Raw genomic sequence first — 144,179 nt, 5'->3', positions numbered from 1 at the left:
TCTTTTAGGGGTTTAGATATCAATAATGGAATATTTATCTTCTAGACAATAATATTAATGTTTTAGTTAATTTAATGACGTTTTGGGAACTTTACATTGAATTGTTAATTAATATTAATGCAATAAAATTTGTATTAATGTTTAATTTAATGGAATTTGGAATTATTCAAAAAGTATAAGGAAATAATATTGACACTTAATGTAATTAAATTTGAAGAAATTATTGGGCGAATTAATTTTAATTATAAAGGTTGTGTCGACCTTATAGGAATAATTTATTCATCCTTAGTTAATGGGAATTATTATAAATGTTAAATAATTTAAATATAATTTATTAGTAACTAAATTCAAGATAATTGGATGGTTTCCAGCACTTAGATAAAACCTAATTAAATTGATTATCAGATCGCTTAAGAGATTGGGAAAGGTCCCAAACCTCCTAGTTAAATAAAATAATTTATCGTTTGCATTAGAGGCCCATTCTTATTGACACTTAAGATGTTGTTAGTGAAACTAATTAAGTTATCACATCTATTCAAATGTAGATTACAAGTAATTAAGTGTTATAAAAAAAATTTGTTGTTGCATTTTTGCCCATAAGTTTGGGCATCACATTGTTGTTGTTGGTGATGATGTGTAGAAACATAAAGATCATAACAATCAGAAGACTCCTAGGTATGTCAGACTAAATAATTCTGAGAATCAGATTATTGGTGACAAGAATAAAGGTGTGATAACTAGAAGAAGGTTAGTTGTAGAAGAAGTATGTTTGATTTCTAAAGTTGAACCTAAAGATGTTGTTGAAGGCTGTAAAGATAAAACTGGATAAGATCCATGGAAGAAGAGTTAGATTAGATTGAAAAGAACAACACTTGGGAATGTGTGCCTAGACCTAAGGATAAAAATGTTATTGGTACTAAATGGGTATTCAAAAACAAATTGAATGAAGCCATTGAAGTAGTCAGAAATAAAGCTAGACTGGTCTACAAAGGATATTCACAGCAAGACGGGATTGATTATGAAGAAAAATTTTCTCTGGTTGCCAGAATTGAAGTTGTTAGACTATTGCTTGCTTGTGTTGCTTATAAAGATTTCAAGGTATATCAGATGGATGTTGAATCTGCATTTTTGAATGGTGATCTAGAAGAAGAAGTTTACATTAAATAACCTAATGGATTTTCATTTTCGGATGATGGAGACATGGTATGTAAGTTTAAGAAAGCACTTTATGGATTGAAACAAGCTCCTAGAGCCTCGTATACTATATTAGACAAATATTTGTTGAAATTGGGATTTTCTAAAGGTATTGTTGATGGTAATTTGTACTTTAAAATTGAAAATGATAACATTATGATTGTTGAAGTCTTTGTTGATGACATTATTTTTGGTGGTGACGATGATATGAGTATGAAGTTTGTTGGTGATATGCAAAAAGAATTTTAGATGTCTATGATTGGTGAGATGAATTTTTTCTTAGGTTTGCAGATTGCACAGATAGGAAAAGGTATCTTTATATCTCAAAATAAGTATGTGAAGGAATTATTGAATAAGTTTGGACTAGATGATTCCAGACCAGTTGGAACTCCTATGGTAACTAGTTGTAAACTACCTAAAAATGATGAATCTCCTAAATCTAATCTGAGCTTGTACAAATCTATGGTTGGTGGACTGTTATATCTTACTCAGACTAGGCCTGACATTATGCATGTTGTGTATGGCTGCTAGATATCAAGTTGATCCAAAGGAGATTCATGTCACTATTGTTAAAAGGATATTCAGATATCTAAAGGGAACTGAGGATTATGGTTTATGGTATCCAATGAATTATGATTTCATGTTGTGTGTGTACACTGATGTAGATTGGGTTGGTGATGTTGATGACTGAAAGAGTGCTACCGGTGGAGAATTTTTTTTAGGTAAGAAGTTGGTTTCATGGGCTAGCAAGAAACAAGATTCAATATCCTTATTTATTGTTGAAGTTGAGTACATTTTTGCTGCTAGTAATTGCACTCAAATAGTTTGGATGAAGCAAATGTTGAAAGATATCAAAGTTATTCATGATGAGCCTACTATTATATATTTTGACAATTTGAGTGCTATAAACATGTCTAAGAATCTGGTGCAACATTCAAATACTAAGCATACATCAATCAAATATAATTACTTGAGAGAGAAAGTTAGTGAAGAGAAGGTGAAGATGGAATATGTTTCTACAAAGGAACAAATTGTTGATATTTTTACTAAGCCTTTGCTTGTAGATACATTTGTCTATTTGAGAGACAATTTGGGGGTATCCACCCCTCATGATGAGAACTAGATGCATTGAGTTGTATCGATCCGGTGGAATTCAGAGCCTTATTCTTTTATCTGGATTGATGAGTTGGTAGTGCTCCTCTGCTGGAGTAGTCTGTTGATTTGGTTGTGTATCTCACGGGGAGAGATTCATGATTCTGTATTGAGAGTTTGATTTTATTTTTTGGAGATCTTTGGAATTATTGTCAAAGGGGGAGAGAAATCATGTGAAAAACTACTTTATCTATCTTGATCTTAGGGGGAGTTTGTTGGTGATATCTTCTTTCTTTGCATTGATTGTTTTTCACATTCAAATGTTGCCATCAATGCCAAAGGGGGAGATTATTGGATTGTTCGGAGATTGTTGGATTTGGTTGTTGTCATTGTTGTTTCTATGATATATTGTTGTCATTGATGTCAACAAATTCTTGTGGTTTATTCCAGTAAGTTTGGGAAGATTTTCTAGTCCGGTTTTGTAGTTTGGTTTTGTTGATCACTATTTTGCAGAATCCGGTATTTCTTTTGGTATATTGTGGTGTGATCAAATCTTGTGCTGAGACTTTGGATTATTGTTTGGGATGATCTTGTGAATCTTCATTTCAGATGGTTTGTGATTTTGGTGCTCCGCAAGTTATCTTTCCTCGTGACAGTTGCTGATTGGTTGTGTTCTTGAGCTTTGAGTCGTTGATCAATGAAGATTTGCAAAGCGGTATTGGTGCAGTTGTTTCAGATGATTTTAACATGTTTTCTAGTGTTTCCTAGTGATGTCCTATTTGTTTTGGTAGTTTGTATTGATCGTTGTGCGACTTTTGGTGATTTTTATGAATCGGTGATGATTTTTCGTGTTATGTGGTATTTCTAGTGGTGTAGCATGTTGTGGTTGGTCTTAGCGAGATTTTCTGGTAGATGTGATCATTTGGGAATTTGAATTAGGTCCATTCTATGTAATGTAAAATCATAATATTGGTCTGGTGGTCGATCTTTGTATCGTATGATGTAATTTTTGTAATTGTAAGTTAAGGGTTGAGGGATCAGCTGACCATATAGTTGAGATGCTTATGTAATTTGTGTGTCAATAAATTATATTTGCATTATCAGAGAGAGGTGATTGTGCAAACAAGAGATTTATCATTCAATGAAGTGTTGAGGTGAGATTGGTGTTGCAGAGCAGACAATTGTGCTTAACCAGAACTGTCATCGGGCATTTATAAATATTATCATTGCAGTTCATTTCCTTTGAATTGTAGTCTGAATCATATTGTAAGTCAGTGAGACTTCCTTGAGGGTTGTAGCCTTTCGGGCATATATCTTTTGAGTAGTGAGCTTTAGGCAGTGTGCCTAAATTCATGTGCATTCCCTATTGTAATATTTTCACATACTACTGCAGAGTATCATCTTACTGTGGGTAGATTCCCACCGTGGTTTTCCCTTAACCGGGTTTTCCAAATCAAAAATCTTGGTGTTTTGTGTTGTGTTGTTAATTTTCTTATATGTTATTGTTGCAATCTATCAGTTTATGTTTTGAAGTTTGATTTGTTGTGATCCGGTGAAGATTGATTCGCCACCCCCCCCCCCCTCCCCCCTTCTCAATCTTCCTTCTTGATTGCTACTACCAATGGCTTCACCTACAACATCATTGGATACACTTACAGCCTCTGAAAAGGTTATTGCTTTATTTTCAAATCCAAAATCTTTTGTGAAAACCCCAATACAAGAGATGTTACATGTCGAAGATATAGATTTTGAGAAGGAAATATGTTTAGAAGTGGAAGGGATGAGAGAAAAGATGTAGAAAAGCATGAAACAGAGACTAAGAAGGAAAAAGAACAAGGGGATCTTGGTCAACATGGTTCTAACCAATAAATGGGGGATGAAGATCCTTTTGACCCAATGAAGATACCAACAAGACCAGTGGTCCTATGGAGCAGGGGATTATTCCCCCCATGGATGAATTTCATGAGCATAGTGAAGAAGAATTAGCGTTTGATATTTTTATTAGTCCTAAGTATAGTCTTGAAGATAAGGAAAAAGTAGAGCTACAAGCATCTCTAGAGAATTAAAATTTGAGAGCAACAACTAGCAGAATATAAGGAAAGAGAAATTGGATTGAAGGACAAAGTGCAAGAATTAGAAATATAGTTGACTACATGGAAACAAGAAGGAATTGGGTTGCAAAACTTAGCTAACATGGATATTATAGAGTTACAAAGAAAATAAAAACCTCTTGTTCCTAGTAAGGTCATACCTACACCATTAACTACAATCACATTGGGATATGGCTTATGGAGGCAACACTTCAAATTTGAATGGTATAGATTGCAGTGGGAAAATGAAAAAACAATTGCTCAAAGAGAGGTATTTAGCATAATTCGAAGAGAAAGTTGCAAAGCTCAATAAATTGACCATTAATTTGGCACAAATGACTGATTTATTCAATCATTTGATAATTTTCCATCCTCCTACCTAGGTATATGCACTTTATTTGAAAGAAAAATTTCTCTGCTTTTAGTCAATTAAATAGTTTTCCAATTTATCTTGTGAAACAGTGGTTATTTTTAATTGCCTATTCCAAAGTTGACTCAGATACATAGGACCAGATGTGTGAATTCTATCTGCATAATATGATTGTTCCCTACAATGCAACATGGAATCCTATGTACTATGTGGGGGATTTATAGCTCAAGGCACTCATGTCTTATCTTAAGAATGAGCAAGAGCGAGGGGATCTCTATCGACAATATCGGGAATAGGAAAAGACATGCCCATTGAAGATAATAGCTAAATGTGAGGAGCCAGATGAAATATTAGTGGAATGGTTCAAAATGGTTGATAGATCGAAGATGGTAGCAAAGCTTTATGACCTTAGATGATAGGACTATTATAAGTTCAAAGCATTTATGCATGGAACAATAAAAGAGAAGACCTTGGGGCATATTAAACACAAATGGATGGAACTACCTAAGGAATTTAGGAAGAGAGAACTCCATTCTTTGTACAACTTTATTTCCCTAGAGCTCAAAGATAAGAGATGCATGAGAGATACAAAATACAAATGGATTGCATGGTTGCCACTAAAGTTCCATCTTCCATTTCTTCTTTACCTGATACCACACTAGATAGGAAATTAGACTATTTAAAGAGAAAGAATGGGAGCGCTAAAACAAAATTATTGATGACAAAGGCTTCTACTCAAACTAAACTTTTAAAGTAACCCAGACCATAGATTATAGACTCGATGTTTTAGGCCTTAATCTTGGACAAGCAAAGAGTAAAGTTGGGGGGGTGTGATGATCTATGTTAATGTCTTGTGCTTATTTGTTTGTTTACTACTTTGGTACGCATTTATCATGTTATTATCAAACTTGTTATATGTTTTATTATCCTTAGAAGCCATATTACTATTAACGATAATATATATGTGTGGTACACTGATATAGATATGAAATATGTTTTGATGAATGAAATGTTGTTATATGTTATGAATGATGGTTTATGTGGATTACTCCTATTATTGGAACTAACATGTACCAAGAAGTGTGAGCTAGTTGTGGTCAATGTGTCTTTGTGTCATCCATAGTCGAAGGAAGTGGACCATTGTCAATGCAAGAAAGCAATAACATGGAAAGAACCATGGTCAACGAGGAATCATGGTTGAAGAAGGGTCCTTATTGACTTTTTCTCTCTATTGAACGATTGATAAGATAAAGCATCATGGGGTTATGCATCATTACTCTTGAAGTCAATGTAGTAACCATGTTCTCAATTTTGTGTCACTTCCTAATAAAATAGTCTATTCTAAAACAAACTCCTATAGTGATAATCTTTTGTTTATGTTTCTCCTTTTAGAATAAATCACCTCAGTATTAGGGAAAAGAAGCATTTGGTTAGAGTTAGCTGTAAGAAGTTAATGATGTTGTTTTGAATTCTTTAAATAGTGGAAAGGTCATTCAATCGAGATCTTGTTTCCCTAGTTGTTAAGATCAATGTACTTTTGCACTTTCAGTTGAATATATGATGCGGATAATATAGCTTCTGTTCTTCATGAGATATTGAATATAATCATTGTCTGAATGTTCTAAGAATGAACTGAGAATGATATAATCATGGTTGTTCTTTAGTTTCAGCATACTATAGTTCCTCATGGAAACTACATTCCTCAAGCATGGGTCACTTGAGGTAATGTGAACCTTCCTTTCTTTCTATTAATTAGTTTCTTGAATGTAATCATTGTTATTTTTTATTGTTATTTCAAGTTCATTAATATTGTCGTGTTTAAGAGTAAAATTGCAACCAATATCTATTTGTTAGCTATATTACACCTGCAATCATTGTTGTGCCACTTGTGTAGTCACTTGCAACAACTCTCGTATTAGCTAGTTTCTCATTTAAGCATTGTTTACAGTTTTAATAGTTGAATGTATTACTTTAACGCAATGATAGGAAGCCTAGGAACCCTATGTTGCACGTATAATGTTCTAGTTCCATCTTTGAAAAAACATTCTTGGTTGATAATTAAACGAGTCTTCACATAGGACAAAAGGTTACCCTATTGAACACCTCAACCGAGTTGTGTGCATTATATAGTGCACCAACTTAATGGATGTAGTGGAGACAGGTCAATGTATACTACCACAACTTTGTCAACCTATACACAATAAATTTTACACAAGAATCTTCTACCCAACACTCTCTTGTTGGTAGATTCACAATGTTCTCCTCCTTCTTAGTATGCCTTAATTTACCAAATGTGTATCATGATTGATGAGTCTATCACTAGGTCAACACTCCAACTGATTTTCCTCTTTTTATCAAATTAATTATGAACTCACATTGATCTACTATGATACCATATAATTTGATCGTGGCTAAAGAGTCTCATAAGAGATTATTCAACCATGTAGCCATATGAATAAACAAGCAACTTGACTTAATGGAACAACAAAATAAAAGCAATTTTTATATTCATTCACAATGTCATTAGATTACAGTTTGCAGAAATGGGCTTCTAACATACTAAGTCTCAAGGTTTTTATTACAATTAAACAATTATAAAAATTTAAAAGATATCGGATACAAATCCATGCCAAGTTATCTATTGCTTTCCTTGTTGTGCAACAATATTTCCTTAATGATTAAGTGACACAATACATATAAGAGAGGTAATTTGTCACTTATATTTATGGTTGAATCAAATGCGACCATTTGAGTGGTTAATTGATGGCCATGCTAGGATTTGAGTCATCATATTTTTCTAAGGATCAAACACTTTGTATCTGCCAAAGTTGCAATTTTGCCAGTGTCAACATATGCCTTCAATGATTTGAAAGTCTTTTTTAATTTGTGTATAGTTGTATGCAGCATATATGTAATTTCCCTTTTCTAGATTACTTTGTAATTTTCCCTAAATTCACTAATCCAAAAGAAGAACGAAACATAATATAGTTAGAGATATAGCCTTTACTCATGAATAAGATGAGATAAGTTTGCCTTGGAAACCTTTAACCAAGTTAGATAGTGATGTAGATATAATTCATTGAATACTTTCATTTCTAGGGATAAGGAATATGCATACTTTAACAACTACATGGGGGTTCAACTATAACGAGGGTAGAGAAGGGAGACGATAATGTGCCCCAAATATCCCCTACTCTAGGCCAAAGGGTCGAAACTTCATCCCCCTTATCCTTATGTCGTCCTTAACCATTCTCATGAGGTGGTGTACCTAGTGGGGTTTATACACCATGTCCCTCTATCATTCCATCCTTCTCTTTTCTTATGATTGAGGATCCCTTCTAGCTCAATTGATCAGTATGGGGTTCGTAGGGGAGACAAGAAATCGATGTAACCAATTCAGAACATAAATGACACTATTTATGAAAACACGAAGATGCACTAGAATGGATCAATTTTTCCTTTACTATTCTTCTCCTGCAATCTATCTCTACAACCCAAATAAATTACAATATCTAGTAATCCAAAATTACCCATTTTGGCAGTTTTTGACAACGTTTAGAAATTGCCATTTTTCTTTTTTGGTAATTTCCCAAACTTATTCAAAAAATTATGAAAAATTCTAAATATCTATAAATCATGACTTTGACACAAATTGCCAACTTTCCAAACTAAAAATTTCCAACTTTCTAAACTAATAAAAATCATGAGTTCAAAAATAATTGAAAAATTAACTTTCAAAAATATAGTAAAAAATAAAAAGTGAAGTCCCTCCATCAGCAATAGGGTGTCCCTAAACTAACCCTCGACCCTTGGCCCAAGAGTAGAAACTTTGGCCCCCTTGGCCTCAATAAGTGTGGAGTTGTACGTGAGAAATCTAGCTAAGTCGATACTGATGATCAAGTTCGACTTTTGACGGTGAAAATTTTGGAGGACCAGAGCGGATCTGTGCTACCTGGTCCCAAAAAATCAGGTTGAACTTCTAGGAACAAGTTCAACACATCTTCTTTTACCCAAATGCAAGTTTACTATTTTTGTAGATTGTTTCAATAATTCATTTTTCTCCCTAATTTCACAATCAATCAAATTCAACTTAGAAAGAGGATTAATCAACCCCCTATCCAGTTGAATCCAATTAGAATCTCAATCTCTTTCCCACAATGATGGAGACTAGATTTGTTGGGTTCAACCCGCTTTCAATGTAATTTGGTTAGTTGGGCTAGTTAGTGGTTTTATTATCTTAAACCCTAAATCTCAATTTTTTCCTTTACAGGAACCAACTATAGAGAAGGGTATCCTTGCTGGGTACAGTGAATATTTTAAGGCCTATTGAGTTTACATTCCTTCCCTCAAGAAAATAGTTGTTCACAGAGATGTGAAGTTTGAGGGAGAGGGTTATCTTCAATATTCTAGCACTTTGATGAATGAGGAGCTATCACCCTCAGTTGAGGTAGCACAAATTTCTCAAACTTTAGTCACACAAGCTGGAGAGAAGAGCAAGTAAGTTGAGCAAGATGATCAAAAGGAGGATCAAATAATTTCTCAGCCTCATATTTCTATTACTAGGAAGAGGAGAAATAGGACAGTTGAGCAGACACTGAGAGAGGCCCAAGAGTATGTTGGTGAGCCTCAAGATTCAGTCAGACAGAGAAAGGCTCTCAAACGTTAGTCTGAATATATGGCGCTTATGAGTGAAATGATTAAGGTGGAGCCTTCCATCTTTAAGGAGGCATCCAAGCACCAAGAATGGAGGGATGCCATGGTGGAAGAGTATTCTTCCATCATGAATGAAGAATGGCATTTGGGAGGTAGTGTCATGGCTAGAAGGTAATTATGTGGTGGGATCGAGATGGTTGTTAAAGATTGAGAATGTTCCAAATGGTAGTGTGGAAAAGTTCAAAGCCTGATTTGTAGCTAAGGGGTTTTCTCAGAAGAAATGGATTGACTATGATGAGACTTTTACTTAAGTACCTAGGTACTCATCCATAAGGGCTATCATTTTTGTAGCAATACAAATGGGCTGGAGGATTCATCACATGGACATGAAGACAACCTTCCTCAATGGAGTGGTTGAGTAAGAGATCTCCATTGAGAAACCAGAGGGTTTTAAGATGCATGGGGGGGATTCCCATGTATGCAAGTTAAAGAGAGAATTGTGTAAGATTAAGCAGGCTCCCAGGGCATGGCATGCATGTATTGATGATTATTTACAAGGTGTGGACTTCACCAATAGTGAGATAGATCCAAACCTATACTATGCTCAAGTAAAGGGTGATCCTCTCATATCGGTGTTCTATGTTGATGGCTTGTTTCTCATAGGGTCAGGAGAGTTCATAGCACACTGCAAGTGGGGAATTGTAGGATAATTTGAGATGGACTTAGGGTTGATGCACTACTTTTTGGGATTGGAGTTGTGGTAGAAAGAGGGAGAGATCTTCCTTGGACAAGGGAAGTAAACATTTGATAGCTTAAAAGGATTCGAGATGGAGGAATGTAAGATCATGTCCACACCACTTGTGACCAACTGGAAGAAGATTGATGCTTCCAGATCAAAAGCAATGGACTCTTTATATAAATAGTTGATTGGCTCCCTTATGTATCCAGTCAACACTAGGCCAGATATTTGTTTTGCAGTGAACTCACTCAGCCATTGTATCGAAGAGCCTAAGTGAGTGCATTGGGTAGTTGTGAAGCATGTTTTGAGGTATCTTCATGAAACAATTGATTATGGGCTAAGGTATATTCAGTAGGATGGATTGAAGTTCAAAGGGTTCACTAATGCAAATTGGGCAAGCAATACAGCTAATAGGAGAGGCACTTCAGGGTACAGTTTCAGTTTGGGATCAGGAGCGATTTCTCTTGGTACAACAGAAAACAAAAGGAAGTTGCACTAAGTTATGCAAAGATGAGTATATGGAAACCAATATGATTCCATGTGATACTATCTGGCTTCATAAACTTCTAGTTGGGATTTTTGATCAAGAGCTAGAACTGACAGTTATTTACTATGATAATAATAGTTGTATCAAACTCTTTGAGAATCGTATGTTTCTTAACAAGTCAAAGCACATTGAGATCAAGTACCACTTCATCAAAGATTGTTTATAGAAGGGGACAGTGTAGTTGCAGTACATTCCTACAAACGAGCAAGTAGCGGACATCTTGACCAAGGCCTTGATGAAGGGCAAGTTTGTATACTACAAGAATAAGTTGGGTGTTGTACAGAACACCTTCCTCACTGAAAGGGAGTGTTGAATTTTGTAGCTTGAGAGGTATTTTCATGCAAATGGAAGTTAAAACTTCAATTTACTTTTCCTAGAAAATAAAGCATATTGCAGTTATCTAGTTGTAAACACAATCTAGGCATAATTCATGCAAGATGTCTAAATATAGAACTATTGCCTAAATATAGGAGTTGAATGCAACAAGGTACCTTGGATTAAAACTTATAAATTGAGCCTATGGGTTTAGGCTCAGACAAGACAAAAACAAAACAAAAAGAATTTTGATGAGCACAAGTTGAAGATTCGGTTAGAGAGATTATTCGGGCAAAGAAAGAGGATTGTGAGGCTGAAATTATCTCTATGTGATTGTTGTGGCAATCTTGTAATCTACTTTATGAATTCTTGCTCCTAAAGTTGAATAAACGTGTTTGCGGGTTTTCCCCACTCTAGGGTTTCCTGGGTATATCAGCATTACTTTGTTATCGGTTTCATGTGGATTTTCTTCTGTTGTTTAATGTTGTTGAATGACCTAGAGTATTGACTGTTACAAAATCAAATAGATTAAAATTATTTTTCTATTCTATGAATTTTGTTGAGTAGTTAATCTAGGTTATAAAAAATTAACAATACCCATGATTATTATTCTTATAAAAAAATATGTTCCACGGGGACATGTCACCTGCCCTTTTTTTCCCTCGTACCCGTATCGGGGACGAAACAAGGACGTGGGGGCGGGAATTTGTCATTTCCTAAGCGTCCCCTTTCTGGAAAAAACATAGGGGAAGTTTTGAGGATGGTTGTTGGGTTGTAGGGGACAGCCAAGGATGGCCAAATATCCTCGTGATAGCCAAGGCATGCCTAGGTGTCCCCTGATTGTCCTTGGGACAACTGGCCATCCCCTATGGCCCAGAAATTTTATAAGTCCCTAATTGGCCCCACCAAGAGCCCAAATAAACATTAAGATATAACAAACCCTAAGCTAATGCATAAAACAAACAAAAGGAAGAAAAAGACACTCATTTTGATATTTGTAAAATAGGAAAATAGCAGCAAGAAAAGAAGAAGCATTTGGTTAAGGAGTGAGCAGTAGGTGACAGAGGAATTGGTCTAGTTCCTCTATTGAAGAGAGGAATTGGTCCACATATAGATTCATCCAATCAGTCAAGAGGAACCACCTTATCTCTAGATGATAAGAGAAGTTAGTGGTTGTTCATAGTGCATTGCGGCTACAAGATCGTCAGACTCCTGATTATCGTCAGACTCCATCCTTACGTTGGGATGTCAATCCTAAAAATGCTATGCAAGTTGAGGAGGACAAAGACAACTCTAGTATTGCTTGGGGTTCCATTGGTTGAGGAGGTAGCCTCTCATATTGATAGTGACTAAGATAGAGACTCTAGCTCTAATCTTGATTTAGACTCTTAGTCTTAGACCTACCATGTGTTGATTATGGACAACCATATATTTTCTTAGTTTATCCTGAGTCTTGACATTATGATAGACAATTGATTATTAACTTCTATGTTTTAACTTTTCTATTTATAGTTTATGTAATCTCATAAATATGGATGTTTAAGACATATGTTTGTTGGCAATGATTGATAAAAGGATTTGAATTTTGGGAAAATGTTTGTCAATTCTCTTGTGAAATATCAATTCAAATCTAATGCAATGTATTAATGTCTATGATGAATTCTTTACCATTTTTATGATATGCATATTTGAAATTTCTAGATATTTGTTAAAAAAAACCCTACTTTTTTAATAGTTGTCCCCTCGAAAATGACCCAAAAGTTCCCATGTACTGGAAACACATCTCGGCGTCCCCTCTTGTCCCCATCCCCAAAACTCTGTGGAACATAGATAAAACACCTTCCAAGACTCTTCCTCAACAAAAGCTCTAATAATCCACTTGCTTGTGAAGACAATGATCTAAAACTTTAAAAAAATTGAAACCTATACCACCCAACTTCCACATAAGACAGCACCAATCCCAAGCCACATGTTTCCTTGTCTTTAACATGGAAATTTCATATATAATATTTCCTATGTGTGGTCTAAAGTCAACTTACTATAGCATTATGGCATGATCTGTCACCTTCATTTGAACATAGAATTGCTTAAGTAGTTCAAAAAGTGTGTAAGACATAATTTAGCAACAACACAAATTATTACATTTGTACCACTTCATGATACTTGTGCATAATACTTACAATTAAAATCCATAACCATAATGGGAGGATATGCTTTTGAATAAGAACTCACAAGAAAATAATTAAGTGTGGATTATTATTGCATTTATACCACTTTATGATACTTAAGCGTGATAATTACAGTTAGATTTTACAAATTGATAACCATAATGGGAGGATATGCTTTTGAATAAGAACTCTCATTGAAATAGAAATGTTCTATGGGAAATGACATAGCAAAACCAGATCTAAAATCACACAAAAGAAATTGTGTGAAAACGTGCTATCTCAAGCAAGGTTCTTTTGAGTGGCCCAAATAAAGCAAACATAGTAGTACAATAAATGCATCAAATTTTTCACAATTCTTGTAGCAACGGGTGAAAAGAAGCAAAGGCTACAAATCTGGGAGACAACTCCAACTCGAAGCCATGAAAATTTATTTTCAACAACAATGAATGAGCTTAACAATGGCAATAAGCAACAGATAAATAGTTAATGAATCGATATTCACATGTTCTTGAGATGGCCTGATATGAGAAGCACACAGAAAATACTAAGAAGGGGGATGGGAGGGGAGTGGAGGGGGTGAATTAGTATTTTAAACTTTTAAATACACAAAACCAAATAGAGAGAGCAAATATCAAGATGCAAACACCAGATTTCACATGGAAAACCCTTTCGGGTTAAAAACCACGACACACAATGGCTTTCATTAACAAATGGGAACCAAACCAAATTACATAAGTGAACACCAACTCACTGAAAGCACCAACTCTCCTTGAAGCACCAATTTCAATAAATTGGAGCACCTACTATTGTCTTTTACATACTCAAAAATTAATTAAACTTTTAGAAGGATCTTCATATTTTGCATTCAAAAATCCTATCATATTCACATAAGTAGCTCCATTAAGTATGTCTCAAATATAAGCTCCTCACTCTGAAAATAAAGCTAGACTCCTCTAAATTGCACTCAATACAATCATATCCTCCTTATTTTACCCAGTTCCCAAGCTCAAGCTTCCTTCACAAAGCACACACATCTTTTTCAAATATTTCCATGTACATATATGACCATGAACTAAAACAATACTTCCACTTTTTGTTCTCATTCAAAACCATCATATACCATGAACTAGAACACAAACTTTCAGCATGTTCTCATTCATAACATAGAAATTAGTTACCAAAAAAATTCTTTCAAACAATGACAATCACTCAAGGATTGTCTACCGTCTCATGCATATATCTTAATCTCTTTACACACCCATCATATATTTCAGACTTTGGGGATTCCACACATTGTTGTTATTGAATCAGCAGTTACTTCGACAATAATCATAAATATATAAGAAGTGAAAGACAATTGACCAGCCCAATGAAGAATACAGATTTTTACTTCTACACGGTCAAGTCATTCTTCAACCATGACCTCCCTTTATCATTTGAATCCACAAAACAAGAGCTCTAAAAATCGTCAAAGGCATAAGACATGAAAAAAAAAAATGCACCACTCATGTAATGCCCAAAGTTAGACTGCACAAAGTCTGCAAGAAAGATGTGGAGCTGAGAATCGAAACATCCCACTTTCAGACGATAAAAGCTCCTGACATCATCACACCAAAATAGAATGGGCAAATAAATAAAGCAATCAAACCCATCTATATTCATTGCTTTTGCATGTGCGATGCAACGTTACCAATCAAAGTGGCACAGGCAACAAATGGGGATATGAAAATATTCAAACAGTTACACATGAACATCCACACCATTGTGTCAAGACTTTCAATAAATATTTCTCAATGAAATGCAATCCTCTATAGTAGATAATAAACTCAGAAGTTCAAATATTTGTCAATACTTCGACTCAAATAAGCTTCATAATTAATATTCAAATAATGATGTGTCAATCTAAAGTAGACAAACTGATAGATGGTGTGGACAAGCAACTAACTCAGGCTAACACCCAAGAAGTTAAACACACAACCAAGTAATTCAACTAGACAACCAAGTAGCTCAACCAAGTAACCAAGTAACTCAAGCACACAACCAAGTAGCTCAATCAAGTAGCCATGTAGCTCAAACTAATAATTCCACTACAACCTTGATCAAAATCCTTTGACATCAATGACAAATATCCAACAATCTCTCCCTTTGTCATTGATGGCAACTTCATTTACAACCAAATTGAAACAAAGAATCTGTGAAATAATATTGCTCCCTCTGACTTACTACTCCCCCTTTGACATCAATGACTGAAACCAACCTGTATAACCGAAACGGAGCTAATAGAATGTGATAATGAAAACTCCCCGTGAGTTTAAACAACAATTCAATGATGGAATGGAATCACTCCCAACTTCTCCCTTTTGATATCATCAAGAATGTATAGATTGTTAGCAATCCTACTTGCATCAACAATATGTTTACCATCTTTTCTAATATTAGAACAATCTAAATTAGAAACTAAACTATGTCCTTGATCACACAATTGGCTCACACTTAATAGATTTTGATTTAGACCTTCTACATATAAGACATTCTCAACTTTTGTCTCACTAATACAGACTTGTGTGTGAAAGAATAATTATTTCTTACTTCTCCTTCAAAATATGTTTATATACATTTGAATATAGAGAATCATATTTTTATTTGACTAATACAATGAAGAATTATTTTGATAGTCAATATGTTAAGGACAAAATTTCTCTGTTAAAAAAGAAAAGACAAAAAAAATAATATGGAAGTAGAAGTATATATATATATATATATATATATATATATATATATATATATATATATATATATATATATATATATATATATATATATATATATATATATATATATATATATATATATATATATATGGCTAGTTTGTTAATATAGCCAATTATGAGAATGACTTTGGGGTGGGAGTCAAAATTTGTTCAATCCCTCAAATTAAATAGGACGTAATTTGCTATGAATAGTCGATCCAAATGGCTTTGGATAGAACCCATAACAAGGTCTCGAAAAATAAGCAATTTGTTTTTGTGTGTCTCCTCTTTTTGGGTTCACTAGGATTTTTTGTGGTCAGAATTTCAAGTTACCTTAGTAAGAATTATCTAAAACAAGTGTGTCTGTACCTTTGATTTTTGCAAATGGATTACCACCAAATCTTACCTTACCTCCACTAGCGTTTTTTAGAGTAAGAAACTTAATCTTGTCTCTATTCATATGCTTTGAACAACTACTATATATATACCATATTTCTTTTTTCATTTTGTGCATGAAAGGTTATTTGCACAATTAGGGATTCCACTAAAATTTCTCTCCTTCCTCCTCCAAACCTTGGCAACCTCATTTGCTTTGTCCTCTTTCTCAATCTTCTTGTTCTCATTAGAGGAATCTGTCATACCACTTTTACAAACTTTTGCAATGTGACCAAAGCTATTACATTTATAACATATAACATTGTACTTCCTTGAAGGAGCAAAAGAGTTCTTACACATAAATCTGAAGTTGACTCTTGCAAACATTTTACAATTGATCACCTTGTGTCCAAAATAATTGCAAGAGAAACAATAACCATAAAAAAAAATGTTAAACCTCGTCATATGTGTGTGCTTTGAGATAGGAGGCCTCTTGAAAGCATTCTTTCATATTTTTTATGGTGAATTCTTTGTGTTGTCCATGTTGATCTTCTACTATTTTTCTTTTGTAGACTTAGAACTTTGATCTTCTCCAAGACCAACTCCACGTTTATCAGTAGGTGTTTTTTGTGAGCCAATGAATTCATCCAAAGGCATGGAACTTTTTTAATTTATCTTCTAATGATTTAGATGTGTTAAAGATTTATCTAACTTTCTAAGTGAAACTATTTCAGCTTCAAGTGTCTCACAATTTTTTTCCTTGAGCTTGAGCTGATTTCTAATTTCTTATTCTATTTTATTTGTTTCTTCAACCTGAACCTTAAAACCATCAATTTGTTTACTTCTTCAAGAGATTGAGATAGCTTGGTCCTTGTCTCATTCTCTTCTTGTAACAACAACTTCAAGTTCTAATTTTTCTTTCTAAGCCTCTTGATTTCACTAAGAACACTTATTAGCTCTTCTTCAAAATTCACTTCTCCTTCCCCTTCATCAAAATAACCTTCATCTTCTTGATTTTCAGCGTGTATTTCTTCTATGGCCATGAACAATATTTCTATATGTGAAGATTCTTCATCACTAACATCGGAAGTAAAACTTTCTTCTTTTGAATATAAACTTTTTTTGTATTTCTGAGACTTCTTTTCTTTTCCCTTATACTTCCTTCTTCTTGTTTAACTTATGAAAGGCAACTTGCCTATATATTTACCAAACTATTTCTTCAACTTTATCATAAAATGTGCTTCATCATAATCAAATTCTTCATCAGAACTTTCACTAGATACACACCCCTTGTCTTTTCCTTTATTTGAATCTTTGAAGGTTGCCTCCCTTTTGGATGAAGAATCAAAGTTTGTCCTCATCTCATACAATGTTAGAATACCATCAAGCTTATCAACAGTCAACTTATCAAGTTTTGTCATCTCTTCAATTGTTGAAACCTTTGCATCAAATCGCAAAGGAAGAGACCTAAAAATTATCTAGACTACAACAAACTCCTCAACCTTTTCTCGTAAACCCTTGAATAAAGTTAACAACTTCATCTACTCAAAAAAAATAAGCAACAACATTTTCCTCTTCTTGCATCTTGAGACTTCCAAAAATTCTTCTATGCGCATGAAGATTTTTTTTTCTTAACTTTGTTAACTCCATATGTTTTTTGAAGTGTCTCTCAAATGTCATTAGTTGTATCACAATGTATATCTTTTACAAATTGTCTCAGACAAACGAGATAAGATTGCATTCATGACTTTTGCATTGTTATTAAAAGCCTTCTTCCCCTCAACATCCATTGGAGGATTTGAAAGAATTATGTAACCAATCACCACACTTCCAAACATCAAAACCAAGAGACATCGGATAAGCTCGCATTCGCACACTCCATAATGCATAGTTGGAACCATCAAATAAGAGTGCTCTATTTGCAGCAAGACTTTCAAGACCACTCATGTGTGTTATCAATATCAACCTCCAAACGTTTAAGCTTTATTTCCGAAGGTAGCCTTCTTTAATACCAATTGAAAAGTACACATAAAATAAAATACTGGTGGGGTGAATCAGTGTTTTAAAATTTTAAATGCACAAAACCAAATAAGACACTAGATTTCACGTTGAAAACCTTTTTCGAGTAAAAAACCATGACACAACAGCTTTCATTAACAAATGGGCACCAACCCAAATCACAAAAATGAGCACCAACTTCAATAAGCTTAAGCACCTACTCCACTCTTTTACATACTCAAAAATTACTTAACTTTTTAGAAAGATCTTCACATTTTACATTCAAAAATCTTGTCATATTCACATAATCAACTCCATTAAGTATCTCTCAAATATAAGCTATATAAGCTCCACATACATATATGACCATGAACTGAAACAATACTTCCACTTTTTGTTCTCGTTCAAAACCACCATATACCATGAACTATACGTAACACATAGCCTTCAACCTGTCCCCATTCAAAACACAGAAGCTAATTACCAAAAACAATTCTTTCGAAGAATAATAATCACTCAAGGATTGCCTACTGTCTCTCGCATATATCCTAATCTCTTTACTCACCCATCATCTATTTCAAACTTTGGGGAGTCCACCCTGCTTTTACTAAATCGGCAGTTAAGTAATAATCATAAATATATAGGAATTGAAAGCCAATCGACCAATCCAATGAAGAATACAGATTTTTACTTCTACATGGTCAAGTCATTCTTTGTACACGACCTCCAAAGTCTAGACTTATATACAACCCACCCAATATCCTGAATTTTAAAAGAAACTTTCTTACACAAACTTGAGAAGTCAAAGCATTCCATCTCGAAAACGAGAACATCCACACAAGCACGATAATGGTTTTTTTCAAAGCAAGAGAACTCCGATTAAACCACCAGCATTAAATACAATATTGGGAGTGCTATCATTTTCTCCTTGAAAAGCGTCTGATACAAATATTCAATTCATCAAAAACTCTCGTTTGAATCCAAAAAACAAGAGCTCTAAAAATCGTCAAAAGTCATAACGCACCACTCATGTAGTTCCCAAAGGTAGACTCCACGAAACGAAGTGTGCAAGAAAGACATATAGTTGACAATCGAAACATCCCACTTTCACACAAAAAAAGCTTCTGACATTATCGCACCAAAATAGAATGGACAAATAAATAAAGCGGTCAAACCGGCTATACTCCTTTTGCCTATGCAATGCCAACGTTACCAGTCAAACTGACACAAACAACAAATGGGAAAATGGGAATATTCAAACGGTTACACATGAATATCCATGCCACCGAGCTAGGACTTTCAATAAATATTTCCCAATGAAATACAATCCTCCCTAGTAGATAAAAACTCGGAAGTTCAAATATTTGTTAATACTTCGACTCAAATAAGCACCATAATGAATATTCAAATAGTGATGTGTCAATCATATAATATGGACAAGCAGCCAGCTCGAGCCAACACCTAAATAGCTCAACCGACACCCAAATAGCTCAACCAAACAGCTCAAACTAATAATTGCAATAAAACCTTGATCAAAATCCTTTGGCATCAATGACAAAATATCCAACATGATATCCATTGTACGTGTTATTTATTGTTTTCTTCCACCCCAAAGAGATTCCTGACAGACCAGAAACGTGAGATGACTGCTAGCCATCATTCTTTTTAAAATTGTATTTTTTCTTTAATAATAGAATTTATTAATACAAGTTTTAAAAATAGACATGGGAACAACTCCTAAGAACAAATTTGAGTCATGAACACATCTAATCAACATCAATCACTTTGCAAAACATTCCTTTTGACAATTAAATATCAAACTCGTTTTTCCCTTACAATGTGATAATTATGATGAATATATTGCAACTTTGTTTGCTTTCAAGTGAAAATTTCAATCAAATAACAATGTGGAAAACCCACGAGAAAAGCATAAATCACTCCAAAGTGATTATTACAGCACTATTACCATTATTTGATTGAGCCATCACTTTACTGAATAATTTTAATATATTAGTTTCTGAATCTAAAATTCAGTGACTCGCATTAATACCCTAACCTAGGAGATATAAGCATGGGTTAAAAATAACTGGACATCTTGTGCAAGAGTAGTTGCTGAACCATGATAACAGCCTGCTGCTTTGCCAGGCTATATACAGAACAATCTGCAGGTACAAAAAGTGATGAAGGAATATAAATACCAAACAAATAACTTGTATGACTTTCATCTTTGATGCTTTTTTGGTGCCTCTGATTCAGGCGAAAATCTTAATCCAAACATGTTGGTTCCAATAAGATTGGATTGAAAATCATGTCAGCATCTTAAGTGACAGTGGAAGAATAAAAAAGCAGTTCTTGTATCAGATGATGATGTCTTCAATACGAGGTTTCAACAGCCAGGAAAGAGCCCCAAGCAATAAATTAAAAAACATCAGGATGAAAACGTCCAGGAATTGAGCTTCCTTCTTCAGCCTTGCGAAGATGTAATGTCAGTGCATAGTTGTTCAGCTGCATGGACACAGAGGAACGAATCAGTTAGCAATGTAGAAGGCAAGAGAAACATCGGCACACTTCTCCAGTCAAAGGCTCATTAAATATCTCAAACAAAAAGTACAAAAATACTGTACAATATTGCATAGATACCCAGTTTATTCACAGCCATTTCTTCACAGTTTATACATCTTGCCACATTGGCTCTTCAAGGCCATGCTTCAGTACCGATGACAAAATAACACAAAAAAATAAAGTAAAATTACACAATTTGCTAGCCAACACCAGAACTGCAAACAGTTATCACCCTAAAGGTGAAAGACAACAAAATTCGGCATTGCCCGCATAAGCAAATGCATGCTTATGTTATTGACAAGCTTTATATTTGCATAGTGTACGTTGAAAAAATGATATAAATAAGTGCATTCATCAGTTTCCAAATTCTACAGTTTAATATTATAATGTTACATTGTTTTACACAGATTTATTATTTTAATTTTTATCCAAATGTAAATTTGACAACATTTCATGGCCTTCAAGTAATCTCTGAACTTTGTAATTCAAGCATCTAAAGAGAATTATGGTGACTAACTACATCGTTTTCTCAATTTTCTCACCTCTAACGTCTTGACCCGCTCCTGGTATTGTGCAACAAGCTGATGTAGTTGCTGCAATTCTTTTGCTTTCTCTTCTTGCTCCAATTGGCGATCATGTTGAATGGATACAGCTCGTTTAAGGATGCTATTTTCATGAAGCAACTCTCTCACCTGCTCTTTAAGCGAGGTAACTTCCTGCATTCATAAAAATATATAAATATATTAATTTGCAATTTAAGAGCAATCAAAATTAATTTGTATGACTAAAAGCCCAAAAACAACTTCACCTTATAAAGAACCTCAGCAGTTGCCCCAGACCGGGCCATGACAGTCTTCTCAAATGCCTCCAAGGTCCTTGATGCACGAGCTCTTGCATCATCCAAATCAGATGCATTCTTCATTTCTACAACCAGAAATTCGGCCCACTCCACTCCATCAGCAGGAAAGCCAGATTTACCATTTAACTGACCATACTCTAAACTACTAGAGTTCCCATCACATGCTCGTTCAGATCCAGGCCCTAGGACATGCATATAAAGCAAAAGTCATTAATCTGCTATCAAAGAGATGTATTACCTTATAGCATCTCCTTACAAAAAAATAATAACAGGTGTCAGTTGTCATTACACAAATTGATCAATTGAAACCAGACATTTTAGAGTATGCTTGGCACCAACCTTGGACTGGCTGGCTATCTGAATGAAACAGACCATCAATAGCAGGAGACATGTTCTGATCAGGTGGGTTGAGGCAAAGGTTACTCAGGCTCTTGATGGCATGATCCATATTTTCATCACAAGACTCGAACACTTTCTCCACCAGCTGAAAAACATTTTGTAAAAGTGGTTATTTCAAATGCACACAACTAATTCAAAAAACTCAGCACATGATCCACAAAATTTGAAAAGCCAGTTATATACTAGTATAGATATATTAAATACATCTAAAAGATGCCAAGAGATATCAATATAATTTCATATAATATAACATAACAAATTAATTATAAATCAATTATTAATTTATATATTAATTATTTTTTAGTTTTTTTAATCTATCATATTAAATAATAATATTTGATCTGGAGAGTTCCATGATGCCACTAAAAAAAGTTTCCAGCGCTCAAAAACATCCCAGTTTTTTTCCCAGCAAATCGGCCAGTCTACACTTAGTAATGAGGTAGCGATCACCATGCCCTAAGGAAACCAAGGTTCATGCCTTAGAGGTAGCACTGCAAACAAAGAAGAAAGCTGAAGCTCTAATTGATGGCATTTCAGCTACAGAGATTAAAAGCCGTAATTTCCTGGGCCCTCCCCACCCCCATCTAAAGTGGCGGCTTCTGTCTGTGTCAAATACTAGGCTTTGCAACAAACTCCACACAGGCAGTTCTTCTGGATGGTCCGGTTTCCAAACTTACTTCTAAGCGTTCCATAGAGTTCAAGGAGAGTAAGACCTTCCCAAGTTGATAAAGAGAACATCCATGTTCAAAAGGCTGGTTCTTGGTTCTTGGTTACTTGTAAATCCCCTTCAAATACGGTTAACCTACTCAAGGGAGGCCTGTGGTTTTGGGTAAGGCATTCTTAGGTTTGAAATCGTTGATTTCTATAACTTTATCATCTCATAGAATCTTTTCCTATTTCTCCAATTTGGGTAAAACATCCAAATCTTCTTCTTCACTTTCAGACTAATGAATGTCTTTCCTCAATTGGAAACTCTTTCAGGAACCTAATCTATATCCCAGATTCGAACCGATCAAGGTGTCATTTACCTTAGTAAGAATTCTTGTTAACTTTGATTTATCAGATATTGCTAGAAGAAATTTGTTTGAAAATCGGCAACAAAATTTGCAAGCAGCAGCTTAATTATCAAGGAATTTCCTTCAAATGTTGATTGCGTTTTGCTACAGGTCACTTGGCTGCACATTGTCCAAAGACTTCTCACTTGGTTCATTGTAAGGCCTCTCCATGGTCAGGTCCTTCATGGATTGGGCCTGAAGCACAGCATCAAGGGATTGTCTCTTAACTGTGATGAGAATAACCTATAAAAACCTTATTCAAATAATACCCCTTCATACTCTCTTGTAGCTTCCACTCAAGATTTCATAGTCATATGCAACTAATGCACAAAAACTTGCGGGGAATAGTAAATGGGAATGAAAAAACACCTATAGCTGCAAACAAGTTACTCGATTGGCAAAGTACAGCTAGTAAAGCCACAGCTAGAACACACTCTCTAAGTATAGGTACCTTCAATCCATTCAATGACCTTTATTCCATTTTGCACACTCTTTTCATAGACAAGCCTTTTCAAAGAGGTACCTTCTCCTATTAAACATGACCTTTGTATTAGCATGCCTAAACATTTTTACATGCATCAAAACCCTAGCATTCACGGTCTTTTAAAGTTGAAAAACCTTGTTGCAAAAGCACCTTTGATCTATTCTTAACATGCCTTTACTTTATTTTCCATGTGCCTTTCACACACAAGCCTTTGCTCAGGCACATCTTCACCTCGAATGCACACCTCTATTTAGACTAATCATTTGCAAGGTTGCCAAGAGACCAATACTAGTACTTGTATGGGATACTGGTATCAGAACTGGTATGACTATTTATGAAAACAGGAGACGAGGAGTACTTGAAGACACCATTTCTTTTTGTAAATATAATTTATTAAATTTAATAATTTCCACAAAATATCATAATATAGAACTTTCATAACAAAAACAGTGGTAATAATGTCAATGTCAAGGAGTCAAAAGAGTTTACAACTCACACTACATATTTGATATTAGATAGTCATTACATATTGAAATTCAGAAATCTTAATATCTTGATAGGCTGATACGCAAACAAAAAACAAAAATCAGAAACCTATTGTCTACACTTCAACATTTTGATTATCCATATCAAGATCCCCAGCTATGATGCTCTCTAGATACTCATTACACTCAAAGTCAGGTTCCTCTAATGGTAGTAGAACTAGGAGTAAATCATTAAGGCCATTTGCTTCAACCATGGCAGCAATCCTCCTTCAAGTGAAATTTGGTCTTATTTTGCTCAAGGACCCTCCATGTACCCAGGATCTACACGAAGACGAAGTGAACTATGAATGCACACCAAGTCGTCTACTTTCTTTTACCCTAATCATTTCCTCTTTAATGAATGAATAAAACCATAAGTACTCCAATTTCCCTCACAAGATGAAGAGTTGTCTACTTGTGAGAGCAATCTTATTGCAACTGATTACAATTCAAGGGTTTGACCTCCATGGTTCCACCACCACTCTACAAGGTCTTTGCTTGCATATCATATAAAGCTTCTATGGAAGAAAAATCACTATGCCCACATAAAAACTTATTCCATTGACTCTCATAATTGAAGCATCCTCACCTTGGACAAAAATCTTTTTTATTGCAGCCCAAAATCCCTTCATTTCCTCTCTATCCACATATGGAGCCCTCTTATTGGTCTTTTGCATATTGTACCATTTAGGATTTAAGACATAGGCAGCATGAAAGCGTGTGTTAAGTTTGATCCATATTCCATGTAACTTTTTTTCCATCAAAGGATATAAAGAAAGATCTTTTACATTTATATTTTCTTGAATCTTTCACACATGAAATCTATTTCCTCATAAATTTTTCCCAAACATGGCTTGTCTGAATCTAAAAATTTGTTCAGCTCACATATGGGCCCAATAAAGTCCTCAACATATTTAGCATTATCCCAAAAACAGTCATCAAGAACCATACCTCTCACCTCAACTACAGTTTCTGATGTTGATTGTCTCCAAGCTGCCCATGCATCACTATCTACTATGGAACACAAAGCTCCTTGGAGCTCACAAATACGGTCAAGAAAAATACAATAAGATGCAAACATGTATAAGCAAATTTGAGAAGTTCCACCTTGGCAAATTTTCAATAATTGGCTTGTGTGTGGTGATGGTTACATATGAACATCTATATTTTTCTGCCCTTTTCAATTAGATTTGAAATCCACTAGAACTTGCCAGTATCTTTGAGTGCATTATTTGACAAAAGCACACAACATGGTGACCAAAATATATGCCTATATTCTTTTACACCAACATACCTATTGCTTTACAAACAAGGACAACATCAATAACAACTTGGACTAATGTGATGACCCCACCTCCTCAATGTTGTCACATAGCTGGTTATGAAGAAACCATACCTTTTTTTCTTGTCCTAAACAATCTATTGCCTTCAAAAAATAAGGCCCCCTGATGCATATTACCATGATATTAAGTAGTGGACAATTTCTAGCATCTATCCACCCATCCATCACAATACTACATCCTTTTGTAGCCCACACTCTTTTCATTGGTGCAGTTTGTTCCTCTAATCAAATCTTTTCTTTATCGATTAGAGTAGTGTGAAGCTTTTCATACCCAGGTGGTTTATACCCAACTGGGCCATTACTAATAGTTTGGACCATATCTCCATAGAAAGGTGAGCAGGCATCAGTAAACAATATTCCATTTGCATAAAAGAAGTGTACTATTGTTGCATCAACTGCTTCTCGACTTTGCATATCAAACAGTCTACCAGTAAGGTTGGAGTTGTCAATGTGTGGTCTCTTGTGAGAATGTTCCACTAGTGCATCTCCAGAAGACATATCTACATCTGACTCTATTTTATTTTGAGTTGCATCAATTCCCCCAATCGTTGAAGCATGCGAACTCAGATTAGAAACTTTCCCATCAAACCTTTCTTGATCCCTCACAACATCGTATCATTGTACCTTATTTGGACGAGGGACAGCATCATATTGTTGCACCTCATTTGGAAGGGGACAACACCTTTTCCAAGTTTGTGAAGGAAATGAGCCCTCGCCCTCATGTAAGTATCTTGCCATTATATTGGACAAAGCTTACATGTGATCATGATTGTCTTAGGGGGTGGAAGACGCATCTCCCGATAACCATGATCCTTTATATTGGTGCACCTAGGCTTCTTAGCACACACCAATAAATTATCAAAGATTTTTTTATTTTCTATTTTCATCTTAATCAACATGCCTTGATTATCTACTTATCTTGTACATACCACTACTCAAGGAAGAAATGATCCCTTCTATTGGTGTATCAAATCTTTTTCACACACACGCATACTCTTTGACCAAAATTAAAAATGACCATTGAGTTTTTGGACAAATGTTCAATATTAAAAACACGTAGAATTTGTTAAGTTGCATATTGCATATTGTTTTCTCACCATGTTAGGTAGGCATGTCTACAAAATTAAATGGGGTTCTTGAGCATCGATGCCCCATTTTTTGACACCCAACCATTGTAAAAATAAGTATGTACAGTGTTCCACGGGGATGCATCCCCCCCCCCTTTTTGGCCGCGTCTCGAAGACGAGGATGTCTTCGGGACGGGGGGACGGGGACGCGACGTCCCCTGCCATCCCGCCACCATACCCAAGCGTCGCCGGAGACAGGGAGACATCTAGGTGTCTCCCCGTCCTTCGAGAGACGTGCAGACGTCTCTCAAGGGACGGGGAGACGTCTCTCGTCGCCCCCAACTCTATGCAATGTTTAAAATTAAAAAGTGACTTTTTGGGGGTTTAAGGGGTAACCCTAATTGGACGTGGGCCAATAGAAAAATAACTCCCGACGCCTTTATAAATAATAAAAGTATTTTTGGCCTCGCGGGGCGCTGCCCCTTGACCCCGCCCTATATCGTGACATGGAGCGCGCAAGGGGCATTGCCCCCAAACCCCCGTCGAAAAATATAGGGGGAAACAACACCGATAGAAGTAGGTAAAATTTAACTTCCGAGTCTGATTAGGCTCCATATAACAACACAATTAGCATTGGAGAAATCTTGGTATTTAGATTTAGTATTTCAAATTTCCTATAGTTTCATTTGAAATGTAATTCTTATACTGTTATACTATCATACATCTTTTCAAAACTAGTTTTTCAAGTACTATATGTATATGTATATGTATAACTATATCAGCACCACCACCACCCCACTGCCGTCCCCAAACTTAGGCCCTTGGTCCCCCCCCGTCTCCCCTTCCCCAACGCAGGTGGAACACTGAGTATATATCAAATAACCTTTGGTATATTGGTTAGACTGAATAGCTCACAAAAAGATCACCAAGGATAAAGTCTTGTTGATTGCACAGGCTCATAATATTTCAAAGAGACGAAACCAAGATCGTGCTCCTAGAAGCTTTAGCAAAATGGATACCCCAATCCTTGGCACTTAGCCAAACTAGGTCAAGTATCCATGCACCCAAAATAATTTGTTCTCTTAATACCAACAAGTTGCCAATAAAAATATGGAAGTTATATGGTTAGCAGGAGACATCTACGGTACCAAATACTTGGCTGCATACGTCCCTATTTGCAAGGGACATTCCAACAAACACTCCCAACGTCTCTTGCACACACCCTGACATCTCCTGACCTCAAATGCATGAAAAAGGTAAAATATAAAAACTTAAACACAAAACGCGAACCATCACATGTCGCAAGGAAGCCATACACGCCACAGCAAAGCCATACACACCACCAAAAAAGCCATTCAAGCCTACGAGAATGGAGCAAGTTCCCCCACACTTCATCTTGTCAACCTAACAAACAAAATTCGTGCCTCTTAAGTCTAAGGTATTAACTTCTTACATCACTTAATTGAAATGAAATTGAAACATTTATTAAATTAATTGTTTGAACACTGAGCCCGAAAGTTTTTTTTTAATATTATGCATTTCACATAATCTCAACATATTTCAAAGATAGTAAAATCAAACAACACAAACCTTTGTTGAAAATATTCATATTGATGACTTGTTCTACAAACCAAAACAATGATAGGCAATAGTCTAAAACCTATGTAAGAAGTTACTAACAGATTTTAATTTTATGTGACGCGCTGAAAAATTGAAAATGACAAAACTTAAAACATGGTTCTAATTGTCGTTAATAAAGATGGACATGGAATTCTACACAAATACATTTTTGTCACAAGCCTGATACATTTGTCAAACGATTCTATTTTTTTTTATTTTTAGTGTAATATGTTAGGTGGGGGAAAACACGGCTTGTACTCATTGTGGAAGTATTGCGATCGTGTTATGGGGCCGAAAGGTACAGGTGGAACAACCACAATCACATGCAAGCTTTGTCCAATGTCATGGCAAGGTACTTACACGAGGGTGAGGGCTCATTTCCTTCACATACTTAGAAAAGGTGTTAATCCTTGTCCAAATGAATGACAAGGGCAACTACTACAACTCAAAATCAAAATAGAGAGTCATAGGTAGACATGCCTTCAAGAGATGTACCAACAGAACATTCTCACAAAAGACCACACATTGGTAGCTCAAACCCCATTGAAAAACTTTGATGTGCAAGGTTGAGAAGCAATTGATGTAGCGATTGCACACTTCTTTTATGCAAATGGAATACCATTTAATGTTGCTTGCTCACTTTTCTATGGAGAGATGGTCCAAGTTATCAGTTATGGACCAGCTAGGTATAAACCAATTGGGTATAAACCACCTAAGTATGAAAATATTTGCACTACTCTAATTAATAAAGAAAAGATTCGATTAGAGCAACAAATTGCACCAATAAAAAGAATGTAGGATACAGAAGAATGCAATATTGTGATGGATGAGTGGACAGATGCTAGAAATTTCCACTACTTAATATCATGGTAACATGCAACAAAGGGCCTTATTTTTTCAAAGTAATAGATTGTTTAGGGCAAGAAAAATATTCGGAGTTTCTTCATAACCAGCTATGTGATGACATTGAAGAGGTGGGGGCATCACATGTAGTCCAAGTTGTTACTGATGTTTTGCCATACATATATTTTCAACACCATGTTGTATACATTCATTAAATAATGCACTCAAAGATATTGGCAAGTTCCTGTGTATTTCAGATCTCATAGAAAAGGGCAGAAAAATATAGATGTTCATTGTAACCATCACCACACACAAGTAATTTATCGACAGTTTGCCAAGGTGGAACTTCTCGAACTTGTTGATACACGTTTGCATCCTATTTTATTCTTCTTGACTATCTTTGTTAAGTCGAAGGTGCTTTGTGTTCCACAGTAGTTAGTGATGCATGGGCAGCTTAGAGACAATCTACATCAAACTGCAGTTGAGGTGAAAGGTATGGTCCTTGATGACCAATTTTAGGCTAATGTTATATTTGTTATGGATTTTATTAGGCCCATATGTGAGGTGATCAATTTTGTAGATTCAAACTATGTTTGGGAGAAATTTATGAGGAAACAGATTTCATGTGTGAAAGAGTCAAGAAAATAACAGCTGCAAAAGATCTTTCTTTATATCCTTTGATAGAAGAAAAGTTGCATGGAAAATGAAACAAACTTAACACACCCCTTCATTGTACTACCTATGCCTCAAATCCTAAATCATCTAATTTACAAAAGACCAATAAGAGGGCTGTAATGTCCCCTACTAAGTTTAGGCCTGTTTAAACCATGATTAATCCATCTCAACATACTTATGACTTCAACCAAATTGATTAGGAGACAAAACTATCTTAAACATTGCATTTCCCAACTCCTTAGATACTGACAGTCATAACAAAGAAAGATAACTTCTTTCTGCTATTGAATTAATAATTCAGTCTGATTTTTAATCTCATATTTACTTATTCATTCCTATATATATATATATATTACTAGAGAGCAGCTCTTATAAAATATTATAATAATTATAATCAGTATATTAATTCCTATAATTATATTATTATTAAGTTCTGCAAAAGAACATTATAGTGCGTCCTATACTAAGCATTCAAATTATACACATCCCCATGCATACCACCAAAAACAAGGATGTTACTACCTGTAACTTAATAACAATTATGTTCTGATCTGATCGATGATTCGTTGGGTATTCATATTTCCTTTATAGTGGCGATGATCAATAAAGGCCTAGTCCAAAATGTACTATTGCTGTCTCAGATTGATCACTTATTGCTTATGTGATTATTATATTACTATTCCTAATTAAATTTTTACGTTCATGCGATCTGGTTATCTGACCAATAGCGGGTTACGTCTACTTAGGTCTGCAAAGTATATATAAGTAATCTCCATTCCCCTCCTCATTGGAATGATATTGATGTCTCTTTAATAAGCAGCGAAAAGATGTGAATGTGAACAGTTGCCCTTCCGACATGAGATCACATCCCATATGAAAAGCTAACTGACGCTAATGATTAGTTAATTAACATAAGCATCTATTATCCTTCCTTGGCAGCGAATATGGGAATGCTTCTACGTGAATCGCTTGTTATTGATGATTATATTTACTTATTAATTATAACTGATGTTCATAATTAATCATGCAACCGGTCTTTTGGTTTGATAAGGAATATCAATTGGTTTGTTGCTGCCAACTATAATGTTAATCCATACTTTACCAAGTTGATTATTCTTTTCATCCTATAGATGTCGTCTCAGGGAATATATTGGTTTATTAGTCATATCGTTCTCAGTGATGATAATAATCTCCATTTCTCTCAATACTTCTTGGCATCTTTGTGTGTGTTGCCTGATCAATACCTGACCTTGTCAAAAGGAAATCGTACCTCTTCTTGGAAATCGATACTTTTTATCCATATATTCTAATTCGTGTTTTTTGCTGGGATCTGTTGTGACCTTTTTCACACATCGTCCCATTGCAAATAGGGACCCTCCTTGCTTTTGCTTTTCAGGGTTTTGTTAGAGTCTCGCAACCTTCTCGGTGCCCAATTTTGTGAGTTTTGAAAGGTCCGAGTTTTGGAACAAGTCTAATCAAGTCCACCTAGTAACAGAGTTGCACAACTCCCCTCAAGTCTGCCCTCATGGTGTATAAGATTGATCAAGTTTGCTCACACTTGGTGCATAGATGTCATGAAGTCCACTTTGGAAGAGACTTGGCTTGGTCATGGAAGCAAGGAGGTCCGCCCATGTTGTGGTGCACAAGTCTCTTGAAGTCTGCCATGTGGTAAGGGCAAGGACATGACTAAGTCCGCCTTGAAGAAGATTGAATATGGTGCAAAGGATTAACCAAGTCCGCCTAGGACTAGTTTGCAAAGTGGAAGACATTTCATAAAGTTCACTTGCCCATGGTGCACAAGTTCCATGAAGTCTGCCCACATGTGAAACACATTTCAAGTAAGACATGCAAAGGTTTGATAAAGTCTGCCTAGCAATAGTAGAAGGCTTTGAAGAGAAGTGAAAGACTCTTGCCAAGTCCCCCATGTAGATGGAGAAGAGGTTCTTCCAAGTCCGCCCTCATTGCTTGATAAGATGGAAGACATTTCATGAAGTCCGCCCCTAGAAGAAGAAAAACATTTGCTAAAGGAAAATGAAGGAGATGAAGTCCACCATGTAGATGGAGAAGAAGTTCTTCCAAGTCCGCCCTGCCTTGAAAATCTGATCAGCAAGCAAGGAAAATATTTAACCAACTCCACCATGGTGAAGGAAAGAAAGTTTCAAAATTCAAGCTAAGGGAAAGAAGAAAGTTTTAGAAAGTTTCAAAATTTGGAAGAAGAAAGAAAGATGGAGTTCAATTCATGAACTCAAACTGAAAATAGAAACTTTCTCAAGGAACTAAACTCAAACTAGAAACAAAATCAGAACTTTCCCAAGTGACTAAGTTCAACTGAAATCAAAATAGAAACTTTCTTAAGAGACTAAACTCAACAAAGAAGCAAGACATGTCTAGGTTCGATGAATGGAAGAAAAATAGAAACAAATCCAGTTCAAATTTGGAAGGGCTGATTAGATTTCTAATTGCAAAATTTGAACTCTTTAAGAATGAATTATTCATTCATTTCTCTCATTCCAGCAGTTTGAATTTGGAGAGCGAGACACTTGAAGAAAGATAATTTCAGGTTTTCTAAAGCATTTTTCAAGGCCTCAAGAACAGTTCGAAAATCTTCTAAGGCATTGAGGAGAAGACAAATAAGGATTTTCATCTATTTCTCAAGGTGACCGGGGTATTCTAGTTTGTTTCCTTACCTTTTGATGAAGATTCAAGGCATCTTCAATGATTTTCAATCTACTTTTCAAAATTTTGGAAGAGATTTTCTAGGACTTAGTCTGATTTTCACATATTCTCCAGAATTTGAATCTGATTTCAACTTTAATTCACAGATTTTGGGGATAGAGTTTTCCGTTTTCAGGCTTCTTGAGGACCAATTTCAATTCCAAATTCTCAAATCAGATCAAGTTTTCAAGGGTTCCCAAATTTCTAAGTGCTTGCAACCTGTCAAAAACTCTTAAGTTCTGAGGAATTGGAAAAACACAGCACACTCTACCATCAAACCTTTGAAATTTACACTCAAAGATAAAACCTTAACTTAATTTTCTTTTGGTTTTGCAGATCATAGATGAGAGCTAAGGCGGGATCATTGCAAAAAACACAAATGGAGTTTCAAGCCAAATTCAGAATTGAAGACAAGTCCACAAGTAAGGTTTGTCCGAGCATAGAGATGGCCAAAATTTGGATAAGGATGAGAAATACTTCACAGGAAAAAAATCCAATTTCCTCCATTGTGGCGAAAACACAGGGGAATTCTTCTCAAAATTCAAGGCATTTGAAAGAATCTCAAAGCATCAAGAAAGAAAAGTTCTCAGACTTGGTGAAAATATAGAAAAGAATTTTGGATTTCTTGGGGGATTTCATCTACAATACCAGACCTATGGAATCAATCAGGACAACTTCTTGAAGGATTTCATCTCCTGAAAAATTAAAGACAAGCTCCCAATCAAAATCAGATGGTGACAAGAAGAAACAAATATCCATACTTAAAGACAATTTCTTCACACAAATTGGAGAATTCAGGGAAGACATCCAACACGCTAAGGTGGTGCCTCGTCATCTTCCAACCAATCAGATTGTTCCAAGTCAACACGTCCAAATTCAATGAACCTGACTTATCCACTAGAGATTCTAGAGGGCACACTTCACAATGCAACAACCTTCTATTTTTATTGTTGGTTCATATTTAGCAAGAAAGACAAGTGTCCCCAAATGTAATTTTTTCATTGGTCGAAGGGTAGTTAGTTGTAACAAAGCCTAATTAGGGTTTTGATATTTCAATCTGGGTCCTTGATCTCTGTTAGATCTCGGTCATTCAAACTTTCTGTGTGCCTATATAAGGTTGTCTCCTCTCATTTGGAGAGGGTGAGGTTTTTGAAATATTGTTGCGAGAGGTCATTTTGGATAATACAGTGCTTGTGTGCTTCTAGGCCTTGTAATCTCTTTTATCTGAATGATTAGCAAGGTTTTCAATTTCTTCAGCACAATAGTTTAGATATTATTTCATGTTGGTAGATTGAATGAAAGATTTGATAAGTATTGATTTGTGGTGTGTCTCCACTCATACTTTTGATGAATAGATGATTTTTATTCATTGTGCAAAGTTAGTCTGAGCTTTCCATTTTGTGTATGCTTAAACTTTCAATCATAAGCACATTCTTTGAAGATTGCATCCGCTTTGTGTAGTTGTCTTAAGTGAGGCGAAGCAAAGTGTGGTTTATTGAGTTCACCAAATCAATACCGTCTCTTGAATTCATAGGAGCAGAGTAGACTTCTAAACCCTTATCCTTTTTATCCTTTTTGAAAGTCCTAATCCGAAAATCCAAAAAGAGAAGATCATCAATCGATAAACCCATCTAAATCCCAAAGTTGTGAACAATTCAAACGTAAGTCCCTTTGTGTATTACCAGCATATCACAATGCCCATTAAACTTATCCACATGTCAAGATCTGACAAAAGAAACCTTGCAATCGCCATATGATCTTCTTGCAATCTTAGCATAAGCGGTGATTTTTCAAGAGAGGATAGAGTGTCTTTGGACATTTTATTCTAAGTTTAGTGAGTGATAAAACAAACACCAATAGGATCCTCTCCTTAGAGAATGGCTTTAATATCCGTTTATATCTCTAATCGATAATATTTTTGGAGACATGTTCTTTCATAATAGACTGATTTATTTATTCCAATTGTATCTCTTCATAAGAATCAATTCCTTTCATACTTAATGATTATTAGTTGTGCCTTGACTAATCGCATATGTTTATCATGATCATTGCTTAGCAATTGCTGTCTACCAATCATTCAATTAGTGAATTGTCTTTTGTAATCAACTCCTCCTTTAATGGTTGACCTCTTGTGTCTTCCTTCTCTATTATTAATATTAAATAATAATATTAATAAATAAACAAGCATTTAATAATTTCAATTAATCTTTCATTAATAAATATTATATTAATAATAATTTCATTTAGGTTTTATATATATATAGTGATCAAGGAGGGGACATGACAAGGGCTCCATATGAGGATAGAGATGTAATGAAGGGATTTTGGGCTGCAATAAAAAAGATTTATGGCCAAGGTGAGGATGCTTCAATTACGAGGAGTCAATGGAATAAGTTTTTGCATGGGCAAGATGATTTTTCTTCCATGGAAGCCTTATGATATGCATAAAAAAGGAAGACCTTACAGAGTGGTGGTGAAACCATAGAGATGAAACCACAAAATTGCAATCATTTGTAACAAAATTGTAGAGATAAAAACCCTAAATTGCAATCATTTGTAACAAAATTGCTCTCACAAGTAGCCAACTCTTCATCTTGTGAGAGAAATTGGAGTACTTAAGGTTTTATTCATTCACTAAAGAGGAAGAACCTAGTGTACATTCATAGCTCACTTCGTCTTCTCTCTCGTGTAGATCCTTGCTACATGGAGGGTCCTTCAACAAAATGGGACCAAATTCCACCTGATGGAGAAGTTGCAGCCATGGTTGCAACAGATGGCCTTAATGATTTACCACCAATTCTACTACCATCAGAGGAACCCGAGTCTGAGAGTGATGAGTATCTAAAGAGCATCATAGCCAAGGACCTTGATATAGATGATGAAAACGTACAAGTGTAGACAATAGATTTCTGATTTTTGTTTTTTGTTTGCATATCAGCCTATCAAACTATCAAGATTTCCAAATTTCAATATGTAATGATAATTATATATCAAATATGTGGTGTGAGTTGTGAACTCTTTGACACAATGACATTGATTTGACATTTGTGTATTTGAACTTTAAAGTTGATGTTAATCTTTACCAATGTTCTTGTTTTAAAAGTTCTATATCATGATATTTTCTAGAAATGATTAAATCTAATAAATTATATTTTTTTTTAATGGCATCTACAAATACCCATCTCTTATTTTCAAAATTAGCCATGCCAGTACTGATACCAGTTCTTGTACCAGTACAAGTACCGGTCTCCTCACAACCTTGGTTTTATCATCTAAACAAAATGAGAACAAAATAGATGTATGTAAATTAGACCTATACTCTAAGTATATTATAGAGAAATAAATTATTTCAAATGTTTGGATATTTATATCAATAGATCATTGGCCAATTCGCTAATGTATCCTTCACTTTTTTTAATTTACTTATTCTTGCATGTGCACAACAAACAAAAGGTAAAAGTATCGACAGCATTAAAATAAGGTTTGTGCCCCTGGAAGTGAGAGATTAAACCATTCTGGACAGCGAGGAAGGCATTGATTTTTACACTATTAATTTGAGCCTAAAGTTTACTTATTAAACCATGACATTTATTTATCAAACCTTAAAATTTAATCCTTTATCCCTAAGTTTAATCACCATTTAAATAAGGGTGAATCCCCGAGCAACAGATAGGAGAGTGCTATAATGTCAACAGAACTGCTCCATTTGAATTTAACCAAGGATATTATGCACTTAATCCCTTAGAATTTATGCATTTAATCCTAAAATTTATTTATTCGCCACTTAAATAGGGCTTGCATACTCAGGAGCAACAAATCGAAACCCTATGGCTAGGTAAACAGAAAAGTGCTTTAAATTTCAGATAAAAAGCTCTATTTAAATTTAAAACTCGATTTAATTTTTTGAACCCATAAAATTTAATTATTTAACCCTGGAACATTTAAACAGGACTTAAATCCTCAATCGCAACTTTCCCAAGCGCTGGGATCCGGTAGAATGCTCGAATTTTTAAATAAACCACTATATTTGAATTTAACCCAAAAAAATACTATAGAACCCTAAGCTGTATTGATTTAAACTTAGAAACATCGCCAGAACTTGATTAGGTTTCGATCCACATGAGCAAACGATCGAAGCCGCGAGAGAGCTCTGCTTTTCAAAAAAATCGCTCCACTTGCCTTTAACTCTATAATATATCTATTAACGCACGCAACGAGCGTATTTGTTTTTTTAACCCTAAAGCCAGAGCTTATCTATGGAGAAAAGAAAATGCAGCAGAAAAGTAACTGACCTGAGGATCCATGGCGGGGAAAAGCGCAATAAGCTTTGCCAAATTATCAGTAAGAGGAGAAGGAAGGGACGGTGTATTTGTTATTGAGGAATAACGAAGTCTCTTGGCGACAAGGGGAGGCGATCCCTCGAAAGGCGACAGACGCTTCCCACAGACTGCTGCAGACATGGCAACTGCCCAGATTCGAACCCTCGCTGGTTGTAACCCCCTTTTCTTTTCCCCCCCTCTCCTCTTTTCCCTTCTGCAACTGCAATCGGCAAATTGCTACGATGATTATCTGATCGATTAACTCCAATTAATTAAAAAAGGAGAAGGGGAGTGAGAAATGAAGTCTCTTGATAATTTGGGGATGTGCAGGAGAAGAAAGGTTGGGCATTCATGGTTATCATCCGGCGGAGGATTGGGACATGATTTTTGTAGCCTCCAATTAAAGATTAGACGGGAGATCAAAATGCAAAGTCATATCATAATTTGCAAAATGTAAGAATATAAAAAGCTCTTTTCTATAATTATCATGTACGGGTAAACATATGGGAAACCGCTTTCAGCTTCAGTGCGCTTTACCAAATTTGCGTTTAGTATAATCTCTCTTATCAGAATTTAACATCGGTTGGGCTCTAAAGTCAAAAGTTTTCGGGTTCTATCGACGTTAATTATATTTAACTAAAAAGTTTTTTATTTAAGTTGTTATGACTTTTGTCAATAGAAAATACAGTTCAGTAAAAATAGATCAACATTTTGAAGTAGCATTAATAATTAGTAGATATATTTAGTTTTATAATAAGGTTGTAGGAATATGCGAAGGATTTTGGTTTTAAGTGAGAAAATGAAAATTTTGAAATTTACAAGGATTTTGTTGTGCTTTTAGGATTGGATGGGCTCCCATTTTCCACAAAAGATAATTTTCTATTGGACATGGGTCTATCATTATCTCCTAATCAAACCCTTTTGGAGATTTTGGGATGTGTTGTTAACCCCCTTCCAAAGTCTTATATGTGAGGTCATCTTTCCAATAAGTCAATGGCTAAGAAGGATCTTCAATAGGTGAATTCAATCAATCTTGGGCCGCTCTTGTCCAATCGCCTAGCAAAAGCGGTACATCTTGTCCTAAAAAAGACAAAATTGGTGCAATCATTACCATTGTTGCATCTCTAAGGACTCCATCTCTAGGAAAATCTCTATTGATGTCCTTGATGTGGTGACCTAGAAAGAAATAGCAAAAATGGAGATTTTCTTGGTAGGAAAAAATTTAGGTCAAAGACCCAACATAAACATCATTTAGACTTGGAGGATGAAAAAATGGAAGCCCAAAGGTTAGTTCGGCATATTAACCATGGCTAAACACTTTTTCTTATTCTTTTATTGCTACAACAACTTTGGAGAACTCCTTGGTTGGTGGTCTCTAACTTTTTGGTAAATATGGGTCAATCTAGATTATTCATTAAGAAATGGTTTTCTTGCTTTGATCCTGCAAAGGAAACATCAATATTGCTCTAATTTAGGTGCATCTTTTGGGTCTTCTCTTGGATTTGTGGGAAGAAGTACTCAAAAGAATCACTACCTCCTTCAATCAACTTGTTGTTATAGTTTTGGTCATTAAATCCTATTAGGAAATTAGTTTTTTCTTAGACATGTGTCTTTGTCTTTTTAGATTCTCCAACTCCCTTGACAATTTCTCTAAAGTCCAAATTCAATGTGCATGAACAAAGCTTGGTCTTCAAAAGATCTCCTTTTGTATTTTTTCCTATCACTCTCCTGAACATGTGGCAAAGGGTTATCCAACCAAGATCAAGGAAGTTACCTCCATTGTTAAATAAACTAAGAAGATTTCTCATGTGGCTTCCCAATCAACCTCCTATAATGTCTCAATAGAATATTTTACCAAATTATATATAATAAAATAAACTATAGTAAATCTAAAGTAGCATGTGATGCTCAAACCCTCATGAAGTTATTTTCCAACCTAAATTGAAACACCCATAAAAAATATCACAATTACCTAATCAATCTTACACCTAATGTTGATACCTTTTGCACAATAAGTTATAGGCCTTATTCTATTGATATGACTAATTATTTTTATATAAAAATATGATGCAACAATGGCAAAAGATGTAGTAGCAATAGAAACAACAAAATTAAAAACATACTTACAAACTTACATTCAATAAACTGTATAGAATTCACCCAAACTTCCATATCTCACAAAACTATTGGAATAGAACATTCCCAACTACTAAGATTGATGAAGAACAACAAAATGTAGCTACAACAACAACACAATAAAACAAACTAGAAATATACTTACAAACCCTCAATACACAACATAAAAATATTCAATATTCAATATTTTGCTCCAAACTTAAATATAATACCTATAATGCCTCTCACATGTGCACTTTGATAGTTTTATTTTAGATTGATATTCATATAGTTATACCTATATATTTTATTTGGGATTCTCCATTTCACCATTCTTTTTGTATTAACATCGCCATTTGGTGCAGCTTGTGAAATTTTATAGTAATACTACACTATGATGGATTATGTTGTTATCTTACCATTAATTATGCATGTGTACACTTGTGCAATTGCTTTCATGATTATAATGGTGTACCCATTTAGGGATTGTTTTCATGATTATACTTAGTCAGAGTTTTGGGAGCTTTCTCTAGTACTTGTTCCTCCTTCTCTTTTGTGTCTTCCTCTTCTTCTATATAGTTAGTTTCTTCTAATCTGCAGTCCCTAGATTATTGTGTATTTTGACTCCAAACTTCGTCTACTTTAACATTTGTGCTTTCAACCATCATCTTCAATCTCGAGTTGTAGCATCTATAGGCCTTGCTTCTAGTTCAATAACCAAGGAAGATCCCTTCATCACATCTTGAATCAAACTTTCCCAAGTCTCCTTCATTTTTTTCAATATAACATTTGCTTCCAAAGATTTTAAAAGATTTGACAATAGCATATCTTTAATACCATAGTTCATAAGGGGTTTTAGAGTTGTTGACCCTCAGTTGCACTCTATAAGAATATAGACTAAAGTATGAATTGCTTCTTTCCAATATGCATTAAGCAAATTAGCATCACTTAACATTGTCCTTGCCATCTCTTGAATTGCTTTATTCTTTCTTTCCATTACACCATTTTGCTAACAGGTCTTAGGAGCAAACAAATGTCTCATAATCTCATGGTCCTCATAATACTTCTCAAACTCATTTGAAGTGAATTCACCACCTGTATTAAATCTCTAAAAACTAATCTTAGAATCTACTTCATTCTCAACCATAGATATGAGAGATTTAAGCTTATCTAGCACTTATGATTTGTCTCTAAAAATGTAACCTATGTCATTCTAGAATAATCATCATTAAGCAACATAAAATACCTTTCACCATTGAGTCCTTGTGTCCTTGTTGGTCTGCATAAGTCAATGTGTATCAGCTCCAAGGGTTTTGTAAAAGAATACTCCTTGTTCTTGAATCTTTTCCTAGTCTACTTTCCCATTTGACATTCTTTGCATAAGGTGCTTGTAGGCTTGATGGTCCTTGGCATATCTTTTGTTGCATGTGTAGAGTTGATCTTCACCATGTTGGCAAAGTTGATGTGACCCATCCTTTTGTGTCATAACCAACATTCACTAATTTGAGTCATCACACAACTTCTTCCCTTAAATTATTTTAGATGATAGACATTCCCATCAATCTATGTTCCTTCTGCAACCAATCTTCTTGAATTACCTTTCCAAATTTTACAACCTTTGTCATGAAATGTGATATTACATCCCTTGTTGCACATCTGACTAACATTGAGAAGATTATGTTTCAAGCCTTTAATATAGATAGCATCCTCTGTCTTGTTCTTTTTATCAATTGATATTGTTCTTTTTCCATAGATTTGGGCAGACCCTTCATCACCAAACTTAATTGAACCACCATTTCACTTTTTAAGATTGATAAATTTCCCTTTCTCACTAGTCATATGATGAGAGAACCCGCTATCAATCACAAAAGCATTTGCTTCTTCTTTTGCATTGAAGGCAGTCCACACAATCATTGATTTTTCACAATCTTTGTCAATCTGCAAGGTACCAGACTTTTACACTTTGCAACATCACTTTTTGTCACCAACTTTCAAGGCTACGAAAAGTGTTCATTTGAATCATCAAGATCCATCTTCTGAAGAACAGTTGCTTCCTTGGAATTAAGACTTCTCTTGAACCTCTCTCTTTTATTGCTATCCATTGATTCTCTAAAGGTACGTCTAGATGCAAAATGACCAATTCTTCCACAATTGAAACATGTGAAATAGATTACCTTTGTACTTGTTGATTCCTTTCTTCAATCTTCTTACAAAGTTTTATGATCTACTTCATCAAAGTCATCATCCTAATTAGCAACACCATCTTCTACCTTCTTACTAGCCTTCAATGTTGCTTTCCTTTTAGGAGCATCTTTACCAAACTCTCTCATCTCAAAAGCAATCAGAGCACCATATAGTTGATCCATTAAGTATATATCCAGATCCTTACTTTCCTCAATAGAAAATACCTTATGACAATGAGATTTAGGAAGAGATCAAAGTACCTTATTCACAACTTCATCTTCTTTCAATTCAGCATCAATAGCTCTGATGCTAGTTACTACTTCATCAACTGAGAGCATACAGCTAGCAATGTCTTCATTCTCAGACATCTTCAAATCCTACAACTTGCACATAAAATTATGCAACCTAAATTGGTTTACCTTATAATCTCCTTCATAAATGCTATTAAGTTTTTCCCACATCTCTTTAGTAGTACCACAGTGCATCATCTTCACAAGTTCTAAATCTACTAATCGACCTCATGATTCATTCCTTACTTTGTCATTGTTTTCATATGACCAAATCTCAACTGCTTATGTTGGAGTGGGAGGAGGTGTATAACCATCCATGACTAAGTTCCAAACTCCAAACCCTAAAGAGGACAAATATCCTTCCATTCTTTCCAAAATGTGTGGTTCATTCCATGTCTTGTGAGATCCATCTTGTGCCATCCTGGACCTTTCCTTAAGCGATTAAGCTTCCTTAGAGAAACTTGGCTCTAATATAGATTGTTAAACACACCCCAAAACTGAGAATGGGGGTGAATCAATCTTGAACAAAACTTAAACTTTTAGCACAATTCAAGTTTCAAACCTTAATATAATTAGCAACAAAGAAAGATAAAACAATTAACACCAATGCAAAGGAGAACACCGGATTTACATGAAAAACCCAAGAAGGGAAAAACCACAGTGAGAGCCATCTCACAATGTAAATGAACAAAATTAGAAATTTGTTTTAAGGCTCACTACCTAAGGAAGCACATTGCTCATTTAATGGACTTGTTGTTGAAGTTCAATACCTTAGGGCAAGATACAAAATATAAAGACATGCTAAAGAGATTCACTATCTCAGAGCAGGATACATGAATATTTGAATGATAATGAATGATCCTTCAGCATCACTGCATCTAGCAATCTCCTTAGAATGTAGTTGCCTTGACATATTAACTTAAGCAACCATTTGGCAATTAAGCTCAAAACTTCCACCACACACCTCTGCTACTTGAATTTCACATCTTTCACAATCCACACAAGTCCACACCACTTGCAATTGATTTGATCTTCTATATACCATCCACATCATCTCAAAAACTCCAATTAGGCTGGTCAAAATAGGGGATAAGCAATAATCCCAACAAGTGGACCCAAAAACATAATTGCAATGAACGCAGTCCAATCCAGGAAATAGAGACAACCTCAAACATCTCAATACATCATTCAATGTGGCCCCAAACATAAACCACATTGGCGCACATCCTCCAAAGTTAGCAATAAGGTAACATGTAGATGAAACGTGTAGCACATAACCAGTCGGCCCAAACATAACTTCCAAATGAATTTACTCAATGTGGATCACCATGAGACATAACAGGGCCCAAAAATAACTCATCACAACCTCCAATGTTAGCGCAAACCCCAAGATGCATAGAGCAAGCAAGAGAATAGACCTAGTCATCCAAAAAAATACAAAACACCCTAAATACCAACATCAAACAATATGTGACACCAAAAAGATATACCAGTGTCATGCAGACCACATAGATGCATTCCTTAAACATCCAACAACATTCCCAAATACTCATTCCATACTATCATTCCAAAACAAGTTGGCACAACCAATTTGATACAGAGTTCTTCAATTACAAATGCTCAGACAACACAATTATGAGATAAAAGAATGTCAAACATATTTGTAGAACACTTCATCATCTAAAATCTAAATCGAGACACTGGACAAACATTATAAGCATGTCCACCAAGTTGCAACAGCAACATCAATGCAGAGAAATGGCGAACATTTTTTGGACTAGTCTTGACAAACAAGCATCTTGCCAACCTACTCTATTTACCAACACCTACTACAACACCAAGGACCTGAAAAGATATGAGTATAATGTCCAAAAAGTATACAAGTTAAACACAAAACTGAATGACCATATCATCCAACGTCCACAAAGTATACAAGTTAAACCCAAAACTACAAAACCATATCATCAAACGCGGAGGAGCGTGAATCATCATTCCCCCACAATCTTCAAAACAATTTCTAGAGACCAAAACAACTTTGTAGCATCATTTGCTCACTCATAAGCAATATTAGAGATAAAATATCATCGCGATAACAACTCTACTAACAAGTAACAAGTCATGAGCCTCTCATCACCATCACTGCTCTCAACATATCATCATTATTTGCACCATCATAATGACTTCACAACATACTGAGTTTAGACATTAACACCAAATAAAAGTGGGTGTCCAACCATGACAACACATCCAACAATGTTCATCATATCTTTACACAATTGCACGTGAAATCAACGACAACACAACACTGATGGTTGACATCAATGACAACAATCTCCAACAAAGCCTATATGTGGAGCCATATTCCATGAAAAATTCCTTCACAAATTCACAACTCGCTCTCCAATAAAAAATTGTAAAATAAAAACTACCTCTCTTTTCAAAAACTTACCCAAAAGAGGTATTTGTCTTTCTTCTCATTATGCCATAAACAAACAAGTTCAAACTATCTCACATGACTTCACACCATCACCGTGCACCCCAAACGCTTACAAAATGTCTATAACAATTTTTGCTTAACACATCTACCAATATACATGTATATATCAAGAAAATTAGTTATATCATAAACACTAGTTATATCAAAAGAGTTAGGGTCTTCTTGGACTACTCTTTCAATGTAACTCCACAAGTAACTTCAATAATATTTGTAGACGCCTAAATTTGGCTAATTAATTTAATCAAATTTAAATCTTATTATTCTAATTAATTAACCCAATTAATTAATTCCCCCAAACCTATTCTTCTAATTAATTAATCCAATTAATTAATTCCCCCAATTCTATCCTCCTAATTAATTAATTATCCTTGTTGTCCATCATTTTGATTAATTACTTTAATTAATTAAATATCCCCGTTCCAAGCCCATGGATTAATTAATTAATTTGGTTCAAATTCCTATTTGAGCACATTGCTCTTAACTTTTCTCCCTAACCTCCTTCCAATCCTATCCTAACCAACCCTATCCTTTCAACCCACTTCCCTAGCCTAGTCAACCCTCCAACCAACCGTATCCTATCCCTTCTAACCTCCTCCCCTCTCACACGTGTGCACATTCTAACTAATTTTCCTATTTATTAGGAAGATATTCCTTTATTTGGGTGGTTATTCCCCAAATAGACATGTGTCCCTCCTTTGGGACACTTGTCTTTTCCCTTTGAGCCACTTGTCCTCTTTGAAGATAAGTGTGGAATCTTCTTCCGCTTGGCTCTCTTTGGCATGCCACGTGTCTTCTTTGAGGACAAGTGTTGCATTTTGGGATCCCCTCTCCTTGCTCTCATCTCCTATTTAATCCCCCTCATTTTAGACCAAATAGGGGACCTTTTCTTAATCATACCGTCACTCTGCTAGAATTATCACTCAACCCATCCTTTATCATTTTCATCCATCAATCCATTATCATTTGCATCTACATCATGGAACAATATCAAACATCTGAAACTACGTCATGAGCACACATCCAATTGCGCAATAATCAAATTAAATCAGGAATTATGGTTTGCCTTTGTTTATCATTTTGTTCTCCGTTTTAGTTTTACCATTCCAATCTTGAGGTGTATGGTGTATTGTGTTTGTTCAGTTAGTTAGCTTTCTTTTTAGCCCTTAGTTTAGCACACACATTTTTCATCACACAATATTATTAACATAATTATCTATACTACACTTTCCTGTAAACTTTTAATGTCTTTACTTTAAAAAATAGTGTTATGGTCTACTGGTCTTTACTCTTAAGACTAAAAAAAACTGCTAATTTATAGTTAGAGGTTGAGAACTTTATAGTCCTTTAGTTCTAATTGGATCGTTTTACCTTTTGATATGGTAATGCACACAGTGTCCTTGCCTTTGTCTATAATATTGTTATTTAATATTGTGTTCTTAATCATGATAATTAAAATAAAATAATATTTAATTATTTTCTTAGATCCGTCCTAATTTATTGCCAATTACATTGTTTCCAAAATCAAAGAATGACGATTTCCTTCCCACCAAGTGACTAGATGACTAGAAGTTTATGAAATGCAAAAGAAATGTGTTTAATTGTTGAATTGGTTTGCATTGCTCTATGTTTCCTTGCTTTAGTTTTTGATCGAGTGATGCTAAGAATGATGACATCTACTGTAAAATACCTCTCTTATGATATCTTTTAGTGCATTACTATGTCGTGATGTCCCATTTTATCTTTCTATGTTTCCCACCTTGAGGGTGTTGTCTTACAATGGAAATAATTTGCATTACCTCTTGCTAATGACATACACCTAGAAGAAAAAACTTCTCAAAGAAGAAAAAGCTCTAATACCAACATAATTTGTAATTATTAAAAAATTTAAATGAACAATTCTTAAACATATTCTAAATTACCTACAAGTGGCATCGACTCTATTCAATTGTTGTTCTAGAAACATGCTTGCAAAAGAGTAGTTACCATGTTGTGTTGGTAAGCAATATGCAAGATTAAACCCAAAAAAAAACAAAAAAGCAAGAGAAATGAAATTGCAACTTGGCATATCCCAAAAAAATAAAAGGTGGGAAAGAACAAATTTGTTCTGCCTGCACTAATCGGATTCCAGCTTCTAACACACTTTCCCAATAATCCCACAATCACAGGTGGGTTTTACATATCCAATTACATGTATTTATCCTAGCAAACAAAAAACCAGGCCGTCAACAGCTCATCTCGCGCAAGAGACTCGGTAAACGAGGTAGGGGACAGCTTGGCTTCTATCTAGCCAATTAGAGGCCCTCTTTTGCAATATCTTCAAAAAATTGACATTGTAAGAACTATGACGTGCAATTTGTCACATACTGATGAGGCTCACAAGAATGAGGCACTAAGATGTCCTGTCAGACACCTAGGCCATTGTTAGCTTCCTTTGTAATCAGCATAAAGTCGCATAAGTCAAAATAACAAATTTGTCAAGGGCCAAATTAATCTAAATTTACTATGTTGACCTGCCAAACCTACGATGGGTTTTCTAGGGATCTAGATATTCCCCAAATCCTTTTCCTTGGTTGTTACCTTCTTTCAATAACTGTTACTAATTCATCCTTTTTATCTCAGTTTTCGGTGTAATTTGTTCATGTTTAGTGTGCTTGAATTAGTTTATGTGAAAGTGAATGATTGAATGGACCCATTTCAGATAACTTCTCTCCACTAAAAAACGATTTTCGTTTGTTCACATGTCTTGGGTGCCAGTAAAATAGAAGTCACGACAAGGTAAAGAGGGAGTAAAGTGATCCCTATGGCATTTTAATACAAAAATTTCTCGGATGTGCATTATACCCAAGCAAATCATGCTTCAAATTCCAGTTAATAAAACTCATTGCAATTCACTCGGAAGTGAACCAAACATCAGAAGATCAAAAAGTTCATCACTCGGTTTGACCAAGCTATTTATTCTTCATCTATCAAACTTGGAGTTAGCGAAAGGCCCTAGTTAAGACACACCATCGAACCCATAGTAGGGGAAAGACTATCTAACCAAAAAAAATGGCTCACCTACCATTGATGGATCAAGGAACTAAAGAATAATAAATATTAAACCTTTCACAAAAAGTCATTTTAAATGGAGGAAATCATCAGAAAGCAAAGAAGACAACCATGGCAATTTTTGTAATTGAGGAATCATAGAGCTAGTTACAGAGTGCTCTTGTATTTTAATATTCTAGTTCTAGATGGTTCTTCATTTTAAATATTTGTGTATTCTATAGAATTCTTCTTAATAATTTGTATGCTATATGCTGCAATTATCAGAGTACAGTTTGAAAATAAGCACGTATCTTGAACATTGCAATAAAATGTTCCTGAGGTGTTTGCGAGCCTTAAAGGATTTGGAATTTGGCTGACAGCAACATTGGGAAGTGTTTAAAGTTTTAAACATTTACTCCCATCACTTCTGAACAGCCAATTCACTTCTGGAGATTCTCTTTCAGAAGCTCAAACAACAAAAAATTGCTGCGTATCAGGTAATACAAATCGGGTTGGATTTGTAAAAGAATAAATAATTAAATTAAAGGAGTAGGTGAAAACATTCCTTTTGAATAGAAATTGAAATGAAAGTCAAACTGGACAAATGCACAAGCGTGTGGGCAAATAAAATTAACTATTTCATCATTGGGCATGCCTCCATTTGTTTCTAATATAATCATGTCAAAGAAAATATTGACGCATCCTAACAAAACTAATGGAAGAGCAAAACGAAAAAAATGTTCTACCCAAAACTTAATTCAACAATAAACAAAATGTTAACATGCAATTTCTTCCATCAATATTGATGAAAATTCAAAAACCTTGAATACAACAAAAGTACCCTGATCAAAACATTGAACTTTCTGTTAATCAATCAGAAATTGAACTTTCATAAGTCTACTAAGAATTGCCTCCATTACAATCTCATGGAAGTCATGAAACAAGTAGAGCCCAAAATCTGGGCCTGCTTGAGATGATACACCCAATTTAGCTTCCATTGTGCGTGCTCGCCACTGTCCAAATTTGTGACTTAACCGGAGACTTTGAACGAAATATCAATCTCCATGAACATAACCTGAGAACAAACCATCATGCTCTAGAATAAATTGCGCTATGCTCTAAATTTAATTGCCTTTTACTTTGATAGTATTCATCCTGTGTTTCTTTTTTGACGAATTTGTACCAAGGAAGAAAAGAAGGGCGCCAAAGAGTGCTAAATTCTGCAGAACACAAGTTGAAAATACATTTAAAATGGAAAAAGTGAGAACACAATGCAAATCCATTTTATACTCTATATATACAAGAAAAACAAATAAAGAATAAAATTAGAATCTACAGCAGTAAACTAAATTTAGAACCTTTTCTTGAACCCCTGAAACTACAATGGTCAATAAAACGTTTCTTCTAATCATAAGGTTGTGTACACCGTAAACAGCATAAGAAACAAGTTCGTGTGGTTCATATAACTAAAGAACATACTTCACGCAGAGTTCTTCAGACTTATGACGACCATGAAATACCAGTTTTAAGCACTATATACGAAATAGGACTTCAAACTAGATAATAAACATTAATGCTTCTATACAATAAAGGAACATTATTAATGGCAAATTGTCTCCTAACTTGAGTAGTCACAACATAGTTTACATTTCCACTTTCGACTTGGCATAGGTATATAGAATTTTCAGTTTATAATTGACACTTTAATAGCATTAATTCTTGAGACAATAATCTTTAAATTAAAATAAATCATCACATAAGACTCACTTTGAAATTCTTCCATGACTTTCTATGGTCCAAACGTCAGTTATTCAAGAATTTTAACAGCTTACCCATAAAATCTGCACTGGACCATTCAAATTTCTTACTGTCGTCCGGCCATGACTTCAAAAACTAAAAGTATCTTCTGCCAGACTGGCAGCTAGGCATTTTTCACAATCTGTGCAGATCACTAAATACATGTTTCTCTCACATTTATGAAAATAGAATATTTTTTATTTCCAGACTGCGTGTCTTCAAAGTTCATTGTAGGAACTCAATTCATTCAACCAGATATAAAGGGTAAATTATCAATTCAGCTTTAGCAGAATACTAATTTAAAACCAGTTACCATATCTGTGTTGAAAAAAATAAAGTTCTAGAAGTGGATGAATGCCATTTCAAGGTGCTTGAGGGAAACAGTTGACCTAAAATATACAAAATCTGAATAGAGATGAAAGTTTGGGCTTAAGCTAAGTTACCAGTCCTGGTGCTGGTTCAGGTTTGGGCTCGAGGGTTTGGTCAAAATTATTTTGGGGGTTGGGTTTGTTTTGGGTTCATCCATACAAAAACATATAAAAATCAGAAATATATACATATTTGCAGCAGTAGTTAGGTTCAAAATACAACAGACATAGCATCATATATTATATATTATATAATAAACAAAACCACTATAAAAATAAAAATGAATATTACAATGTCAATTAGTAAAACTCAAATGTCATGATAGATATTAACATTATAAAATAATAATGTGAGGTGTCAACAATCAACTATCATTGACCAAAAATCATGATATGGTTCTTCAAAAATATCATCATCACCATCCATATTAGATGATGTAGGCACTACTAAATTAGAAAAACCACAAACAATTCCACTGGCACTGGCACTAGCCCTAGCATCTCATGCTCGCTAGTTGGCTGATCTTCAACATCAAGTGTAGCAAAGTGGGAAGTGGAAGCATCCAATTCAATATGCTCGGGCTCAATATCCCACTTTCTTGTAGCCACTTTGTTTATGTGTAAAGAGTCACAATTTTGAATGCACATACACCAAGTCTTTGCCTTTTTTGAGTGTAGTTGATAGCACTTTACTGAGTGGATGGAGTATGTGCTCTGATCCATCTCAAGTGTAGATGAACTAGCAACCTACTAAGACAAAATTAGAGTTAGGAGTTACAAAAAATTTTAGTTAAATTATAAAATTAAAATATAAATTAAACTCAAAATATAAAAGTTTTTTTTGTAAAACTTACTTGCAATAAAATTTTGATCACGAGAGGTTGTAGGTGTGTGAATGATTGGTGATTGAAGTGCCACCAACTATGAGCATTGACTTTATACTTGTCCCGAAAAAAGCATCAATACTAAAGTCGTTGGAGTGTACAAAATCCATGAACTCAATTCTCACTGTATCTAGCATGTTAGGATCAATGAAAACTTTGCACAGCATTTCCTTGTACCTGTTGTGACCTTTTCACACATTGCCCCATTGCTAACGGGTACCCCCTCTTCTCCTGCTTTCTATGTTGTTAGGTTAGGGTTTTGGCTGCTTAGTGGGCAATTTTGTGTTTCCCGTGCCCAAGTCTCGGAGTTTTGATCATGCCTAGTGCCGTCTAGGGTTTTTGAAGTTATAGGATCAAGTTGCAAACGTTGATATTTTAATGATCCTAAATTTTGTCTAAGTGTTAACCTTTTGAGCGTTAACGAGTTTTTAAACACGCACATCAGTGATTTTAAAGTGCCAGGGTATTCCTAGACCTTTTGGAGTTGTTTTCTCGCTCCTAAGGTATTATTTAAGTTGATTTCGCACTTTATTCCAATATTTTCCTAGCGTTTCGCTTAATATTTTGGAAAATTTGCCTAAATCCAGTCTAAATTTAAAGTTTCTAAGCGATTTTGAGTGGTTAAAATACCAAATTCCTAAGGGAAATCCATATTCCAAGGGTTAGAAGGTCAAATTTTATGCTAGACGTGCTTTTCCCCTCATATTCCAGACTACCCAACCCATTCCCCCACTCAAAATCCACACTACACATGGGTTTCCCCTGAAATCCATACTTGCTATTATTTTCCACCATTGTTTATCCATACCTGGGTCGTTTTTCCCCTGGAAGTGCTAAAATTTGGATAACTGTCAGGATTTATCCAAACTGCCATCAATTTTCCACCAGGAGTGCGGACTGGAGTGCAGACTATAGTGCGAACAACGTTGAGGATGATTCCATGCCTGGGTCGGTTTTCCACTAAGATGTTTTGTGACAAGTTAGTGCAGATTTTTGTCCGGATTTTCATCCAAACCCAAGTCGACTTTCCACTCAGAGCATTTTGAAGAGTTTTAAGTCTGGATTTTCATCCAGACAGAGGTTGATTTTCCACCAGGGAGTAATTTTTGCAAGTAAAGTGAGTTTGGAGTGTGGATTTTCAATCCAGACTGCCATCGATTTTCCCCTGGAGTGTTTTTGTGCGCATTTTGATGAATTTGAGCATGGATTTTTATCCAAGCTAAGGTCGATTTTCCCTTGTGGGGAAATTTTTGAGACTTTAATGATTTTTAAAGGGATTTTTCAATCCCAACCCAAGTCGATTTTCCTCTGGAAGCTTAATTTAGATTTAAATTGCAATATTTGAATAAGTAAGCCCCATTTTTAATTGCTTTAAAATAATTATTAATGATTATTTAAAATTTTAAAAGCAAAATTAAATAACTTGCAATAAACATTTAATATTTTAACCTTCTAGAAGCAAGTTAGTTTTTACCAAACAAGTATTTAAGCAAGTGTTTTATACCACATTGCTTGTGTGGTGAAAGTGAGAGGGTCACAGTTGTGTCTATTCTGGCTCCAAAACGAACCTTTCGTACAACGTGTTAGCGACAGGTTAGTCAATCTCAGCCGTTAATTACAAAATCGACAGTGTAAAACGCGCGACTAACACGCGTGTTAGTCAATCCGTACCGTTGTTTTGGAGCCAGAATAGATGCGTCCGTAAAAGCAAGTATAAGAGAGGAGCCTTAACATTATTTTATTATTAAATCTGCCAGGTGTCTCCATGAAAGGCGATTTTTCTCCAAGTTGGACGAATTTTAGCAAGGCGTTGAAGTGAAGTGTTGGGTTGAGGATTCTTTCTTCCATTTTTTCCAGCTTGCTGATCCATTCCCCTTGCTACCATTGAAGACCATTTCCAGATTTTCGATTTTCCAAGTTTGGTGATTTTTTTGCAAATTTGGCGATTTTTTTGCAAATTTTAGTGATTTTTGGTGAAAAGTGGCAATTTTGTGTTTGGAGACTTGGGCGATATTTTCCTCCATTTTTTGCTTGCAATTCTAGACCTCCATTGTTGCAGATCCAGGCAGCCATTGATGATATTTTCAGAATTTTAGTTTGGCGCCATAGGTGGGAAAATTTCGATTTTAGTTTGGGAGAAGTTTTGGTGCCACATTTTGGTGATTTTCATGCATTCTTGGTGGCTGCCATCATTTCCAGCTCGCCGATTCGCTCCAGATCTGAGGTTTGCTTTAGATTTGACCTCCATTAATGGCTGCCCATTAATTTTCAAACTTAAGTTTTTATTGCCCAGCCAATTCCAACCTAAGGCGATTTGCATTTGGAGGTATTTTATGGAGTTATTTGTGCATTTTCAGACCATCTTATCGCTGTTGCAGGTCTGAAAACTCCATTGTTAGGCGGTTGTCTTCAGAAATTTTCATTTCCAGCCACCTAACCATTTTGGCGATTTTGCTTGGAGCTAATTCGTTAGCCATTTTTCATCATTTTCAGGGATTTTCAACTACTTTGCAAGGTGCTGGTAAGTCTGAAGTAATAAATTTTCAGACTTGTCCTCATAAATTAATTTTTTACCAGCCACACTTACATTCCTAAATATGATTGTTTTCATCATTAAAACTGATTTTTATTGAGTTTATGCACATTTTAGAAGATTACAACATGTTTTAAAAGTCTGATTTTCAGGTTGTCTTCAGAATTGTTGACCTCCATTGTTGACTGCGGAAGGTGTCTTCAGACATACATTGTGTGAAAACACAACCTTTCACACCTTTCCTTAGTCATCGTTAATCTGGTATACTCCTTTGCATTTTAGCTTGCATATTTTCTAAGCATAAGGAGTTATCAATGAATTTTATGAAAGGTTTCCATGCTTTAGTGTTGTCACGTTTTGAACTTAATTGTTAAAATTTACCAAGTGTATGGATTATTTTTCTGACTCCATGCTCTAATTAGCTAAATCTTTAGTAAGTCAGGAATTTTATTAAGAGCATTATTTATTTTCCTAAGTCTAACTTCGAGCTTCGTACAGGTGCAATGTCAAAGTCTGGATATAAGGAAAGGAAAGAACTATTGAAGATGCTAGAGACTGGATTTTATCCAGAATTTAAGATTTCATCCAGATGGAAGGAGATCATAGATACAAACATGCATTTCCTAGACTTAGACCAAATGCAACGTCGGATGTTCGGAGTCGGAGATCAAGTTCCTTCCCCAGCATATGCGAACATTATGAAGAGTGGCATTTTCCATGTCGTTGGGTTTCCACAGTCCATACAGTGCAGTGAGTTTATCCTGGAGTGTGCACGATGTTACGATCCGCTCACAAGAATGATCAAAGCAAAATTAAATACACTCAAGGATAATTATTAATGGTACAGCCTATTGATGATATTGATGACTACCTAGCTAGGAGTGCTAAGGAGAAAGAGCCCATGAGAGCGGAGATTTTGTCGCACATAGCTAGAGATGAGACAGGAATGCAGATTGCGCAGATTGTCGTTCCTATTGCAGGTGTGACAGCGGACATTGCTACTCCTATGGATTTCCAGATCACTTCAGCTGCCCTTGGTCGTACATCCAGAAAGCAAGAATTTCAAGAGGTTGGTGAAAACCTCAAGGCAATCGATGCAAGGTTAGATAGAGAGATTGCGGAGAAAGAAAGGCACAGAGAAGAGAATATCAGACTTAGAGAGTATATTGCAGGGACAAGGCGTGAAGATCCCACCCTTATTTCCCCTATTGCAGTTGACCATGGAATGCATTCACACTGTGAGGCAGTGAGAGGTACACTCTCGAAGGTGGAAAAGTGGATTGAGAGCGCAAGAAAGCAGGCAGATGATTTCCTTACTCAGTTTGTCCATGCATATGATAGGACAACAGGGCTCGTATTCAGAATCCAATATTTGGAGGGAGTTTGGGAAGAATTCCAGCCTATTCAAGACAAGACTATTCCACGCCTCCAGGCTTTGAAGAAGATTCCTAATTCCACCTTAGTCAACGAGAGCATTGTGCACAGTGGAGACAGATACAATTTCCATGGCTGGTATTGTTCATTAGCCGTGAAGAAATCAACTTATGAGAGCGCCCAGTCGAGTTGTATGGAGATGGAAGGATTGATTCAGGACATTCAGATGAAGATCCTTGCCTCGATTGACGAATTATTGGGTGTTGATGTTAGTGATGCTAGTGGTTTACACTTAGCCGAATTAAAAGACAAGATGAAATTTATGTATTTTTGCCAGTTGGACTCTTTGAAGAAGAGTCAAATAGACGACTTGGTCTCTTTGTTGATTCATGTTCATAGTTCGCAGAAGCTCATGCCAAAATGGGAGAACACTTTAAATGCTTGCTCGGATTCACAAGACGTGATTGATTTACAACAAGATACCTTGCCTAGCATTTCCATGGAGGAGTTAGATTCAACATTGACTAGATTCTTGGAGTATGCTAGGAGAGAGAGAGAGATGCATGGAGGAATCTTCTAGGAAGATTCCCTATTTGATGACTAGGTATCTTTTCATTGGGCCATATGTTGGTGGCATCATTTTTTATGTAATTCTAGGGTTTTGTTGGCATGATCTCGGTCGTTGATCTTAGATCAATCTAGGCCATCCATTTTGTAAGAGAATTTATATATGCCTCCTTGTCTCTCATTTGTAAGAGAGTTTTTGTAGAATTGTTGGTATATGCTGCAGCTATTTGAATCATAATCATTGATCAATTGTTCGTGATTTTGCTCTTCAAGTGTTGTATTTGCATTCATGGTTCTCAATTCCTCCAAGTTAAATTAGAATTTAGATTAGAATTTATTTTCATGTATGTTAGATTAAGTGGAAGATTTGTTGAATTCATTTGTGTGGAATCCTCAGTCCATACCACTAGCCTCTTGCCGTTGGTAAGTGCGCCTTGTGTGGTCAACTGGAATTTAAGTAAGCTTAACTTCAACTATTACGCGTCCTTTGACAAGTATCAACTTGGATGGTGTCAACGTTTGATGGTGATAGCCTGAAAATCTTTAAGTATAGCTTAGACAATCGCACTAAGCTTGTGTCAATACCTGATTGTGAGACCTTGCCTAGTTCGTTTCCACTAGATCCATTCATCATTTCCTACATTCCCAAGCTTAGAATAGACTTCCTAAACCCTATTTCTTTTGCCCTTATTTTAGTAAGAAGTAAATCCAGAGTCATATTGATAAATCTTAAGTTGTCAGCACACCTATTCCGCATCATTCATGATAATCCAAGCATTTGCGTAAGTCCCTAAGTGAAACACAGCAATTCACATCAACCATTGAGTTACCCACTCGTCAAGACCTGACATGTAGAAACCTTGGAATCATTTTAGTTGATCTCATTCTTAGCATCTGAGGTGATTTTGTTCAAGAGAGGGTAAATTACCTTGGTATTTTATTCTGAAATGTTATGTGCATAAAAAACACATCAACAGTACCCTTGACCGACTTCAAAAACTCTATATGGGGCAATTCTTGTTGACATAGGAGCTCAACACCATAATATTTAGTACTCAATGCAAAGGCAAAAAGATACAGCAAAGTGGTCATTTTGTTCCATCTATATTCTATGATTTTGTGTAGTTGTTTGAAGAAAGTTTCTTCAAGATCTTTCTCTTTTGTATTTATGAATGGCTTTCATCTTTTCAACCATTGAGTCAATGACATCATATATCTCACCCAACAAGGTTTATCTATGTCAATATAACAGGTCATGCTCAATATGAGCTCAATGAAAGTGAGGAGATATTCAAAACGATCCCACCAAATGTCATCTAGGATTGTTTGCTTAACCTTTGCTACCCTTGTAGTGCTAGATTGCCTCCATATGGACCAATTTGGGTCGATCACCATGTTACAAAGTGCCTCACAAACCTTCACAAGTTGTCTCAACACAATTGAATTGGAGGCAAAATGAATCTCAACAACCTATTTGAAAATCAAAATTTAAAAAAAATAAAATTAAAATTAAAATTAAAAATTTTACTAAAGTGAAACATATTTAAACTACCTTCAACAACTCCAATTTCGAGAATGTTCTAAATATGCCTTGTGACATATGATGGTTGGTAATGAATGTTTGGATCTCTTCAACCTCAACATTCACCTATTTGATCCAATCAATTTTGGTGCCAATTTTTTGTAACATAAGGTTGAGAGAGTGGACAACACAGGGTGTTAGAAAAATGCATGAATAACGCTCATCAACCAATAACCCAACCGCTCTACAATTTTTGGCATTGTTTGTTATAACTTGCACAACATTTCAAAGGCCCGCTTCTTGAATGGCTTGACAAGGAATGTTAGCAATAAATGCACTATTCTTCACCTCCCTTCCCAATCCACTGCTCTCAAAAACATTCTCTTTCAAGGACATTGTGATAACATTGATCAATGGTCGATTTTTTGCATCTTTCCATCCATTGGAAACAATGGACACACCTGTTTTGACCCACAAAACCCTTTGGGGATTCAATGAATCCTCTACAAACTTCACCTCTTTTGCAATAGGGTGCTATGCACCTTCTCAAAACATGAACCCTTGTGCCCTTTTGGAACCTCATTAATTGTTTTCACCATTTGTTGTCAATAAACAACATTGATTGATCAACAATCTCTCGAGACTCATTTTGAAATGCCATTTCCAACAATCCCTTTGATCTCTTATGTGTAAAGGCTACGAGTTGTTTTTTAGGTGTGGACAAAATGGGTGGGTCTCTATAGGTTGAAGACTAGAAGGCAATGGAGGGGGCTTCATTCCTCGAGATCCTTTATTTAACAAAGGATGATTTGACTTAAAACTTGCTGCTTGATCTACTTCATCTTTCTCATTAATATATGTCATTACTTGTGATTCTAGAATGGGTTCACCATCTCGCCTAGGAAAGCTTTTATGCCTAGTCCAAAGGTGTTGCACAAATGGTCTTTCACTCCACTGTATGAGCTTGAATATGTAACATCACACCCACTATGAATCCAAACATAACCCCACCACCTAGAAGTTGTACCATTTCAACATATTTCCAAAGGGGAGAGTTTTGAGTCTTTTTTGAAGGAAGGTTGACTCACAAAGTTAGAACCAAATGCTATTGTAATACCTATGACAACAAGTTCAATAAAGAACACATTCAAAGAATCGAAACAAATGAAAACAATATATATACAAGTTAATTCATTTAAAAAATTAAGCATGTGTTATATATTCCTAAAGGAATGAAAACAAAACAAAAGTTCATTTGTTAAAAAAATGTAGTAAAAAAGAACCTACCTCTTTTGTAGAAATCTTCCTCTACAATCTCCTTGGCAACAAATGAACTCTTGCAAATGCATAGGAATAGCAAACCAACAAATTTGGAATGTTCACCAATATATCTTCAACTCTATTTGTGCAATGGCAAGCAAGAAAAAAAGTTTAGGAAGGATGAATAGTATATTTGTTTTTCATTCACAATATGAGAAATGAGTTGTTTTGTCTTTAAGATGTCTTCAATACCACATTTAGGGTTTGGGGGGTGAATTTTTCTTTTCTATCCAAATTAAAGTTAAAAAAAGTTTTTAAAAGGGCAAAATTCATTGCCTAGGCAAGGTACCCACCAAATTCATTGTGGGTATCCCTGAGTTCATCCCAAACACACCCACAAGTGATTAGCAGGACACTAAGCAGCCCTCACAAGAGACTAGACCAGGACTCGAATTGGGGGGATTTACCTAGCAGACCGATAACATAGAGCTTAAGCCACTCATGGAGGGCAACCATCAATATGCTATTAGATGCATGGAGAAAAGATTTCCCTAATTTGGGAGGTAGTGATGCTAACAATATAAAAGTTTTTTCTCAATAGACAAAGGAAAATCTGTTTATTGACTTGCTTTGAATGTTACAAAATTACTTCGTACAAACAATTCCTCCCCTTTAGGAGCACTTCAACATTGCCAAAGTGGAGAAGGTAAAATAATTCATGTTGAAAAGGGTTGTGTTGATGTGTTTTTTAGGCACACGCGAACACATAATAAAATACCCAAAAGTATCTTATCATCTCTTGAACAAAGTTTCTCAAATGCTGAAGATTAGCTTATCACTTGAGGAGACTCCAAGGTTCATGAATATAGGGTCACTATGTGTGGATAAGCTTTGTTGGTTGATGTGATTATGCTGGAATCACAAGGGAACTTACGTTTGAATGCCTAAATGCTCGATTTGCTAGAACTTAAACCCTATTTACTTGCTTGGAGGAATTTAAAAAAAAGAGCAAAAGAAATAGGGTTTGAGAAGTCTATGCTAAGACCTAGAATGTAAGAAGATGGACAAATGACTATATGGAATCCTACTAGGCAAGGTCTCACCATCAACTTGAACAATTTGACACAAGCTCAGTGCCATCTTCTAAGGGTATTTCAAAGATGTTCAAATCATTATCATCAAACATTGCTCACCATTCAAATTAATGCATATACAAAGGATGAATAACAATTTGAGGTTACATTCATATCATTCAAGTTGACCACACAAGGCACACTTACAATCAATAAGAGGCTAGTGGTATGGATTAAGCGGATTCCTCATGAATACATTCAACAAATTCTTCCATTCAATCTAATTTATTTATCATCTAACTTGAAAATCCAACAAGAAACCATGCACATTGTAAAGAAACAACACACTTCACCATAACTTCAATGAAAATGGAGTTCATTTACAACTTAGGCAACAATTTCTGCCTTCTCCTCCTACTCTACTCTAATTGCTATTCTATTCTTTCTATTCTCCTCTCTGTTCACTCTATTCACTATTCTACTCCCTATTAACTATTAACTATTAGCTATTAACCTTTACAAATGAAGAGCTTGAGCCTTTTATAGTGCTCTCAGTACAATTCAATGGCTCGAATCAATTTGAGATCAATGGCCGAGATTTTACAATGAAAACCCTAATTAGGGTTTGTTACAATAAACTCTCCTTAGCCAATGAGAAAATTACATTTAGTGACTGTGAACGAATAGATATTGAGGGTAGGTACATCAGAGTTTGTGCATTCATGGATAGGTCTGATTCATTGAATCTAGAAGCGCTAAAGTGGAACCTTTCTGATTGGTGGAGTAATGACTAGGATGCCACCTCAATCTTGCACTTTGTAGACTTGATTTGATTCATCATCATGAAGGGATGTTGACAGATATCTCTTGATACTCAACATTATCCAATTTGCTCAGTGTAATGATGATGATGAGAAGTAAACTTTGATTAACTCTTCTAAAACTATTTGCTTCTTCAATCATGTTTGATGCAGGTCTTGTGATGACTTTGGTTGATTCTTCCTTGATATACTTGATGAAAGGTGGACCTAGTTGAATGTAGCTTTTCAATATTCTAACTTTGATTCTTGGATTCTCAGAGGGAATTCAAGATTGTAAAACATTCCTCCATCATGTAGGTTATCTTTTCTTTATGTACCACGACCTCGAGTTAGTTGAATGATCTTTCTTTACAGTCTGTGATATCCTCATGCTTCAATGATGTGGTGAGAGCCTTCAAAGATCTTGAGATCTTCCCTTGCTTGATTTCCTTGTGTTTGTTGATGAAGTCTTTCGTTTGAATCTGCATAGTGGTTTAGGTCTTGCAATCCTCCCCCTCTCATTTCTTCAAGGTTTTGCTTTGCATCATCTTCTTTGCATATCTGTAAAACAAAGCAAGCATAGCATCAAATACATAACATATGATCTTCACACACATCCTATTTTAAATTGATCTCTCACTCTGATTTTATGTAATTTTTTTACTAAATCTGATTAAAAGAGGGGTGATATTAGTCAGTGAACTTGCTGTAGTTGCAGGGAGTTTGCTGTATAGGAGATGAATTATTTGCTTATATGATGAATCTGGGCTACTTAGTGGTGAAATTCGCTCCCCTTGATGACTGGATCTGCACCTTCAATGCCTAAATTTGCTTTAATGCTGACTGATTTTGCTGCTTCATTGACAAAATTCACTCATATGCTGATGAAATTCACTGACTTGCTGCTGACCTACTCAAATTCGCATTTGTCCTGCCTCAATTTCCCTATGATGCTGATAAATTCGCTACCTTGTTGGAGAAATTCGCTGTCTTGCTGGTCAAATTCGCTCAGTCTGCTCTGAAATCCACACTTGGAGAGAAGAATGTGTTTGAATTGATGGTTGAAATGAATATTTTGACCCTCCCTTTATAGGCGCGTAGGGTAAAGGTTATGTATTTTGGGGTGCAAGACCGACTTGATTTAGCAAAAACAAAATAACAAATTACCTTTCTCATGCTGGCCGACTTCACCTTCTTGCCTTCAAATTCGAATTTTGAATTGATCTTAGCGCCAAAATGCTTGAATTTGAGGAATTCGTTCAAGATAGGGGGCAAGGTACATGGTTTGACAAATTTCGCTCTTGACCTTGGACAAGGTACATGACTTGGGTAAATTTTGCTCCATTTAGTGGCCAAGGTACATAACTTCAAGGAATTTCGCTTTAAACATGAGGCAATGTACATGCCTTCAAGGAATTTTGCTCTACACATGAGGCAATGTACATGTCTTCAAGGAATTTCGCTCCAAATTGTTGGGATCCAAGAACACTGAGAGGGGGGGGTGAATCAGTGTTCTACCGGTATGAACAGTTTTTATCCTTTTATACCATGCATATATAAACCGGTAAACAAATAAACGTCTAACAAGAAGCAAATAAACCATCCACATAAATGAACACCATAACACACAGAATTTATATGTGGAAAACCTCAATGAGGAAAAACCACGGTGGAATTTGTGACCCACAATATCAGTTCACTGGCCATATGAAAAGATATTACATATAATAGGGGCCTGCACTTGTAGGAAGGCACACTGCCTAGAGCATGCTGCTCATCACTAAAGAGCCTCACTGACTACAAGCTTTCTGCTAAAGTAAATTACTGAAAATGAACTCAAGAATGCATCTGCTATGCCAAATAGAGTTTTAGTTCTGTCTCTGCTCTGTACCGGTTCATAAACTCTGAACTGATACCGGTATCTCTTCTCCTCCAAGAATGCTTTCCAAGCCATCTACAGATCATTGCATGATATAACACTTGCATACAAAATGATCTTCATACATATATTTCGCATCATACAATTATGCTATATTCTCCTATATCCACACATATCATCTCTCACCTCATTACAAAAATAACCTAGCAGACTAACCTATATACCTATTACAGATGATATGCCTTATGTCGGCTTACAATATATTTACAAAGATATTCAATGTCGGCCTTGACAATATTTACAAAATGATTTATTATGTAAATCCTCCTTGATGTCGCTTCCAACGAAGTATTGATGTCGGTGTCGGTGCCGGTGTAGCCCTGAATGCTCCAAAGCCGATATCTGTCGGTATATGCTTCCAAGTGCCGGTTTATGACTTCCATCTGATCTTGTTGCCATCAATGACAACAAAATGAATCCAATGAGTGTCAATTGCCAACACAAACATGAGGCAATGTACATGCCAATTTCGCTTCAAATCAGGAGCAATGTGCATAGCTTGGAAAATTCGCTTCAATTCATGAGCAACGTACATAGCTTTAAGAGGGGTTCGCTCAAATTTGTTTGTAATGTACACGACCTTAGGGAAAACTCACTCCAAACTTAGAGCAGTGTACATGTATTTAGGGAAAATTCACTCCAAACTTAGAGCAATGTACATGTATTTAGGAAAAATTCGCTCCAAACTTATAGCAGTGTACAGTCCCTAGGAAAGTTCGCTCCAATGGGAGGGCATTCTACATGACCTCATGGAATTTCGCTCCAACATGCAAGTGAGGTACATGACTAAAATTCGCTCCAAATGTGTGGTAAGGGACGGGCTTTTACTAATTTTACTCAAATTAAGGAGCAGGATACATTGCCTTTGTGGAAGAATTTACTCCAAAAACGATGCAAGGGACAAATTCAAGACAAACTCGCTCTAATCTCTTTCTTCTACCTCATTGACTTTAGGCTTAAGTTTTCAAACCTTTCCACATGAAAGTACCATTAATTTGACCCTTAAGAGTGCCTAGGGTGGAAATTCGCTTGGATTCTTGGGCAAGGGACAAGGTCTTAGCAAATTCGCTCCAAACTTGGAGCAAGGTACAGGGTTTAAGGCAAATTTCGCTCCAATGAGAGAGCAAGGTACATGACCTTAGGTAGACTCTTTATTCACCCTTTTTCATTTGCCTTTGTTTCATTAGCTCATCCTTCATGTCTTTCATCCACTCCAATATGAAACATGCCAAATTGACCTTTAAAAGGGGGCCTTATGAGAAATTTTGCTCTGACTTTGGTGTAAGGGGCGGGCATCAAAGCAAGTTTGCTTCAGACTTAGAGCAAGGATAGGACGTAAGAGGACACTATGCATTCAACCAAGGTTTGCTTAGAAATATGATCAGATAACACGAGAAACCTAGACATGATTCAAGGGGTTCTCGATCTACTTTCATGCTCACAACCGACTATCTTCACTCCACTCTAAGGAGACCAACCTGACTTGATGAACTCCCTAGCTACTTTAGAAACTATATCCCTTCAATACAAAGATTAATAGCAAAGACACTAACAACTAAGCTAAGCTGACCAACCTAGAAAGCAAGTGGGGGTCCCCATTTGCAATGGGGCGATTGCCCTTGCCAAGAGTGTGGACGACTCTTACAATTTAGATTGCAATAGTCTATTCTAGTTCTCTTTGATTTCTCTATCAATATTGTTTTTGTAATGTAACTATTGTATGCTCTAGGCCTTCAATTGGGGCAATTTTATTTTGCATGCCTAATGATGAAGTCCTAGTAATCTGATAATGGTATGCATTTAGTTGTTGTTCTAGGCTTATCTTGGTGGGTTGCATGTTTTTAAGTCTTTCTGAACTCTGCTCCCTTCCTACTCTTCAAAAAGGTTTCTCACTATAATCTTTTTGAGTTTAATATATAATATAACAAGAGGGGACCATAATCCCACACTTGAATGATCAAAAAAATATTTATAACAAATACTTAGCACTAGAAATAATGTTCCCTGCACACTATTGCAAAGTTCAAATTGGAGGAAATCCAACCACAATATCTTCTACATTTATCTTTTTCCTTCCATACCTAGGAGAAACCACTCAGATCCCTAACCAAGAAGCTGAATTATGCTAGCCCAATCTCTCTCAGTTGCACGATCCAGGTCCAAGGCAAACAAAATAAAAACTAAAACTAAAACCAGGCTTTGAAACTAGTAAGTTGATTCCTTAGGAATATGAGGTAAAAGGTTTCTTCCTACAATGGAGTTTAAATTAAGGGCACTTCTTTAATTGCATCAAACTATGAATATTTTCAATATTTGGGTTCCTCTCACAAAATTATGCAAGTTAAATAAAAAAGCACTTTATTTCAAGTTAGTACGCAAAATTTATGGCTTTCTAGAGATTGGTGAACAAAAAATGTCAAAAGGCACAGTTTCACCAGTACCAGTGGCAGTTTTGAAAACATTTGGGCTGTTTCAAAAGTGTCAGGCAGTCTCAAAACCATAAGGCAGTTTTACAAGTGTTGGGCAATTTCAAAACTGCCTCCTTGTAAAAAGAGACAATTTTACGTATGCTTGGAAAAATATCCCATGACATTCCAGTTTTCATTGTCTCTTCAACTTCTTCAATCTTTTCAACTTCCTATTGCTTTGTAAGGCTAAAATAAGCCCATTGTTCATGCTTGAGCATTTTGAGAGCATGTAGAAGGGATTTTCAGTAGCAAATTGCAAGTTTTCTAAGTTCCTAGGTGACTGTTGCAAGTTCAGTAACAAGGCAATGGCTTGCGATATACTATTGGGGCTGTACGAGCTGAAACCACAGTTGTTTCATGTCTGTATATAAAACCCAAGTCTTAGACCATTGTAATTGCCATTTGGAGTAGTTCTAAGTGAGATTGTACTCATATTTGCTGGAATGTTCACCTACAAGTGGGTTTCTCCAAGGCATTGGTATTACTCTTTGTGGTGATATGGTTCTTTTCGTTTGCCTTCAATTCTTGTTACATTTTTTGCTTAATTAAAATGAATCAACCATGTTCTTTAAGTTAATCTGCTTACTGATGACTAGTGTATATTATATCCATTCTAATTTACAAATCATATAGAGCAAGAGATCTTAAAGTAATTAAAACAACATATTTTCAACTATAAACAAATCATTATTAACATTAAATTATTCTTAGAAACAGAAAAATATTCCAAGAAACATTTAACCTGTAAATTTATGAAAAAAAAAAAAAAAATTAAACTAGAAACCGATAAAAAAAGCTTAGACTAGAACAAACATATTCAATCAATAATGCAACATTGTTTGAAGTTCGTAAATCAAAATCAGCATACCTTCAGAAATTGAACAAACTCTACAACATACTCAGGCCTCCGCATGTCATAATTATAGAAATCATGCACAATCGGTGTCACAGCTGCAAGTAAGATTAGCTGCCAAGGCCAATTCATATTATTAAAAAAGCATCAAATTCAACACAAATGTATGCCAGCAAAGAGATGTTCCCTCAATCTTGGTTTTCATAAGTATCTCTGATAAATAAATTATAAACTATAATAAGCATGTGCCATCTAGAGATATTTACTAGCACTTCAATTTCAATGATAAATGGATGTTTGAAGAACCATTTAGTTTTCCATATATAAACATCTGGCATGGATATGTATTCTAAAAGGTCAACTAAAATCAAATCAATGACCAAAGCAAACAAGAGAATAAGAGTAAAACCCCAAAAGAAGCTCTAACTAGCTAATGACATTAACTTATCCAAAGTAAATATCTCGCATGCCAAATGATGTGTAACTATACACCACAATTTATTTGCTGATTTAAACTTAGTGCACAATTTGCATGTTTTGTCAATATCCATATCCTAAATAGTCTTGCATTCCTCCTGTAATTTACAAAAGCATAAATTGTTCTTGGATGGGTGGTTGCTACTAGCAATTGTAAATGGACCCAATGTTACACCCTCAGTAAAGGCTTACCAAATTGCTGCCAATATGACACTCTCTTTGTTCATACATGCAGCAATCTTATATCTAATATGTTAACTAGAATCTACCTCTTAAATATCTCTCTATCACCCTTGATGAACTCAACACTACTAGGGATACCTGAGATGTTCCCTGTCCCTCTCAAGACAGCCATAGGTCAGTTTGACCCTATGAAGCTGCTTGGAGATGAGAACCTTGGTCAGAAAACTGCTTTCCTCCTCCACATTTAGGGTTGGATAGTTTATAATGGCAAAATTGTATTATGGATGAGATCTCTGCCTTGAATACCATGCCCATGCAAGTGTTTATACAGATTGGTGGTAACCTCAATAAACTGCAACATCTGAGCATCTTCCTACCATTGCGTTACTATCCAAATTTTCATGATTACAACAACATATAAGCTGAATGCTTAACTTTGGGAAACATTTGACAATTGACATGCTCATTTTTTATACTAGGTGTCTGCTGCAAAAAGTATTTCTGGATAGGAAGACGGATTAACAAACATGCTAGGCAAAAACAAAGTCAACCAAGTAAATAAGATACAAACTAAACCAACCAATAAGTATGCCCCCAAGTTGCTGCCAAAGGTGAAGAGAATGCCTCCAATGCCCTCTAATGCAATAATTGTCATCAATGCTTGTTTCATCTGTTGATATACACAATAAAAAGAAATGGAGATTAGAAAAATAAAAGCACTCTCATAAATTTAATTGTAAACTCTATGAAACAAATTTGTTATAGCAGATAAACTTGTAAACAATGTCCCATTTAGAAAAATACTACTTATGGAGCACACAATCCATGAATTCGATTATTATAAAATAAAAGCAATGATAGGCAAAGCTTGAACTCCTTGCACTGGAGAGGCTACATCCTCTACTAACAATTATGTATAACATTGACATTGGCGATCGTAATTAAGTGCAAAGCAAATGAAGTTACTAGCAACAATTGGCAATTTCCATCTACATTATGTGTTCAGGAAATAGATAGTAGTCCACTTCTATACACAAAGATGTAAGAAATCAAAATTTATATTATGAAAATAAGAAAATTTTGATAAGTATCACTTACCTCAAAATCTGGCACGTCAACCCCAAGGATTGTTCTGACATGGTTTCTGAATACACCATATTTGGGTGTCAAAATATTCAAGGCAGCACCACCATCATAACCAAAATCATATACTCTGACATGAATCCATCAAAAAATTTAATACAATGGACTTCTGCAATGCCCCTAAAAACCTGTTTCTGTCCACTTTAAAAAAAGATATACAACTATCTAAATGTGAATTCTTGGGAGTGTAAATGTTGACGTTAAAATTAAAATACTAAAGATGCATTCCAAGGTTAAAATAATCCAAACCTAACCAAGAAACATCAAACATCAACTTTCTATGAAAACACAAATTGAAATGGTATGGGAACAACTGTACAAAAAAATCATTTATATAGACAACAAATTATACATTATTTCAATTTTGAACATACAATATTAGAAGACCAAAAATTGGCCTAAAAATACTCCAGAAATAGCCTTGAAACAGTCTCCCACAATTTCTTAGAAATGGTCATGGCATTTAAAAGATGTTTCTAGATATTCCCCAGTTTGTTATAAACAAAAATGTTCAAATCTTGTTCAAGAAAATCATCAAAGTATCCAATTCATCCTACCTTCAGATGGGATTTGAAAACATGAGATTAACAATGAACCTTCAACTGCTCCTGAGCAACTAGTGGAAGATGAACTCAGTGGCATCTCTAAAGGGGAGCAGACAAGGAAAGAATTTGAAGGATTTGTCATAATTAAAACTCATCATTTGCCTGCGCACTTATCATCAATAATTGGAAGCCATGGAGATATAATAAGGGCCCTCATAAAAGCTAAAATTGGAGTTGGACAACATCATTTTGAAGATTAATTAAAAGCTCCTATGGTTTTACTTCGGGAAAATGAAAACATGTAATGAAACACTCCACGCATTGCAATCTTGATCACTGATTTCAGAGCCATTCAAATATTCATGTAGAAAATAAATGTATGTTTGTGTCATAAGAAATAGGAATCATATGTTCATGAAGAAAATAAAATTTGTCTATGTCATGAAAAATAGGAATCAAGTCTCAAATTTCTTGGCCAAGAATGTCACTGTACTCTCCATGGAAACTATTTTTTTCAAGAAAAGGGGAAGACAAGTATGGTGAAACCTTTTCGAAACACCTTGATAATGAACAAAATAAGTTGGAAGACTAGAGGACCTTGCAAGTTGCTAGAATGAATGCCAATTAAAAAGATAAAAGAATTTTTTTGATGCAGTGTTAAACTGTTTTGTTTCGCCTTAACCAACTTCCAAATATTAGTCCTACCATACCTAATTTGTCTTATAACTTTTAAATTTCTAGTGTTCATGTTATGTGTAACGTCATAAATTGCACCCCGCACAATTCCACATCACATACCCATCTTCACTACAAGCCGATTGGGAACATTCGTTGCTTGTTTTGTCCTTTCATCCACATGAATCGCCCTGTCAACTTGGAACTTGTCTTTTATCAAGCACGTTGACCAATGGACTCTAGCACGCCGCGAAGACGTCCGCGCACCGTGTTGATGTGTGTTTTAGGCACATAACATTCAGAATAAAATACCAAAGCACTTTACCCTCTCTTAAACAAAATCACCTCAAATGCTAAGGGTAAGATCAACTAAAATGATTCCAAGGTTTATACATGTCAGGTCTTGATGAGTGGGTAACTCAATGGTCGATGTGAATTGTTGTTTTCACTTGGGGACTTACACAAATGTTCGAATTAACTTCATAGGTCATGTATAGGGAATGGGTGTGCCGATAACTTAGGATATGGCAAAGTAGCTCTAGACTTAAGACTTACTGAAAAAATGGGCAAAAGGAATAGGGTTCAGGAAATCTATTCTAAGCCTAGGAATGTAGGAAATGATGAACAAATTTAGTGGAATCGAACTAGGCAAGGTCTCACAAACAAGTTTTGACGTGAGCTTAGTGCAATCATCTAAGGTATACTTATTGATTTTTCAAATTATCACCATCGAACATTGAGACCATCCAAGTTGATGCATAACAATGGATATGTGATAATCGAAGTTAAGTTTGCATAAATTTTCAATTGACCACACAAGGCACACTTACCAACAGCAAGAGGCTAGTGGTATGGATTAAGGATTCCACACAAATATACTCAACAAATCTTCCACTCAATCTAACAAACATAAAAGCAAATTCTAATCTAACTTAGAGGAATTGAGAACCTTGAATGCAAAACAACACTTGAAAGACAAAATCACCATCAAGTCGAACAATTATTTATATTCAAATAGCTGCAGCATATACCAACAATTCTACAAAAACTCTCTATTACAAATGAGAGACAATGAGGTATATATAGAGTCTCATACAAAATGGATGACCAAGATTAAAACTAAATCAAGGGCCAAGATCATGCCAACAAAACCCTAGAATTGCCTTAATTAGGGTTTACATAAAAAATGGTGCCACCAACATATGGCCCAAGATACCTGGTCATCAAATACGGAATCTTCTAGAAGATTTTGTCTTGCATCTCTCTCTCTCCTAGCATACTCCAAGAATCTAACCAATACAGAATCTAACTCCTCCATGGAAATGTTGGGTAAGGTATCCTGCTATAAATCAATCACGTCCAATGGATCTGAGCAAGCATCCAAAGTGTTCTCTCAATCTGGCATGACCTTCCGCAAGCTATGAACATGAATCATCAAAGAGACCAAATCATCCATTTCACTCTTCTTGAAAGAGTCCCACTGACAAAAATACATAAATTTCATCTTGTCTCTTAATTCAGCTAAGTGTAAACCACTAGCATCACTGACATCAACCCCCAATAACTCCTCTATTGAGGCAAGGATCTTCAACTGAATATCATGAATTGGTCCTTCCACCTCTGCACAACTCAGTTGTGCGCTCTCATAAGCTGATTTCTTCATGGCCAATGAGCAATACCAGCCATGGAAATCGTATCTATCTCCATTGTGCACAACATTCTCCCTAACCAATGCGGACTTAGGAACCTTTTTCAAAGTCTTGAGGCGTGGAATAGTCTTCTCCTGAATAGGCCTAAATTCTTCCAAAACTCTTCCAAAATACTAGATTCTGAACATGAGCCATGTTGTCCTGTCAAATGCCTAGACAAACTAAGAAAATCATCCGCCTGTCTCTTTGTATTCTCAATCCATTTCTCCACCTCCAAGAGTGTATCTCTCGCTGCCTCATAATGTGAATGTAGTCCACGATCAATTGCAATAGGGGAAATAAGGGTGGGATTCTCGCGCCTTACCCCTGCAATGTACTCTCTAAGTCTGAGATTCTCGCGCCTTACCCCTGCAATGTACTCTCTAAGTCTGAGATTCTCTTCTTTGTACTTCTCCTTTTCTTCAATCTCTCTATCCAATCTCACACTGATTGCCCTAAGGTTGACACCAACCTCCTAAAATTCTTGTTCTCCTGTAGTTCGGCCAAGGGCAACTGAAGTAATCTGGAAATCCATAGCAGTAGCAATGTCTGTCGTCACACCTGCAATAGGAACAGCCACCTACGCAATCCGCATTCTTGTCTCATCTCTAGCTATGTGACAAAATCTCAGCTCTCTTAGGCTCTTTTTCCTTATTGCTCCTAGCTAAGTAGTCATCAATGTCATCAATAGGTTGTGCCTCTATCATTTTCTTACTTTTCTTCATACTCTTCATTAGCCAATCAGGAATAGCGGCCATCTCCATACCATCATCGAGATACATATCTCGATCAAGCTCTCTCAATGCCGAGATAACATCGTCATCATCATCATTATTATTCTCGGTCAAATCATATACATTCTTTCCCAAACTAACCTCCAAAAGGACAGTAGGGGATCCTGGCTGATCATCATCCTCATTAGGTGGAGCAGATGTTGTTGTGGCATGTAAATCCTGAATATTCTCTGGTAGTATCACTGTGTTGGAACATTGCTCAAACTCCCCATTCTGTTTTGGCATTTCAACTTCGTAATTGATGAGACATTGAGAGGTGGTGAAGGAATGATAGGCGAAGGAATAGTAGCCTTTTGTTTCTTCTTCTTGACCTCCTCAATCTTCTTCCCTCTAGCCTTGACTTCTCCTGGTGTGTTCTTCCTTCTCTTGGGAGCTTGACTCTCCTCATCCACATGAATTCTGACATCATTGATAATCCTCTGATCATCCTCCAAAGCAGATTCCTCCTGTTTCATCTTTCATAAGTGAAGGTGACACCCATATCAACTAACTTGTTCATCTAAATCTCCACCCATGCTCAAGAGAAACGCAAGACCTCTCTCATCAATACATTCAAAACTATTTCTTCTAATTCTGACCAATTAGGCAATAAGATCGCCTTTTCCATTTCATTTTTATATTGTGGATGCGTATGATCCCTATCATCTAATACTTAATCGAGAATGAGAAAAAGTCCACACTTCCTCATGAAATCCACTGACATCTAGGACCACATTCGTCTCTTCACTGCCTGCTCGTCCATCAGGTTGGCCCAATAATCTTCTATGTCTACCTTGTGGATGAAATTTTCTCCCCTGATCCTTCCAACTTTCTTATCTAGATCAAACCTCTCTTCTCTTATATGTTGCAAATCGATAGAATGCAACCTCCTCACTTGTTGTGCTAGTTGCTAAGGTGAACTAGCAAACCTCCAACGTTTTCCCAACCGAAATAGGAAATGTCATGCTCGTCTTGTGCTTCTCTTTCTGGATGGAATCAAACTCCAGAAGTTGTCTCACCACTTCCAACAAGATCACTCTGTCAGAAGGATACCTAGGAAGCCTGTACGGTTCGGATTGAAATCCATGAATCCTAAGAGTATGTGAAAGTGGGAAACTAAATATACCACGATCCACATTTCTCTATCAGCTCTGTTGCCTCCTTGGACAACCTCCTGTGGACTCCACCTTGCAACATCCGCGTGATGTACATTGTGAATACATCATTCACTCTCTTATAAACTTCAATTCTATACATGTTCAGTTGTGGATAGCATTCATAACTCCTGAATTATCCTTGTCCATTCCCGACTTCACCTCTGCATATCAATCCTTTGTATGTAACAAATAGTGCAAGCAGGTACACCAAATAGGAAGTCATGTTGAATGACTTGCACCACTCCACATTCCTCAGCTGAAAGTCCAAATTGTCACTTATGATTCTAGAACAATTTATTAATGTTCCTTTTAGACAATCCTGGATGAAATAGAACATCCATCCATCGTATATTGCACCCTGTGGCATCCCCATCACTCGATTAAGCAAGAATACTAAATCACTATATTCCTCTTTGAAGTCTGTGCACATGAGTGTCTTGGGTGCCTTGGAATGATGAGTCCTAGGCTCGATCATCCACTCCTTATTCACCACAGTCTTGCACGCATCCATCTATTAGAATATTTAATTATATTTTAGTCACCTATATTTAGTTCCTTGTTTAATGGTCATTTAGCTTTTTAGTTAATTAGCTTTTAAGCTTTATTTAGCATTTAGCTTTTTCTTTTTAGTTAATTAGCTTTTAAGCTTTATTTAGCATTTAGCTTTTTCTTTTTAGTTAATTAGCTTTTAAGCTTAATTTAGCTTTTAGCTCTTTAATCTTTTACTTTAGCATTATGTTCTAATTATAGAACATCGTCTTGTAACCTCTATATATACATGTGTATATCGTTCAATGTAATCATCCGATTATTGAATCATTCATTCAATTTATTTTTCATGGTATCAGAGCAAGGAAATTAAAAATTTCGAAATTTTTTGTTATTAAAATTTTTTGAAGTTTTTTATTGAAGAGATTTTTTTTTAAACTTTTTTTTTGTTTTGTTTTTTAAAAAGAGCAGATTTTTTTCTTTTCCTAGGCAGATTTTTTTTTGCAGGTTGAAAATTTTCTTAGGGTTTCTGCAATTTTTGACTAGGGTTTTGACCCTTCAGTTCAAGTCGAAATTTTATTTTGGTTGCAGATTCTTGGTGGGTTTTTTGCGACCTCAACTGGGTCATCGTCAGATTTTTTGGGTGCATCGTTTTCCATGCCTCAATTTTTGAGCCATCGGATCTGCATTCTGTTTTCAATTCTTGGTGGGTTTTTCGAGAGATTTTTTGAGTTGGTCTCAGATTTTTTTGGGTGCCCCATTTTCCGCACCTCGAATTTTGTGCCAACAAATTTGCCTTGGAATTTAAAAACAATTCACAATTTATGCTATTTCTATGGACATTGGGATTTTTGCTGTTTTTTTTAGCACCATTTATGCTGTTTTAAGTGTGCAAAAAAATTTAATTTTTGTGTTTCTTCCAAACCTCGAAATTTGTGCATTGGAATTCGTGCCAGAATTCTCCTATAGGGTTTCAGTTTTTTCAGCAGCTACTTCTATTCTGATTTTTTTTTTTATCAGATTCTTCTGTCTCTTGCTTTCACTCAGTTGACCTTGATCAACCTCAATTTCCATGATGGCATCATTAACCAACATCATGTTGGAACACAGTCAGAAGTTCAACGGCCGCAACTACAACACTTGGAAATAACGCATGCTTGCCATCTTTGAGTATCGTTGCCTTGATCAGCTTGTTTTGGGCAAGGAATCTCTTCCTACAACAGCAAGTGAAGATCAAGACAAACATGATGTGAAAAATCGAGAGGCTGTCATGCTTATCCGATTATTGAAATAGAACATGACCAAGTAGAGAAGACTGTGATCTGTATAAGTGCCCTCAAATGACACTGCTCGAATCAGAAGGCAAACAAAGGCAAACAATTGAAATCGAAGATACAGATGGTATGAGAAACCAAAGCCTGAAGAGTCGATCAATCGAACCACAGAAGCATTAGAACCAATAGGACAAACCTCCCCATAATGCTGAAAAAAGGGAGAGGGACAGGTGCATTGAAAAGAACAGCCAACAAGAACTGCACGAAGAAGAATCAGGAACATCGAAGGCGCGGAGAAAGTACATAGTGTCATGGAAGGAACACTCACTTGACACACAACATGAGGCGAATGTCGTGGAAGGAACACTCACTAGACAAAGGTAGATGGCAAACAAAAGGCAAACATCAACCCCCTCATGGCACTTTAAAAGTAGTGCATGTACAATAAGGCACAAGATGTGCAAGATCCCAAGTAAACAATGCATGCTGGCACTTTATCTTGGTGCGTTTGCATAAAAGAAGCTACAATGATAATAAGACTGGAAATAGAAAGAAGAACCAAAACCGAGACATCCTACTCAGAGAAGAGATCCCAGGACCTGCAACAACCAAGATACCAAAGTGCTGAAAAGCAAAAAACTGAATAAAATATTCCTGGAGTAGAATCTAGAAAGAAAACCCATATGGCCATTTGGTGAAAGATTGCCGGAAATTGATAGCATCCCAACAATCCAAACAGGGAGGGTCCAAGCAGAAAGACAATTCTGCCACGCATCCTAATCAGAAGGAATCTACCTTCTATGCATTCATGGCCCAAACCTCCTCTAGTGATGTTCAATCATCAGCCTGGTACATTGACTTAGGAGCCTCTCGACATTTCACACATCGTCGGGATTGGTTTACAGAGTACATGTCGTTCACTGATTCAGTGATCTTTGGTGGAGGCGAAGAGTATACTGTTGTCAGCAAGGGCAACGTTCAGATCTCATCTGGTGGGAGGGATTTAATATTCCTCAATGTATACTTTGTACCTAGTATGAAGCTCAATCTACTGTCAGTCAGTCAGTATGAAGCTTTTGTCAGTCAGTCAATCAGCAGCATTGTTGACAGGGAGACTCGCACTATAGTTGCAATTGGTATTGAGGATCATGGTCTTTATAGACTTGTTGATTCTACTGGTTCTTAGGAGCTCGCCATGGCAGCTAGGAGTACTTCCATCAGCACTCTTTGGCATCAGCGATATGGGCATCTCAATGTCCACTATCTCTCTCAGTTGGTTCGAGAGGATCTAGTCGTAGGACTACCTGAGATTCAAACTCAAAATCATGGAGTTTGCGGAGCGTGTCAAGCTGGAAAGCAACATAGGACTCCGTTTTCAGATGGAAACGCTTGGAGAGCATCCAAGGTCTTGCAACTCATTCATGCAGACATTTGTGGTCCCATGAACACTCCATCAGTCACTGGATGCGGGTATTTTCTATTATTTGTTGACGATTTCAGCAGACACATGTGGGTTTATTTTCTTAAGCAGAAATCAAAGGTGTTCACCATGTTTCAAACGTTTAAGGCCTTAGTGGAAAAAGAGTCTAGCTGTCAAATAGTCACTCTTTGGTCCGACAATGGATGGGAATTTTGTCCTACAGAGTTCACCAACTTTTGTGCATCACATGGCATTAAGCATCAGCTTACCACACCTTACACCCCACAGCAGAACGGTGTTGTTGAGCGCAAGAACCGTACAATCACTGAGATGGCTCGGTCTATGTTGGAGCATAGAAATGTTCCAAAACACTTTTGGGCGGAAGCGATCTTCACTGCAGTCTACCTTCTGAACCGGTCTCCCACAAAGGTCGTTAAGAAGATGACTCCAAAGGAAGCTTGGTCTGGCAGGAAGCCCAAAATCAATCATTTGAAAGTTTTTGGCTCTACAACTTATGTTTGGATTCCAGATGCCACGCGCACCAAACTGGATCCAAAGAGTCAGAAATTGATGTTCATCGGCTACAATGACAACCACAAGGCATATCGGTTGGTTGATATAGACACTAATCACCTCATATTCAGTCGAGATGTAGTATTTGATGAAGAAAAAGGGCCTTTTCAGCCTTCCTCTCCAGATTTGAGCACTGAGGATCATCCTCCAAAGGCTGTAAGTATGGGTGTTCGTCTTCCCTTAGCTCCACCTAATGGGAGGGATTTAGTCGACTCTGAAGTTGTGGGGTCTCCTAAGCATGACATTGCACCCCCTAACTTTCCTCAAGATCTTCTCGATCCACATCCAGAGGAGCTTGCTCCAGATATTACAGGCACTCTTCATCCCGCAGCAGATGTTGGTACTTCTACTCTCCGGCCTAAGTGGTGGGCCAAGACCATTCGTGATCTTCATGATGATGAGGTCATGGAGGGTAGATCAGTTAGAGGTAAGAGCAAGCAACACACAGTTAATTTTGCTCTTATGGCCAACATTCACAGTATTTATGAGCCTCAAACATATACAGAGGCTAAAGGTGTCCCTGAATGGGAAAAGGCTATGGCAGCGCAACAACATAGTCTTCTAAAAAACAACACTTGGGTATTGTCCGATGTTCCTCCAGGAAAGAAGCCCATTGGCTGCAAATGGGTGTTTAAAGTCAAGTATAAAGCTGATGGGAGCCTTGATAAGTACAAGGCTCGGTTGGTGGCAAAAGGGTTTTCACAGAAGGAGGACATCGACTATGAGGAGACATTTGCTCCCACGGCCAAGATGAGTACCGTTAGGCTTGTCCTCGCTCTCTCAGCTCAATTTGGATGGAAAGTCCATCAAATGAACATCAAGAGTGTCTTTCTCAATGGTGATTTGCAGGAAGAAGTCTACATGACGCAGCCTCTAGGTTTCAAGGTTGCCGGTAAGGAACACCGGGTATGTAGACTAGTCAAAGCACTCTATGGCCTCAAAGAGGCTCCTCGTGCATGGTACATCAAAATTGATAAGTACTTGATTGATCAAGGTTTTCAGAGGAGTCCTTCAAATCCCAATTTGTATGTCAAACATACTAGTGATGATATTCTATTTCTCATAGTCTATGTTGAAGATCTCATCATTACTGGCAATGCAGCACATTTGATCATGCAGGTCAAACAGAATTTGTGTCAGCATTTTAATATGACAGATTTGGGACTTCTCCATTATTGTCTCGGTGTAGAGGTTTGGCAAACTGATAGCCACATATTCATTTCTCAGTCAAAGTATGCCAAGAGCCTACTAGATAAGTTTCGAATGCAAGATTGTAAACTTGCATCTACACCTATGGAGATAGGGCTCAAATTATCAGCAAAATCAGATTCACGTGTAGTGGATGAGTCTTCATTCAGGCAACTAGTGGGCAGCCTCATCTATCTCACTACCACTAGACCTAACATCAGTTATGCTGTGAGCTATATTTCTCGCTTCATGTCAGCCCCAAAAGTTGAACAGTGGGTTGCAGCAAAGCGTGTGCTTAGATATGTGAAGGGCACTCCTAATTATGGCATTCTGTACAGCAGAAGCAAAGATCCTAGGCTGGTTGGTTTTACAAACTCAGATTGGGCAGGTTGTGTTGATGACAGAAAGTCAACTTCTAGGTATGTTTTCAGCTTGGGTACAGGTGCAGTCACGTGGATCAGCAAGAAGCAACAAGCAAAAGCTCTTTCCTCAATCGAAGCAGAGTATCGGCGAACTGTTAAGGCAGCATGTGAGGCAATTTGGCTACATAGGATGCTTGCAGACATGCAAATGTCTCAACCAGGACCTACTCCCTTGTTTTGTGATAATCAAGGGGTTCTAAAATTAGCCAAAAATCCAATCTTCCATGAGCGGACAAAGCATGTAGAGCTTCATTGTCATTTCATCCGCCAGCATGTTGAAGATGGATCAGTGATACTGCAGTACATTCCTACAGAAGATCAGACTGCAAATATCCTCACCAAATCCTTGAGCCCGGCAAAGTTTCTCAAATTTAGAAGGCAGCTTGGTGTGATAGATAGCATGACCATTAAGCTAGGGTATTAGAATATTTAATTATATTTTAGTCACCTATATTTAGTTCCTTGTTTAATGGTCATTTAGCTTTTTAGTTAATTAGCTTTTAAGCTTTATTTAGCATTTAGCTTTTTCTTTTTAGTTAATTAGTTTTTAAGCTTTATTTAACATTTAGCTTTTTCTTTTGAGTTAATTAGCTTTTAAGCTTAATTTAGCGTTTAGCTCTTTAATCTTTTACTTTAACGTTATGTTCTAATTATAGAACATCATCTTGTAACCTCTATATATACGTGTGTATATCATTCAATGTAATCATCCAATTATTGAATCATTCATTCAATTTATTTTTCACCATCTTCTTCTTATATCGGTCTTCATATTCATATTTAGTTACATCCTTCATGTCTGCTCCACGTGGAATTCCAAACACCTTAGCAATCATATCCTCAACAAGGTAGGCAATGATGGCACCCTTAGGAGTCTTGATCATTCGGGAGCGAGGATCATAACATCGTGCACATTCCAGGATAAGCTCACTAAACTGTATGGATTGCGTAAATCCAGTGGCCTGATAAATGCCACTCTTCATAATGTTCACATAGGCTAGGGAAGGGATCTGGCTTCCAATTTTGAACATACGCTGTCGCATCTGGTTCATGTTCAGGAAATGCATGTTCGTGTCCATAATCTCCTTCCATCTGGATGAAATCTTGGATTCTGGATAGAATCCAATCTCAAGTATCTTTTGTTGTTCTCTCCTTTCCTTGAGTCCGGACTTCGACATCGCACCTGTATGAAGCTTGAAGTTAGAACTTAGGAAAATAAATAATATTCTAGACAAATTCATGACTTCTTAATGATTTAGATTAATTTTGGGTATGGAAATCAGGAAAATAATCCACACTCCTGATAGATTTCAACAATTGAATACAAAAATGTGACAAGGTTGGGGTATAAAACCCTCATTAAGTTCATCAAAAATCAATAACTTTCAAACCAAAGTCTAAAAACGCCTCCTTATACTTAGAAATTATGTTCAAATTAGAATGCAAAGGAGTATACCGGATCAACAATGACTAAGGAAAAGGTGTGAAAGGTTGTGTTTTCACATAAAACCAAGTCCGAAGACACCTTCCGAAGTCAACAATGGCTGCCAGCAAATCTGAAGACAACCTGCAACTCCACAAATTAATCTCTAAAAACATGCTGCAACTACCCAAATATGCACAAACTTAATGAAAATCGATCTTAATGATGAAAGCAATCATATCCAAGAATGTAGGTATGGCTGGTAAAAGTTTAATTTTCTGAGGACAAGTCTGAAAATGGATTGCTTCAGACTAACCAGCACTTTGGAAAGTGATTAAAAATCCCTGAAAAATGATGAACAAATGACAAAGGAATGGACCCCAAGCAAAATCGCTGAAGTTGACAGGTGGCTGGAAATGAAAATCTCTGAAGACAGCAGCCAATAATGGAATTTGCAGACCTGCAACAGTTCTAAATAACTCTGAAAATGGACTGAAAATGACCTCCAATCAGCCTCTAGACAAAATCGCCTAAGGCACGAATGAATTGAAAATGAAATGTAGGTCTAAAAACGAATTTTTCAGCCAATATGAAGGCAGCAATGGAGGCAAAACTCAGGTCTGAAACACCAATCAGCAAGCTCCCAGCCAAGGCATCACCAATGGTGAAGGAAAATCGTCAAAGATTGGAGGTGAAAACCTCCCAAACACAAAATCGCCCTCTCCAAAATCGCCAACTTCACCAAAAAAAACGCCCAAGTCTGAAAAATTGTGACAAATAACATCAATGGCAGCCACCAAGAAAATCGCCTTGCTGGAAATGGAGTATAAAATGCCAATAAAATTAATCTTCAATCAAGTGTGTCACTTAGACACTTTGCCAAAAATCGCCAACTGGAGGAAAAATCGCCCTTGCATGAATACACTTGGAAAATATAATGATAAAATAATGCTGGGATCTCCTCCTTTAAACTTGCTTTCACCATTAACTTTCACCACACAAGCAATGTGGGATTAAAAAACTTGCTCTTATACTTGCCTGGCAAAATCGATTTGCTTCTAGAAGGTTAAAAACATTAAATGTTCACTGCAAATCATTAATTGTTTTTTATTTATTTTAAATAATCGTTGCTTTTCATCATAAACAATTAAATGAGGCTCATTTATTAAAATATTTCAAAATTTAAATTAAATGGTCAATTGGGGAAAATCGATTTAGGTAGGGATTAAAAAATCCCATTTAAAATCATTAAAAAAAAGTCAAAATATCCCCTTAAGGGAAAATCGATCCCAATAGGGATAAAAAATCCCATCGAAATTCATCAATGTGCACAAAATTGGGGTCCAAGGGAAAATTGATCTTAGTCTGGAATGAAAATTTCACTTAAAACTTCGTCATTCAACACAAAAATGCCCCTGGTGGAAAATCGACCCTAGTCTGGACATTCATCCAAACACGAAAATATCAAAATAACCCTTAGTGGAAAATCATCTTGGGTCTGGAAAGAATATCCACACAAAAAACCTCAAAATCTTGTCACAAAAGGCCTGGTGGAAAATCGATCCAAGTGTGGAAAATGAGGGTAGTCAGGACAAAATCCTAACACTTAGTCAAAATTATAGCATCCTGGGGAAAATCGACCATAGTATGGATTCTCAATGGAGGAAAAATGGGACAAGTCTAGATTTCAGGGGAAATCCATGTCCAGTCTAGATTTTGAGTGGGGGAAAATCTTGGGTATTCAAGAATATGAGGGGAAAAGCACCTCTAGTGTGGAATTTTGACCTTTAAACCCTTCGAATATGGATTTTCATTCAAAAAATGATGAATTTTCCACTCAAAATCACTAGGAAACTTCAAAACTCAATAAAACTCACATGGACTTAGGCAAATTTGCCAAAAAATTGAGCGAAAAATAAGGAAACCTATCGAGATAAAGCACGAAATCAATTGGATAACTTCCTAGGAGCAAGAAAACAACTCCAGAAGGACTTAAATACCTTAGCACTTTAAAATCACCGACGTGGACGTTCAAAAACATGTTAACACTCAAAAGGTCTACACTTAGACAAAATTAGGATCATTTAAAATCTCAACTTTACATGCTTGATCCTATAACTTCAAAAACAAACCTGAACGACACTAGGCATGATCAAAAACTCCGAGACTCGAGCACAAGAAACTCAAAATTGCCCACTAAGATGCCAAAACCCTAAACTAACCAACGCGAGAAGCAGGAAAAGAGAGAGTCCTCGTTAGCAATGGGGCAATGTGTGAAAAGGTCACAACACGCCGCACTTACTTCTCGCGAATCTGTCAATCCGCAGGTGGTCGTTTGAGCATTACACCTACACCCGAAAGAGTTTGTAATGCCTCTATCTACGGCCATCAATGTCAAGATTCACTTTGGAGGCTATATCTCATGAATTTTTGTAATTGGAAGGGATTCTTGATCATTTTTGAGAAGTAACTTGAGCTCTTGGGGTCCATTATCCTTATCATGCACAAATTTTCCAACATTTGTAGACCACCATTGTTGCAATTTCTTGGAGAGCTTGTGGTGTGGTCTCCACAAGCATTGGAGGGGAGTTCATTCTCTTTCTTAGTTCATTTGCATATCTATAATCTCTCATTTTCAACTTATCTATTGTCTTAATTGTCCATTTCTTATCTTTATCATTTTATCTCCTATCGTTGCTACTATTTGGGTTGTCTGTGGAGGTGGAAACACCGAAATGAGGGTCTGACTAAGGCAGGCCTCTAAACACAACCCCCAAAATTTTATTTTCTTATTTGTGTGCAGCTTCGTAATTGAGAGGGAAAATATCTATCTTGCAGGAGGCTTCAACCATGGACCGGTTGTAAGCTTCTACTATCTTTTCTCACTGTTTTAGTGTCACGCATTTTGTATTACTTAGCTTAGCTTATCATTTACATCATTTGTTTAGTAGTATAGTCACATTTGTCATTTCCGTACGATCTCTGTACTCTGTTCGAACAGGATGACAGCGCACCACGCTCATGTCCCAATTTTGCGTGCTCGCCCCCAAGACAAAGACTTAGCAAGGTCGTCTGAAAACTTTGTTTGTTGATTATTTATCTTATTTTGTACTTGGCATCCTCTGGCTCCCCTTTAGCTTCAATTTAAGTGAGGTAGAGCGAAGGTAGGTTTGTTCCTTGAGGTTCATCACCTTGAGGGTAACAAATTCCGTTCTTAAAATTATGTCCACATTCTAGAATTAGAAATTACTATTTATAGTAAGTCTAGTTATCTAAAAATAGTAAGTCAGAACCTACAGATAAACCGGGAAAGTCAAATTGTCAAGATGAATTAGTCAAATTAAAACTAATGGCAAATTAATAGATATTATTTGAAACATTTCTAATTCCAAAAGTTGGCATGGGTTTTGGAAATAGCAACTTTGGCATGTGAGTTAGAAATAAAAGTTGTTAAATAAAGAGAGACGAATGGCAATTTTAGAATAGAATGTTGGAATGGATGTTCCTAGTATGAATTTCAAACATCTTTCCCTCCTGAGGTAGGATTTGGGCGCCCAAGAATGAATTTGAAAAGGTTTTCATTTAATTGGTTCGAGTTTGCAACATTGATTTGTTCTATCTCATTATTCTAAACAAGCATATGTTGTTTTTCTTCAGAGGCTGATAAACCTGTTGTGACGTTTACACACACACCCCATTGCAAATGGGGACCCCTCTTTTTGCTTTGTTAGTTTAGTGTTTTGGTTTGTTTAGTTTAGCTTGGCAATCATTTTTAAAGTCTCCAGCTTGGAAGCGAGTAAGGTTTTGGTTTTTGTCAAGACCTGGGGTTTTGAGGTTGAAATTCTGAAATAATGTCGTGTAAGTTGTACTACAAGGGTGTGAATCATGAAATTTTTTGACATGGTGAAACAACAATGTAAAGTGCAAAATTGAAAGTTGAAGAGCAAAATCATGGAATGGTAAAATTGCTAAGAAATTGCTAAGAAAACCATTACAGAAGAAAAAGCAAATAAATTTGTGCAAGAAAATTACAAGTCTAGGGTTCGAAATTGCACTTTCATTACAAGGAAAATGTTGAAATCATTGCCCTAAAATGTTATATTGCTTGTAATTTTTGTTGTTTTCACTTGAAATTGTTCGAGGACTCTTGCAAATTGCTGATTAAAATGTTATATTCATTACATTTTTCAAAATTGATGCGTTTTCATTACATAACGATGAATTTTGCATGTGCACTACAAAAATTGTAAGATCAACTTTGCACTTTTATTGCAAAATGCAACATAGACCTCCAATTGTGCTTCACATTGCGACATTGGGGGCGATTTGCACCCAGCAATGCAAAGTTAAGGTTTGAATTTTGATTGAAAATGCATAACCAAGGAGAATCAGTGCTCTACAATGCATACATTGCCCTTACATGCACCCAGCAATGTGGAAGACTGTTGATGTGTATTTTGTACACAACCAAACACAGAATAAAATACCTAAAGGTACCTTATCCTCTCTTGATTAAAGTCTCTGAATGCTGAAGATGTCGCGAAAAGGATCAATCGGAATGACTTCAAGGTTCTTTATTGTAGGATCTCTACGTGTGGATAAGCACCAGTGGTCGTTGTATATGTTGTTTCTTCAAGGTGCCTTACGTACTTTCAGAGAAAGCTTGTCCACGTTACTTTCTTTCTAAATGCAGGAACAGGATTCTCCTAACACTAACGGATTTTCAAAAAATGTCAAAAGATAAGGGTTTCTAAAAAGGAATACTTGAACTAATCCTAAGAATGACTCAATGAAGACTGGACTTGATAAGATTCTACCAATTTCAGTATCGCCAGGAAATTACAACTCTACTGGAATTGATGCGATCTTCTAAGGGGATTCAATAACTCTCAAATCATCAAGGCTATAGATATTATCATAGAAATACATACCAATACTTCCAAGAATGATTGAATTCTTAATCAATCTCAAGGTTTCCAGTTGACCACACAAGGCGTCCTTACAATCAGTAAGAAGCTAGCGGTTTGGAATATGAATCTTATCAAAGATCAAGCACGACACTTCATCCTTCAAACTTAGAACTTAAATGCTATTTCAACTAAGAGTGATTCAAGAAGATAAACAATCATGAAGATAGCCACAAGTATTGCAATAAAACACCATAACTTCAATATTTTATTGATCTCATAACCAAATGGACAACAATTGTTCAAAATTCTTTTTTCACTACTCAATCTTGCTGCAACAATAACTTTCTAACTTTCTTCTCTCTAAGCTCTCTCTCTTTTTTCTAACTTCTCTCTAACTCTTCTAACCCTTTAAAATGAAATGAGTGAGGGTATATATAGCATCCTCAAATACAATGAATGGCCCAGATCAAAAAAAGATCAATGGCTGAGATTTTGACACCTAAACCCTAATTAGGGTTTGTTACAAAAAAGTCCCCATTTAGATAAACATCATTAATCCATAGCCAATAAAGAATTGGCACAAATATCGAGGAGACATAGGCCAATAGGAATTAAGCTGCCACATCATCCTATAACAACTTTTCATCTAGAATTTTGTTCCCTTTCCTATGCTCTTTCTTGGCATATTCAATGAATCTGGACACAATTCCCTCAATCTCAGCAATGGGAATCTCAGGAAGATTCTTCATTCGTTCTTCCAAGTGAAGGACTTCATCAAAAGCAATGAGAAGAGTTGTCTCCCATCCAGGTTCAAGTTCTTTGGTCTTCTCAATCAAGAACATAGTAGTGTACATTTGATCTCGTTGCTTATCTGTGATGATGTTCTCCTCTTTGCAAAAGATGACCTTGATTCTATCCTCCAACTCTTGGATGTCCACATCTATCTCGATCTCGATCCACCTGTCAAGAATGGTACACAACACCTCAAACACCTTATCTTGAATTGGATGAATGATACCTTCAACTCGACTGCATCTGGTGTTGATGTCTTCAAAAACGACCTCTTTCATCTGGAGCAGAGCTAACCACTGTAGGAGGTTATGGGTTCCTCCATCCATTATCTTTTCTTGTGCCAGAATCCGTCTTGGTGTTTCTCTTATCACTTGTAAGACTAGAATGATAACATCTCTAGTGTGAGTGAATGCAGCTACAGTTATCATTAGATTATGGATAATCTCAAGGACCTGGATAGCTCGATGAACTGTCTTCATCATTCTTGTTGCAAATTCAACGGTTACTGTGTGGGATTTATCAATCCAAGAACTCATAATTTGAACCAAGCTCTTCACCCTTTTTGCCTCACCTATTGATTCAAGAGGGAGTGCTTGTAAAGGAGATACTGCTGGATCCTGACGTCTCAAGGGCTGATTAAGATGACTAAAATAGTTCCTCCAAGCACTGACCTCCCTCTCAAGCTTCTTATTCTTTTCTATTTCTTCTTTAAGTTTGCCTTTAAGTGCTTCAAATGAATCAGTTGCTTCTTCCATCGCTTGCTCGGAGGTAAGTGGACCAAGCTCAAATATTTCTAAGTCATACTCTTCTGCAAGAATCTCATCCTCATATTTGTCCACCACTGGTGTAGCTACCTGCACTTTCCTGGATCCTGTCTCATCTCTAATTACCTTAGACATCTTTGTGGCCTTCTTCTTCTCCATTACCTCATGAGAATTTCCTATAAGGCTTTCCAAGTCAAACACGTCTTCTTCCTCTTCAACCACAACTACCCTCGTCAGTCTCTCTTTCAGCCAATCAGGAATGGCAGATCTTGTCTCCCTCACTTGTATTTCTTTAAGTAGTGGTCTATCTTCCTGAAAAGGAGATGTTGCTTCATCATCATTCTTTTCTTCATGTTGCTCATTAGCACCAACTTGGGGAGATTGACTTGAAGAATGCTGAGGTGTCTGTCCTTTCTCTTGTTTATCATTCTATACCATGGATTTCATAGACTCGTCAACTTCATATACTATCTGCCTCTGATCTTCCCCTTGACTCGCCTCTTTTTCATGCCTAGAAGATGTGCTTGGTGGGTGATCAGGATTTGTTTTCTGCTTCTTCTTGGAAGGTTCTCTCTTCTCAGGTCCTTCTTTCCTCTTTGAGCCTTTGGAATTAGAAGTATTCTCACTCACACTTGCTTCTCCTTCTTCTGGTCTTGCCTCCAAAGTGAATGTCATTGATACATTCTGCTCCTTCAACTTTTGATGTTGTACATCCACCCATCTGTGAGTGCAGGATAAAACGGGAGCCATCAAAGCTCTCAAGTCTAAAACCTCGGGCTCATTCCAATCTATCTTCACTTCTTTGTCTTCTTTCTCATAGGACGACTGGAGGTACCTACCATTATCCTGGGCTTGATCGGCTACTCTATAAACTTTGCATTTCCTGATGAGATCTAAGGGTAGCCTAGAATGCATCTTTCTTTTGACCTCTAAATCACCTGAGAGATTCATCCAAAAGTCCTCCACTTGAAACTCATGCTTGTACTTCCTACCGACTGTCTCCTCCATATAACCATGAGGATCAAAATTCTCTCGCAAGGCAAAGGATGTGAATGAGTATAAAGATAATTCCTTCTCTGCATCTTCCGCGGCTTGAGTATTAGGACACACCTCTACTGAGTTCCCTAATATGATGGGTACAGGAATCCCATTTCCACGCTTGTGTCTGGATGCCTTCGCATAAGCTGCCAACTGTCTAGTCACCTCAAGTAGTACTATCCTGTCTATTGGAAATCTTGGCAACATGTAAGGAGGTGAAGGACACCCATGAACTCTGATGTATGTGAACTTTTGAAACTGGATGAACCATGCGCCATACTTCTTCACAAGCTCTTGTGCATCCAGAGACAGTCGATTGTGAATTCCTCCTTGCAATATCTTGGTAATGTTCATCGTGAAGGTGTCATTGACTAACTTGTAGTCACTTCTAGGTGGATGATGCAGATGAACATAAGAATCACAAACTCTTATTTCTCTGGGTCCTCTTCCAATCACTCCTCTGTGAGGTAGCCTTGCATACTCGAAACTCCTGATCAAGGCATATATAACATATGAGCTCGTGGAATGATTTGGTGGGTCTTAGCCTTCTCAACTATACGTCCAAACAATTGCTTATGACTCTGGCCCAATGGAGCATTCCTTTTCCTTGGACTATCACTTGTATGAAGAAGAACATCCACTTGTCGAAGAAGAAGGCCTGAGAAGCACCTGTAACTCGATTGAGCAAAGTTATCAAGTCTCTGTATTACTCCTGGAAGTCAATCCTATGTGGTGTATTGGGAATCTTGTTCAGGCGAGGCCGACTTTTGAGCAACCAATTCTTATTGATGAAGTTCAAACAAGACTCAGGATCATCTTCGTAGATCGACCTTGCTCCTTCCAAGCTCTTGTAGATCATATCTTTATGGTCCAGAAGACGAAGAGCTTCGCTTATAGCTTCCTCTAAAAGGTAGGCTAAGATGTTCCCGTCTTTGGTCATGATCGTCCTTGACTGTGAGTCATTGTGTCGGGCACACTCGATCATCAGCTCATGACACTTGACTGCGGGAGGGAAACCTGCAGCCTTGATGATGCCACTCTCAATTATCCTTCTTGCAACAGGGGATGGCTTGCCAATGTAGGGGACCTCTCGAAACTTCTTCACATTGAAGTTTCCTAAGTTGGTGTCTCCGACATTACTCCACTTGGACACGATCCTGGTCTCCAATTCGTCGCTCCTCTGATCTTCCTTGATGAGAGCCTATCGGCTAGTTGATCCTCCGACTTTGGGGGTCGTCATTTGATGCCTACACAAAAATTTAAAATTAGTCTTTAAGCATCATACCTTAAAGCATAGAATTTAAGACCTTTCAAAGGGAATGATTCCAAAAACATTAATTTGAAAATGACATGATAAATCCAAAAATTCTAAATTTTCAAATTAATTATGAATGGAAATTAGATTTTTTTTTTTTTCAAAACTTAGACTTTAAAAGATTGCTATGGAAATCAAAACAAGTCTTGAATAAGAACTTCAAAAAGGATTCTTCATACCTTCTCCTTTGAAAGCCTAACTATGAACCTTGAAAAATGAAGAAAGAAGATCAGACTTTGCTGGATAAGGATTGAATTGTGGTCTTCCTTTGGATGAATTACGCCTCAATTAGCCTTCAAAAAGCTTCGCCTTCCACTAGCTTCTCAAAATCTGAAAATTCACCTTCAAACACCTTTCAAAATCTGGAAATTATCCTCCAACTTGCTCAATTTCGAACCTCCAAATATGCTCTTCAAGTTCGCATGAGAGATAATGAAAGAATGATTTGAATATGCTACAATACACCTCCCTTATATAGGGCGCTCACCTTGATTTCCCTCAAGGCCGACTTGGCAAATGGGGAATAAAATAAAATAAAACTCCTCTCAAAAGATGGCCGACTTGTTTGTAAAGGCGCAATAATGATTTTTGAGCGCTCTAGCATAATTTTTTAATTTTTTAAATTAATTCCAAAGCTCAAAGGTTGATTTTTTCAATTATTTCAAGGCCTAGAAATTAATTAATTAAATTGCAAATGCCTTAATTCATGTGAACTTGATTTAGACTCCCCAAATGTCTTGAATTTGGCTAATTTAGTGAAAATTGAGGAACATCAAGGTTTGATCAAGGCTTAATGAAGGCTCTTTGCTTCTTAGGCACTGAAATATCCAAAGTGATGAGGGCCTAAATTATTTCAAGACTTGTTTGAATTCTCATCTAGGCTAGTTTGCTTCATGAATCAAAATCTTCACAACCTGGGTTTGCCATCACAATTTTGCATTTTGCCTTCAACTTAGCCTAAACAAGCTGAATAATAGGTGTTTTCAAGAATTTTGCCCTAGACCCTTTGGAAGGGTCAAGAGCGATTTTTCAAATTAGGTCCTGAATACCTTGTTTTCGACTCCAAAATCTCTCGAAAGGCGAGCTTATGTTTGTTTTGACCTAATCAAAGTCTTGCATTTCAAACTTTTATCATTTCACATGAGGAAATTAGGTAAAAATGTAAATTTCTCCCTGGAACCTTTGGAAGGGTCAGGAGCGATTTTTGCTTATTAGGTCAAAATTCACCTTAATTTGATCGTTGACCTCCTCCAAGGCAATCTCCAAGGTTCATTTATCTCCATTACTGGGTTAACTCATCAAAACTTTGAAGAAAATATTGCATTTTTGGGAATTTCGCCCTAGACCCTTTGGAAGGGTCAGGAGCAAAATTCTCTCCTGAGCTCAAAATTCTCATTTTTGAAGGTTCAAAACCTCTTCAAGGCATTCCAAATAGGTTCTTTCATTGTAGTCCAGGCTTAGTCTCACTCAAATTCGGGAGAAAAAGGTGATTTTAGGGTTTTTCGCCTTGGACCCTTTGGAAGGGTCAGGAGCGATTTTTCTTGTTTACGTTTACTCCTCCATCGTTTTGTCTTGAATCCACCCCTCAAGGCTAGGCAATGGTCTTCTTCATTCACTCCATCCAAGCTTGGTTTGTTCCTACAAGGCAAAATAGGGGATTTTGAGATTTTCGCTCTGGACCCTTTGGAAGGGTCAGGAACGAAAATCCTTCTCTGACCTAGAATCATCATTTTTTGGAACAAACATCCACTCAAAGGTGGTCTCAAGGGCAATTTCCAGCTTGGTTTAGCCTTGTCTTAGCACAAACTTGAAAGGAATGCACTGGTTTTGGATTTTTCGCTCTGGACCCTTTGGAAGGGTCAGGAGCGATTTTTAGGTTTTAGGGCAATTCCTTCATCCTTTCATCTTCAAATCATTTCCAAGGCATGGAACATCACGCCTCACTCCCATCCAAGTCATGAATAGAAAAATCTCGTCTTAAATTTGCAAGAAAAAGGGAGAATTTGGGAATTTCGCTCTAGACCCTTTGGAAGGGTCAGGAGCGATTTTCCCTCTTGGCTTCAAAATTTTCATTCTTAGCAATCCAATTCCACTTCAAGGCAATTAAAAAGTCCTCTCAAACCCATGTCTAAGCTTGGTCTAGTCCAATCTTTGGAAGAAAAGATAGGTTTTAGGATTTTCGCCCTGGACCCTTTGGAAGGGTCAGGAGCGAAAATCATGTTCGAGGCTTAATTGCTTCCTCTTGACCATCTCAATCATCTTCAAAAGGCAAAACACACTTCTTCACACCCATTCAAGGCATAAAATCTAAAAAGTTGCCTTGACCTTGCAAGAAAATAGGTGTTTTTTAGGAATTTCGCTCTGAACCCTCTGGAAGGGTCAGGAGCGAAAATTACAATCTTGACCAAAAATCTCCATTTCTTCACCTTAAAACTTCTTTGCCAAGTGGGATTTCATGTTTTATTATGCTAGGATTAAGGTTTCATATCCAAGAAAAGCTAAAAATGTGTTTATAAGGAATTTCACTTTGGACCCTTTGGAAGGGTCAGGAGCGAAATTGCCTTTCCTGGCCAGAATCCTTCATTTTCTTCACTTCTAACATGCCCAAGGTTTTCAACATGCTCATTCTTCCTTTTATCATACCTTCAACACTTCAATCCGACCAAACTGAGCAAGAAATGTCTCCTATAGAGATTTTCGCCCTGGACCCTCTGGAAGGGTCAGGAGCGATTTTTAGGTTTTAGGCCTATTCCATCATCCTTTCAAGTAGAATTCACCTCTCAAAGGAAGAAAACACTATTCCTCTCTCATCCATGCCATAAAAACCAAAACTTGACTTGACTATGCAAGAAAATAGGTGATTGAGGAATTTTCGCCCTAGACCCTTTGGAAGGGTCAGGAGCGAAAATTCTCCTTTTGGGCAAAATCCTTCATTTTTTAATTTTGAAACTTCTTCAGGAGGCAAAAACAAGCTATTCTTCTTCCATTCATGTCAAAAACTTGACCTTCTTCATTGCAAAATAAGAGCCTTTTGGGAATTTCGCCCTGGACCCTTTGGAAGGGTCAGGAGCGAAATTTCCCCCCTTGTCCAAAAATCTTTCATTTTGCAAGCTTCCAAATCTTCAAAGGTACCAAATGATGTCCAATCTTCACTCCAAGAGACCCTGCACATGAGAACTTAACCAAAGTTAGGAAAAAATAAGCTCTAACAAGATTTTCGCTCTGGACCCTCTGGAAGGGTCAGGAGCGAAATCTCCATTCCAGGCCAAATTGCTTAGTCTTCAAGTTTCAAACCACCTCACAAAGCAAAGTTAGATCATTTTCTAGGCTAGGAACAGGATTGCAAGTCTATCCAAGGCAAAAAATAGTGTTTAGGATAAAATTCGCTCTGGACCCTTTGGAAGGGTCAGGAGCGAAATTCCTCTTTCAGGCATCATCTTGCTCTTCAAAAATCAATCAAATCCCTCTCCAAGCAAGAACACATCAATTCACCTCCAGACATGCCCTAGAAAGCATCATAAAGTCAAAAACGAGAAGAAAAGGAGGTCTACAAGGATTTTTGCCCTGGACCTTCTGGAAGGGTCAAGAGCGATTTTGACATTTCCAAGTTAGATGTTACCTTGATTCGCTTCATCCTCCATCAAACTTAATCAAACCAACTCCTTTTCTTCACTGGCTCTGCTCAACTGACTTAGACAGGGAAACAAACAGGACCCTGACAAGAAAAACTCTCTTTCAATCCAGACCTGACCTGAGACCTATTCTCCCTGTTCCTTGATCTAACCAACTTGACTCTCTTGAAAAACATGCTTCATTCTAGCAATCTTGAGGCTTTAGGCAGACGACTAACAACCTCCCTAAACAAGACTAGACTTAGCTTGAAAGAAACCCTAAAACGAGCTTCCAAGGTTTAGCCCTAATCTAGCCAGCCCAGGTAGACCACTCACTCACTCAAAACCCTAAAAGCAGAGAGAAAAACAAGCAAAGAGAAAGCAAAACCTAAGGCAAAAGAGGAGGTCCCCATTCTAATGAGGCGATGTGTGAAATGGTCAAAACAAAGACCCTTGAAAAATGCAGATCAGACCCTAATTTCTGCTCAGAATTGTGGAAGACCTCTTAAAACCCACTCAACAATGTTGCAATGCATGTAATTTGCGCCCAGTGTTGTTAGACTCTAGGTAAAGGGTTGCAAAGGGGGAAGAGCGAATTTCACACCAAGATAAAATGAGGTTTTCATTTCCTCATCATTTAGTCCAAATCTGAATAAAGATAATCTCAAGGAAGAGCAGAATATCAGATTTGAAGCAGATCGCAAGGAGGGGCATGAAAATCAAAAAACAGAATTCTATTCTTTCTATCAGCAATTTCCATTTCAAATTAACAGTACAAAGTGCTGAAGACAAAGAGGAGTAAATGTGAAAATTATCTTCATAACTAGAATTAAATTCATTCCTCCATCCACTATTCACAAACCAGCAATTGATAATAATCAGACCAGATTGTGGGTAAGCAATAAGGAAGGGAGTGCAAATTCCAAAGAGAAGTATATGCATCCGAAATTTCATCCAAGGGAGTGCGAAGATCAAGAGGACAAGTGTGAATTTCCTGAGCCAAACAACAAGGTGCAAAGTTTATCAAAGTGAAAAAAGAAGAGTGAATTTGTCAAGAGAGGGAAATGAATCAATGTCAAGTCAAAATTCCTTGGTAGTCATGGATTTCTGCTGGGAAAATCCATGACCAAGTCCTAATCCTGCCCTAGTGTGCAAAAGAAAGTGCAAGATTCACATTTTTCAATGTTTATTTTAATTCACTTGCATTTTATTTGAAGATCAACATATGTTTATATTTACAAAATTAGTGATTTGTGGTGTTTGAACTTTTCAAGAATCAAGGCTAGGAACCTCAATGATGCATAATGCGAAGGATGAACATTCAAGAAGACATTAAGGATTAAAATCAAGCACTTCACAATGTGAAAAGGATCAACGAAGAGGATTACTCTACAATGTGAAAGACTTTACAACATTGACATGGAAGTAATCAAGTTCAAGGAAGATTAATGAAAAGAATATCAACATCGCAACATGAAGACTCAACAACAACAAGAGGATCAAGGATCTCAAGGATCAACATGGCAATGTGAAGACAACATTACTACAAGGAAGATTTCACAACAACGTTTGGAAATAAAAGATCAAGGTTAAGGACATGTTCCCCATTCTAGAAGACATCAAGAATGCACAAGATCAAAGTGAAGATGAGGATTAGCTCAAACATGAGGAGGATTTCACAATGATGGCGAACAAATGTAGAAGAAGTTCAAAAACTACATCAAGGAATCTGTTGTCATTTTATGACACCCTTGGTCCATCAGTGAGAACCGATCAGAGATATGTTCTATGGACCAACGCTGCCTCAGTTGATCAAAGAGAAAACAATGGAATCATGAAGTATGAAGTGTTGTCTTGCCAAAACTCCGAAACCCCTAGGTTCCCAAGTTCCTAACTCTTTTCTTCCTCAACCCCGGAACCCCCAGGTGCCAAGTTCCTAAGTCTTCTCTTCCTCAACCCCGGAACTCCAGAACCCCCAAGTTCTCAAGTTCCTAGGTCTTATCTTCCTCAACCCCGGAACTCCGAAACCCCCAGGTTCCCAAGTTCCCAAGTTCCTCTTCCCCGAAACTCCAGAACCCCCAGGTTCCCAAGTTCCCAAGTTCCTCTTCCCCGAAACTCCGGAACCCCCAGGTTCCCAAGTTCCTCTTCCCCAAAACTTCGGAACTCCCAAATTCCTCTTCCCCAGAACTCCGGAACCCCCAAGTTCCCAAATTCCCAAGTCTTCTCTTCCCCAACCCCGGAACCCCCAAGTTCCCAAGTTCCTAAGTCTTCTCTTCCTCTTCCCCGGAACTCTGGAACCCCCAGGTTCCCAAGTTCCTAAGTCCTTGACCCCGAAACTCCGGGATCCCGAAATCCCAAGCCTACGTCTTCCCAACTTCGGTGACTAGTGTTTCCGAAGTCTTCCCAACTTTGGTGACTTCTGAGCCCGTAGTCTTCCAACTTCCTTCCGGCTTGCAACACTTCCAGATGGCATGATCAACACTCAAGGCTCTTAATGCTCCAACAACTCTTGCGACTTGTACACGTTCTTTCGTGGAGCTGCAGGGGCGTATTTAATGATTTTTGCAGGAGGAGTATAGGGCCATGGTTATTTGTAGTTACTTATGTCATGCCTACATACTCTGACTTTGGAATGTCAGTCAATCCACCTTCTAGAAGTACCTTTCTTCTTGGGATTGCATTTTTAGGGTATGGCCAGGTTGCTTGCATGTACACAATGTTAGGTGCATGCAATTCCCTGCATTCCCTGACTGACATTTCCCTGCACACACAAGGGTCAAGGCTTCTCTGCCTTGACCAATGGTCTCTCCTATGCGACCAGTTTTCTATATAAGGTTGTTATGCCTCATTGTGAAGGGTTCTCTCCTTGCTGGCTTGAGCTATTCTATGCTCTTTCACTTCTCTTAAAGACTTGTATTTATCTTGCATTTCCGCAACTGTAAGTTTGGCCATTGGCCTTATAATGAATTGAAATCATCATTCTTGCCTTGCTTCAACTTATATATGTTGTGTATGTGTTCTTACCTCCATTGTAAGTGTATGTTAGTGGCTTTCTTTCACATATATGTTGTGTTAACCTGTTTTTGGGTGTGACTTGTGCGAAACCTTCTCCCCTCTTGACATTCAACAACTCCTAACCTCCATACGTGTGTTAAGGTCATTCATGCAACTGAAGTTTGTGCATCTCCTGGGTATTTCCGTTGATTCTTTGTGCCATTTCGGGTGGTGAGAGAAACATCTCTTATCTTGGTGCATCACCTCCTTTCATTTTTTGCATTTCTCTCTTCCCTTTTCCTCTGCAATCTGTTAGGATAGGTTTAGAAGTAAGATTTGAAATGTTGAGTTGGTTCAACACCTGCACTTGGATTGAGAAGGAAGTCGGCCTTTTCCGGAGATTAAACCCCCTCGTGCAAGGTACCACACTTCGGGGTTGTTTCCATGTTTCACAAGGTTGTTGAGTTGATAGCTCAACAAGGGTGCAAGCTTTTGTGATAACAGAATCCAAGTCCAAGGCAAGGAATTTCAAGATCAAAGACCATCAAGGAGAGAACTAATTCAAAATTCCCTAACATGAGAGTGAAATGGAAAGCATCACAAAGAATTCCAAGCATCATGAAGAATGTCCAAGCAAGGAAGTAATATTCTAGACTTAAAAGTGGGAATGCATCACAAAGGACAATTTTCAAATGTGAAGATGGAAAAGTGAAATGCAAGAATGATCAAGGAGGAAAGATAGTTAAGCAAAGTTAGAAGGACGACTTGATCACTTAGATGATACAATTTGGGAATATGTCCCACTAACTTCATCACATTGAGTAAATTGGATAATGTTGAGTATCAAGAGATATTGCTCAACCACAAACACTTTGTGATGATCTACATGAAGAGCAAGCTGAGGTGGCATCCAATCATCATCAACCACTCAAGTTATTCCACATCAGCATGTCCAAGTCCATTGAACCTAATTCATCCAAAGAGGGAGCAAGTGACACATGCACTACATTGGAATTCGTTTGCATACCTAGGCGATTTTCTCATTGGTTAGAAATCAAAGATGGATATGTATTAGATTCAATGTAATTATTTCAATGGTCGAATGAAGTTAGTTGTAACTAACCCTAATTAGGGTTTCATTTTGTAATCTCGGTTGTTGATCTTGAGTCAATCTGAGCCTTTGAATTGTAATGTAACCTCTATATAAGGCTCAATTCTCTCATTTGTAAAGATTAATAGTGAATAGTGAGAGATCAAAAGTAGTTAGTAGCAATAGTAGTAGCAAGAAAGGAGATTGTTGCCAAGGCTTGTTGTAATAAACATACTATTTTCATTGAAGGCATGGTGGATGTTTACTGCTATATCTAATAGATCAAATACAAGAAATAATAATATACATGACACCACATACCAGACACAGCAGTAAAATATAACTTTGTTCGCACATGAAATTATTATAGAGAAGAAGACCAGAGATGGTCAACCAAGGATTACAATTAATCCAACTATACCATACTACCTTCCTTCGTTATACACAACATATTTAAAGGACCCAATGATTGTCGAGAGGAACACAACCGTCAACCAACCGACACATTAACCACCTGAGAGTGTGTTGTGACGTATTCACACATCGCCCCATTGCAAATGGGGACCCCTACTTTTTTTGGCTTTCTAGGGTTTGCTTTCTAGGTCTTTTAGGGTTTTGCCTGTTAGCCTTTGCGTGATGAGTGTTGTCAGGGGGATCACTGGATAGCAGGCTTTGCTTGAGCCAGGGTGAGTCCACGGGGCCCCAGAATTAGGGTTTCTTTGAGAGTCTTCCTTAGGGCTTGGTTTTGCTCTTGTTGCTAATTGTGTCTTGCTTGGTAAGTGAGTATCATCCTTAAAGGTCTGAGCTAGGTCAAGTTGGTGAATGATGAAGTCTGGAATGTCACCCCGATCTTCAAAAGCCCTGAAATTTGGCTAAGTTTGGAATGTCTTCCTGATCCTGAAATTTGACTAAGTCTGGAAAACTAAAGAATCCTCCAAAAACTAAATTTTGCAATATAACTCCTTGAGGTCCGAAACCACTCTCAAACATCTTGACAGTATATATGGAATATAACTTAAAGTATAAGAAACTTATACTTAAATGTTATATTCCATAAAATGATCCTGGCGGAGAGACCAAAATGTCAAATTTCACTCCTAACCCTTCCAAAGGGTCCAAAGCGAATTTCGCTCCTGACCCTTCCAAAGGGTCCAGAGCGAAATTCTCCACAAGACATTCTACTTTGACCAAAACCTAGAACTAACGCATTCCCAAGCTTGAATGAAGGTAAAAACGCTTGTTTGAATGAGAAAATGTGAAAATGAAGTCAGGATTTGAGCCCAAGGATGATTTTCGCTCCTGACCCTTCCAAAGGGTCCAAAGCGAAATTCATTTTTCTCCACTTTGCTCTTTGAATTGACCAAGTTTGTTGACTTCTGGGGTGTGATGGGAAGGTTTTGATGCACATTTGTCTTTGAGAGGAGATTTGAGGTGACAAAATGATGGAAATTTGCCTAAAGTAGGAATTTCACTCCTGACCCTTCTAAAGGGTCTAGAGCGAAATTCTTGAAAACACCTCATTTTCTCCCTTGTTTAGACCAATGTTCTAGTTTTGAGGTGATGGGATGTGAAAATGTGAAGGATCTTAGCCAAGATTAGGAATTTCACTCCTGACCCTTCCAAAGGGTCCAGAGCGAAAATCCCCTTAAACATCAATTTCTCACTTATCAAAGCCAAGTTTTGAGTCCTAAGGCATGTATGGAAGTATTTTGACTTGTTCTAAGCCTTAGAGAGCGACTTGAGGTGGAGGAGATGAAGAATTTTGGCCAAGAAGATGAATTTCGCTCCTAACCCTTCCAAAGGGTCCAGAGCAAAATTCTTGAAAACACTCATTTTTCCTTTAGCCAAAGTCAAGACCAAGGTGGAAATGAAAGGAAAGTAGTCTATGTTTGCCTCCCAAGGAAGATTAGAGTTTGAAAAATCAAGAATCAAGGTCAAAACATGATTTTCGCTCCCGACCCTTCCAAAGGGTCCAGAGTGAAAATCCTTATATCTCTTGTTTTCTTCCTTGTTTTGGCTAGGCGTTGGCATGGTGAAGGGGAAATTAGTATGTTCTTGCCCTGAGAGGGAGTGGGATGCTTTAGAAGATCAAGTTTTTGCCTAGGAGATGATTTTCGCTCCTGACCCTTCCAAAGGGTCTAGAGCGAAATTTACTATAAACCTCATTTGCTACCTTGTTTGGGCTTGAAACCTTGTTCCGTAGGTGGAAAATGATCTATGTTTGCCTCCAAAGAAGATTGAAGTTTGAAAAATGAGCAATCAAAGCCTAAATCAAGATTTTTGCTCCTGACCCTTCCAAAGGGTCCAGAGCGAAAATCTTCATGGACCTCATTCCCTGCCTTGTTTGACCAAATTTTGATTTGCAAGGTATCTTGAAAGGAAGAATGGACGTGTTTGGCCTTTGAAAATGTTTGAAAGCATTGAAAAACGTAGGGTTTTAGCCAAGAAAGGTGAATTTCGCTCCTGACCCTTCTAAAGGGTCCAAAGTGAAATTCCTTACACACCTATTTTTTTGACCTTGCTCAGACCACAAACCTTGTCCCTTGGGTGAAGAATGATGTTTAGTTACCTTCTAGAGAGGATTGGAGTTGAGAAGATGGAGGATCAAGTCAAGAATGAGAAATTCGCTCCTGACCCTTCCAAAGGGGTCCAGAGCGAATTTTCTCAAAACCACCTTTTTTCCAAATATTGTGCCAATGCAATTGCAGACTAAAGTGAATTGAGGTGAAAGAGATCCTTAGGAATGACTTCAAGCGCTAGGAAATCATTGAAAGTGAAGGAATTGAGCTAAATAGTGAATTTCGCTCCTGACCCTTCCAAAGGGTCCATAGCGAAATTCTTCAATCTACCTATTTCCTCCTTGTGTCAAGTTGAGACTTTGAGTCCTAAGGCGTGATTGAGGTTGAAATGATGTTGCTTTGCCCTGCAAGATAAATTGAAGTGAAGGAAATGAAGAGTTGAGACCTAAAACTTGAATTTCGCTCCTGACCCTTCCAAAGGGTCCAAGGCGAAATTCTTATGGAGCCTGTCCCTGGAAAGAATCTTGAGCAAACTTCATTTTGATGTCTTCTTGTTGATGATTTAAGGTATAAAATGCTATGTTAGAATAAATATATTATGTGTCCTTAATCATCTTATGGTTTGTCTTCCAAATGAAAGAAGACCAGGCCAGATCAAGGACGACCTCCTCAAGACCAAGCCAAGGCAAGGACGACCACTTCCAGTCCAGCATCATCAAGGACGACCTCTTCCAGTCCAGCATTTGAAGGAAAGGTACACCATCCATCCTGCACATCAAAGACAAAGGAGGTTAAAGCAAGGGTCCCTTGGAGAAGCAGATAGTTTCAAGAAGAGTTAATTAAAGTTATCTTCTCAGCATCATCAAATTGAAACATCAACCAAGTTACAAGTGTCAGACAGGGTGGCATCCCAGACATCATTCCTCCAGTTGGATTGGTCCACCTCAGCGGGTCCAGATTCAATGTACCTGACTCATCAAAGATGACACAAACTTCGATGTACCTACCCCGGTTATCCATTGGTCGAATATTCCAGAGAAGACGTGTCCAAATAATGCAATTATTTCATTGGCTAGAATTGAGTTTGTTGTAACAAACCCTAATTAGGGTTTTCATTGTAAAATCTCGGCCATTGATCTCAAATTGATCTGAGCCATTGAATTGTATTGAGAGCACTATATAAGCCCTGGCTTCTCATTTGTAAAGGCTAATAGTTAGTCAATAGTTGATAGTGGGTCAATAGTTAGCTAATAGTGAATAGTCAGCTAATAGAATAGCAATTAGAGTAAATTAGGAGGACAAGGCAAGAAATTGTTGTCAGTGATTGTAAACAAACTCCATTTTCATTGAAGTTATGGTGAAGTGTGTTGTTTCGTTGCAATATGCATGGTCTCTTGTTGAATCTTCATTTTAGATGATAGATAATTAAATTGAATGAAAGAAGTTGTTGAATGCACCTGTGTGGAATCTGTCTAATCCATACCACTAGGCTCTTACTGATTGTAAGTGTGCCCTGCGTGGTCAACTGGCATAAATGAGCTTAATCTTAAGTCGTTACACGTCTATTGTTCATGCATTATCTTGAATGGTGATCAGTGTCTGATGGTGTACGATTGGAACGCATTGGAAGCATCCCTTAGAAGATCGCACTGAGTTGGTGTCGGATTGTTCAAGCCTGATGGTGAGACCCAGCCCAGTAGGACTCCACCTAGTCGTTCATCCATCTTCTCGCATTCTAAGTAGTAGAGTAGACTTCCTGAACCCTGCATCTTTTGCCATTTGTTTGTCTTCCAGTTAGTAAATAGGACTTGTGATTCCAACAAACAGACGTTCAGGTCATCGAGTGTAAGTCCCCTTGTGATTCCAGCAAAATCACATCATACCACAGAGAGCTTATCCACACATAGAGATCCTACATAGCAGAACCTTGGAGTTACTCTAACTGATCCTTCTGCGAGATCTTCAGCAGTTCGGAACTTTGTTCAAGAGAGGATAAGGTACCTTTAGGTATTTTATTTTGTGTTTGGTCGTGTACAACAGACACATCAACAGAGTGACAACCCACTTAATACAAACAATTAATACACTGGCAGATAACAAATATTATTGAACATAACAATAGGCATTTTATGTCGACTACATCATCCCCCCAAAAAGAAAAAGTCATCTTCCAGACAACAAGTAAACATCAAGTAATATTCAAAAAGACTAATGACATACAATGACTGGACTGGACGACCCCAACTTGTAGTGTACCTGCCAAATCAAATGGGGGTTTGGCAACGGTGGTCTAGGGGCAACGCCCCCAACAGGGTCAAGGGGCAACACCACTTGCAAGGTCGAGGGGGAGTGCCCCCAACACCAAGCCCAAATTAAGACCTTCAAAAAACCACACGGAATTCCATGGCGCACATGATTTTTGAGATCTTTTAGAACGCCAAAAACAATGTTGATGAAGCCAAAAAATATAGATTTTGCAATGTTTGTCCAACGTATGATGTCAAAATCCTGATCAAGTTGTGTTCTCCACTTCAAAATTGATCGTCGTACTAGAAGTTGCTCTATTTTTACTACCTTGCCCTTGTCTCACGTAAGTCCTCCCTGACTGTACTAATTGCCAAGCCATCCCTTATTTAAACTTCCTTCACATTTTGCTTTCCCGTATCTGCCTCTTGTCTTGGCGCACAATCTCCGTAAGGCTGAGTAGCTACCTCATACATATGCCTCTATTCTCCATACAAATTGCTTTGTTTTTCTTCCCTCGTATAATGTCAAGTACGACAACCCTCTACTTTCGTACAACATGCTTAGTCCTCATACGACTCCATTTGTGTGTTGGTACAATGATTGTGGGGTGTTCAACCTTCTCCTCTTGAGTTCGTACGGACCCTCCAACATACAACAACCTTACTCACGTATGGCCACCCACTCCTCATCTCGTACGAATCCTTCCATCCTCTTGTCTTTTATACGGTCGGGTAGGACATAGGCACAACACATTTGGTTCTACGTTTGGCTTGGGTATATTCGTGTTCGTACGACATGTTGGTGTTCTTGTCCTACGGTTGAATGCTTTTCCTCACATACAATGTCACCCCTCATTACAGTACCCTTCTCCCATACGACTTCCTTACGTACAAAGTGTTTGACACTTATGTCAATTCAAACTTCTTTATCCCTTTGTACGGGTTGGCAAGTTTGGCAAGTTGCTCAATCCTTTCAGCATATGGTCTAGTCTCAACTCATCCTCGTCTGTACGACTTCCTACTTGTATGGTTTCATTCTCTTCTTGTCGTACGACCTTCCAATCTGCTTCTCGTACGATGTAATGTTCCCATACGATGTAATGTTCTCGTACGATCTTGACACTTCTTTTCCATAATGTCTTGACAATTCCTCACCCATCGCGTATGACCATTCTTCATACGAACTGCAAGTTAAACTACAAACATCTGTGGCATACAACTTCAACTCATAAGGTTTCCCTTCATACGGCATTTTGGTGTGTTACTCACGTACGGTCTTCCCTTCCCTCATCTATAAAACTCACCTCCACTCTCATACAACTTCCTCCAACTTCTCTTCACCTTCTAATAGGGGCTGACCCCATACAATTCCCTTGAGCTTATCCATGTACATAATGTTCGAACTCGACCTGTGTACAAACTTTGCACTTCCTCAATTTCGCCAATTTGTAGCATGTTACAGTCGAGGTGGAAGACTTTGTAATCCTCCATCTGCCAATGAAATAATCTATTTAAAGAACTTGTTTAATCCTCCTAGCAATCTTCCAGTTCCATTCTCCCTTTGTCATTCCATTCCATCCTCTTCCTTCCTTCCTGTGTACTCCCCTCTCCATCTTCGAACTCCAAGTATGAAGATGCCAATTCTTCACTCACCGCCTGATTCCTCAGGTTGATGACGTACTTCATTCCCTTACTCTCGATGGAAAGTGTGTTCCGCTTCCAATTGTGATCTACCTTCACAGTGATTAGCCACCCTCTCCCGAGGAGAACCTCGTACGCCTTCTTCTTTAATGGGATGACAACGAAATCCAAGAAGAAGAGTTGTGTGCCAATTGTTACCTTCTATGCCATCAAAGTCCCTAATGGCTTAATGCCATGTTGGTCGACACCTCCCAAGTTGAATGTTGGCGGCCAAAGCGTGTTGATGTGTTTTTATGCACAATCGAACACAGAATAAAATACCAAGGTATCTTATCCTCTCTTAAACAAAGTCTCTCAAATGCTAAACCATGTGATCAATTGGAAGACTCCAAGGTTCTGAAATGTCAGGTCTTGACTCATAGATAAGCTCAATTGGTTGATGTGATTACTGGTAATCCAAGGGGGCTTACATTGAACTTTGAATGTGCTTGAACTGCTTGAATACCATCCAATATTGCAATCTAGTGATGCTTTCTCTTTAACTGACTTGTATTTTTTTTTTTTTTTAAAGATAAAAGAGGAAGGGTTTAGAGAATCTAATCTATTCCTAGAATGTAAGAGCGATAGACAATCTTTGGTAAAACTCCAACTAAGCTAGGCTTTGACATGCAAGCAACATCTCCACAAAGCTAGTGCAATCTCCTAAGGTAAGCATTGTTGGCAATTTGGAGGAATTGATTATGTGTTGCATTGATGTTTGTCATTGATGTCAACACTAGTTGTTTTACTGTCTACCGGGTTCCGGTAGACTAGTTGGTTTATGATGTTGATATGGAGATCTTCTCCGATATGTTTTGGATGTTGGAATTGGTTTGGATTGGTTATTCATGTGTTCCTGATGCGTATCTCATTCAGTTGGTTCGAGATTTGATGATTCGGAAGCTATCATTTGTTCTAGTAAGCCTTTTGGTTACTAGTAAGGGTTTTACCAACAAAGCTTTGTTGAAGATCTTTTGATGTATCCGATAAGTGGTGTTGGTGCGGCTTCTAAGGTTACCAAGATGCTGATGGTTATCATGTTCGTGTTCCAGTTGATCGGTGGTGTTTCATTTGGCTTATGGTGACCTATTTTAGGTCTGGTTCTATTCTGTTAGGTTATGGACCGATTTATGTAACGTGTTGGTTGATGCTCCCGATGCGTTACCGGTTGGATTTATTGTTGGGTTTATGTTGTTTCGGTCCTAGGCCGACTTGGTTTATCACTGGTTTGCGGGATTATGTAACGGATTTATTGTATTATCTTTTAGGTGGATGACCTAATTGTTTAGGTCCCAGGTTTGTATAAATATGATGTAAGATCTCTTTGTAGATCGTGGGTTACGGGATTATCTGTGTGCGAATAAAGTTGTAATCATATGCAGAGGTTTTGGTCGATCATAGGTGATTGAATTGTGTTTGTGTAAGAGGTTTAAGACCTCCGGTATTAAGCTTAGCCGGAACTGTACTCGGGCATGGGAGATGATATTCTTGCAATTCATTACTCTTTTCGGATTGTAGTCTGGATTTCTTTTGCAGTCAGTGAGGCTCCTTTATGATGAGAAGTGCGCTCTAGGCTATTGGCCTTCCTGCATGTGCAGGCCCCTCTTATTGTAATCACATACTGCAGAAGTATTATCTGACTGTGGGTAGGCTTCCCATCATGGTTTTTCCCTTTGCGAGGTTTTCCACGTACAATTCTCGATGTTATGTGTTGTGGATGGGCGGTAATTGTTCTGTGATTTATGCTTGTGCTCAATTGTTATATCTGCTATTCCAGTATTTGGTTTACGCATTCCGGTAAAAGGTTTTGTGCGATTAAAGTTTCATAATCTGTTGACAACTGACTCACCCCCCCCCCCTCTTCTCAATTGTCCACCAGTTATCCTAACAAGCATAAGATGTTCAAATCACGACCAACTACATAGACAGCATCAAGACGATGCATATCAATGAAGAAATAGCAGTTGAAGTGAAGCTTGGCTTAGATGGAACCAACTGACTATGCAAGTCTACAATCAGCAAACTGCTAGTAGTATGGATATACAAATTCCACCATTGATCATGCACAAAGTTCTTTCATTCATCTCATTATCATTATATAACATGAAGATCCAACAAGAAACCATGCAATTGTGAGGAAACAACACATTCCACCATAACTTCAATGAAAAGGAAGTTTATTTACAAGTTTGGCAACAATTTTTGCATTCTCCTACTCTACTCTAACTACCTGCTATCTACTAGCCATCAACTATTCTTGAACTATTAACTATTAACTTTTACAAATGAGAGAAGAGCCTTTTATAGTGCTTTTTGTTACAATGAAGGGCCAGGATCGAATCCACATCGATGGCCAAGATTTTACAATAAAACCCTAATTAGGGTTTGTTAGAACAAACTCTTCTTAGCCAATGAAATAATTACAATAATTTGGACACATGTCCATCCTGATTTCAAACCAATGAGAATTGAGGTTAGGTACATAAAATAGTATTTGATGAGGCGCCATGTGTCACTTGCTCCACCATGAAATGAATCAGGCATTGAACTTGGACTTGCTGACGTGGAAGTAACTTGATTGGTTGATAATGAGAGGATGCCATCTCAGCTTGCTCATCTAAAACTTTCTCCATTCCTTGATCACGTTCACTTTACTCACTTTGGAAATTTTACTTCTTTTGATGCATTCCCAACCTCAACCTTTTGAATATTGAAGTGCTTTCTTCCTTAACCTTCTTTGATCTTGAAATTCTTTGATGTAATTTCTGACCTCATGTGTGGAATCCTTTGTTTGGTGAAATTCCCATGATGCTTCCTCCTTTTGATTGAGGTTATGATGATCTTTACATGGAGCAATGTTGCCTTAATATTGTTGTTGCATCTTTCACCTTTCTTCTTCTCCTTTATACTAGCAATGCTTCTTGCAATATTGATCCTCTTCCGGTTCTGTCATGTTGAAGCATGAATCCTGATGTTATTAGTCCTTCAACGAGCTTGTCTTTCCTCTTGATGTCAATTCTGTGCAACCATACCTGAAAAGAGGAAAATAGGAATAAATTTCTAAAATATTAAATCATGAAATTGACTTTGTAATTTCAAAAATCTGGAAATGATCCCTTTAGGGCTGAAAATGCAAACAGATCAGAAAATGTAAGACTTCTGGTCTGATTTGTCCCTGAGCTGCAGTTGATTTACTTTGAACTGATTTGCTTGTGACCTGGTTTTCCCTAAAGTCACTTTCAATCTGCTTATTAAGGCTGATGAAGGTCTGACTCTGGAAATTAGAATCAGGTCTGCTACAGGAGTTTGCCTCAATTGAAGTGGAATCTACCCATAAAATTTAATTCAAAACCTGCTCCTCATTTGCAGATCCATTCGCATTGCATCCTACCAAGTGGGACCTGAACAATGTTTGGAACAAATGACATGTTGTCCTTTTTATATGTTTTTTAGTTTTTACTCTTCTTGAACTCATAATTCTCAACTCAGCCGACCTTTTTTTTTTAAATGTTTTATTATTTTTGAAGTTTGAATTTTCAAAGTTCAAACTTTTATGCCCAAGAAAGCTGACTCAACTCTTTTTATATTATTTTATTTTGAATTTTCAACAGCTTATTCTTTGAATGAAATGCCTTCTTGAAATTGGCTACCTTTATCCTAGTCGGTGCCAGCTCATCCTCATGTCTTTGTGGGCCCTCTTTACCCTTGCTAGCGCTAAACATGTCTTCCTCATGCTCGTTGGGTGTTTGAAATAAAAGATAACATGCCGCAATAGTGGAGGGGGTGAAGGATGTGGGGAAGTAAAGGTGTCGCGGTGGAAGGAGTGTGGGGGATGTGAGGAGAGGATGTGCCGCGAGGAGAGAGATGGTCAAGGATGTGAAAGAAAGGAGTGTCGTGGTGGAAAGGAGGTGAGGAAGGTTAAGAAAGGAAGGTGCCGCGGTGAGAAGGGTGTAAGGAAGGTGTAAAGAACGATGTGCTGCGGTGGCAAGGGGTTACGGGATGTAAAGATACGATATGTCGAGGTGAAGGGGTAGGTAAAGGATGGATATATAAGGGATGAAGGATGTGCGAGATAAAAGGGGGAAATAAGGATAGGGGTCGTGGGATATGGGGAGATAAAAAGAGTTGGCGGTGGGTAGTGAAAGGGTAGGTTCGGATGGGATGGGGTTCGGCCAAGGGAAGTAAGGGGGTAGATGATATGAGGTGTGGATTCCGATAGGATGTAGGAAATGATGAATGGTAGGAAGGGTTTAGGGAAGGGAAGGTAAATGGAATAATTAAGGGGTGATAAAGGAAGAAAGATGGAGGAGGATGGAGAGATAAGGGATGAAAGATAGAGGATGAAAGAAGGAGGATGGGTGGAAGGTAAAGGATATGGGCTGGAATGGAAGCGAGGGGAAGTAGAAATGGTAGGAGATGGAAGGATATAGGATGGAGAGAAGTTGAGAGGAAGGGTAGGAAGTGGGGTGAGATGTTAGGAAGGGTAAGTGTAAAGGGAGGCATAAGGGATATGAAAGATGGAGGTGATGAGGGATGTGGAAGGTGAAAGGGGGCAGTGGAAGGTGAAGGATATTGGGGGGATGAAGGGAAAAGGTTAAGTGGAAGGTGAAGGTGGGATGTTGTAGGGAAGGACGAGTGGAGATGTCGATTTTTGGAGGGTGATAAGGAAGGCTGCTATGGATGGAAGGGAATAAGGGATGGAAGGGCAGACTCCCTCTTCTGAAAATTTTGCAATTGATATTCCAAGTTTCACTCTTTCATACATTTCTTACCCCAAACCCTTATCATGGAATTCATGCCTAGACATGACCCGGAAACTGCATTGCATCTTCTCTCAAGTAAGAGGTTAATAGTTCCAAAACTATTGCTAAGCTAGGCAGCTAAACTAAGACAACTACTCTAGAAAGCAAAAAAGTAGGGGTCCCCATTTGCAATGGGGCGATTGTGAAAACGTCACAACAAAGCGTAGGTTTTCCAAGGCTCTTCCAAGTTTCCCTTGGTAGTACATTAACTCCCAAGCCTCCATCAATGATGGTGTTTGTTAATTTCATTCCAATAATTTCCATCTCCACGATGGCTGGCTTCCTACCAATGCTCACCGTCAGCAACATCTAGTCACTCGCCTCATCCCCTTCACATGGAGGTTTCCCTATCAATTTCTCTTGTGGCTTGTTTTGTTTGTGCTGACTGGAGTCGATCGTGTTGGTAATTGCCATTCCCAATTGCAGCATAGTTTGAAAAAGATCTATCACCTTGAAAGTACAGTTGCCTGTAACACCTGTCGAACTATGTTCTTCTCTGACTCCGATCACAATGACGTACTCGCAGTTCTGTTGGAGGTTATTCGTTCCTTCGCTAGCACTTGTTCTACTTCTACTTTGGCTTCTCGGAGCTGTTCCTTCTACGGACAAGGGTTCACCACCTTCTTCGTTTGTGCTCCCGTGATTGCGAGAACTGCCCCATCTTGTTCTGCCACATCCGACATATTAATACCCTTTTGCTTCGGGCAATCGGGTGTCTTCGTGATTCCCCGGTCCACACCATTTGCACAGTAATTGTATGTTGTCTTTCTTATTCTAGCAATCTCTCACAAAGTGTCCCCATTCACTACATTGTAGGCACTATATGATAGGACGTCCTCTGGAGTCGTATTGTATTTGATTTTGCCCTCGTCGGTTTTGAAAACTGCCTAGCGGTGCATTTTGTGGTTTCGATGGAGTGGACACTCCCTATGTGAAGAGTACTTGTGTACTTCTCATCTTAAAATTGTATGGGCACTCCTTGATTGAATGACCCATCACTTGGCAAATCTCACAAAACAACTTTTTAGGACAATTATCTTCTGTGTGTCCCTCAATTTTGCACTCAGTACACCATAGTTCATTACTTTCTTTATTGGTTCCTTTCTCAACCTTCAATTCTTTCATCATTCTCAACATATCTCGTCGAAGGGCTTGAATCGTTTTGGAATCTTCATCACTCTACCTTTGGTGCTCTCGTCATTGTTGGTCTTCCTCTTCCCTCGAGAGAATGTTTTGTTTTCACTCTCGATGTCCATCACCGGATTGTAAGCATCGGCGTATGAGGACAGAGGCACTACTTTCATCTTCTTGCACAAAGAGGGGATCAACTCCTCAGTGAACCACCTCTTCTTCAACCCGTCGACTGGCTGGTTCTGCATCTTGTTTAGCAGTTCTTTGAGCCTACGATTGTAAGCTCGAACGTTCTCGTTCTTCCCTTGCCTAGTGTTGTAAATTTTTGCAACAATCTCATCGTCATCTCTCAGCAGTTGAATTCTTCTTGAAAAGCCTTCTTTAGTTCAATCCATCCCGCCTTGTGCTTAGCCTCTAGGTCTATATACCAGTCGATAGCAATTCCCCGTAGGGTAGCGAGAAATGCCTTCGACCAGTAATCCTGGTCATCCTAACCATTTGCCTCCCATATTGTTATGGAGGTCTTGCAATGGCATACAGATCCTTCGACCCGTCCCCTATAAATTTAGAGAGTTTTTGCTTCTCCTGGGTGTTCATCATTGTTTTCACTCAGAAGGTATCGTGTGTATTCGACCAAATTGGACCGTCTCACTCTTGTCTGCATTCTTGTGCCTCTCTTGCACTCTTGGTCACACACGAGCTCTCAATGCGTCCACCTTCTACATCTTCTACACCTTGGTCACCTTCTTCGTTTCTATACTATCTCCTCCCTAGAGTCTTCGGCTCAGGCCCTCCTATTCTCGGTTCCTCGGCAAGGGACAAGTTCCCAATACGGTGCAAATTGGTTTCTCGCCTGCTTACTCACTTGTGTGTCAGACCTAGGTGGACTATTCCAATCGCTATGTTTTGATGCTTTCCTTGCACTCTCGACCACGCATGCATCCTCTACACGTCCACCTCCAGTGTCCCCAACACTCCAAGTACTTTTAGGTGTGCCAGACCTAGGTGGACTGTTCCGACCACTACGTTTTGGTGCTTTCCTTGCACTCTCGGCCATGCGCACGTCCTCTACACATCCACCCCTAGCGTCCCCAACACTCTAAGTACTTCCAAGTTCTGACTCTTCCCTGTGCTCCCTTTGAGTACTTTTAGGTGTGCCAGACCTGGGTGGACTATTCTGACCACAACGTTTCGGTGCTTTCCTTGCACTCTCGGCCATGCACACGTCCTCTACACATCCACCTCCAACATCCCCAACAATCCAAGCACTTCCAGGTTCTGACTCGTCCTTGTGCTCCCTCCGGCCAAGGGTTGGTGGATCACCTAATCGCTTGCTCTTGACCACCATGTGGCCTCTTCTCACCTTTATTGGGGCCTAAGGGCATGAATCACTCAAGGCTGACCGGATTTATTTTAAGGCAACAATGCCAAATGTTTACTGTTGTATTTGATAAATCAAAAACAAGAAATAATAATATACATGACACCGGATACCAAACACAGCAGTAAAATATATCTTTATTCGCACATGAAATTAATATAGAGAAGAAGACCAAAGATGGTCAACCAAGGATTACAGTTAATCTGACTATACCATAATACCTTCCTTGGCGGTACACAAAATATTTAAAGGGCCCAACAGTTGCTGAGAGGAACACAACCGTCAACCAAGCAACCAACACATTAACTACCCAAGAGTGACAACCCACTTAATACAAAAAATTAATACATTGGCAGATAACAAATATCATCAAACATAACATTAGGCATTTTATGCTAACTATAATGGATCTTGGTGTGCTATTTCAGCTTGTTGCATGGTCTCTACTTCTCATAGTTTAGATGTGTTAGATGAATGAAAGATCTTATTGTTGATGAATGGTGAAACCTTGTTCATAACACTTGGAGTTTGTTGATTGCAAATTGCAATGCGTGGTTAGACTAAACTTGATTAAAAGCTTAACTTCAATTGCTATATGCTCATTGGTCATGATGTTTGTGTGCATAAGTAATATGAAAATCATTCACTCATCCATAGGAGATTGTACTATCTTTGTGTAGTCGTTTCCTCATAGCGAAGCAAAACTTGGTTTGGTTGCACTGAGTCTATAATCGTCTCTTACATTCCTATTACTAACAAGTAATTGGTAAAAATTAGATTGTATTTACAAAATGATCAAACGATCATTATAAAGAATTACAACAACGATGTTTCTAAAAAAGAAACAATCGTAAAATAGAAATAATCTATAATGTACACTATGTTACATATTTGACCATTAAATAAATAAATAAGTTATTATTCTAATACCCTCCCTCAATGGTCAATCGATCAACAACACCAAGCTGCCCCCTAAATTTAGCAAACTTATTTGGGCTGAGAGACTTGATGAGAATATTTGCAGTTTGATCCACAGTTGGAACATACCGCAACTAAACTGAGTCATCTTCAACAAGCTTCTGAATAAAATGACAATGAGATTCCACATGCTTGGTTCTTTCATGGAAGACAAGATTCTTGGCAAGTTTGAGAACTCCCTGATTATCAGAAAACAAGGGAGTCGGACCTGCTTGAGATATTTGCATATCCGCGAGCATTCGACGAAGCCAAAATACCTCACAAGCCGCCTTAACTGCTCCTCGATAGTCTGCTTCTGTCGAGGAGAGAGCCATTGCCTGCTGCTTTTTATTAGTCCATGTAACTGCACCAGATCCCAAACTGAGCACATACCCAGATGTTGATTTCATGTCATCAACCAAACCTGCCCAATCTGAATCTGTGAGACCACTGAGTCTAGGACCATGATTTCGAGTGTAAAGAAGTCCATAATTAGAAGTGCCCTTCACATAACGCAGCACAGACTTCACTACAAAACTGAGATCAGGTCTAGTGGTAGTGAGATAGATGAGACTACACACTAGTTGCCTGAATGTTGTTTCATCTACAAGAGGAGAATCAGACTTGGCTGACAACTTCAGTCTTGTCTCCATAGGGGTGGAAGCAGGTTTACAATCCTGCATTCGAAACCTGTCAAGCAAGTTCCTGGCATACTTAGACTGAAAATGCTACCATCAGTCTGTCAAACCTCAACACCTAAACAATAATGGAGAAGCCCCAAATCTATCATGTCAAAAGCCTTGCACAGGTCTTGTTCGATTTCTGCAATCAAATGTATTGAACTGTCAGTAATGATCAAGTCATCAACATAGACAACAAGAAAGAACATCATCACCAGAGTGTTTGATATAAAAATTACTATCAAAAGGACTACGCAAAAAACCATTAGCAACCAAATACTGATCTATCTTGATGTACCACGCTCGAGGAGCCTGTTTGAGTCCATAGAGTGCTTTCATAAGTCTACATACTTAATGTTCTTTGTCGGCAACCTTGAAACCAGGAGGCTGCATCATGTAGACTTCTTCCTGCAACTCACCATTGAGGAAGGCACCCTTAACATCTGTCTAATGGACTTTCCATCCAAAATGAGTTGCAATAGCGAGAAGAAGACAAATTATACTCATCTTGGCAGTAGGAGCAAAAGTCTCCTCATAATCAATGCCCTCTCGCTGTGTGAATCCTCGAGCAACCAATTTGACCTTGTATTTATCTAAAGTACCATTTGCATGATACTTGACCTTATACACCCATTTGCAGATAATGGGCTTCTTCCTCGGAGGAAGATCAAAGAGAACAAGTGTTGTTCTCTAGAAGGCTCTGGTATTCTGCGTCCATTGCGTGTTCCCAATTTGGAATCCCTTTCGCCACTACATATGTCTAAGGCTCATAAATACTATGACTGTTGGCCATGAGAGCAAAATTGATAGCAGACTATTGTTTGCTCTTGTTTCTGGATGATCTACTCTCAATGAGCTCATCAGGACGAAGATCACTGATGGTCTTAGCCCACCATTTAGGTCGGAGAGTAGAAGAACCAACATCAGATGCACTAGGAATAACTGGTACTAGAGGTGGAACTGGAGGACGATTAGAATCATCCGGAGGAAATTCAAGTAGTGCATCATCAAATTCAAATCTGCATCATCCCTCCCATCAGGTGAACCAAATGGAAGATGAACACCTAAATCAAAAGCCTTCAAAGGCTAATCCTCATAATTCTGCTTAGACGAGGAAAGTTGAAATGGTCCTCGTTCTTCATCAAAGACAACATCACGACTGAAGATAAGACTATCAGTGTCTACATCAATCAGTCAGTAAGTCGTGTGGTTGTCATTGTACCCTGTAAACAGAAGCTTCTAACTCTTGGAATCCAACTTGGAGCGCTTCACATCTGGAATCCAAACACATGCTAAAGAGCCAAAAACTTTCACATGACTGATCCTAGGATCGCGACTAGTCCATGATTCCTCAGGAGTCTTCCCCTTAACAGAATGTGTGGGAGACCGATTAAGGAGGTAGATTGTAGTATACAATGCTTCTACCCAGTATTTCTATGGAACATTTATGTGATCCAAAATTGACCTAGCCATTTCTGTAATGGTGCAGTTGCGACGTTCTACAACGTCGTTTTGTTGAGGGGTGTATGGTGTGGTTAACTGATGTTTTATGCCATGTGTATCACAAAAAGTGGAGAAAGCAATAGAACAAAACTCCTCCCCCCCCATTATCAGACCTAAGAGTAATAATAAAACTACCAGACTCTTTTTCTACTAAGGCCTTAAATTTTTGAAATATGGGAAACAAATCTGATTTCTGTCTAAGAAAGTACACCCACATTTTACGACTGAAATCATCAACAAAAAGCAAGAAATACCTACACCCAGTAACAAAAGGTGTATTCATTGGACCACATACATCAGCGTGGACCAACTGTAGTACCTAAGAGGTTGGCCATGAGTTACCATCCTTGAACGATGTCCTATGTTGCTTCCCATCTTTACAAGCTTCACAAACTCGCTGATTGAGTTTGAATTTCAAGTAGGCCATGTACTAAATCTTCCCAAACAAGCTGAGCAAGGTAGTGAATGTTCAGATGACCATATCGTTGATGCCATAGATTGGTGATAGAGGAGGATTTAGCTACCAAAGCATGCTCAAGAGAATCACATGTATCCACGTTTGTATAGACCATGATCCTCGATGCCAACAGCGACAGTACTGTGTGATGCACGATGAACAATCGAACACTTGTGTGCAATGAAGATGACATCAAGCTGAGGAGAATGCCGCATGATCTGACTCACTGAGAGTAGGTTTGGTTCCATGCCATGAACGTAGTATACATTGAGGAATATGAGATTCCTCCCACCAAACTATATCTGAACGTTGCCCTTGCCGACAACGGTATACTCTTCACCTCCTCCAAAAATGACTGAATCAGTATAGGGAGAGAATTTTGTAAACCAATCACGCCTGTGAGTGAAATGACGAGAAGCACCAGAATCTATATACTAGGCATAAGACTTTAGATGGTTTGCAAGTCTTTTAGCCATGAAGACGTAAAAGGCAGACTCTTTCTGCTATGTGTGCTCAACGACATTGGCTTTAGGCTTAGACCCCCCCTACTTCCGCTATTCGGAAGCTATCCGATTGCGACAATCCTTGATCATATGGCCATATTTATGACAGTAGTTGCATTGAACCTTTTTCTTCGAACCATCCTGAGACTGACTAGAGCCCTTCTGTTGAGATGACTGAGAGGACAAAGCTTTGCCTTTATCCTTGTGAAAGGATTTGGTTGCAAAGGCTTGCTCTGAGAAGGATGAAGTGGCACTACTACCAAACTGTTGTTTCCAACGATCCTGTTGTAAAAGTTTGGTGCATAACTCTGAAAATTTCAGATCAACATTCGTTGAAGTAATGTTGAGAGTTTCTATGAAGTGCTCATAGGATTTTGGCAGACTCTTCAAGGTTATTACTGTAGACACCTAAATCTGCACACGTAATTAAGTGAATTTTATTTGTTTAATTATCATTTATCAACCTTTTAATTAAACTAAGGTTTGATTAATATCCCTTTTTCTTCTATCTAACCATTAATTAAATTCAATATTTGATTAATTCCCCTTTCTTCCATTAAATGAATAAATTCTATTTATTTGATTAAATTCCCTCTCCACCATTTAATTATATTATATTTAATTAAAATCATTTCTTGCATATAAATAAATCAAATTTATTTATAAACCCCCCCCCCCACTTGCATTTTCCTACAAATACAAGTTCCATTTATTTTAGTTAAAATAAATCTTTTTATTCTAATTAAAATCCCTATTTCTCCCACTTGCATTCTCCTGCATTTTCCATTAACCTCCTAATCATTCTTCTAGAAGTCCTCAAATCCCACTTAATGAGCTTAATTCTTCTAATCATGTCACATCCCTAAATTTGGAGAAGTCACTTCTCCAAATTTGGAAGAAAGTCTTCTAAATGCATTTAAGACTTTATCCTTTTCAACAAGTTAACTTGTTGAGTTCCCCAAAGGCTCCTACAAATTAAACTCCAAAGTCTTCCAAACCATTAAAGGCTATTACAAAAGCCTTGAAGGTTTCTCCCTTCACACAAGCTAAGCCCTCAAAGTCTCCAATAAGCATTTAAATGCTCTTACAAGACTTCAATTCTTCATCAAATCCCCTTTTGCACAAGATTTTGCCCAATGGACAATATCTTTTACCATTGGATAAAAGCTTTATCCAACAGGCTTGCCCACATGGGGTTAACCATCAAGTCTTCCCAAGCCTTTAATGTTTCCTTCCTCTCCTCTCTAGCAATCTCATGGTAACACTTGTCAACATGAGATTGGGTTGAAAATCTCACATGGATTGATAACTTTCAATCTTGACCCTTCTTAAGCCAATTCAATCTTGGCCATCCATTTGACCAATTCTTCTATAAATAGAGCTCATTTTCTCATATCAAGGATCTCATCTTAGTTATTTGCATCTAAGCTATAGCTAAATTGTCTTGTGCAAGTTATCAAGAAGCTCCTTTTGTCATCTCTAAGCATTTTCGATCATTATAGTTGCATCATAGCATAGATTTCATCATGTTTTAGTATATCATGTTAGTTTCTCATCCATTCTAGATTAATCTCATCTTCATATCATTCTCATGCTAGCTTAATATCACACTAATTTCATCAATTTGGTAACATATCATAGTTTCATATCAATAGCATTTCACTAAGATCATAGTTGCATACATTTAGATCTTAGAATCATATATCTCTCATTCTTTAGGTTGTCATCCTAGAGATCAAGTGCTCTTCCAAGCTGAGAGCCACCTTGAATCTAAAGGATCCTTGGAGATAGAGGACAATGGGACGTGCTTAGAGTTTTATGTCACTAACTTGTTTTAAGATTTCAATCCTCTAACATAATGTTTCATTGGTGTGCTTGAGTTGTTTGTGTCTCATTTGCAGGATTCCACACTTTTCGAGCATACAATTACTACCATATCCTTTTCCTCCATTTTCCGGCCAATAGCTTCGAGCTGATCTCGAATGTCCTTAATCTTCGTCAGATGTTCTTGTAAGGACATACATTCATCCATCATGATGGAGAACAACTGGTTCTTCAAGAAGAACGCTCAACTTTTGTTAGATGTATCATGCAATTCCTTCATATGCTTCCAGATTTCTGAGGCTGACTTGCTAGAAGGAATCTGAGGCAATTGGTCATCTGTGACGGAGAGCTTAAGGAGCATGACGGCTTCGCGATTTCAATCATCGAACTTGTCTTGATCTGATCTGACTGTGGTAGGACGAGATTCGTTTCCCAAAACAAGGTCATCAAGGCAGCGATATTCAAAGATTGTTAGCATGCACTACTTCCAGGTGTTATAATTCTTGTCGTTGAATCTTTGACTGCCTTCCAAAATTAAGTTGGTCAATGACACCATTGCGCATGCTTCCCAATGCACGAAAAATGAGGAAATCTAAAAAGGCGTAAAACTAAAGATGAATTCCTATGCAGAGATAAAGGTTGAATCAAGTACAGAGTTTGAAAAAGACTAAGTACGACTGGCACAGATATCAAGGTAAAAATCTTTGACTGACCCAAAAAAATCTGACGAAGATCGAGAAATCCTTGCAAAAAACCCACAAAAAATATGTAGGTCAAATTTGATTCCGACCACAAAATTTGAGGATTTTTCAAAAACTCTAGTCGGTAGAAGGAAAAACCAAGGTTGCTGAGAAAATCACGAAATAATCACAATAAGTCGCAAAAAAACGTGGGCCACAGAGAAGAAATTCATGTGCAGAGAAGACGTGCAAACCACAAAAAATATTTGTCGAATGAAGGAAATCTAAGAAAAAACAAGATCGCGGGTTCTAACACGAAATAGCACAAAATCGCATCAAAAAATCCTGAAAAACTCAAAAACGTGAACCCTAGGTCATAAAACCAGAGACAAAAAAGTTTGCAGATAAAAAAAGTCGCAAATAATCGCGCAAGCAAATAGGAAGAAGGTTGACGACCAAAAAGAAGTCGCGAAAGTTGCAAAGGAGAAAAAAACGTACCACGATTTGCACGAGGTCACATGGGATGTCGTGGCAGACACGCAACCCACGAAAAAATTCACAAACTGAAGCTAGGAACGATGACGAAAAAAATCCAACCTCCAAAAATTTCTTTCAAAATTTGTGAAAAATTTTGACAAATTTGTTATTCTAGCTCATATACCATATTACTAACAAGTAATTCGTAATTGTATTTACATAATGATCAAACAATCATTATGAAGAATTACAACAACAATGCTTCTAAAAAGAAATAATCGTAATATAGAAACAAGCTATAATGTACACTATGTTACATATTTGACCATTAAATAAATAAATAAGTTATTATTATAATCATAGATGAACTACTCGCCACTTGGCAAAACTCGCGAAGGCCTGAAAAAAAAAACTCAAAAAAACTCGACGAAAAACTCAGCAACGTAAAAACATGCTTAAATTTAATTAAAAATGCATTTTTTTTGCAAAATTTAATGAGAAGATGCATCCAATGAGTCAATAAATGAGAACACAAAAGAAACAAGCTGAGTCTAGATATATTTAAATGCAAAGTGGGTACAAAATCACATCCTAATGAGAAATGTTGATGGCTAGAAGCAAAATAGTAAATAGTTTTTGTAGAACTAAAAGTAAATACATCAATACAATTACATCTTCCTCTTCCCAACTTTAGTAAAAACTAGGGGAGAGGTAGAACTAGAGGGTCTAGTCCTAGAAGTCTATTGTGGGCATGCCGCATGACTGTGCCTCCTCGCTCGGTATGACTGCCTCAGGTTGTGGCTCGTCCTCCATCCTGGATGTCTCTGCCTCTAGCTACACCGGGCACTAGCAATGACTCATCCTCCTCAATGTCATCTAATGTGAAACCAAATCCACCCCCTTCCTCTTCCGTAACTTGCCTCTCCAAATCATTGATGTCATCCTCTGTAAACAATGAGGCTGCTCCTACATTGTCCAATCACTATAAGGATCTATATCATCCAAATCAATTGGACCAGTTGGTGCTTCCTCTACCTTCCTTATGTGCAACCGAAGATTATATTGCACAAAGACAAGGTCATTAAGGCGTTTTTGGACTAACATGCTCCTCTTCTTTGTGTGGATGGCCTTAAACAAGCTCAATTGCGCTTAGAACTGGATGAACTACAAGGCTTACATAAGATTCTAAGGGCAAAATTTTTGAGATTTGGGGTATTTCCACCCCAACTTTGCCACCAAACATCTGCAAAATAGAGTTAGGCTAAGGGTAGCACCCCTCGCAGGGGTATGAGGGTGAGAAAGAGAGGGGTAGGGAGATAGGTCTAGATCTTGGGGGAGAGAGGAGAGACTGAGATGGAGAGTGGTAGAGAGGGGGATAGTGGAAGAGTGATAGGGAGATAGATAGGTCTAAAATTCGGGACAGATAAAGTGAGTGAGATAGAGAGAGCGAGAGAATGCTAATAGGAGCCTATCGATTACTGAAATTCGACTGTCTGAAAATTTAAAAGATCTTCTAAAACCTGAAATTTGCATTATAACTCCTAGAGATCTGAAACCACTCTCAAACATCTTATCAATATATACATGAAATATAACTTAAAGTATTTTCTTATACTTAAATGTTATATTTCATATATATATTCTGATGAAAAGAATGAGACTGATTTGAAAAAAAAAATTACATAATTTTTGACATGTTTGGGCCATTTTTTTAATGCAGTAAAGTTTTTCCTGGAAACTCACCGAGTTTTTGTGAAAAAACACACCAAAAACTCGGCGAGTTTCTTCTGCGAATTAAAATCGTAAATACTCGCCAAGCAAAAAAAACTCGCGAGTTTTAATTCCTAGGATTAGATTAGATCTATTAACCCTTTCCATTTGTCCTTTATTTATCTAAGTGAGTTTAAGTTTAGTTTCACGTTCTAGTTGTGATTCAAAACGTAAGTCCCCTTGTGATTCTAGCAATATCACATCATAAACACTAAGTCTATCCCGAGCATAAAGCTAATTGTTCGCATTGTAATCCTTGGAGTCATCTCATTTGATCACATTGATTAGCATATGAGGTTTCTTTGTTCAAGAGAGTATAGAATACTTGGTATTTTATTTTGTGTTCAAAGAGTGCTAAAAACCACATCAACAAAACCAATCAAGAATTGTTCTCCAGGGCTGATAAACCAAGGAGATTAGAGACTCAAGGGTAGTGGGTCCAAAGGTTCTCCAGGGGCAATCTCACTCGAAGGTTGCATTTGTAATTCATGCTCTAGAGTTGCACATTTTTGTAATAGCTTGCAAGTGTTTGTTGCAAGATTTGGAGCGAATATTGTAGAAGTGATTTTCAGTGTGTTTTGCTGATTATAACAGCATATGTTGCTGTTCATTTTGCTGTTGTCAAACATTTTGGGACTTGACATTTCAATAATATTTCAGTTTGGTATGTTTAATGAACTATGTTGTTTATCCAATTTGCCGGTTTTCTCCATTTTGCAAATCTGAAATAAAATATTAAAGAGTTCTTTAAATCTGATTAAATAATTTTATAAGGGATATTACAGTTCAGCCATAGACCAATCATGGGCATGGTTGGGACTTTCTATAGAAATCAATTTCACTTGCCTCCTCTGGTTTGTTATGAGACTAAATATCTATAACTTGGATGTGGTGGGCAATCTATTGAAGACCCATTTTGAAAATATTGCAGTTAATTTTAAAACATCCAATAGCTTAATCTTGGAGGTTGTAAGCAGCAAAGAAGAATTTTATGAGATGAGAGAAAAATTACAAGTGCAGTATAACATGCCAACCCTCAATTCTAAAAAAAAGCGTCGTATGTATAAAGGAAGCATTAATCGTTTGGGGAATTAATCGGCAAAACAAAAGTATAAGTTTTTTTCAAAAAAATGGGAAAAAATTGGATTTACAAAAAATGTAAAAAATTGCAGAAAAACGATCAAAAACTACTTTTTTTTAATATTTTAGGGCATTTTCATAGCATAGAGGTATTGTAGGCAAATATAATACACTTGAACACATGAATTGTAGAAAATAGATTTTCGTTGTTTATATTCATATCGCTGATTACGTTGCACAAAACATACCACAACATAAATAATATCTAGATGGTGATAGATGTCAAAATGTCAATTACAATATAGTTCGTGACTTTGTACAAAGTCAACCTGTAAACTAAGTGCAAAATTCCAAAATATTAACTATAGGCAATGACATGCTAGAGGGTAGGAGACCCTGAAGATGAAGCTCTCGGGTGAGAGCCTGTCCTAGCTCGTTCAATCCATTCAGGATCCAAGTTGGCTTCCCTCGTAAGATCAAAATCTCCAGTCTCAAGCGAAGGATCATCATAATCATCATCATCAACAACAACAGCAATAAACTCACACTTTGCATCTATCTCATCGAGGTCAATTGGCGAGTCTTCCTCAATAGTTCCTGATTTTGCCCATGTAGAAATTAGTCTTTGCCTTACAAGTGAAAAACACAATGAATAGTGAATACAATTTCAAAAACTGCAACTATATATTAATATTCTCACCTTGAGCTTTCCTTATCTTCAAGCGAAGGTTGTGGTGAACAAATACCAAGGCATTCATCCGTTGTTGTGATAGGCGGTTGCGTTTCTTGGAATGTATGTGTTCAAAAACACTCCAATTACACTCACAAGCTGATCAGCTGCATGGTTGGCTCAAACTGCGCATTGCCATCCACCTTAAATTTGGTATTTCGTCTCCAAAAGAAGCCCACCATGCAGCTGAAAAACAAATTATATGGAGATGATATTGTAAGACTAAGAATATCTTATAATCTTAACAAACTTAATGAGCATGTTGGCAAAATAAAGAGATTGTCAAAAGTTTATAAAATCTACCTGGTTGGATGGTCTCCCTGCTTTGCAAGGCAGCCCTAGAAGAGAGAAAACCCTTAGCCTGCTTGTACTCTTCCAACTCTATCGTAGCCGCATCAAATTTTTCCATGTTAGGAAACATTTTTTCCATGCAAATGAAGAAGCCTTGTTTGATCTCAACATCAATATCCATGAATGAAGTCTTAATGAATAACAAAGGATTGAGCAAGTATCCCGCAGCATGGAGAGGAGTGTGCATCTGTCCATCCCATCTCCTATCAATTATGTCCCACAACAGCATATACCTATCCCTGTTATTTCCCAGCTTACTCCTTATCACCTCCTTGGCCCTATCCATGGCCTCATACACATCCCATGGGGGGTTTTTCCCGATCCACTAGTCTCAAGACTTTTACTAAAGGCTCTAAAAATTCTACAATTTGTTCAATCGATTCCCAAAAGGTGGTAGAATACATGTACTCTGGCACTGCTATGCCATTTGCTTGAGTTGTGAAGCCAAACTCCATCCACTCAACTGAAACAAACATTCGCCTCAAATTACATTTTTGTTCACATAGTTTCTGTAATGCAAAGAAATATGTTGCAAATCTTGTCACCCCTGATCGAACTAGCTCCTTGCCTCTTGTGAAAGAGCACATTATAGCCAAAATCCTGGTGTGATTATAAACAAATTTGATAACCTTGTGAGCCTTCTAAAATGCATCCTTAACCCATTCAGTTTTTCCAATGTCCTCTAGGGTTAGATCAAGGCAAAGTGTTGCACATGGCGTAAAAAACATAGAAGGGTATTTATCTGTCAGAAGTCTCCCTGCAGCAACACAAGTAGCAGCATTATCTGTGATAAATTGAACCACATTTTGTGGCCCTACATCCCTAACTACCACGTCATACATCTCAAACAATGCATTTGTGGATTTCATTATATTAGATGCATCCACAGATTTCAAAAAAACAATGTCAATCTCACAAGAGACAAGGAAGTTAATGAGAGTTTGGTTCCTTCTATCTGTCCAACCATCTGACATGATGCTACAACTAGTAATAGCCCACTATGACCGATGCTCTTTAACAACATCTTGAGCATCCCCTACTGCATCTTTCAGCATACCAACCCTCAATGACTCATAAGATGGGGCTTGAAACCCAGGACCTACAACTGCAATAGCATCTACCATGGGTTGCCAATATGGATTTTTGGAAGCATGGAATGCCGTGTGAGAGCACCAATAATTAGCAATTACCTTTTTTGCTTGTTCAGTGACAGTTTTCCTCCATCTTGTACTCTCCAAAGTGGTTTGTGATCCTGGTGTAGTACAAGGTTGGAAGAAAGTATTAATGTTTCCTCCACCTGTGTTTGGTCCACGTGCTATAGAATTATGTGTCGACCCAGATTCCCTGAAACCCCCATCTTCACCATCCTTGCCCAAATGGTTCATCCTAGGATTTGTAGAACTAGAACCTAGTTCAACCCCAATTCTTGCCTTTTTTGGCCTTAAGATTACTTTGCCTGATATGAGACATCTGCGGGGCATTTTTTGCATATCTCGATGTTATTTCCTCGTTCTTTTGACAAATGCCATTTGAAACAATAAATTCCACCATTGATCTCATCTTGACACCAATTGCATTTGACCTTCGTGCTACCAAAAACTGTTGTGCAATATGTCCACGCTAAGTCTTTTTGAAGTGGCATTGTTATTAACGCTGGACATTGATTACATTTATATTAAAATTTTCATTTTTTTGTATATTAAATGTTATTAACTTCAGAGAAAATGACATTATGAATCTATGATACACTATATATATTAAATGAAAATGACATTTTTATATATTAAAAGTTAAGAATATTTAACAAAAAATGAATTTAATATTACTGTTAATGAAAATGTAAATTTTGTATTACAGTTAATTATTGTTAAATACAAAATTTTACTAATAATTAACACAATCAGATTACATATTTAACAATAAATAGAAATTAGTAAATATTTAACTGTTTAATTAAAAAAATTCTAAAATTACTAATAATTACAGTAAATTATTACTAATTTGATGAAAAAAAATCTAAAATTACTGTTAAATATTTAACAGTAAATTCTGTATTAAAGAAAATTAGTAATATTTAATACAGAATAAGCGGATTCACTATTACAAATAATATTAACAGTGATACAGAATAATTAATGAAAAAATATTTAATAATACTGTTAATATTTAATATTACTGTTAATATTTCCTGTATTATTGTTAGTATTTACTATATTACTGTAAATATTAAGTTAATATTACTGTATTACCAGTAATATTAACAATAATAGTGTATTACTGTATCAAAAAAAATTAGTACTATTACTATAAATATTTACTGTATTACTGTGAATTTAAATTAACTGTATTGTTGTTAATATTTACTGTATTACTGTAAATTTAAATTAACTGTGTTACTGTTAATTTTTACTGTATTACTGAAAATTACTAAAAAAATATTTACTGTAAATTTACAGTAAAATTAGTATTATTACTATTAATATTTACTGTATTACTGTAAATTTAAATATTAATAGTAATTTACTGTATTACTGTTAATATTTACTGTATTATTGTTAATATTTAATATTACTGTTAATATTTTTTTTCAGTAGTTTTCAATAATACAGTAAATATTAACAGTAATACAGTAAATTACTGTTAATATAAACATGAAATTCGCAAACAAAAAATTAACAGTACGAGGTTTGTAATAGCATGAAATTCACAAACAAAAATTTCGCATACATGAACTCACAGACAATTTTTTTCTAATTCGATGAAAAAAATGATATTAAAGCTTGCAAAGAAATGGAGTAGCCGTAAATACCTGGAATTGCAGCAGCTCGCTCCGAGAAAGACGAGAAGGAAAGAATGTGAATCAGCTAACAGTCACAACTGTCGTGAAATTCAAATCTCTTCGCAGTCCCCCTAATCTCTGCTCGCAATCACCCTAATCTCGTAGTCCCCCTAATCTCTGCTCGCAATCACCCTAATCTCGCAGTCACCCTAATCCTCCCACTGTCATGAAATTATCAGGAAAGCTCGTGCGATTTGCAAACACTACCGCGTTGCACAGATATAAAGTAAATTTTTCTATCTTTTCGCCCCTTTTTTGGCGACATTAAGGTTTTTTTGCTGGCAAACGATTTTAGGCCGATTAATCGCACGATTATTCCATGATTTAATTGGATAAAAATCGTTGAAAATAGTCAACGATTAATACCCGTGATTTTCGAAAATTGATCGCCAATTTTGCCAATCCCTGATTAATTGGGTATAATCGCGTTTTTTTGGCAACTGCTGCTTCTTTGGTATATATGTTGTAAGCTAATATTTCAAGAAAAACATGGTTCGCCAATAATACATAAATCTTGATAGATCTACGACAGTTTTTAAGCATAAGTCAAAAAAGGCTTAGATTCTTTAAACTAAAAGCATCAACATTTCAAATCACCTTAGGGGATCTGTTATTAAGATGATGAACACTTTATGGAACAACTTGGCAATTAATAATAACTAAATATGTGTTGTGTCTAAAATAGATCTTTATAATATGATGATTCTCTAAATGGGAAAAAGGTAGAAGATCATTCTAGATTCAACACAATTCAAGAATTTTGGTCCATAATGCAATTTACATTAGTAAGCAAGAGTTGTCGGTAAAAACAATGCCACTAGGTGGTAAGTAAGAGCTATGAAAACTATAATGCTATTTCATAGTAGGCAAGAGCTATGCATAACAATAATGTAAAAGATAGAAAAAAAGTAATGAGAAATGCTATGCTATCTAATAAATGAAGTATAAAACATTCACAATATAAATGAAATTACCTATGTTCCCCAAGGATGCATCCCCTAGGTTTCTCCAAACAAACCCGTCTCAAAGAAGAAATTAAAATGTGAGAGTTGGAGGTTCATTAGCGTGTGGTAGTGTTGTGGGTGAAGGGGAAAAGCTACAAAATCCATAATGTATAAAAAAATTCAAAATTCACTTTGCACTTACATTATTGTTTCACAAAACAATATGAGTGACAGCAATGAATGCAGTGAACATGAGATGGAAGAAAGAAATCAAAATGTGAGAGTTGGAGGTCCATTAGCGTGTGGGAGTGTTGTGGGTGAAGGGAAAAAGCTACAAAATCCATTTGAGTACCCTTCCTCAATTTAAAAACCTTATCCAAAGAGCTCTTTTAATTACAAAACCCTCTTCTTCAATTTATGACAGCCCTAGACAAAGAAAGAAAAATTTGAGGGCTCGTTTGGAAATTCAATTTTTGAGAGAGTTACACAAGTATATTTTCTTCTATTGGGCCTTACAAGACATGGAATTGAGGTGTGTCCATACATAAAGACGGATGAGTAGGTAAAGGTTCATAGATTGCATATAGAGGTTGAAGCAAGGTTTAAGGATGTGTCGGTGCCAACAAAAACTGCACAATAAGCTATGCATATGCCCTCTACAATTGGTAGTGGTAGTGGTGAAGTGCCTACAAGAGAAAAAATAAAGACTTGCTAGTAAGAGGGCAGGGAGAGTTGTAGGTATGTTCAAGATGCAAGCACGGGATGTGGCCAAGTCTTCCATTACCAAATTTTTCTATGCCCATGCTATCTTATTCCATGTAACACCGTTCTCCTTACTTCAAACATATGTTTAAAGATGTAGCTTTTGTTGGTCTCTCATTCACTCTCCTTGAAGAACATAAACCGTACACTACCCTCCTTGACAAAGAACATTCTAAGGTGAATTTAGTGACAGAGGACATGAGGTAGACTTGGATTAAGACGAGTTGTTCTATTGTCATGGATGGGTGGACTGATATTACGCATCAGCCACTCATCAGCATTATAGTCACATGTTCAATTGACTCTTATTTTCTTAGAGCTATTGATTGTTTTGGGAAGCGCAAAGATGCAAACTTCCAATTTCATATTTTGAAAGATGTCATAGAACAGGTTGGAGCCTTAAATATTGTACAAGTAGTCATCGATATGATACGTGTGCGCAAATTAGTTGGCATGACAATGGATGTTGCTTACAAGCACATCTTTTGCACCCCATCTGTTCATGGGCTTAAAAATGTATTGAAAGACATAGAGAAGATAGATTGGATGTAACAAGTAGTGGCAAAAGCTAGAGATATTTAGATGTTCATTTGTAACCACCACCACATCTCACTTGCTTTCTTCAAGACTTTTTTTAAAAAGGAATTCCTCAACGCTATAGAGAAAAGGTAAATCAATTATTTCATTTTGTTTGAAAGGGTGTTTGACATGCAAGACGCTCTACAATTGATAATGATTAATTCAGAGTGGAAGAAATGGCCTGTTGCAACATTGATTAAGGAAAAAGTATCAAACAAAAGATCCTCAATGATGACTGGTTGTAAATTGTAAAGTAAAAAATTGCTGATTTTATTAACACATCGATTGTTGATTTTTGGCGTAAGGGAGCCACACCTGTATTATATCTAGGGTTGAAATCATCCAGATGGTCTCACATTCAAAAGAGACACTACAAATTCAAAATTTTGGATCTACCCATTACACCCTTCACTATCCAAAACACCCATACTCAGTATCACCATTAGAACAAGTGTCAAAAAGCATACCATAATAATTTGACAAAACGAAAACAAACCTAGACCCCTTACTTTTCTTCTTCCTCCTCTCAATGTTGTGTGACCACAACACTAGATCGCTTTGCACCTGTCACTTGGGAAGAGACCATCAAATCCTTCAAGGACCCAATACTTGTAACAGCTTGGCCTCTTCTCGCATCTATGATCATATTTGACCCCCATATTAGGAAAGGTACCGATGGGTTGTTGAATTTGTAGTATAGTCTTGGCCCACATCTGCCCTCTAGTTTGAGGCCCACCCAACCACCACCATTTTAAAAGATCTGATATGCCCACTCACCATTTCACCCATACAAAAGTTTCCATTATCCTCTGCACCATGCCTTTGTCCTTCAACTCAATTAGTCGTACCATAAATATTGAGGCCACATCCACATTTGTTATGTATTTGTTGGCCAATTCAATGTATTCTTCTCCCAATGTCATCTTAATGCCTTACAATGCCATCTCTAAATGGCTCCAAAAAATGTTCTTCAGTCACACATCTACAATTCACCCCATGAAAGCAACTTATCACCCCCTAGCTTTCAAACTGAAAAATGGCCTCCACCTTTACGAGTGCCCTTCTACACTCAACTCTATAAATAACACTTGTCATTATCTCCCACATGAGCAAGCTCCCGCCAACACCAATGTTTCTTTATGTTTGATCTCAAATGCATGGATTTCTACCTGTATTGGTTTTAAATGACATTTAAACTCTCATCCCTCTATCCACCGCACTATCCAATCCATGTCAAATGTCTTTCATATTTATCCCCCCAACTTACTCTTTCATTTATATCGCACAATTTGCAAGGTAATCCACTATGCAATTTCCTTCTCTATACACATGAGAAATTTGAAAGTCTTTGAGCTCCTCCAATAGACTCCATAGTGGTTGTAGGAAATTATATAACTTCCATCGCGTTCACAATAATCAAAGAATCACCTTCTAGGTGGATTTTCCTGAAATTTAAACTACGACATATTCTCAATGCAAACCATGCCACTTGGAACTTGGTCTCATTATTTGTCCCATTCTTCAATTTCTTAGCTTCCATCACTATGATGGTACCTTCTCGATCTCTCAAAACAATCCCACACCCGATGTTTTGAGGTTACCCTAAGTAGCTACATCAAAATTAGCTTTAATCCTGAAAAATAAATTGAATGAATGATTCAATAATCGGATAATCTATTCAACAATATACAAGCATATATATAGAGATTACAAGATGAACAAGTCATTTAAAGTGAACTACTAAAAAGCTAAACACTAAATAAAGCTTAAAAGCTAATTGACTAAAAAGAAAAAGCTAAATGCTAAATAAAGATTAAAAGCTAATTAACTAAAAAGCTAAATGACCATTAAACAAGGAACTAAATATAGGTGACTAAAATATAATTAAAAATTCTAATACCCTCCCTTAATGGTCATTCTATCTACTAACTACCCTACAAAAGACACTGCAGGTCTTTTGATCACAAATGAAAAGAACACTCTGCTGCAGTGGAGACCCTCCCTAGATCTGGAAAGTGTTAATGACCAAGAATACCAGAATCCATCCAACCTAACGTTGGGCAACCAAACTGAAAACTAAAACCATGATTTTGAGGAAAACCGGCAAACCCTTTTGCAGAAGAGTATCAACTCCAAAACTGACTGCAAGATACCATGGTTGCAGATGTTCGCCCTGGCAGGTGCGACCCAAACTAACTGCAACAAAGCAGGATTTTGAGGAAAAAACCGTCAAACCCTGAAATAGGAACCCTCAAAAAGAGAATTTACGATTTTGAGGAGAAAATCAAAAAACCAAGAAATCTGAGGTTACAAATCAACGTTTTTGTGGAAAAAAAACGGTAAAACCCAGATAACTAAAATCTTACGCGAATATCATGGATTATAGATGAGATAATTTTTAAGGGAAAATTATAAACCTGCGAACAATTTTTGAGGAAAAAATCGTGAAAACCCACCCATGATTTTTTGTGGAAAAAATCAGAAAACCGACAGACAATTTTTCAGGAAAAAATCGTGAAAACCCTGGGACCTGTAAGACGAGGTTTGGCCTAAATCAATCTGATCAAGGCAACGATATTCAGATATCGTGAACATGCACTGTTTCCAGGTGTTGTGGTTGAGGCCATTGAACTTCTGACTGTGTTCCAACATGATGTTGGTCAAAGATGCCATCACGAAAATGGAGGTTGAACGAGGTCAACCTAGTGAAAGCATGAGATAGAAGAATCTGATTCAAAAATCACAATAGAAGCAGTTGCACAAAAAATTTGAAACCTTGGAGGAGAATTCTGACATGAATTCTAAGGTGCGAATTTTGAGGTTTGGGAGAAACCCAGAAATTAAAAAATTTCTACAAACTTAAAACAGCATAAATGGTGCCCAAAAAAACAGCAAAAATCCCAAAGTCCACAGAAATAGCAGAAATTGTGAATTGTTTTTAAATTCCAAGGAAAATTCGCTGGCACAAAATTCGAGGCACAGAAAACGAGGCAACCAGAAAAACCCACCAAGAATCTAAAATCAAAATACAGATCCGACGACTCAAAAATCGAGGCACGAAAAAACGATGCACCGAGAAAAATATGACAACAACCCAGTTGAGGTATCGAAAAACCCACCAAGAATTTGCAAGCAAAATAAAATTTCGACTTGAACTGAAGGGTCAAAACCATAGTCGAAAATTGCAGAAACACTAGGAAAATTTTCAATGTGCAAAAAAAAACTCCAGGTTGTAGGCCCGAAAATCTCCAGAACCCTAAAAAAAACATGAACTGCTGCCCAACACAAAAATTTGCCCACAAACCAGAAACCGTCAAAAAGCCTTTTAAAAAGCAAAATCATTTTTTTTTATAAAAAAAATAATTAAAAAAATTTGGAAAATATTCTAGAAAGAAGGGCATGAATTTTTATTAAAAAACTTGCCAAACTTTAAAAAATCCCATTGACCCGCTCTAATACCATGAAAAATAAATTGAATGAATGATTCAATAATCAGATAATCTATTCAACAATATACAAGCGTATATATAGAGATTACAAGACAAACAAGTCATTTAAAGTGAACTACTAAAAAGCTAAACGCTAAATAAAGCTTAAAAGCTAATTAACTAAAAAGAAAAAGCTAAATAATAAATAAAGCTTAAAAGCTAATTAACTAAAAAGCTAAATGACCATTAAACAAGGAACTAAATATAGGTGACTAAAATATAATTAAATATTCTAATAAATCCATCCTTCAAGAGGAACCCATCTTATATATGCTCTAATCTTTGAGATTGGATTAATCCACCCAACCCCATGAATGAGGGGAACACTAAAATCGGTCCAACCAAATTTATCTTTTCATCCCATAATGAAGAGTTGTGCTTTAGGCTTTGATAAACTTCCTCTATGATTGCATTCTCTATTTTTTTTATTAGTAGGTCAAGGAGATTTCTTTTCCCTAGAATATCCTTATATTTCCTCTCCTTCCAAATTTTCCAAATGATTATCAATGGACTAGCCGGCTAGATACTCAAGAAGATTGATTTCTTATACAAAAATAGCTATCCATTAAACATTAAAGAAAGACTCAAAGGAAAAGTAGCACTCCAATACAATTTTTTCATGATCATTTTCTAACAGGTCGTTGCAAACTCACAATGTAAAACTAAGTGATTTGTCGTTTCATCATCCTTTCTACATAAATGGCATTGATGAGAAACCCTGGAAGCCTATTTTTTGCAATCTATCTCTTGTTAAAATTCTATTCTAAAGGGATGTCCATGCAAAAAATCCCACTTAGGGGAGGCAATTCTTATGCCAACAAAGGTGAATTGGCCAATCTTGCTTCAAGAGTGCCTTTTTCCTTTAGTTTGTAACCCACCTTAACATTATAACTCCCAATCTTCGAGCCACGCCATCTCACTCCATGTTCCCCTTATTAAACTATTATCCTTCTCGGAAAGATTTTCTCAATTGCTCTTTTTTATCCTCCTCCAAGATGAAGCCTTGCACAAACTTCCATTGCCAACCTAGAATCTCGTTTATATCTTGCCTAACCACATAATCCCTCACCTTATCCCCCCATTCTCTTTGCAAAGTCTCATGCACTTGGTTTAATCCTTGGATTTCATATAGGACCTTATGTCCATCCCATAAGTCCTCTCATAACAAAGCACAAACCATTCTTGACATCCCATGTAATATGCTCTATCACAATATCCCTACTAGACAAACTAAAGTTCTAAATCACAAACTCAACCGGAGGTTTTCGGATTGTAAAAATTCTCATTCGATCTAGAGACTCCAAGTATTTATTTTGCATTATTATCGCCCACTTCTGGTCTGACCTACTATACAAATTCCATACTAATGTTGCTCCTAGGGCCATATACATTATTGACCATTGCTGCAATCCCACCCTTCCAACTTTTGTCGAGCAACATATTATCCCACACAATAAAGGGGGTTTCATTTTGCTCTGAGCTCCCATTGCATAAACAATTCCTCATTTTCTGCTCAACAAGACTATAAGTTTTTTTGTGGTAATTTCATAAACGACATCAAATATATCAGCATAAGTTGAGATGACTAATTTGAACATCACTATTCTACTTGCCAAAGCCATTTTCCTTTCCAAGAATTTAGTTTTGCATTACAACTTGTTATAATATTGTCCCAAAGTCTTGCTTTATTTGCCCCTATATATAAAGGAAGGCCCAAAAATTTCCTTGGGAGTTTTCCTATCTTGAAGCCCAAGATTAGAAAAAAATGTCTAATTTTTTCCAATTAATACTCTAGTCATAGGCATTGCAAAAATTACCTAGAGTTCTCTTAATTGTCCTTGCTTCTCTTTGACTCGCCATCCCAAAGAGTATTATATCATCCACAAATTGCTAATGCGTGACAACATCCACTCCTGTAGTAATTTTAATACCTTTCCAATTGCAATTGATCTTAGCTTTTGAAATGCTTTTGCCCAAAGCTTCTGCCATGATTATAAACAAGAATGGGGACAAGCGGTCTCCTTGTTTGATACCTCACAAAGTCTAAAACATACCTTAGGGGCTACCATTAAAAAGGGTTGAGAACCTTGGGTTTGTTATACAACTCTCTACCCAAGTGATCTATTCCTTACAAAAGCCAAACTTATAAAGTGCACACATGAAATACTAAGAGGGGATTGAATCAGTATTTCAAATTTTTAAACTTTTAAAAGCAAGAAATCACATAAAACTTATAGAGAGCTATCAATCAAAACATCAACACCAAATTTCTTGTGGAAAACCCTTACGAGTAAAAAACCATGTCATACAATGCTTTCATTAACAAGAATGGGCACCAACCTAGACTACAAAAAAAAATGAGCAGCAACTCTAAAGAACTGAAGCACCAACTTCAATCAACTGAGGCACCGACCCCAATTTGAGCACCAACTCACAAATACTGAAAATTATTTATACTATCTAAATTATACACAACACTCAAGAATAGATAGCAGCACCCCTTGAGCATATCTCAGACTATATCATATCTCTACTCAGTAAAAACTGCAACTTATAATCACATTTCTCTAATCAAATATGACTTAGTAATCTTTCAAAAATCTGCCTCACTCCCAACATTCGTAGCAGCTGTAGAGTCTTTCCTTTCCTTCAGAAAACATCCCACACTTCCAAAAATAAAAGTAAGCCAACACCATCTGTGACAGCATGCTCTTAATATACGGCATCCACTCATCAAGTTTTGAACTCATTCCACCCTTCATAGAGATGTGTGCATCTCTTCCTTCTGTCACATTTCTTCAGCAAAACAAAAACTCCACAAACGTAACTCCAAGTAGCATCAACCACATCGAAAGCTCAACCCAACTTATACTTTAACATCAATATTTCATAAAAAGATAACCTCTTCCTCTGTTCATCGAAGCTCAGCCCTCATTTCACCATAATCGACAGACCAGAAAAAAAGTCCCTAACCAATCACTACGTAGTCAGTTTAATGGAATAGCGCATCAGAGCTAACCGTCAAAAAAGAAGAAAAACATCACGATTTATTTTTATTTGTTTAACTGTGCGCAGCCAAAACAAACGATGCTCAAACAATTTTTAACCCGTCTCATTTTGGAATGCGTGTTCCCTTTTTCGGAAAGAACAGAATGCGTTTTTTTTAAATCATTTTTAACAACTTGCAAAGGCAAATCATATCCAGCACAAAATCCTCACACACATAGAGCACGATATTCACTATGCCATAGAACATGACATTCACTGTCCCATAGAACCCGATATTCACTATGTTGATTCCAAAAGAAAAGAACGGTTTTTTAAACAAAGGATAAAGTCGTATACAAAACACAACACGTTCTAGGTATTCATCGCCACCCCTTTAAAACAAAAAACAGAACCACAAAGAGCAAAAACACAACCTAGAAAAGAACAATCTTTTCAAACTACTACGACTCTCTTGAAAACACAAAACATTTACAGTTATGGGTTTTTTAATTTAATATGTAGAAGTCTGCAATTATAATACGTGTCAAAATAATAATCAAAACTTCAAAATTTGGCCCTTTGTAACTCCTAAACTCAGTTCGCATAGCAAATGAAAACAAAAATACGTGTCCAAAACACGTTACAAACAAAATCTGGAAAATTCATTACATTTCTCTTTCAAACAAATCACTTGAAGATGAGGCATAAAATCTGACATAGCAAATAATGCTGACATGGCACACAAGCAAGCAACTGATGCAGACACACAACCAGCTTATGCTGACAAACAAGTAGCTCAAGCTCGTCAAGCAGCTCAAACAAATTTTCTGAAATTTAGACGACCTTGACATCAATGACAATATGTTCAACAACTTCTTCATAACTTCTAACACGAATTGTTTATCCACTTGGTCATATGCTTTCCTTATATCCAATTTGATAATCATTCTCGACACTTTCTAATTGTATGAATTTCCTCGTGAGCCACAATCATGCCTTTCATGACTTCCATGATTGATCTACCTAGGACAAAACCACTCAGCTCCTCTAAAATAATATCCAGGAGTACCACCTTCATTCTATTTGCCATTAGTTCGGTTATGATTTTGTATGCAATATTACATAATGATATTGGGCGAAAGTCTTCGAAAGTTTTCAATGAGTTTTCTTTGGGATTAAAGCCAAGAAGGTATCATTTAAATCTTTCAACATTGTTGATTTCCTCCTAGATTCTTCCACTACTTTCACCAGGTCATGCTGGATGGTATCCCAAAATGACTAAAAAAACTTTCCAGAAACCCATCTAGTCCTGAAGCCTTGTCGAGGCCTATCTAGATAGTAGCCAACTAGACGTCCTCCACCATTACAAGGCTACACAACCTTTCATTATGTTGCTACTTTAATTTCACTGGAATATTGCTTAGAATTTCTTCTCGGATTCTATCAGACCTCTCATTCCTTCTATTTAGCAATTTTTGAAAGTAATTGACCGCTTCGATATTAATTTCTTCAACTGTTTGCAATAGGTGTCCATCCTTATTCTTTAATTCAAAAATTATGTTTTTGCTTCATTTTACTTTGGTTGAATTGTGTAAAAATATTAGGCTCTTATCCCCATCCTTTGGTCAGCATTCCAAAGACTTTTGTCATACATAACCCGAGGACGCGTCCATGGGCTAAAATCCCCTGTCCCCGTACTGGAGACGTTTTGGGGACTTGGGGACGGCCAGGGGACATTCCCCCACCGTCCCCAAAATCGCAAAGGTTATGGGAAACGTCCCGGAAACTTGGGGATGGCAGTGATTCTCAAAGGGGACATCCTCCCATCTCCTGGACGATTGGGGACACCTATGACATCCCCTAAACGTCCTAGGGACGGCCAGCCGTCCCCCTTTTCCCAGCCCATTTAAAAATTAAAAAAGGCTAAAATGCTTTAAAAAAACATTTTTTTATTTATTTTTGTGGTCCCCACACTTCAGTTATAGTACATTTCCAAGATGAGAGATTAACTATATTTCGAGAGTGAAATATTGATGGTTGTCATTTTTGTTCAGTTTGTTTCAATAAATAAGTTATTACATATTCAAATCTATTGGTTGGCCACATTCTGGAAGGGCATATTGTATTATATTTACAGATTAGACATATAATAATTTTTGGGAGGTAATTTTGATTAGGTAATTTTCACCGATATAGAAGGTAAACAGGTCTGAATCATAGCCAAAAGAACTCAAAAATATGAATAATAGCTTGGTAATGAGAATCACAAACACCCAAAACTTGGTAGTGTATAAAGAAGCGGTTGTAGGTCATAATAGTAAAGGAATACTATCAAAATATCTTCCAACCATAAAAAACAATGAACTACATGCAAACAAGTGCTGGCATATTGACAATGAATTCTGAATGAATGCATATTGAGCATTGACAATGAATTTTGAACACAAATGTAATATGTTAAGGCTCTATAATGTACATATACATGCTTTATCCATGTTTTCATAAGAATATAATGTATATATACATGTTTTATCTATTTTTCATATGAACATTTAAAATTTTCATATATATTTTAAATTTTCCCTATATTTTATATAGCCGTCTCCTTTACCGTTCCCAAAATTAGCAAAAAAATTTACCATCCCAAAAACTCATCTTTTCGTCCCCTGCCATTCCCATCCCGGAAACTCAGGGTGACATAGCTTTTGTCCCCAAAAAAATTTCTTCTCCTGCCAAAATCTTCATATATTCACCACTCAAAATTTTCTCTCAATCATAGTCATCTATCTGCTGTGCAATCCGGATAAAACTGAAGGAACAAGGGGAAATGATTTAAACCAATTAAGGGGAGGATGGGCACATCATAAGTGAATGTACCGTTCTTGAGGATTACCTGCTGTAGATGGTTATCAAACACAAATTTTTGAAAGACCAATTGAACTTAAGAAATATGTGAAATCCTCCCCCCTCCCTTTTGATGCATCTAAATGTGATGCCCCCGATCATGTCATAATAAATTTAGTTAAATAAAATATAATAATAATATTAGTTAATAAAATCATGAAATCAGAAATAAATTAAGTAGAAAATAAGATTAAAGAATGTATATATAAATATATTATCATTGCTCAGACAATCGTCTTATTTATAAGACTCCACAATTTTCTGTAGGAAGCCAAAGATTATAAGATAAATAAGACAATGAAAAAAGCATTGCAACTAATGAAGGTTAATTCTGGCAATCCACACCTTGGCGACTAAGCACAAGGCAAATACATAGTAATCACTCATGAAGAAAAAGGATGTAAGTATAACCAAAAAACAGCCAGTACTCGCTTTATTCTAACAGCCGAATAACCAACTATACAAGGGTAGACGTTATGGAAAGCAGGCTTTAAAATCAACAGCTTAATCATAAGGGTGGTGATTCATATGATTAATAGGGATCCACATAAGGTAATAAACTTAAACAAAAGATATTTGTATACAGCGATTACAATCATATTAGATGCAGCGATTACCTTATGGGCAGTGATTTATTAAGAATATTAGTAAGGAAATAACACAGTAGGGCAGCAGTTAAGTATGAAGGGTTGCAAATCTTGCAAAGGCAATAGACTCAATGAAAAGGTGTGTCTTCTCCTCGTTTGAAGATATAAGAGGACGGACAAATCGCTTGGAAAAGGCATCGAAGGATTTAGATCTGATAATCATAAGATATTAATATCAGCAGTTCGACTTATTGTTACAGTTTGGTATGAGTTCTGTACATAATATAATAAGTGCAGTACTTATATACATATATTTCTGCATACTGATTATTAGGACTGCACTGCTGTTATAATTACTCCTATGTATGTATGTATATATATATATATAGTAAATATTAGTCACATAGTAAATATTAGTCACAGTACTTATTAATGGAAGGAAATTAGAAGGAAAAGCTGTGATCGGTGGGTTGACAGCAAGTTGTTATATTGTGCTGCCAACGGTATGTATATTCCATAGTTGTTACACAATTTATGCTTCTTTCTATGAACTGTTCTGCAGTTATATACATTTATAATAATGTCTAAAATATAAATGAAGATATATATAGATATAATGTTTGATCAGAAGAACTCTTAAGTTAATAACAGTAAGAAGAATATGTTTATATATAATGACTTTAAAAAGTTGGAAATAAAATTGTTTCCAAAGATGAGCAGTCTAAATCCAATCAATAGAATGATTCCCAAGATAGGGTAAGGATCAGCGTCCAGTAAACTTTTAGGGCATGGTCCCAAGATAGGGGAAGGGTTTGGATCCGTAAACTTTGAGGGAGCCTATTGTATTTTGGTCTCTAAGCGCTTTGGTAACATAGACATCCTCTTCTTCCTTAGAACTGAAGTAGTAACAAAGGTTGACATCATTAAGAATTATGGATGATAATTAATTATCTAGTATGATAGAATTAATTATCTAGTATGGTAGATGAACAATTTATTTATTACTAATTAATAAATCTATTGAACTATGGAATGACAAAGATTTGATTTATGTTAAGATTGATTTGTCTCATAATCAATTTAGTTTAAGTCATAAATATATTGAAATAGATTAATTATGGTTAAAACAGACCTAAACCTTGTAGAAGACATTACACTAAAGTGGCATTGAAGTCCCCTCCTAACACCAGTCGATTGATACCCAAATTTTATTAAAAAAATTGAGATCTAAGACCATACCTCCTTTTTCCTTGCAAATGTTGTGGGACCATACACATTAATTAGAAAACTAGTTCTTTCAGGGATAAGTACTTTAGCTTAACCACTTGCCAGTTCTAATTCTCTACTACTCCTTCCACTAATAATCAATTTGGGTTCCATATTACCCCTAGCCCTCCTAAAGCACTCACTACATCCACAAATAGGCCTTGCCATTGACGCCATTTTAACATTAATTTCTTAGATCCTTCCTCGTCAATCTTTGTTTCCTGAAGCAGAATTAGATCTAGTTTCACTTGATCAACTTGTTGTTTGATCAAGCCCTTAACACAATAGGGCCTTCATGGCGTCTCAAGAAAGGTAATGCCCTTCCTTGATCTCAACTTCATCTATCCCTTGGCACTTCCTACTAGTTCTAGCTTTTCTCTATTGGATTTTCAGCCTCTATGTCCCTTGTCTCCCGATTTCGACTTCTTTATCTTTGACAAACTTTGACCTAAAGTTCGGAGTTCTTTTAAATCCTCCTAAAAAATGCAATCATTGGCGGGGTGTTTTCCTTATTTTCTTCCTCCAGGCGTTTTGTCTTCCAAAATACACCGATAGTTTGTACATGCAAACTACCCTTTGTTCTTTGTTCCTTCACCATCACTGGAAGGGAGGTATCACTCTCATAACTTCAATTACTTTCTATAGTTCTTGGGCCCTTCAAGGGGTCCTTTTCGCATTTCTGTCCTCTTGAGGCTTTCTCAATTGTGGAGTCACACAAAACCCAACTTCTACTTTGTTTATTCTCTCTTGTTGCCCACTTTCTTCATCTCTGCCTGACTCCATCCTTGATGCTTCGATTTGAAGTTGAGGAATTTGATTCTTCTTCGCACCCTCACAATCTCCCAGCTTACTATGAGGGGTTCTACCCCCGTTCTCCTTCTCTTCTTCTTCATCTTTATCGCCCCCGTCCTAAACCTCCTTTCTCTCTAGAAGTATCTGTCAGGAGCCTTTGGTTTTTACATTTACTACAAACTTCCATTGTTGCCTCCACTTCAACTTTTTGACGTCATATGCTCTATTTTGTTCTCAACTCAACTTCTGATGGAAGAGGAGGAAAAGGTTTTAATTTAATGCATAATCTAGCATACACACTAAAATCTATGTCAATATCAAGTGGCATAATCCATAGTTTCCAATTTAGGTTTCTAATTCAATTTAAACTAATTTGTATCAAGAAAATCAAGTGGGATAATCTCAAATTAAACATTGTCAATATCTCTAAATATGAATTATTAATAAGGTTGAAATTGAAGACTTAAATTTGCATCCTTGTGCAAGCGATTAATGTTATTTTCTCCCTTTACTTTCATCATCTTTATTTAAATCACTCTTCAAAAAGATTAGAAGATCATAAATCTAACTGATGTAGCAAAATCTTCGTCTTTTTCTTTTTCCCTGATGCAAAGTTGTTAGAAGGAAAACCATATTCTATAAAAGAAATTTGTTTTAGCATTTAAGAGAAGTTATCTAATGCTTGGAACCATGGAATAAACTGGCATCGAATGCTTCGCAGTTGGGAAGCAAAAGTTGCAAGGAAAGTTATATATCGTGTCCACGGTGTTCCTAAAATATGATTTAAAGAAGATTGTGTGTTTCGCTTGTATTGCCATCTTTTGCTACTCAATCCATGGAGGTAAATTAAAAGCACGCACTTACAGTTTCATATATTATTTAACTTCTCAAAACTTCTTCACACCAAGCCTTGCAAATCTATTTGCATCATTCACGCTTGTTTCGTAACATCATAGTTGATACACCCATACTCATTGACCTCCCAATCCTATTGCTATTTACACGCAACAAAAAATAATATTTCACATTTTTTAATTTACAACACCCCAACATAAAGAAAGAATATTTTGACATAAGGCACCTCCATTGTTATATGAGTTAAAAAAAAAAAAAAAAACTTTATTGGCAAAGCCCATAACTTTTTCTCTCTACCCAACATGTAGGCTTTCGCCCCTCTTGTTCAACATGCTTTCAATTTTGATACATTACCATGGCCATTTGAATGCATATTGGAACAAATCTTCAAATACCAAGGTTTTCCACATACCAAATAAATGGAAGCGTGCTATCTATAGTACACAAAATTGATGAATGAATGTAGAGGAATGACATACACACTTCAATTAATGTCATAATAAATATTGTCCTAGTGAGATTGGACCAGGATTTGGAATAATGGAACTAAAAAACAAATTCTAAGAAATTGTATGGACTAAAACCACCATGATGGATAATCTTGTTCGATCTCTACTTATTTTTCCCATTGTTTAGAACAGAGCACTTTAGATTGTGCTTTTGTACACTCTACATTGACCCTAGCAAGCATCTCACTCTTCTCCATCTTCATCACCATTACTGTCAATCCCTAGACTTTGGGGAGTGAAGATGAACATCTCCATCAACATTGCCATGTTTGAATTTCTCCAAATTAAATTCACCAATGTCAGCATCATCTTCCTTTGGATTACAAATCCTAACTTGTCTCCTTTTCTTTCTTTTGAAGAGCCATGGAGTGGTATGGTCACCCATACCACTCTCGTCAATTACGTAACGCTGGCCAAGAATAGTATGTTAACAGACAGAAGATGGCAACAAATCAACCCCCTCTCTATTTCGGTTCGAATACAAAACATAGTGGTTCCACTCTTATCAGTCACACAAAACCTCCACCCTTGTAGCAATTCATTTTCTTCCACCATCTTCCACGTAACTACCAAGTGTAGTCGTCAATGAGGACGTCAAATTTATCAAAAAAGGTTTTTGTTTACAGAAGCTTGTTGCACCCTTATATAATTGTAAAAAACTTCTCAATGTAATCAAGACAAATAGACAAAGACCTAAATAGACCAAAGTTGGGGGACTCGTAATATCTTTATATTGACTTGTCTTCGTTGGTGTCAAATCTTCTAACACTAAATTATCTTCTTAAGGCAGATATGTTTTTGCACGAATTGAATAAATGAGCGTTGACAAAAGATGATGCTATAGATATAAATTGAAAATATAAAATTAAAAAAACAAAAGATGATGCTATAGATATAAATTGAAAATATAAAATAAGAAGACAAAAGATGATGCCATAGATATAACTTTACACCCTGATGGAATGTTCCCTTTTGGGAGGACACTAAATCTTGCTCAATATGTTTGTATAATTATTGCAGGTTATGTTTTTTAAGTCAGCTGTGATAATTTGGACAGATTCTATTCGATGTTGTTTCCTTCTTTAAATGTACAAGTCTGCTGTTTATATCAATCTGATCTGTTATATATATATATATATATATATATATTTGTGTGTGTGAATCCTTTCTATTCCATCAGGTCTGATTCTCTAGTTATTGATTTAATGTTTCCTGTTATTTTCCTTTGATGTCTGATTTATTATTGGTTGCAGATTTGTATTTGTGTTTTGATATCTTTGATAAATGTTCATATCATTCTTCTAGATTTTCTTATGGTTCTGATTTAGGTCTGCTCCTAAATCTTCTTCTAATGCTTCAGATATTTTGTTCTATTTCATGGCTCCTTCCTTCTCAAATGGAAACTTCTCCACTTTATATCCTCCAATGTGAGAGAGAGTCACACCTCTTCTTAATGGATGCCCTTTGGCAAGAGACATCCTTTCACCATTAGCAACCTTTCAAAGAGTGCAACTATTCATTACTTCTGCCCTTTGAAAGAGACACAACCTTTCACAATCAGATCTGCACTTCTTATTTGAATCAGATTTTCACTTTTGATTCTCAAATCCCCCTTTCAAATGAAGTTCTCTTCTCCCTTTTATATCTCATGATTGAGGGAGTCACAATATTTCATTTCATACCTTTTGACCATCCATTAAACTTCAACTAAATTTTTTTTTTTTTTTTTTTAATTTATTATTATTATTTATTAATAAATCCTATTACAACAAGGGGACATTACAGTCTGCCCTTCCCAAAATTGCTTGTCCTCGAGCAATGTAGGTTTCTAAGAATTGAATCAATCAACCCTAGTGTTTCTTCTTTAATTTGGTTGACCCAACACTTGCACCATACTATGGATATGTATCTATGCTAAAGCATGGGTGATCTTAACATATATTAAGATGAGGATTAGAAGCATGACACGCATCTATGAACTCAAATGCAACTTATATCTTTCTAGTTATTCACATATCTAATACATATCAAGTATGAAGCAAACACGGAGCATGCACATAAAAATATAGAGTATACACATGAATATACACAAACACAGAGCATACACACGAATATATGCAGTCACAGAATATACAAAAAAATGCAAATGAACCAAAAAGTGGACCTAACCCCATCTTTCGTCTTGAATTAGAAAGTGGGCCTAACCCCAATCTTTCTTCTTGAGCTAGAAAGTGGGCCTAAACCCAATCTTTTGGGACATTACACCTGAAGCTAAAACAAAGTTGCTGTAAGATGTCATCGGTCAAGCGATGACGTCAAATGCGTGGAAACCTCAAGGAAAAGTACATTCAAAGAGAGAATAAAGTAGTCGATGAGCAATTTTGTAGTTATGAAAGTGATATGGAGGTGTAATGGCTAGTGACATGGCTAATGACACGGCTCTTCCAAAGTACCGCAAACTGACCCACTTAGATCCCAGCATATGGCTTAATCGGTGCTCAGAAGATTAATGCGCCAAAAACAAAAATTAGGTGCATACAATTAGGAATATATTTTAAAACAGAATCTAGGGTTTAAATCCTAGTAGAAATGATAAGACATTTGAATGTAGATTGAAAAAAACTGCATTGAACTGATTATGTCATTCCCACAAAAGATCAGACCAGGTGTAATTGAGGGAAAAGATATCCTTCAGTCGCAATGGATGTAAACAATCCACACACCAACTAGACAGAGGCAGGCAACTCAAGTGATAGAGCATCCCAGGATCTGTAGAAAATCACGGTTGGGGTTTCTAAGCCAATATTACCCCTAAATGGAAATTTAATCCATCTGAACAAAGAAAAATAACAAAATATAAAAACAAACAGAATACGTTAAAACAAAAATTCACCAAGCCAAACATACAAATACTATTAAAAAAACAGTTAACAGTTGGTTTAATATTGCATAGGATTTTATAGTGATCGGATTTGTAGGATAATTAGATAATGAGGGTTGTGATGTTGTATACGAGAAACTCACCCTGAGATAAGACTTGCTTAGAACTAAACAGGGAATAAATGTAGCAGGATAGAAAAATGTGTCTACTTACTTTAGCCACGCAGAGAAGATGAAAAGGGCTGAAAATAGGAATCTGCCAGCAAATGCAACGAACCCCATTGTTGTGAGAATTATTATTCCGTGTTCAATCGAGCGCCTCTCTTCTGGTCTTTTTTATTCTTTTCTTCTACGTCTGCACAATGTAAGACTTGCGCTTTACAAATTTTCCCTCTTCTTTTGCTTTTAAATACTTTTTAGTCCCATTGGTCGTGGCCAAATAAATTTTGCGGAAATGAAATGAAAGGAACTACCTAAAACCAGAATCTGTGCAAATTCCGCTATTAATACCTGCCTAGTCACATACTGCAGTATTTCGTATGTAAAGTTTTCCATTTAGCTTGTATAAAGTCGTCAACCATTTTGGGTGAAAAAAAAAATCACAGTTTTCAATTTGAAAACGAAAATTGACTAAAATTAAATTAATGTAGTAGAATTAAAATACCATTTATTAAAATAATAAAAATGGACACAAATTAAATCAATGTGGTAGAATTAAACTATCATTTATTAAAATAATAAAAATTGACTAAAATTAAATTAATGTGGTAGAATTAAAATAAAAATGCTAAGATGGGTGGTTCAGTAGTGTGGAATAAACCAGAGAAGGGGTGGATAAAGATTATTTTTGATGGGGCTTCAAAAGGGACCCAGGGTTTTAGGAGCAGGTTGTATTGCGAGGAATGATGAAGGTATGGTCTTGGCCAAGGGAGCACAACAACTTTTAGATGGAACAAACAATAAGGCAAAGGCGGGAGCAGCCTTACTGGCCATCTTTCTAGTAGATATTTTTGGTGACGAGATTACACTTGGAAGGAGACTTGAAAATTGTCACTGATGTCATTGCGAAAGGGAACTCGCAATTTTGGATTATTAATAAAATTATTCACATCATTGGTGAAAAAAAAAATTTAAAAATTAAGATTTTAAAATTTCACATGCGCATAGAGAGGGTGATTCTAAGGCTGGTGTGTTGTCCAACGTGGGTTGTGAGTTGGAATTCCAAGTTGTGAAGTGGTGGGAGGGACGAGGAGTACACATGGAAGGTATTGGTTGATGTTGGCAGATCATTTTTAATGCAATGGCATGTGGGACAGCATGTTTTTTTATTTGCCTTTGGGACAAAGTTGAGTTGTTTTTATACACGCATTTAATGTGCAAGGCTTGTGTACACTACCAATTTTTTGCATCTACACAGACATGGTGCTTGGACATGGGATGAGTGGAAGGTGACATAGAAAATGCATTCATGATTTTGTGATGGTTGAAGAAGGATGTCCTTGAAATGAAGACAAATTAATTAGAAACCCTTGATGGGACAACGAGAGACGTGGCTTTTTTAAACCGAGAAGGAAGGCAAGTTGGCATTCATTAGTGAAGTTTGAAGAAGAACAATCTAGAGAGCGATAGAAGGCAGAAGTTTAAAACCACAAGCAGCACTCATGGAAGCGAACTTCTCACTTCACTCAATAAAATAGCAGTTGGCGCTTTTTGGGAAGATCTCTAAGAAGAGACGTGGGGGAATTTTCAAATTTGATGATGACCTATTTCTGCAAATTATTCAAACTCTACTGGGTGAAGAGTATCTAGTCTCTGAGTTTCAGTACCGCATTAACGTAGACATCATCTCAGTGATGGTGGTGTGGAGCTTGATGTTTGGAACAAAGGAGGAGGTGGTTTGGGTAGCCAAAGCTTGCATCCTAGACCATTATTTGTGTGGATTGACATCTCTGATGGCAAGAGCAGTTGTGAGTCATGGTTTACAGTGCCCTTTTGGTAAAGAGATAATTTTGGATGGGAGTGATGTGGAGTTCAAGTCGTTCATGCTATGGAGGGATGGAGCGAACAGAGAGGTAAGGACTAAGGAAGCTCATTTGGTTTGGGAGAATTTAAAAGATAACCTTCGAGAGAAGGAGGTGGAGCTGAGGGAAGCGAAGAAGAAGGATGAGGCAAAGAAGATGAAATTCGCCCCTGAAGACTATTGGATTAATGGACTTGCCAAGAAAAAAATGGAACTTTAAATGTTTGTCTTTGTTTTTGTAAAGATTAATGTTAAATGTTAATGTTTTAGGCATAATTGGAAGGTTACATGTCATTTTTTGGGAAGGGATAGTAATTTTCACAATCTAGATAGTTGAGATGTAGCAGATGGGTGGATAGTTTTTCAAATCTCATGGACAGTTAATGGGGTTAATCCCCAATTTTGATATTTGCACTATGTCCTTTTTACTCAATTATTAATACAAATATATACTATTACCGATAAAAAAAACAATGCTAAGATGGGTGGGCATTCTGGCTTGATGAACTAGACCAATATCATGGGATACCTCTCTTGTTGGATTACTCGTTGGACCTTTACATCCATTGAAGATGATTGGGAAGTTGTTGGCAAAACTTTTAAAATTTGAATTATGTGTGGACCATGTGGAGGACATGGATGATGACTCATTGCCTCATAATGATTTGGCAAACTATTCTTAATTGTGAAGCTAGTGGTGGGACCCCTTGCTTTTGGAAATGCCTTGCTTGTGTTGGGCCTCAACCATGTTGGCCATGTACGATGACATGGCTTCTTACCAGCTCACCTGCCAAGGTGGATACCACTTGGGGCCCTATCTTTTCGTAGGTCTTTCGTAATAGTTATCATGGGAGATCTTAATCTGGATCCAAAATTTATTTTCTTGTCATTTCTACTATGTCCCCAACGTAAGCAAGTCGTCATGAATATTCGTGATACCCTTTCTAGCCTCTTTTTTTGTACCTTGGGCAACGAGTGACACGTTTGATGTCCCAAATGAAGTGTGCTTAGTAATAATTTTTATTACTGTGGCACACATACTATTTACTACATGTTCATCCAATATTTCCTTATTCTACTAATGACTATTTGGCTTTTTCGACAAAGCTTCCTAACTAAGTCTTTTTGCAGAGTTGTTGAGAATATGGGGGGTGGTAGAGTTAGAATTGAGCCTAGTTTTCACTTTGAATTCAAAGACAATGGGGTTGTTTGGCACATTTGTATCGAGGATGGGATTGCTCAATTCATTGAAACTATCAATGGTTTTAATGAAAACCTTTCCATTAAGTTTTTCACTTCCTCAGAGAATCATAGGGTTAGGATTGGATGTACCTACTAGACCACTTTCACCATAATACTTTAAAATTTATTTCCCTTCTTTATGAAGAACCCCCTCGACAATTCCACTAAGGATGCCCTCAAAGTTGCTAAAAACTCTAATAAGAAGCATGTTTTGCTACATCAAGGCCTCATATTTAGGCTTTACCAGTTTCACCTTGCCCTCTGTCCTCCCAAGCTCATTATGGTTATGGACACCCCTATGCACTTTGAATCCCCACCTCTTGTGACCAATTTGGACTCTCCTGGCAAAAGAAAAAAGAAGTGCCTTAGAATTCCTAAAGCTGGTAAAGTTGTTACAAAAACCCCCTACTCTACTCCACTAATTTCAAACCCAGCGACCCCTAAGGGGTCTAAAACCACTCCTACCACTTTTGGTCTTGTTGTTGCTAGTATGTGTGAGCTAG

At 36.9% G+C, this 144,179-nt stretch overlaps 2 protein-coding genes across 3 annotated transcripts; both read right to left on the bottom strand.

Moving 5' to 3' along the window:
- Positions 1–20,056: 20,056 nt before the first annotated feature.
- LOC131037697 (uncharacterized) lies at positions 20,057–37,315 on the bottom strand. Its single transcript, XM_057969881.1, has 5 exons — positions 36,729–37,315; positions 22,052–22,196; positions 21,662–21,894; positions 21,396–21,569; positions 20,057–20,796 (listed from the first exon to the last, which is right to left on the bottom strand). Exons 1-5 carry the CDS (start codon positions 36,894–36,896, stop codon positions 20,710–20,712), a joined length of 807 nt encoding a protein of 268 aa, XP_057825864.1. The 5' UTR covers positions 36,897–37,315; the 3' UTR covers positions 20,057–20,709.
- A 10,282-nt stretch (positions 37,316–47,597) lies between these two features.
- On the bottom strand, positions 47,598–140,904 carry LOC131037698 (uncharacterized). Of its 2 annotated transcripts, none has more exons than XM_057969883.1 (5): positions 140,629–140,885; positions 66,065–66,179; positions 65,547–65,636; positions 64,322–64,420; positions 47,598–48,088 (listed from the first exon to the last, which is right to left on the bottom strand). In XM_057969883.1, the coding sequence occupies exons 1-5, from the start codon at positions 140,694–140,696 to the stop codon at positions 47,993–47,995; spliced, it is 468 nt and encodes a 155-aa protein (XP_057825866.1). In that variant the 5' UTR covers positions 140,697–140,885; the 3' UTR covers positions 47,598–47,992. The 2 variants fall into 2 exon arrangements, with proteins under 2 accessions (XP_057825866.1, XP_057825865.1); XM_057969882.1 differs by lacking the exon at positions 47,598–48,088 and adding an exon at positions 49,334–49,780 and having other exon boundaries at positions 140,629–140,904.
- Positions 140,905–144,179: the final 3,275 nt, after the last annotated feature.

The sequence above is a fragment of the Cryptomeria japonica genome, chromosome 4 (genome assembly GCF_030272615.1).
Source record: "Cryptomeria japonica chromosome 4, Sugi_1.0, whole genome shotgun sequence".
In the NCBI taxonomy this organism is placed as follows: Eukaryota; Viridiplantae; Streptophyta; class Pinopsida; order Cupressales; family Cupressaceae; genus Cryptomeria; species Cryptomeria japonica.
Note: the sequence above shows the minus strand (reverse complement) of the source record. Positions and strands in the feature narration are given on the sequence as shown.

What these genes read in the sequence shown, in the direction of transcription:
- LOC131037698 (XM_057969882.1), bottom strand. Translation starts at nt 140,696, where the DNA reads ATGGGGTTCGTTGCATTTGCTGGCAGATTCCTATTTTCAGCCCTTTTC. An exon ending in ACTTGGGGGCATACTTATTG is followed by an intron (nt 64,421 to 65,546) that starts GTTGGTTTAGTT and finishes TGGCCTTGGCAG; the next exon opens with CTAATCTTACTTGCAGCTGT. An exon ending in AGTTTGTTCAATTTCTGAAG is followed by an intron (nt 49,781 to 64,321) that starts GTATGCTGATTT and finishes TTGTCTTAGTAG; the next exon opens with GTTGCTAGTTCATCTACACT.
- LOC131037697 (XM_057969881.1), bottom strand. Translation starts at nt 36,896, where the DNA reads ATGTCTGCAGCAGTCTGTGGGAAGCGTCTGTCGCCTTTCGAGGGATCG. An exon ending in TCCCCGCCATGGATCCTCAG is followed by an intron (nt 22,197 to 36,728) that starts GTCAGTTACTTT and finishes AATGTTTTTCAG; the next exon opens with CTGGTGGAGAAAGTGTTCGA. An exon ending in AGCGGGTCAAGACGTTAGAG is followed by an intron (nt 20,797 to 21,395) that starts GTGAGAAAATTG and finishes GTGTCCATGCAG; the next exon opens with CTGAACAACTATGCACTGAC.